Source organism: Odocoileus virginianus, chromosome 16 (assembly GCF_023699985.2).
Source record: "Odocoileus virginianus isolate 20LAN1187 ecotype Illinois chromosome 16, Ovbor_1.2, whole genome shotgun sequence".
Lineage (NCBI taxonomy): Eukaryota > Metazoa > Chordata > Mammalia > Artiodactyla > Cervidae > Odocoileus > Odocoileus virginianus.
In genome coordinates, this window is record NC_069689.1 from 8,988,934 (window position 1) to 9,125,341 (window position 136,408).

Below are 136,408 nucleotides of genomic sequence, written 5' to 3' on the forward strand. Positions count from 1 at the left end.
AAGGAATGAAGAGAAATCCCAGGACGGCAGCTAAGCAGCAGGCCTAGAGAAGACACAGCCTCAAGTGGAACAGGAAAATGAAAGGCTCTACAAGGGCGGAATCAAACTGCAGATGGTGCCTGCAGATGAAATTAAAAGACACTTGCTCCTTAGAAGAAAAGCTATGACAAACATAGAAAGCATTTTAAAAAGCAGAGACATTACTTTGCAGACAAAGGTCCATCTAGTCAAAGCCACGGTTTTTTCAGTAGTCATGTGTGCATGTGAGAGTTGGACCATAAAGAAGGCTGAGCGCCAAAGAATTGATGCTTTTGATCTGTGGTGTTGGAGAAGACTCTTGAGAGTCCCTTGGACTGCAAGGAGATCCAACCAGTCCATCCTAGAGGAGATCAGTCCTGGGTGTTCATTGGAAGGACTGATACTGAAGCTGATGCTCCAATACTATGGCTACCTGATGCGAAGAGCTGACTCATTGGAAAAGACCCTGATGCTGGGAAAGATTGAAGGCAGGAGGAGAAGGGGACCACAGAGGATGAGATGGTTGGATGCATCATGGACTCAATGGACATGAATTTGAGCAAACTCTGGGAGATGGTGAAGGACAGGGAACCCTGGCATGCTGCAGACCATGGGGTCACAAAGAGTCAGACACGACTTAGCGACTGAACAACAACAACAAAGATATGGGGAAAAGACGTGAGCTTCCATGCTCTCTCCCAGACCCCTGGCCAGTTTTGGGAGTGGTCTCAAAGGTCCAGTGCCTCGGAATTGCCTGGATCGCCGGTAACATGGAGCTGTAGCCCGTGGCTTTGTTCTCTTCAGTTACCTGGTCCACCCCAGAGTTGGAGAAATATTTTCTGTAACATAGTTTTAAACTTATTTCACTTTACTTGAGAGTGTAATAGTTTTTTAGTCATTTTATGAATTCCACATCTAAGTGGTTTCCAATAGTTTGCCTTTTTTTTTAGCAGTTTAAAATCACCGTTGTGTTTTTACCTGGAGTGCATGAGCATTCCAGTGACTAATTCCTCAAAGAAGATGTGATATATGTGATATATAGATAGATTCTTTGGAATCTAAAAAAAAAGGGATACAAATGAACTTATTTACAAAACATAAATAGACCCACACACATAGTAAACAAACTTTTGGTTACCAAAGGGGAAAGGTATACGGGAGGGATAAGTTAGGAGTTTAGGATTAGCAGACACACTACTATATATATAAAATAGATGAACAACAAGGTCCTACCATATAGCTCAGGGAACTATATTCAACATTTTGTAATAATCTATAATAGAAACAAATCTAAATATATATTATATATATACATATATCTAAATACCTATATATCTGAATCACTGCTATACACCTAAACTAACATAACTTTGTAAATGAACTACACTTCAATTAAAAAAAAACACTCACCGGATAGACCAAGGCTGACCGAAGGCTTATTTTCCAGTGATTTGATCAGTAACAGTTCTGAGTTGATTTTTAGGATCTGGACCAGATGTCCCCATGAAGCAGGGTGGGGGTGATGGGAGCTTTTAAAAGAGGAGACGCCCCAGCTGTTGGTGGTGGCTGGAGTTTTTTTCCCTGTTGTCAGCTCCAAGCACTGAGCAATTCCTGCTCCCGGGGTCTCCCATGCTGGCGGCTATCCCAGAGGAAACAGGGTCTTCAGCGGAACGACCTGTTCCTCAGTCCCTAACAGCATCCAAGGATGTGACAGTTTCTAAGGAGAACCAGACCCTACCGATGTTAAAGTAAGATTTTATTAGTAAGCTGAAGTATGATATATATGGAAGATATATCGAAATCCTAAATGTACAGCTGGAAATGTTTTCATAAAGTCAGCTCCTCCTGTAATCAGAAGCCCACGTCGGAACTGCTCACACCTCTGTTGGATCCTCAGCTTGAGTTTCCAAGACAAGGCACGTGGCTTTAGCTTGAATCGCAAGCTGACTTGAAGCTGGCCCTGGGTCCGAGTTACAGAGGAGACTTTCTAAGTATTCAAGGCTCGGGCCAGGACAAATGTCTTCCGTGCCACCCTTAGATGGAGTTCCCCGCCTCAGCCCACCCTCCCACTGAGAGTCCAGTCCTTGCTGGTCTTGGAGTCTCAGTGCTAACCTCGCCCAGGTCCTGGCCTGCTCGCCCATCTCTCGCGGCTGTTGAAATGGAAAGGGCTTAGTGTCCCGGACGAGCAAGCAGCCCAGGGCTTGTGGCAGCAGTGCTACCTAGCACGCTGGTTGTCATTCTTTTCCATTTTTGGCCAAAGGACTTTTCTCTTTACTAGGATCCCGATTAAGGATTAAAGGACTTTTGTTATAGTTCATCCAAAAGTTCTAAATGTTTCCCTCAGGAAACTTCCTAGGGACCCCAACCCCGCTGGATTCTGGGATGGCACGTGGCACGGGTCTTGCCGTGGTGCCTGCATGCTGTGTCTGGATGGAGGCCCTTTGGCAGAGGAGCCTGGGGGTGGGGGGAGTCCCCCTGTGCATGGTCACTGGGGCCCCCCAGCCCCAAACCTGCCCTTTCTGCAAATGCCAGCAGCTCCACTGTCCATGCTCCACTGCTTGTGAGTCTGCAGAATTTCACGGATGCACTTAAAGCCTTGTCCGCTGGTTGCTCTAGCACAGCCCCAGCTGAATGAGATGTGGAGACCCTTCCCCACAGTTCCCCAGCAAGCCAGGAGCCCAGGCTTCAGGCCTCGGGAACTCATGAGTCAACAAGGTCTTTGGACAAAGCTGTAGCTGGAGAAGCCCACAGCAGCCCGGGAGGCAGGTCCAAGGGAGCGGCCCGTGAGGTCTATTTCATCATCTGGCATCAAGGACTTATCCTTCTAGGCCACGTGAGTCATCAGAATCCCCGTGGGCAGGGCCAGGGTGCCAAGCTCCCCAGCCCCACCCGCGGGCTGTTCTGATTCAGCGGCTGCCTGGTCCCAGTTCTGGGCCCTGGAGAAGCCCCTGGGTTCCGGAGCGCAGCCCAGCACGGGCCCCAGCAGCAATGAGCAGCCCTGGGGTGTTTTCAGGGGCTGAGGGTGAGCGCAAAAGCGCTGAGTCATTTCTTCAGGTCTCCCATGCTCCTGGCACCCAGGGGGAAGGGAGAGAGCCTGACTTCAGGCAGACGTTGTCTTTGCAAATCTCCAGGCTGTGGCCACACACCTTGTGACATGTGCAAGTGGTGGAATTCAGTTGGTGGTGAAGAGTTCCACCTCTTAGTGTCTGGCTTTTGTTTTGTTTTGTTTTTAGCTCTGAAAACTTGAAAAACTGGTTAGAAAGAAAACTTTTCACCGTCTCATCTTCCTTTTGAAGCAGAAATCATCAGTAATTTCTGCCAGTTAAGAGTTGAACAGACTCAATTCAAATTTTAAAAGACAGGTTCCCAATACCTTTTAAAATTGCACCAAAGACAAAAAACTTAGGAATAAACCTGACCAAGGAGGTGAAAGGCTTATATGCTGAGAACTATAAAATATTAATAAAGGAAACTGAAGATGATTCAAAGAATGGAAAGATATCCCGTGCTCTTGGGTTGGAAGAATTAATATAGTTAAAATGACCATGCTACTCAAAACCTATTATTGTGATACCTATCAAATTACCCATGCCATTTTTTCAGAACTAGAACAAATAATCCTGGAATTTATATGGAATCATAAAAGACCCAGAATTCCAAAGCAATCCTGAGGAAAAAGAACAAAGTAGGAGGCATAACTCTCCCAGGCTTCAGACAATACTACAAAGCTACAGAAATCAAAATGGCAAGGTATTGGCCAAAAACAGACATATGGATAAATGGAAGAGAATAGAGAGCCCAGAAATAAATCCAGACACCTCTGATCAATTGATCTTCAACTAAGGAGGCAAAAATATACAATGGAGAAAAAGACTGTCTCTTTAGCAAGTGGTGCTGGGAAAGTTGAACAGTTGCATATAAATCAATGAAGTTAGAACACACCCTCATACTACACAAAAAAATAAACTCAAAGTGGCTTAAAGACTTAAACGTAAGACAAGACACCATAAAACTCCTAGAAAACAACACAGACAAAACATTCTCTGACATAAACTGTACAATGTTTTCTTAGGTCAGTCTTCAAGCCAATAGAAAGAAAAGCAAAAATAAGCAAATGGAACCTAAGAAATTTGCAAGCTTTTGCACAGCAAAGGAAACTGTAAACAAAACAAAAAGACAGTCTACAGACTGGGAGAAAATATTTGAAAATGACGCAGCCAACAAGGGCTTAATTTCCAAAATACATAAACAGCTCATACAACTCAACAATGACAAAAACCAAACAACCCGATTGAAAAATGGGCAGAACTAAATAAACATTTCCCCAAAGAAGACATACAGATGTTCAACATTGCTAGTTATTAGAGAAAAGCAAATCAAAACTACAATGAAGTAGCTTCTCATGCCAATTAGATTGGCCACTATTAAAGTCTACAAATAACAGATGGTAGAGAGGGTGTGGAGAAAAGGGAACCCTTGTACAAAAACTCAGCAGTGGTCACAGGACTGGAAAAGGTTAGTTTTAAGACGGTAGGCACTGAGAGAGGGCATCAGAGGGCAGACAGACTGAAACCAGGTGGCCAAAGTATTGGAGCTTCAGCTTCAGCATCAGTCCTTCCAGTGAATATTCAGGGCTGATTTCCTTTAGGACGGACTGGGTTGATCTCCTTACTGTCCAAGGGACTCTCAAGAGTCTTCTCCCACACACACACATTGTGTGCGTATCTGAATCACTTTGCTATGTAGCAGAAACTAACACAACGTTGTAAGTGAACTAGAATTAAAAAAAAGAAGAAGATAGACTCCCAGACTCTATTTAAAAACAGGCTGGCTTCTCTGGTGATGCAGTAGTTAAGAATTCACTTGCCAATGTGGGGCACACGGGTTCCATCCTTGTTCTGGGAAGATTCCCCCACGCCTCGGAGCAACTAAGCCTGTGTACCACAACTCTTGAGCCCACTCTGTGGAATCCACAAGCCTCACTGCTGATCCCACAGCCACTGAAGCCCAAGGGCCTAGAGCCCCTGCTCTGTAACAAGAGCAGACACTGCGAGGAGAAGCCGGAGCACCGGACCTGCAGAGGAGCCGGGCTCGCCGCAGCTAGAGAAAGCCGCCCAGCTGCAAAGATCCAGAGCCGCCAAAAAGCAAAAATCAATAAAACCAGCAAATAAACCTTTCAGAAAACAAAACAAAACAAAACAGGCAAGAGGACATCTGATCTTATTTAAGATGGAAGAGCAAGGACCAGGTTTGTGCTCTGACCTAAACCCCCGAAAACCTGAGCAAAGCGAGCAGACAACAGCGTTTGACACTGGGCATCACGCCGTCAAGGACCACAGAAAACGAGGGAGGCGCGCCCTCTGCTGTACAAGGGAGTACTGTATGGAGTATTTCCAGGACAAGATGCAAGGACGGGACCCAGCATCTCCTGAGCGGGGTCCAGGGAACCACACCGTCGGAGCCGGCAGGGCAGAGTTCTGCAGAGGTCTCCCTGCAGTGTCGGCTGAGCACCAGTGAGCACTTGCCGGATCAGGATACGGGGTGTACCGGCTGAGGGGCTGGTGATCTACCCCAGGCTGGGAAAGAGCCACCACGAGGACTGGAAACCAGCAGCAGCTGGTGCCCACACAAGGCGGGGAGCAGTTGTTTGTACCATTAGCCAGAGTAGGCATGCCTCAGCTCAGAAGCAGGGAAATTACCCTGGACCAAATGCTTCTTGGACCCCGCCTGTGAAAAGTGAAAACGTTAGTCACTCAGTCGGTCTGACTCTTTGTGGCCCCTGGCCTGTAGCCCACCAGGCTCCTCTGTCCAAGGGATTTCCCAGGCAAGAATACTGGAGTGGGTTGCCATTCCCTTCTCCAGGGGATCTTCCTGACCCAGGGATCAAACCGGTGTCTCCTGCATTGCAGGTGGATTCTTTACCATCTGAGCCACCAGGGAAGCCCTGGACCCCACCTAACAGAGCTTAAATACAAATCCCAAAAGGGTCAGACTGTTTCCAAGTAACCCAACTGCAACCAGAGCAAATACCAAGAATATTTGCAGGACACAGAAATATCCAACACCAAAAGGTAAACTTCACATGGTCTGATTTCCCATCGGAAAGTATCAGGCATGCAAGAAACAGAAAAATAGAACCATAAGGAGGAGAAAAAGCAACCATCAAAATGGGCCCATAAATAATACAGTTGAAAGAATTAGTAGATAAGGATGTTGTCACATAAAACTCAATTGTCAAAGATATATACCCCCCCAAGTGTTTACTGCAGCACTATTTACAATACTCAGGGCATGGGAGCAGGAGGAGAAGGGGACGACAGAGGATGAGATGGTTGGATGGCAGCACCGACTCAGCGGACATGAGTTTGAGCAAGCTCTGGGAGGCACCGAAGAACGGGGAAGTCTGGCGTGCTGCGGTCCACGGGGTCGCAAAGAGTTGAACTTGACTTAGTGACCGAACACCAACAAAATTAAATAACTAATGAAAACATTTAAAAAGTTAAAAAAAACCCAAAAGCTGGTAACAACGAGAGCCTACTGTAAAGCGCAGGGGAATCTACTCAGCGCTCAGCGGTGACCTAGAAGGGAAGGAAATCCAAAACAGAGGGAATGTTTGTGTATCTATGGCTGATTCACTTCGCCGTACAGGAGACATTGACACAGTAGTGTCAAGCAACTATATATTTAAAAGAAAAAAACCCAATGGTCTACACTCCTGTATAAAAGGTAGAAATTAGGGAATTGGTTTAAAAAACAAGACCCAGCAGTGTGCTACCTACAAGAAACCCACTTTAAATGTAAAGACACAGCAGCTTAAAAATAATAGGAGGGAGAAAGATAAGCCACATCCAATCAAAAGAAAACCAGTGTGACTCCTACAACATCGGACAAGATAGATTTCAGAGAAAAGAATATTATCAGAGACAGAGGACAAAGGAGTCTATCAGAGAACATGACAATTCTGGACATACATACACCTGTCAGAGAGCTGCAAAATATCGCATAAATGAAGCCACAACTGATGGAGCTGTTGAGAGAGATAGACGGATTCACACTTACAGCAGGACATCCCAACACCCCTCTTTCAATACAAGGACACAGACATTAAGGAAGGAAATGGAAGACATGACTAACACTATCCACAAATTTGACATTTATAGAACTTTATAACCAACAACAGCAGAATACACCTTATTGGTAAAGGCACACAGAACATTTGCCAAGAGAGATCATATTCTGGGCCATAAAACAAGTGTCAAAAAATTTTAAAGTCATACAAATATTTAAGTCACAAAGTATGTTTTCTAACCACAGTGGAATTAAATTAGTAAGCAATAATAGGAAGATCTCTTGAAAAAAACAATCCTCAAATATTTGGTAACAAGAGTCATACTTCTGGGACTTTCCTGGCAGTCCAGGGAATTCTGAATAACTAGTAAACACATGCTATGATGTTATGCTCAATGCCACAGTGATGAGAATTCTGCCTGTAAACAAGATACAGTTTTCCCAGCATAAATAAGGCAATAAGGACTGACCCACGATCTTGAGGCAGTGGCCAGCCTGGGTGAAGGATACACAGAGCTCCAGCCCTGGGTGCTGTTGGCACCTCAAACGAAGCTTTTAAAGTGACACCTATTCCCATTGACATCTGGGAAGATGCCAGTTTTCTGCCTTGAGCAGGGATACGGGCACTTTCACACCTCCCTCTTAACAGTTCCAGCCTATCAACTGCAAACTGGCATTTGCCAAGGTGGTTCAGTCGGCAGAGAATCCACCTGCAATGCGGCAGAGCTGGGTTCGATCCCTGGGTCAGGAAGATGCCCCAGGGAAGTGAAAAATCGACTCCAGCATTCTTGCCTGGAAAATCCCATGGACAGATGATCCTGGCAGGCTACAGTCCGTGGGGTCACAAAGAGCTGGACACAGCTTGGCAGCTAAAGCCCCACCGTCTGCCTCTCCCAGGACTAAGTCAGGCCCTGCTGCACCTGCTGACCTTCAACACCCCCTGAAAGAGTTCAGGGTGCAGAGCGGAACTGTGGCACTCTGCTGGGGTCGGGGGAACTGCCAGGACAGGTCTTCAAATAGTCAGGTATTTTCCGGAGCCAATTTTATGAGCCCAGTTCTTGTATGTCCCCATAACTGGAAAAGCACTAAAGTCCTCCATGGTGACCACTGTTCTGCGTGATGCGCAAGGCTTCATGAGACCAGTAGAGACTTTCTGGGAAAATACGCGTGCCATGGCACGTATCCCCTTCCCCAGAATCACACGTATCATGATCTTCCCCATCTCGGTGGAGCATCTCTCAGAGCTCTCTGAGGTCCTCTCTTCCAGGCTGCAGTCCTCATTTTGCCCCAAATAAAACTTCATTCGCAACTTTCAAGCTGTGTGTTTCTTTAGGTTGACAAGCCCTAAGGGCTGGTACTGCTCTGGCCCAGGGTGAGTGTATGTCTGGCACCAGGGAAATGGCCCGTCAGCCTCTCAGGAGGGGGTGCAGGCCCATGCTCCAGAGCCCCCTGGAGCTGGCCTTGTGGGGGCGTTTCCGCCAGGACTGAGCCACAGGACAAGCTGTGGATGCCCTGTCCTCAAAGTCTGGACCTGCCCCCTGCCCCTGCCCTTCGGAGGACACCTCACTGTATACAGAGGTCAGGGAGCCCCAGGGCCCCTGGTCATGGGCCCTAGATCTGTGTCCACCTGCCACCTTTGGACCTGTCAACTGTCCTACATCCAGAGCTTGTGAGGGACCGTGACTTTTCCATGGATGAGCCAGTTACCATCAGCCTTCTGCTTACAGGCTCTGGAAGCTGTTACTGTCCAAAATGCTACCTCATCCCGGGCACGGCACTCTCCTGGCCATCACCATGGGCCCCACCGCACCCTGACTGCGGGCGTGGCCTGCTCTTCATCTCAGTAATCGTGTCCATCCTGTCTCCGATGGTGAACCCAGGGCAGCCTCTCCTGCCAACCGCGGTCTGCAGACGACAGCCGTCCCCAGGCTCTAACAGGTGCCGAAGCCCGCCCAGCTCACTGCCTGAGGCAGAGCCTTCTCCAGGACACGGGGTCTGGTGGGAGCTCTCCAGCCTCACCTTGCAGCCCATCCCTCAGGGCGTTCAGCGCCCCTCCCTCAGTCCTCTGCCAAGGAGGCCCCGGTCTCCACCTCCTTACTGAAGGCCCTTGTCACAGGCTTCAGGCCGCCTTCCCAGCGGCGAATGTTGACTGTGTCCTTGCCAGGCACTGAACTGGAGGCCCGGGTGAGGGGCTCTGTGTGAGCCATTCCTTTCTATCCATCTGTAAACGTCCCCCGCCCCGCCCCTGGCAGTCTCACTACCCTCCAGCTCCGTTCCCAGAGTCCTCTTCCTGCAGTTCAGGTGCCTCGGGCCCTTTGCTCAGGAAGCGATTTGCTCCCAGAGACGATGTTTCCCTGCTGGGCTGCTTTCAAAGCTGACCCTGTTTATCTGGGCTTTCCTGGTGGCTCAGACGGTAGAGAACCTGCCTCCAGTGCCGGAGACACAGGTTCGATCCCTGGGTCGGGAAGACCCCTGGAGAAGGGCATGGCGACCCGCCCCAGTGTTCTTGCCTGGAGGACTCCACGGGCAGAGGAGCCTGGCGGGCTACAGTCCAGGGGTTTGCACCGAGTCAGACACGTCTGAGCATGCGCGCACGCACACGCTAGGTTGGTCCTGTTGGTCCGCTTGGAGGTAACGAGGCGCGACAGGGACAGGCCTGTGGAGAGACCCATGACCTCCTTTTCCTTAGAGTATTTGCTCTAGAAGTCTTGTCAGGTACACCCTTTCTCTGCCCCCTTGGAACATCTGAAGCTCAGTCACGTTGAGGAAGACGCTCAGGTTATCTCGGCCACCGGGTGCCAAGGCAGGGAGTGGGCGGCCACCCAGACTCGGCTCTCGGGGACCAGGGAGCCACCCGCTCGGGGATGGGCCGCCACCCGGGGAGCCCGCACACATCGCATTGTCCAAGATTCTGTTCCCCAGCAATCTCACCTACTGGTTTTAGCGCTCTTCACATCTTCGGTAGATCATTGCACTCAGGCCTGTCCCCAAGGGACAGACAGTGGTGAGGTGAAGTTCTCCCAGCAGGCAAGGCCGGAGTGGAAAGGGAGAGGTCTGCGGTAAGGATATACTGATTCCTGGGCGGTGGTGAATGGTTGGCTGCTGGTTTGGGATAAGAAAGGGGCAAGACTAGAAGACGAGTGATGAGGAGGTCTGGGCAAGGGGCATATGAGTGTGAGGGGGCTGGGCAGAAAGCAGGCGGATCTTTGTGCCACCTGAGCCCACCCCCTCTTTTAAGGAAGTACTTGGCCACATGGTAGACAAGATGGCTTGTCCAGTAGACGTCAGGGGCCTCTGTCCTCAGCCACACTAGGGTTTGCACAGGCGACCGTGAGCAGATGACAGTGGTGGCCAGGCTGGAGGCTGGGTGGGGGCTTCCTCTCGCTGAGACTTAGCTCACCGATGCCACCTCCAAAGGCCGACCTGTCATCATAAGAGCTGCTGGCCCTCAGTGTGACGTCATCCCTTGAGAAGACAAACCACTTCACCAGACCTCTTCCAACCAGGAGACGGAGAAATGCTTCGTCAACAGACGCAAAGCCTACTCTGGATAGAGATTTTTCTTCTGTGCCCACAGTTGCTCTGCCAGGTTACCTGACATCTGACTGATCTTTCATAACATCACCTCAGAGTCAGAAGAGGTGTGATGGCGGGCTGTGAGACTGCAGGCTCTTCTGTTCTGATACAGATCATATCGCCCTGAAGCAGCCGGTCAGAGAGAAGATCAGAATTACCTTCAGCTAAGACATGGGGCTGGGGACGTCACCCTGCAGGCTTGAGGCTCTGTCCACCAGCGTGTGGGGTGAGCCCAGAACCAATGGCCCTTGTATGATACTACATCCAAGTAGCTAGAAGACACTGTCGGGAGGTGGGAACAGCTGCTCTCATCACTCCCGGAAACCCAAGGGAAGCAGTCACTTCTGGTCCCCGAACATTTAGGTCCACTACATTGTTATCCAGGGGATGAAGTCTTCCCCCAGGGACAGTGTTCCTCTGAACTTAAACCTGTGAACACCATCTGGTCACTTTGAGCTCTGCATTCTGATGGATCAGCAAATAAAGGAGTTACTTTCTTGGTGGCGGTAGCTGACCCCGGTTATCCTGAGAAGTTACAGTGCTGCTATTCAATGAAGACAGAGAGGAACATAACATATCTGAACTCAGGGCATTCTCTGGGGTATCTCTGGGTGCTTATCTCCTGAGGGAAAATGGAGAATGACCAACTGTAGCAACCATATTTTGACAAGAGGAAGGCAACTATAGGCTCTGACTTCTCAAGTCTTAAAGTTGTGGTCAACCTACCAAGCAAGCGACCTGAACCAATATAAATGATTGCTGAAGGTAAGGAAAGTCACGTGTGAGTGGCGGAGGAGGAAGATGACGTTCAGTTGCATTTCTAGTCCATTTGCATCAGTGACTTGGCCTTCACTGCCTAATTTTTGTGCAGTTAGCCTTTTGTGGAGATTGAAAGAAACTGAAAAATTGGGCTTAAAATGTGGCATGAGAGGGCCTGAGCGGAGCAAGAGGCTGACCGTGCGTAGGTGACACGTCTGATGCCCCGTGTCCCTCACCATCAGCCCCCTCTGTTTTTAGCTGCACGTGTAACAGGCGGTTCCATGCAAGCTCCGGTTGAGAGCATTCCAAGCCAAGTAGGTACATGCAGCTTATCCAATTCTTACAGCAAGGCTGTGCATGCCAAGTCGCTTCAGTCGTATCCGACTCTCCGCAACCCTGTGGACTGTAACCCTCCAGGCTCCTATGTCCATGGGATTCTCCAGGTAAGACTATGGAGTGGGTTGCCATGCCCTTCTCCAGGGGATCTTCCTGACCCAGGGATAGAACTCGTGTCTCCTGTGGCTTATGCCTTGCAGGCAGATTCTTTACCGCTGAGCCCGCGGGGAAGCATTTTTAACAAGGGCTTTGCTTTATTTTGGGCCATGCCCTGCGGCATGTGTGGCCTTCGTCCCCCAACCAGGGAGCAAAGCTGTGCCCCCTGCACTGGAAGTAGAGTGCCAACCAGCTGGACCACCAGGGAGGCCTCTGGTGGTTGCTGTTGAGGTTTTTTATTTATTTATTTGTTTTAATGACCACAAAGTCTTTCATGCTCCTCTTTTCAAAAAGCAGAGTCTCTCTGCTCCTTGATTTCGGGCTTGGACATGTGACTTGCTTTGGCCAAGGTGATATTAGCCAACATATCACCAACTGAGGCTTGAAAACTGCTTGCTTGTTGTGATTTACCTTTTCAATAATTTTGTGACCTATGGTGCATAGATTGCTAAAGCTGAAACTCCAATACTTTGGCCACCTGATGCAAAGAGCTGACTCATTGGAAAAGACCCTGATGCTGGGAAAGATTGAAGGCAGAAGGAGAAGGAGACGACAGAGGATGAGATGGTTGGATGGCATCACTGACTCGATGGATTTGAGTTTGAGTAACCTCTGGGAGTTGGTGATGGACAGGGAGGCCTGGCATGCTGCAGTCCATTGGGTCACAAAGAGTCAGACACAAATGAGGGACTGAACTGATGGTTTATAGGCCTATATGGTGGGAAGAGTCAAGTAAAACACCACCACCAAAAACTTAAAAGATGCATGGATGGTGGTCTCTCCAAAACATTCGTTTGATTCACCTGTCTGGCATTTACATGACACATAACCCAGATGGATCACGGCAGATGATGGTGGACTAATGTGAACTTAGACAGGTGTAGTTCCAGTTATAGCTGATGTGCTGGGCATGATTATTTTTTAGCTGAAACAGACTGACCAACCCTCTGGAATATCATATACAGCTATTGATTTCAGTGAGTGGTTTAGTCTCAATACTTATGAAGACAGAAAAGCAAAAGCAATTCAACTCTATGTGCTAAGGAAAGCAATACCCGTCCTCATCTCGCCTCAGCTCCGTGTTATTAATAACTCTGCTGCCCTCTGTTCCATGGTCAGGAGAGATCTAATCCTCTTGATATTTTGCATGATGTCATGCTAGTTCCTGGAGAAGGAAATGGCAACCCATTACAGTATTCTTGCCTGGAAAATCCCATGGAGGAGCCTGGCAGGCTACAGTCCATGGGGTCACACAGAGTCAGACACAACTTAGCAACTAAGCATGCACGCATACGCTAATTCACTAGTATGTTGATGACACCATGATAATTGGATCTGTTAAACAGGAAGAGGCAGGTTCTTTGGATATTCTAGTGGGTCTTCTATGGGCCAGATAAGGGAAAGTAAAGACTACTCAGTGGACTGGCACACGAGCGAAGTTGGTCAGGTCCAGTGGTCTGAGCATGCCAAAACACCCTCTAAGGGAAGACAAGGGGAGGGAAGGCTGCTGTGTCTCCACCGCCGAGGAAGAGGGACGGGTAGGTCAGGGGCTCTCTGTATTTTGGAGACAACAGATACTGCAGCCACTCAGAGTGGTCCAGAGACTTCCAGCTTTGACTAGACAAGATCAGATATTCAGGCTGGTATGGCCGTAGACTTCCGGCTTTGACTAGGACCCAGAGCAAAAGCAGGCTTTGTGGTACATTCAGGATTCTTTTTGAGCCACAAGACCCAGCATATATAGTGGAAACAAAAGCATCAGGATTGGGTTTGAATGCTATTTGGATTCTCTGGTAAGATTTGTGGCAAAGCCCCCCAGAGCATGAGGCGGGTCCGCGCCTCCCTAGCACTTATATAACAGCTTCTGGAAGTTGTCAGCCCTGGTCGGCTGACAGCGGAGGGTCATGGCCACAAGGACTGTGCAGAAGAGCTCCCTGTCGTGAACTGTTATCTGACCCACTGAGTCATAAGAGAGTCATGGGAGGCAGGCCCAGGAGCCACCTGTCATGTAATAAAAGTGCTACTTTTGAATCAGGCTCAAGCCAGGGGCTTCCCAGGTTGGTGTTGGTGGTAAAGAACCTGCCTGCCAATCCAAGAGACATAAAAGACCCTGGTTCGATCCCTGGGTCGGGAAGATCCCCTTAGGCGGGCACATGGCAACTCACTCCAGTATTCTCGTCTGGAGAATCCCATGGACAGAGGAGCCTGGTGGGCTATAGTCCATAAGGTCACACAGAGTCAGACATGACTGAAGCGACTTAGCAAGCCCCTGCAGAAGACAGGAGTAAATTCCACCAACAGATCCACCACCTCTTCTCTTTCCACCCAAGGCCTCCAGGGAGTTCCTGATGACCAACTGGCAGAAAAATTATGGCCTTGGGGCTAGGGACCCCCTTGCAGAATGGTGGTACCTTGTCCCTAGAGCTGTGGCAAGTTAGAGTTCCCGGGGATCTCTCCCAGGAAAGAACACTGAAGCCTGGGACACAGGCAGGTTTCGCCAGTTACCTCTAGGCTACTAATTATCATTGATAGTTTCCACAAATTAGCATCGAGCTCCTCATGCCATTGGACCAAACTTGAAAAGGTACCAGAGCCTCTTTACCACGAGACGCTCCTACACAATGGGGACGGGGAAGGGATTGTCTGCAACTCGGGGATTCCCTGAGACAGCTCCTCTTAAGGCTTCCAAGAGATAGCTGTGGGCCATCATCTTGAGAAGGAGTCTGTGATTGATTGGAATGACACCGTCTTGTTGTCATTGAAAAGGGGGAGGGACTTCCCTGGTGGGCCAGGGGTTAAGAATCTGCCTGCCAATGCAGGGGATACGGGTTCGATCCCCGGTCTGGGAAGATCCCACGTGCCGTGAGACCACAAAGCCCATGGGCCACAACTACTGAACTCGTGTGCTGCAACTCCTGAATCAAGTCACATGCCTAGAGCCCTGCTCGGCAACAGAGGGAGCCCCCACGGTGAGAGCAGCCTCCCCTCACTGCAAATAGAGAAAGTCCACGTGCAGCAACAAAGACCCAGCACAACCAAAAATAAATGAATTAACTTTGAAAAAAAAAAAACAGAAAAAGAGGAAAAATGAGCCCCATATTATAACATGCAAGGAGACTAATAGATCCAGGAGAGCAAGGGGAAGACAGTCGTGGACACGAATGTCACACACTCTTTGGGTCTCCTCGGTGGGGCCCACCTCCCGACCGTCTCTGTGGCTCTACTCCCAGCTGTGTCAACTTGGATCTGAATTGTTCTGGCACCTGGGACAGAACAGTCACGTGCCCTGGAGAAGCTGGACTCCCCTCTCGGGCTGCCACTCCGTAGACCTGGTGACATACAACTGCAAGGCTGGTCTTCTGTCCACTCCTCTGGGGGAAGCCCCCCACCCCAAGTCCGCACCCTGACTGCCCACTGGAGGCCGAATGAAGAAGCTAAGAAGGGTGAGAAAGTGAACATCTCGTCGGGCAAACTTCAGCCAAATGGAAACTGAAGGTGTCTAGGCAGTGTCTCCCCTCTTCCCTCTCACGAAGGGCTGAGGATAATCCCTCCTTCCAGTCTATCCAAAGACATCCCACCAGCCAAGCAGACTCGCCTACCAAGTGTCGGCGTGTCCCTTTGGGCTTGCTGGGAAGTGGCCCCTGGGTGCGATCTGTCACTTCACGCTGTGCTCACCCCCTGGGCCTCCTCCGTCCCCACCTCCTTTCCACCCAGTCGGCATCTCCCATGAAGAAGCATCATGCCGCCTCCATCTTTGCATCCGGCTGTTTCCTAGAAAACCCAGCGTAAGCCATACTTCAGGTATTTATTTTCATTTTGAAAGTTTTATTGGATAGAATATTTAAAGCTGTGGTCTTTTCTTTCAGTAACTGTTTTCCGATTCAGGGAGTCAAAGCAAGAAATAACGAAGGCTCATAAGTACCATTTACCCAGGTTCCATATATATATATATATATATATATATATATACATTAATATACAATATGTGTTTTTCTCTTTCTGACTTACTTCACTCCATATGACAAACTCTTGGTTCGTCCAACTCAGTACAGCTAACTCAAATTTGTTCCTTTTTATGGCTGAGTAACATTCCATTGTTTACATGTAGCACAACTTCTTTTACCACTCATCTGTCAAAGGACATATAGGTAGCTTCCAGGTCCTGCAAGTTGTAAATAATGCTGCAATGAACAATGGGGTACATGTGTCTTTTTTAATTATGTTTTTTTCACGGTATATGCCCAGTAGTGGGATTTCTGAGTCATATGGTAATTTTATTCCTAGTTTCTTAAGGAATCTCCATACTGTTGTCCACAGTGACTGTATCCTTTTATATTCCCACCAACAGTGCAAGAGGGTTCCCTTTTCTCCACATCAGGAGAAGAGACACAGACGTAGCGAACAGACCTGTGGACGTAGCGGAGGAAGGAGAGGGTGGGATGAACTGAGAGTGGCGTATGTGCAATAGATCGCCAGTGGGAAGTTGCTGCATGACGCAGGGCGCTCAGCCCGGTGCTGTGACGACCTGGAGGAGATGGGGAGGGGTGGGAGGGAGGCCCCAGCGGGAGGGGACACGCGTACACTTACAGCTGATTCACATTGTTACAGGGCAGACACCAGCATAACCTGGCAAAGCAACTATCCTCCAATTAAAAATTTAAAGAGAGAGAGAGAAAAGAAGAAACCAAGGCGGCCGGCGGAGGGCCTGAGCGGGCATGCGCCCAGGAGCGGTCCATCCCTAGTTGCCACCACGAGGGGGCGCAGCCAGCTCTCTGGAAGAGGAGCTTCCGGCTCCCGGCTCCCGGCTGGAGTCCGAAGTCCCAGGGAGCCTCCTGCGGAGCCCCGGCGGGCTGCTGTCCTCTCCCTCAGGGGGCCCTGCTCACCGAGGCGCTTCTGCTCTAGGGGGTCCCCCCTCCACCCCCAGGGCCTTCTCTCCAGTCCTGGTCCCTGTTGACTGACACATGGCATCCGCGGACTCCCAGCCTGTGAAGCTGAGTCCCGCCTTCCCGGGAGTCCCAGGGGCCACTGCCTGCTGGGGCCCCTCCCTGCAGCTCTCTGGCCCCGAGACTGGCCCACCTTTCCCGGGGCGTCACCGGGAGCTGGGGACTTCAGAGTGCGCACACGGCACACAGCAGAGGCTGGGCAGCGGGACTTTGTGCCCTGGTGCCCAGGGCCAGGGATCTGAGGCGTGAGTCACGGGAGCAGAGCGGGCGTGGGGCGGACCGCTGTCACCAGATGTCGCCGCGGTGGCTTCTGGAAGGGCTCAGAGTGACGTCAGCTGGGGACTCACAGGGTGTTGCTGCCGCTGGGCGGTGGGGAAGGCACGTGGGGGGGGACAACCAAGGGGGCCCCAGCGGGCTCCCCCACCCCGTCCTTTCTCCACAGTGTCCCCAGGGGTGGCCCTGCCCGCTGATGCCCCCTCCTCACAACGCGAAGGGGAGGGGCTGGCCTGGGCCTCGCAGCCCCCTCCCTCTGCGGACACCCGCCTCCCCCCAGCCCCGAGCGCCCTGAGGCCTCCGGCGGTCCCTCTCGGCCCTTGCTAAACGTTCAGAAAGAGTCCTTGGGTCCCTTTGGGAGAAAATCAGAGTTCCCGTCCCTCCCGTCCTCCCTGATTCCATCTGTGGGTAGAGTGTTGTGGACCGGGGTGATCACTGCACCCGGGGAGAGGCTTGAGGGGCGTAGGCAGTGACGCCCTCCCCCGGGGGCGAGACAGCTGCCCGCAGGGTCCAGGAGCCCCTCTGCTGACCAAGTCCTCTCACCCTGTGACCCCAAGGACAGCTTCCTGGCAAACACTCCCCCTGCCCCACACCCCGGGGGGAGCGTGGCAGCCCCCCCAGCCTGGGCTCCTCCTTCAGGGGGTGGCTCTTAACCCCAATCCCCAGCCCAGGGCCCAGGCCGGGCGGAGAGGAGTGAGATTTTACTGTCTGTTCTTGGGGCCCAAACCGGGTCCCCTCCCACTGCTCCTGGCTGCACTTTGGGAAGCCGCGGCCCTGGGGTCTGGCCAAGCTCTAGGGGGGCCCTGGCCCCCCATCCCCCCACCTAGGCCTCCCAGCACCTCAATGCTCCACCTGGATTCACTCTGATGGAATAACTGGAAGAGGCATTGGCCCGTCGCTCTGGGGGGGAGTTCCGGCTCCAGCCTCTGCCCTCACACAACACGCCAGTGTGATGAGTCTCATTTTTGAGTAAAACCTTAGGCATCCTTTCCTCTATTAAGTAGACTTGAAAGTGAAAGTGTTAGTCTTTCAGTTTTGGCTGACTCTGCGACCCCATGGACTGTAGCCTGCCAGTCTCCTCTGTCCATGGGGTTTTCCAGGCAAGAATACTGGAATTGGGTTGCCATTTCCTACTCCAGAAGAACAAAAAAAAGTTTTCTAGTTTCAAAAGTATTTCACTGTAGAAAATGTTCAAGTTGAATAAAATAGCAAATAATAAATTTAAAATCATACAGAATTCCAACAGACTCAAGCACTACAGACCTGACACATATATATGAAAGTTACTCAGTCATATCCAACTCTTTGTGACCCTATGGACTGTAGCCCACCAGGCTCCTCCGTCCATGGAATTCAGCAGGTAAGAATACTGGAGTAGGCAGCTGATCCCTTCTCTAGGGTATCTTCCCAATCCAAGGTTGGAACCCAGGTCTCCCAAATTGCAGGCAGATTCTTTACCATCTGAGCCACCAGGGAAGCCATGGGCACTTGCTAAACAAACTCGTATCCCAGCTATGTTTGTCCAAAATACTATTTTTGTTTTAAAAAATTTGCCAGTGGGGGACATGGGTTGGACTCCTGGTCTGGGAGGATCCCACATGCTGTGGGGCAGCTAAGCCCATGCACCACGACTCCTGAAGCCCGCAAGCCTGGAGCCTGTGCTCAGCAAGGAGAGAAGTCAGGGCAATGAGGAGCCCACGCGCCGCGACCAGAGAGCAGCCCCGCTCGCTGCAGCTAGAGAGAAGCCTGCCTGTGGCAATGAAGACTTTATAATAATAAAAAAAAATAAAGGATCATGTGAAGGACAGACTGGACAGCGCCCACTCCCCCCTCAGCCCGTCTGTTCCTCTAACCCCTCCCCAGGCGTTCAATCACATCTATATTCACGCAGCAATCCTGCCATAGATACTGCACTGCAAACAAGCATCTGTCACTTAATGTCAGGTCACGGATGTTTTCTTCAACGAGTGGAAGTGGACCTGGCTCATTTTGCGGCTTGCGGAATCTTAGTTTCCTGATCAGCGATCGAATCCAGGCCCCAGCAGAGGAAGCAGGGAGCCCTACCCACTGGGCCAGGCTCATTTTCTACAAAATGCCCACACTGTCATGTAATTATTTTCCTCTTTCTCTCTTGCTGGATATTTTGGGATTTTCCAGTTTATCCTACAGCAAGAATCCTTGTGTATATTATTTCTGATACATACATTTTCCAGAAGTAGAATCGTTACCTCAAAGATCTTGTTGAGGGTAAGATAAGACTCTTAACCTCTTTTTTAAGATAAGAAGTCGAGCAGAGGCAAACAGTCTACTGTTTGTCTGAAAAATCTCTTAGGTACTTAGCACTGTTTCGGAATCCAGAAATGTGATTACACACGGTTACCAGGTAAGGTCAGCAAGCAGCCTTCAGTTTTCTACGGAAAATTGTTCTTGTGAGTCATGCCAACAAATTCTAAAGTCTTAGAAACATTCTAAGATCCTTCTGTTTAAATAACAGATTCATTGTAACTGAGAAATGAGAAGTCGGTGACAGTATAAATGTTCAGACGAGTCCCATTGTATACCAGAAATCAAGACTTATACATGTGTAAGAGGTCTGAATTCAACAGTTTATCAAATGGAAGTCTTCCATTAAGTTTTAAAATTCAGAATCATATCTTTCCCTCCATGATTTCAGGGGAAAGTTGACATCTTTAACTCTTTCTCAGCTTCCTTTTGTTAACTATATACTCTTTCGTTTTTAAGGCCGGGCTCTGGAAATTAACTAGTTGGCCTTAGAAGCAAAAATCAGATGTGTGGAGCTCCATTTTACTGAGCCAAAAAAGAGAAATAAATGAATAAGATCTTAATTAATAACAGCTGGATAAGGAGCACACATAATTTCTCTTCATCAAAGAATAGAAAAGCTTTTTAGTGGATACCGCAGTAATTAATTCCAAAAAGACTAAGGCCAATTCATTCTTCAGCCAATAGGGATCCAGTTTCCTCATAATTTTGCTGGAACTGGAGGAAATTATCTGGTTTGTTTTTGGACAATCTGAATGGACACAAACACTCCAAATGAGCCTGTTTTCTTGCTTTTTAAAAGGGGGCTTTATTGAGATGTAACTGACATGTAACAAACCGCACATATTTGAAGTTTACAGTTTAGTAATCTTTCATATGTATACATCCTCACGAAACTGTCATGGCAATAAAGATAACATCTCCCGCACCACTAAAAGCTTCTTCAGGTCTTTTGTAATCGCTCCCCTCGCCCACCCTGCTCACCACCCCTAGGCGAGGACAGACTCCTTCTTAGCAAGATCAGCTACCACTTCCCGTTGGTGAGGCTGACAACAACCAGGAACTTCCCCTCCTGCTTTGCCAGTGTAATTTCACACCCTCTGTGCAGGGCCCTGTGACAATATCAGTCAAGGTCACTAATGCACAACTGACCCAGCCAGCCGGCTTCTAGGAATGAATCTTATCAGCACTCTAACATCCATGGAAAAGGATACAGGTACCAGGATAGTCTCTTCGATTTTAGTAGCAAAACACTGGAAACTCCCTAAATGTCCACCAGGAGACACCAGGGAAGTAATCCAGTGACTCGAACAAAGGAGTAATATGCAGCCGTGAAAGAGAATGAGGAAGCTTTCTTAGTTCTGGTGCAGAAATTACCCTTGGATACAACATAAAGGGGAAAGTGTGTGCAGAGCAGTGGGTGGCCTGCATGCCTCTTCATTTTTTACGGACCATCATGAGAGCTCTGACCCTGACCATGCCTCTCTTGCCCTCACCTGTCCCCTGCCTGGGAGAAGGAGGAAGCACTTCCCTGGCTGGCAGTTGGGTGGTGGCATTAAGCCTCTTTCTCTCTCTTGTTTGTTAATTTTGTTCCACTGTCTCCTTCTGTCTCCAAGCGGGGAATCTGCCTGGAGCGAAGCACCACTGCTCACGTCCAAGGGGGTCTGTGTGTCCAGGAGTGGTGGTCAGTGTCGGACAGCCCACAGACTGAACTGAAAGCCACATCCTCCCCATCAGCTTTTTCAGTAGTCCTGAGGATGTTCTGATCTTCACCTGCCTGCCAGACTCAGGTTGTGCCCAGGCAGGTCATCCCCAACAATGAGGTTGTGTGCCAGCAGGGTATACACATGCCATGCACGCATCCTATAAGGTGTGTGTGTATTTTACGTGTGTGGCAAAATGCACATAACATAAAACTTACCATCTTAGCCATTTTAAGGTTGCTGTGGTATTAGATACATATGCTCACATTGCTGTGCAAGTATCATCACCATCCTTCCCTGTAACTCTTTTCATCTTGTAAAACTGGTACTTTATACTAAACAATAACTCCCCATTCTCTCCCTCGATCCCCAGCCCATGGCAACCACCATTACTCTTCCTGACTCTATGATTTTTGAATACTCTAAGTACTTCAACTAAGTGGAGTCATATAATATTTGTTTTTTTGTGACTGGCTTCTTTCCCTTAGCATGATGTCCTCAAGGTTCATCTGTGTTGTAGCATGTGTCAGAATTTCCTTCCTTTTTAAGACTGAATAATTAATTTTACTTTAATTCAATGGAACCCCCTTGAATTCAATTTTAATCCCACTGTATGGGTATGCTACGCTTTGCTTATCCATGTCCATCAGCGGATGCTTGGGTTGCTTCCACGCTTTAGCTACTGTGAATACTGCTGCTGTGAACACAAGTATGAGAATGTCTCTGTGAGTTCCTCCTCTCACTGGAGAGTATATACCCAGAAGTAGAATAATGGATCATAGGGTAGTCTTTTTAAAAAATTTTGAGGACCACCACATGTTTTCCCCAGTACATTTACATTGCCACCCACAGTGCCCACCTCACCAGCTGTTTTTTTATTTTTTTATAGTAGCCATCCTAGTGGGTATGAGGTTGATATCTCATTGTAGTTCTGACTTGCATTATCACTGTGGATTAGTCATATTGAGCATCTTTTCATGTGCTTATTGGCTATTTATATATCTTCTTTGGAGAGATGTCTAAGTCTTTTGCCCATTTTTGAACCAGGTAGTGTGTGTTTGGGGGGTTATTTCTATTATTGTTGAGTTTCACAAATTCTTTACATATCCTGGATATTAATCCCTTGCAATGCAGGACACCCGAGTTCAGTCCCTGGGTGGGGAAGATCCCCTGGAGAAGGGGATGGCTACCCACTTCAGTATTCTTGCCTGGAGAATTCCGTGGACAGAGGAGCCTGGCAGGCTATACAGTCCATGGGGTCGAAAAGAGCCGGACATGACTGAGTGACTAACACTTTCACCTTTTCACCAGATATATGGTTTCCAAATATTCTCTCCCATTCTATGGGTAGTACTTTTACTCTGTGGATAGTGTCCTTTGAAGAAAGACAAATTTTAAATTTTTCTTGAAGTCCAACTTGTCTCTTTCTAATTTCATTACCGATGCCTTTGGTAATACGCCAAGAAATCATTACCAAGTCCAGTACCATGAAGCTTTTGACCTGTGCATCCTTCTAACAAATTTATAGTTTCAGGTCCCTCATTTAGGTCTTGATCTATTTTTAGTCAGTCTTTGTAAACAGTGTTAGGTAAGGGTATAATTTCATTCTGCTGCATGTAGGTATCCAGTTTTCTGAGCACCATTTGTTGAAAAGACCCTTCTTTCCTTGCTGAATGGTCTTGGCGCTCTCATTAAAAATTATTTGACCTCATTGTGTATGAGGATGTATCGCTACTCCTGTTCATGATGCCAGTTGTTCTGCTGTTGACACTGTCTGCACTGTCCGCTGAACCCGGCGTGGGCGAGTCTCAGGCAAAGAGGCTGCGAGAAGGCTGGAGGAACCGTAGGAACGTCTCTCCTCTCCGGGCTGGCACGGCAGCCTAACGCAGCCGGTCTCCCGGCTGGTGCAGCAGCCTAGCTTAACCATAATGTAGCAACAACGTAGCCACAACAGGCTCACAGAGCGCAGCCACGGTGTCGCTCCGGTGCAGCCCCAACGCCGCAGCAGCCAGGGCTTTCACGGCGAGATTCACGCAGGCGTCCCGCACACATCAGCCTGCGAGCGAGCGAGGACCTCGCGACGCGCACGCGTGGTGCTGCGAGTGAGCGCGGCTGTCACGCAACCGCGCAAAGGCATTGTTTACGGAGGGCGGGAGAGCATGACCGGCCCTATCTTTCTAATCCCCACGGAGGGCTTCTATCTCCGCCCTCCGTTTTGTTCCACTGACCGACGTCTGTCTTTATGCCAGAGCCACAGCGGCATCACTGTAGCTTTCTAGGAAACTTTGAAATCAGGATGTGTGAGTTCCCAGTTTTGTTCTTTTTCAAGATTATTTTGGCTGTTCAGGGTACCTTGAGAGTTCTTGCGATTTTTAGAATGGGCTTTTCTATTTCTGCATATTCTACAAGTGTCATTAGTTTGCAGAATTTGGGATTTTGATAGGAATAGCATTGACTCTGTAGATCAATTTGGACAGTATTCCTATCTTAACAATATTAAGTTTTCCAATCCATGAACATGGGATGTGTTGCCACTTATTTGTTTCTTCTTTAACTTCTTTCAACAATGTTTGGTAGTTTTCATTGTACACCTCCTAGGTTAGGTAAATCCTTAAGAACTTTCTGTATGTCTCATAGCTTGTTTGTCCCTCATTTCCTGCACTACTGTCTTCTTTTATGATTGGTTGTTTTTTTTTTTTTTAATAATGAAATGTTTACAATCTTTTCTCATTCCCTTTCGTGTATATTATATAGCTGGTTTCTTTGCGGTCACCATGGGGATTACATTTAACATCCTGAAGTTGTAACACCCAAACTTAAATTTACGCCAGCTTAACTTTAATAGCATACGGAGCTCTGCTCCCTTACAACCCTTCTTTCATGGTCAGTATCACAAAATTACATCATTCAACGTTGTTGTTGTGTCTGTCCCACCCTGTGAATGGGGTGCTCTTGGCTAGGAGCATCTGAGGCACTGGCTGGGGACTGTGTCACAGTGAACACCATGGGCCTTCTGCCACCAGGACCAGTGTTGAGACTGCGCTGGCCTGTGTTTCTTGTTATGATTGCAGGACACACTTCAGCAAGAACGTCTCAGGGAACTTTGAGGAACAAGCTGTGTTACTCACAGGTCCTGGAGGGTGCGTAGCACACCGAGGGCCGCACAGGTTGTGGGAGAGAAAGAGCGAGCGAGACAGAGAACGTGGGGCCTTGCCGTCGTTGCGGTCCAAAGATGGTGTCTGGGGTTGTATGGGTCACTCGTCACTGAAACATGAGAGCAGGACTTAGGGTTTAGTTTTCTTCCAAGTTGTCAGATTTCTGGGTTTCCCACAGTGTTTCAAAAAGGGAACTTCTTGAGTGTGGGAGGCCTAGTTCCTTAACTTGTTGTTTTGATAGTAGCTGTTTCATACAGCTGGTAATATAGTTAAAATAGATGTCTTCTGAAATGGATGCCTCAGCACTTACATTGCAATCAAAAGCTTAATGTTATGTATTTACGCTACATTTGTCTTCTCCCAAATATAAACCGTTAATTCTTTTAAATGAATTATTCTCCTAAATTTCATGGAAAACAAGATTTGGAGTTCCAAACCAAAGTTACCGTAATACTAGCTTTACACTAGAAACAGTTTTTTTTGTTTGTTTGTTTGTTTTTAATGTATCCATCACTTAATTAGTTAGAAAACAAGCAAAGGTACAGATACAAACCATTCTTACAATAATATTAGCTTTTATAATTGCTCATGTATGTACCTTTATTGAGATCTTTATTTCTCCATGTGGCTTCAAGTTACCATCTAACGCCCTTTCATTTCATCTTGGATGACTCCTTTGAGCATTTCTTGCAGGTCAGGTCTAGTAATCATGGAGTCTTTCAATTTTGTTTATTGGGAATATGTTCATTCCTGGTCTTCCCAGGTGGTGCTAGTGGTAAAGAATCTGCCTGCCAACGCAGGAGACATAAAAGAAGCAGCTTTGATCCCTGGGTCAGGAAGATCCTTTGGAGGAGGCCATGACAACCCACTCCAGTATTCTCGCCTGAGTAATCCCATGGACAGAGAAGTCTGGTGGACTACAGTCCATGGAGTCACAAAGAGTCAGACACAGCTAAAGCAACTTAGCCCACATGCACATGTTCATTTCTCTCTCACTTTTGAAGGACAGTTTTGCTGGATATATGATTCTTGGCTGACAGGTTTTTTAATTTTAGCATTTGAATATATTGGCCCACATCTTCTGGCTCACAGAACTTTTCATGTATATTTGGCTGTGCCAGGTCTTAGTTGCAGCATGTGGGATCTTTAGTTGTGGGATCTAGTTCCCTGACTATGGATCAAACCTGAGCCCCTGCATTGGGAATGCAGTCTTAGTCACAGGACCACCAGGGAAGTCCCATTGGCCTCCAAAACTTCTGATGAGAAATCTGCTGATGATCTTATTGAAAATCCCTTGTGTGTGATGATGTGATGATTTACTTCTCTCTTGCTGTTTTCAGGAGAGTGAAAAGGCTGGCTTGATACTAAACATTAAAAAAAAAAAAAAAGGTTATGGCATTTGGTCCCATCACTTCATGGCTAACAGAAGGGGAAAAAGTGGAAGCAGCGACAGATTTTCTTTTCTTGGGCTCCAAAATCCCTGCAGATAGTGACTGTAGCCATGAAATTAAAAGACACTTGCTCCTTGGAAAGAGAGCTATGCAAACCTAGACAGTGTATTAAAAACCAGAGACATCACTGTGCCGACAAAGGTCTGTACAGTTAAAGCTATGGTTTTTCCAATAGTCATGTACAGATGTGAGAAGTGGACCGTGAAGGAGGCTGAGTGCCAAAGAATTGATGTTTTTAAATTGTGCTAGAGAAGACTCTTGAGAGTCCCTTGGACAGCAGGATCAAACCAGACAATCCTAAGGAAATCAACCCTGAATATTCATTGGAAGGACTGGTGCTGAAGCTGAAACTCCAATACTTCGACCACTTGATGTGAAGAGCCAGCTCACTGGCGAAGACCCTGCTTCTGGGAAAGATTGAAGGCAGGAGGAGAAGGGAATGACAGGATGAGATGGTTGGATGGCATCACTGACTCATTGGACATGAATTTGAGCAAACTCTGGGAGATGGTGAAGGACAGGGAAGCCTGGCGTGCTGTAGTCCATGGAGTTGCAAAGAGTCAGACATGAATTAGCAACTGAACAGCAACAAATTGTACTTTTCAGCTCCAGAATTTTGGGGAAGAGGGAGTTCTTTTTAGGTTTTCTCTTTACTGATATTTTCATTTTGTCCCCATATTGTTTTTTTTACTTTCTTCACATCTTCCTTTCTTTGAGCTTCTTTAAGATAATTGTTTTAAAGCCTTGATCTAGTTTATCTGCTATCAGGCCTTTTACAGGGGTAGTTTCTGTTGGTTTACTTTTCTCCTGTGAATAGGCCATATGTTCCTGTTTCTTTCTCTGTCTTGTGATTTTTTGGTTGTACAGTGGGCATTTCCATTTCATAATGTAGTAACCCTGGAAATCAGATTTTCCTGCTTCCCCAGGGTTTTCTGGGTTTTTTTTTTTATTGTTTTTATTTTTATTGTTGCAGGCTGTCTCTGTGCAGAGCATTAGCCTGAGGTGTGAATATAATATCTTTCTGAGTCTTTCCTGGGTAACATGCTGTCAGTTCTGAATTTCCCCCAACTATGCAGTTCAGGCTCTGAAAAGGGGAAAAAGCAAAAAAATGAGGGTGGGAAGGGCAGTGGCTCTTTAAGTCTGCAAGTCACTTCAGCTAGTGGGGGCGGGTCTTGCAACAGGGGAGAGGGAGGTATGCAACAGGAACGGCTGCCACCTCTTTGTCTGCACCTCTGTGATCAGACACAGCAGTCAGTGATGAGGGCACAGGGTCCCAAGATTTGGAGGGCAGAGTCCTTTTTGGCCACCTAAGCTCCCACATGCTATGTGCAGGCTGCTCCAAGAACATGTCAGTAGCTAGCTGCCGAATGGCTGGGAGAGGAGGATGGGTAGCTGCTACTGTGCTAAGAGCTGAAATTGGCCAAAACTAATCACCAACCAAAATTTATCAACCAAGTATTCCCCTAGAACTTGCAAACCTTCAACACACTCCAGATTTCCAAAATAATTATGTCAGAAAGACTCTGTCCCTGTGATTGTTGTCTAGGTGGGGAGACAAAGTTCTTGTTCTTTTTATTCTATCATCTTCCCAGAATCTTCTCCAAGGTATATTTTGTACAGAGATTAGACAATGCACATATACATGTATAATGTCCCTAAATGGCAGTATTGTTCACTCAGAAAATAAAAGAAACTAAAATCCCTTTAGAACAAATAATACAATCTGATAAGTTCATTGATTAGAAAACAAATGTCTGTACAAAACTCATTAGATTAACACTTTATGCCCAGGACCTTATAAGATAATTTTTATAGGAAAAGGTCTGATTCACAGTATTGGTAAAACCATGGAAAGCCTAGTAACAAATTTGAAAAGAATTGTTTAAGACCTATATGATAGCAACTCGGTGGAGAACACTTAAAACTAAAAATCAAGGAGGAGGACCAGAATTCATCGGTAGAGTGAAAGGGGCTGCCTGTGTAGGGGGCCGGGGGCGGGGGGTGATGGGTAGCAGGGGGCAGAGAACTGACTTTTTAATTACGAGCTTAGAACTGTTACTTGACTTTTTTGAACAATAGTTACATTGCTGACCTGGTAAAAATATAAATTGAAACTTAAAAATTTCACAGGACAGAACAAATTTGGTGAGGAATTATAAGATAATTTTGAAACCTTGGAATTACACTTTTAAAAATAAATATTCAAATGTCCTTGAGAAATTTTGTGCTAAGTTACAGTCACACCAATGGTGGGTGCATGTCTTAATTCCTAAGACTTTTCTCACGTAACCCTGGGAGTGAGTATCATTTTAGGAGTGAGGCACCTAGGGCACAAATTTTATCTTCGGGCTTGGTATTTGCATGATCCTGAGATGAGCACCTCTTTAAATTTTGTGTCCTGGTGCTTCACTGTTTTATCCTAGTTCTACCCCTGATTGTGTCTCTGGGCAATTGCAGAGATTAATACCACCATTGAAGACCGGAAAGAAGCAGGAATGGGAACGCATATTACATTCCCATACACCTAACTAGCCAGCTTAGCCTGTGCAGATGTTGAATGGATCTTGGAGAATGACTCTGAACTGTGATAAATGTAATCAGGCGGTGACTCCACTTGCATCTGCTGTCCCAGACGTAGTAGGTTTACTGGGGCAAATCAAATGGCCCTGGCACTAGGCATCTGTCCTCTTCTCTGTACTAATTATCAAGGACCATCAGAAACAGCTTGCTTTTACCTGGCAGGGCCAACAGTATACCTTAACAATGTTGCCTCTTAACTATGTAAATTCTCCTGCTCTCTGCCACAATATACTCCACAGAGATCTCTATTATCTTTCTTATTATTTGTAACTGGTGCTTTTTTAAAAGCTGGGGAAAACATTTAACTTGCATATGAGTCACCTAGGAATTCTTCCTTTATGAATTCTAATCCAGAAAGTCTAAGGCAGGCATTCTGCACTTCTAAAAATATTCAGGGGAATGCCATGCTGCTAATCTTTTGGCCACTCTACTAGTATCAAGGTCTTAACACACTGACTTTTTAAAATACAGTTGAACAAAAACACAAAAATATTCTATTTTAATCTATGCTTGGCTTACTTTTTGCAGAAGGAAATTATTTTTTAAATTGTGGTAATATATGCCTAACATAAAACTTCCCATTTTAACCAATTTTAAGTATACAGTCTAGTAGCACTAAGTACATTTATGCTGTTATGCAACCATCGCCACTAACTGTCTTGAGAATATTTTTCCTCTTGCAAAACTGAAACTCAGTACCCATTAAATAATAACTCCCCATTCCCTCCTCATCCCAGCCCCTCACAATCACCATTCTATTTTCCATCTCTGTGAATAGATCTTATTCAACTGAACATTACAACTAGTCGACCACATTGATGACATCATGCTGATTAGATCTGATAAACACGAAATAGGAAGTACTTCAGATACCTTCGGAGAAGGCAATGGCACCCCACTCCAGTACTCTTGCCTGGAAAATCCCATGGACGGAGGAGCCTGGTAGGGTGCAGTCCATGGGGTTGTGAAGACTCAGACATGACTGAGCGACTTCACTTTCACTTTTCACTTTTATGCATTGGAGAAGGAAATGGCAACCCACTCCAGTGTTCTTGCCTGGAGAATCCCAGGGACGGGGTTGCACAGAGTCAGACACGACTGAAGTGACTTAGCAGTCAGATACCTTAATAAGATACATGTGAATAATAGGATGGGTAATAACCCCTCCTCTCCAAAAAAAATTTAGGGGCCTGTGATTTTAAATTTCTGGGAATTATTTGGTCTGGAGAATTTTAAAACATTCCCTCTAAGATGAAAGGCAAATTGCTGTATGTTTTACCACCTACTGTGAAAAAAGGGCTTCCCTTGTGGCTCAGCTGGTAAAGAATCCACCTGCAATGCGGGAGACCTGGGTTCAATGCCTGGATTGGGAAGATCCCCTGGAGAAGGGAAAAGCTATCCACTCCAGTATTCTGGCCTAGAGAGTTCCATGGACTGTATAATCCATGGGGTTGCAAAGAGTCAGACATGACTAAATGACTTGCACTTTTCACTTCTGTGAAAAAAGAAGAGGCAAATTCCTGGTAGGTCTTTTTAGACTTTGGAAGCAACACATCTTGGTGTGCTGTGAGATGACCCATCTACAGAGTTCCCTGTATGGTAGCCAGTTTCAAGAGACCAGGGCAAGGGAAGGCGCTGCAGGTTGAGGCCACTCTTTCACACACAAGCTGCTCTACCTCTTGTATAGATTACCACCTATAATCTGGCAGATCCAGTGATGCTCAAAATATCCATGAGAACATCAGTAAGTAAAGCACAGCCAGATCTCTGGAGCAATCCTCCGCTCTCTTCTTCAGCTGACTATTTTCCTTCTAAGAAACTGCTCCTGGTTTGCATTTGGGATTCAGTGGAGATTAAATCCCCATCCATGGACACCCAGTGACCACTCAGCACGAGTTTCCCATTATGAGCTAAGTGTTGTTAGACCCACTTAGCCAGAAGGTTAGATGTGTCCAGTAGCTTTTCCATCATCACATGGTCTGAATGAAAGACTTCAAGCTCAGGCAGGCCCAGGAGGCACAAGCATTGGGTTGGCAAAAAGTTCGTTGGGTTTTCCTGGAAGATGTTACAAATGAACTTTTTGGCCAACCCAATAATAAGAGTAGAAAGTGACTCCAACACCAATTCCTGTTGCGTTGCCTCGCCTCCCTTCTCTCAGCCTATGCTTATGGCCTCTTGGGCTGTTGAGTAAGAAAAACTCAAGCCTGGTTGTCTGAGGGGTCTGTTGATACGCTGGTTCTACCTGGAAGTGGACAGCTGCACGGCAGCCCCGCTCAGTAGTGATCCTGAAGGGCGCTGGCGAAGGAGCGTCCGCCCAGGGTGCAGAGCCGGAGCAACACATCTGGCTGTCTGCTATGTGGAGAGTGAGAGGTGGCCAGAGAGAGGTTTATGCTGATTTAGACAGTTGCTAAGTTTGGCTGGAGGACACCAAACAGAACTGGGAGTCTGGTGACAAGAAAGCTGGGGAAGAAGTGTGTCGATGGACCACCTCTCCAAGTGGGTGCAGACAGAGATCTGTGCACTCTGTGAAAGCTTCTCAAAGGGCATCCACTTCGGAAGGGATTTGTTAATCAGGTGAGAGGACTAAGGTCTGTGTAGTTGTTTTCAGCCTCTGTTACAGTTTGCTTGCCTTTTCTTAACCAAGTACCACAAACTGGGTGAACAACAGACATATGTGTCTCACAGTTCTGGAAGCTAGAAGTCCAAGACTGAGTTGTCAGGGTGCTTCCGTCTGAGTGCCGACAAGAAACCTGTTCACGCTTCTCGCCTCACTTCTGGAGGCTCTCTGGGGATCTTTGGTGTTCCCTGGCTTGTAGGAGCATCGCCCCCATCTCTGCTTTCATCTTCACATGGTGTTCTCCTGTCTGTGTGTGTGTTTCCAAATCTCTCTTAAAACATATACACTAATTAATTTATTGTTGGCTGTGCTGGGTCTTAGTTGCAGCATGCAGGTTCTTTAGTTGCACTGTGTAGGGCTTAGTTGCTCCACAGCATGTGGGATCCTAGTTCCCGGTCCAGGAATCGAACCCACGTCCCCTGCATTGGAAGGCATATTCTCAACCTCTGGACCATCGGAAAAGTCCCTCACCTTTCTACTGATATAAGATCAGCAGTCACATTGGACTAGGACTCACCCTAACGACCTTATTTTAGCTGATTACCTCTGTAAAGATGGTGTCTCCAAATGAGGTCACTTTCTCGGTTACTGGGCATCGGGACTTCAGTATGAAGCTGAGAGGGGGACACAATTCAACCCCTAAGCACCTCTTTCTCTGGCCACCCCAGTGGTTTCTCTATGGCCCCATGAACGGCACAGCTACAGTGACAGGGATGCAGGCTCTGCTTGGGGTCAACAACACAGACTTCCTCGTCCCAGGCAGCTCTGGCAACTGCCCAGGGCCTTACCTCGACAGTGGCAGAGGTCAGCACTTGGCTCTTGGTGGCACCATTCCCCAGGGACAGCAGCCGGCTGCCTGGCAGCAGGAGGCTTACACTGGCCCTCTCCCATCACACAGGGGCCATGATTCACCCTCCTGGAATAGATGCATTCTGGACAGAGATGTGGCTTGGCTTCCTTGACCATAGCTTCCATCAGCTCCGCGATTCACAGACTCATAAAGTGCCTTATCTGCCATCGTGGTTCTCCATGCTGCACGGCTTCTCAGACAAGGAATTCGTGTCACAGCCAAGGGGGTGCAGCGGCCTGGGCTCCTGGCCATGGACTTCACTGGTCTCACCGCACACCTGGTCACCTGGAAGTGACTGGCCTGATGGAGGGGCTGAGTGACCTAGGGAAGAGTCGGTTGTGGTGCCAGATGGGAGACAACATCCAGGAAGGATGAGGCTCTCTCTGCTTCACAGGCTTCCATATGGGTTTGGGTCAGAGATAATTACATGGGTCTGTTTCTGCCCTGGCAAAATTTATGGGTCCAGGGACCCCCCTGGTGGTCCAGTGGCTAAGACTCTGAGCTCCCCATGCAGGAGGCAGGGTTCGGTCCCTGGTCGAGGCACTAGATCCTGCATGCCACCACTAAGAACTGGTGCAGCCAGATAAATAGATAAATACTCAAAATGCACACGTTCAGGACCAGGGAGTGTAGCTGCGGTGGACCCTCTCTTACACCCAACCTTGAGCTCTGCTGACTTGAGGGTCTCAGTCCTCCATGGGGAATACTGCAGTCACAGGGTGCTCAGCAGCTTTATCAAATTGAAAGACAGTACTACCACCTGGCCCTTTGGGGTTTATTATGCAAAAGGCCGACAAAGGATTGCTCTATGGCTGGTGTGACTGATTCTGTTCCTGGGGGGACATGGTGCAGCCACTTTGCAGTGAGGACGGGAGGGCTGGTCTGCAGAGCAGGGCATTCTCTGCAGCTCTTCGGACAATTTCCATGACCGGCAGGGAGGGCTAATGGAAAACCACATCAACCATAGCAGTGACAGTGGAGCCGGGACTCAGACCCCTCGGGGACCTTCCTTCAGGTCATTTCATCACGTACATGTTCTCCAGCCAGCCCGCCAGCTGAGGCTCTGGCTGCGGGTGGGGGAACTCCAGGCTGAGTAAGGAAAGAAGAATGAGTAACGGGAGGAGTCTGCAGACATGGCTTCCCAGCTGTTACAGAAACTACGGCTGTGGGAGCTTCGCCTGAGAGTCTTTGCTGCTGCTGCTAAGTCACTTCAGTCGTGTCCGATTCTGTGCGACCCTATAGATGGCAGCCCACCAGGCTCCTCTGTCCCTGGGATTCTCCAGGCAAGAACACTGGAGTGGGTTGCCACTTCCTTCTCCAAATCTTTGCTAGTTTAATGTGTTTGCTTTGCAAACTGTTTCCCTCTTGTCTCTCCTTGACCTTGTGATTGTACATGCAGTCTGTGGGAGGTTAACGCTACAGTTCAGACTGCAGGTTCCAGAGCATCCAGGGGGCCGTGACTGAGTGTGGGAAGCCGTTAGCACAGCCGGCGAAGAGATGAGGGGACTCAGGACAGCATGTCCTCATTCTGGGGAAGATTGAGTACCGCCACTTGCGGGAAGGCTGGGTGGATGGCGCTGAGTGAAAACGTTCACGCGCAGGAGGTGCATCTGGAAGCCGATCGCCTGTCATCGGTCTATGTCCCCCAGCTCCAAACTCCTCTGTCATTGCCCCACGTGGGGATTCTGGAATTTTCTCCCTCGCAGAGGGCTAAGCTTCATCAGTAGTGGGTGCCGGAGGGACCATGAAGCAGGAAGGGGGTTGTCTGGGTCACACCCGCCTGTTGGCTGCCACCTGGCACATCTTGCCCCGGACCCCTGCCCCCGCCACCTCCCAGGAGGCTTTGCAGCTGGTTCTGAGCGGAGCACCTACCAGTGCGTTGGCTCCCCTCGCATCCCAGGGCCTGCCTTTGCAGCAAGTTCTGCAGGTGGAGCGCCTCACTGAACTTCGCTGGGGCTGCAGCCTCCCCACTGAGGCCTGAATCCAGGCGCAGTGCCTGTGCGGGGGTTGGGGCGGGATGAGGGGGCTCTTCCAGACTCGCTCCTTCCTTGGGGCACTGCTCAACTCTCAGCGCCCTCGCTCCGCCTGTGCCGCGTCTTCTCCATCCTCAGTAGCTCCCCCTGCACTCTGATCCCTTGCTGCCGTCCCCGAGCGGCCCCCTCCCAATTACCGTGTGGTCTCCACCTCTTGACTGCACCCTGAATGATACCGAGCGCATAAAGGTGGTCAGCTACAGCCTGTGCCAATGTCACGGAAGGATGCTCAGAGGCAGACCTCGAGCAGAGGAGACGGTAGAGTCCAGAGCTGGCGAGGAGAATGGATGCTTGAGGGCGCCCCACCCCTGTGCCTGCAGCCCAGCCCCTCCCCCTCACCCCCCCAGCCCCACCCCTGTGCCTGCACCCCAGCCCCCTGGGGCCCCATCCTTTGACCCAGCCCCTCCCCTCTCACACCCCCCAGCCCTCCCGCCCTCTGAGACCCCAGTTTACTGTTCTAACCTCTCGTGGGGGTACCCTCACATCTCAGCTCTGCTCACCCTGTGTGATCGCAAGATCCGAACCACGAAAGAAAGTCGCTCAGTTGTGTCCGACTCTTTACGACTCCATGGCCTGTAGCCACCATGCTCCTCTGTCCAGGGAACTCTTCAGGCTAGAATGCTGGGGTGGGCTGCCATTCCCTTCTCCAGGAGAACTTCCCCACCCGGAACCAAGCCCAGGTCTCTTGCATTGCAGGCAGATTCTTCACCACCGAGCCACCAGGGGAGCATGATCGCCTTTGAAGCCCACTCTGTGACTGCAGGCTGGCCCCTGAGCTCTGAACTTGGCTGGAGAGAATCTCAGGCCGCTGACGAAATCACTTCCAGGGTCTCAGCATCGCTGGACCACCTCACACTCGAGACTGACAAGTCTCATCTCCTGGACCCTCCAGCAGGAGGGTGAATGTGTAACACATTCACATGGCTCAATAACTGGAAAAATTAAAGCTGGACACACAGTGAAATATCCCCTCCCCAACCTCTGCCTCCCTCCCCTTCCCTTCCCCACCCTCCTCTCTCCCCAACCCACGTGCACACACACTTGTGTGCACACACACTCACCAGCAACTTGCTTGGTCCCTTGAATGCTCTTCCAGGCTGCCTTAATGCACATACGTTGTTGTTCAGTCGCTAAGTTGTATCTGCCTGCAGCAGGCCAGGCTTCCCTGTCCTTCACTGTCTCCCAGAGTGTGGTCAAACTCATGTCCTTTGAGCCAGTGATGCCATCCAACCATCTCATCCTCTGTCCCCCACTTCTCCTCCTGCCCTCAATCTTTCCCAGCATCAGGGGCTTTTCCAGTGAGGTGGCTCTTTGCATCAGGTGGCCAAAGTACTGGAGCTTCAGGCAGACACAACTGTCTATGTTTTCCTACTTCTGTTTATGCCATGGCTGCACACCATCAACTCTCCTACATTGTGTTTCTTTGGTTATTTTTCTCAACATTTTATGCTGGGACAATTTTCAAATCAGAACCAAGACAACATCCTCATTCTCTTTCACGGCCACACAGTACTTCATTGTCTGGACCGCTGCAATAATCTCCCTCGTGTCTACTGATGGACACCCAGGGAGTTCCCAGTGCTCTGCTACTACAATGGAAGTGACTGTCCTGGTTCCTGCGTCCTTTCTCATGGATGGTAGAGAGTTGATGAGATTCATTCCTAGAAGCAGAATGGTTCTCAGGAATCTTAGTGGGTTTTACTGATCTTGCTGAGTGGCCTCTGTGGGGGCTATGAAATCACACTCGGCTCCTGGTGACCGTCGGCCTCACCAGACACTGTTGTCACCCACACACTTGGGGTTTGGGCAGTCTATTCTTTTTTTATTTTTAATTTTTTGACCATGCCATGTGGCGTGCAGGATCCTAGTTCCCCAACCAGGGACCAAACCCGTGACCCCGCAATGGAAGCTCTGAGTCTTAACCACTGGACCACCAGGGAAGTTCCATGAGCTTTGGGCAGCCTGATGAGCCACCCTCCCTTCCTGTGTGTCTTTCAAACTAGAAACCCCAGGCTTCCCCACCAGGACTCCCCTGGCTGCGAGGAGGCCCCGCGGTCCCCGTCGGGATGGGGATGACTCTTCCCCTGCCTCCCTGCCCTGAGCCAGCCTCTCCTCCCGTCTCAGCCCTCGCAGACCAGGCCTCTCCCCGGGCACCCTGGCACTCCTCGAGGGCTTCCTGCCTCCCTGTGGCCCCCTGCTCTCCCTACAGCAGCCAGGGCATTCTTTCCGAGTCACAGATCCCAGCAAACTGCCTCTTCAAAGTCCCTAGTGCTCCCCCCTTATAGCTGGAGTGAGTGAACCCCGACGCCCAGCCCCAACCAAGCCCCCCCTGGCACCACCCTGCCACGTTGGGGGCCTGCTTGACTCCCCACTCTCGGCCAACCCCGCCTTGAGCTCTTTCTTTCCCTACAACCTGAGCCCTTCCCAGGCCCTAGGCTGTTTCCCTTCCGGCACTGCCCCTCCCCGCCATGGTCCCCGCTCCCCAGTGAGCGCTGCCCATGGCCGCAGTGGGACTGCCCCACCCCCAGAACTGCTGCATCACCCCACGCCATCTGCCCTGCACTTGAACTTGGACTGTTTATTAACATGCTCCCTGTTCCTTCCGGGCCTCCCAGGGATGTGAGCCCTTCACGGGGAGCCGGGCCCGCCCTCCTCACCGCCCCCTGGCAGGGACAGGGCGGGGTTGCAGGGTCCATGCTTGTCCCACCGCCGCCGTGACCTCCCTCCCAGGTCACGGGAGCCTGGATGGGGGCCGGGGCCCGGGGGCCCACACCCAGGACCTGCCCTCTGTCCCCTCTGCCCAGCAACCCACTCCTCGCCTCTGGGGCGAATCCTTCCCTATAAAGGAATTTTCCTTCTGTGACCGGGAAGCTGATACAGAGCCCTTGGTGGAGGGGCCCGGCTGGTAACCCCGCGGGACCTTAGCGTCTCCCTCCTGCATGGACCGCCAAGGCGCCCCCCACAGCGCCAGCATGGAGTCCACCTGGCCTGCTCCCCGACCCCAGGGCCCTGCCTCTGCCCACCTCTGTTCTCCTTGGACCCTGGCCCACCCTGCTGCAGGGAGGCTGGGGCGGGGGGAGGAAGTAGTGCGTCTCAGCACCCTCTGCATTTTTGGGCCCCAATCCATTCTTTGGTCCCTGAATATCTGCCTGGATCAGAAACTTTCCATCTGGTCCTCAGCTTCCTTGAGCTCCCCCTTCCCTGCTGCCCCCTCCTCCCGTGCTCTGCAGGGGGAACTCGGTGGGAACTCGGTGGAAACCCACCGGCTAACCCCCTACCCCGAGGCTCCAACCTGCCCAGGGCCCCACTCGGGACCACACTCAGAGCCCAGCCTGGGGCATTCTGTCCCTCCCCCTCCCCTGGGTTCTCCTCACGATTAGTGGGTCCATCCCACCCACATCTCATTCGAAAGGGCCTTCCCTCCGGCTCCAGCCACTGAGGTCCAGGCCTTTCCAGCTGGACCCCAGACTCCGCCCACCCTCGGCTTAGTCATCCCTCCCCTGCCCCCCCACCCGCCTCCAGCTCTGTGGAATGAGTTCACCAAGGTTCCCCTTTGCCTCCCAGGGACTCTGCCCTTCTCCAAATCCAAGGCCAGGATGGTGGTGTGGAGGAGTGCTGGGGCCAGCTGTGATCACAGCTGGGCCCTTCAAGGTCAGTTCCAGGAATACGAGAGCCAGTTCCCACTGGGCCCGATGGACGGAGCCGAAATGTCGTCTGGAGGCCCTGCTGTCCCCCTCCTCTGTAAAGGACTGTGCGGGAGGTCAGACAGGTTCATGATCACCACCCAGGTGAGGAAACTGCCCACAGCAGACCCTCCCAAAGGTCACGCTCACAGGTGAGAGGTGGGCAGGAGGCGCCGGGGACAGACTCTGCCAGACCCCAAGAGGCTGAGAAAGCCTCTCCCAAGAGAAATCACTCCACAGCCACTTTTGAAATCAGCTTTATATTAAGCTATAAAAACCAAGAGTTTGTTCTTAAAAAAAATACAAAAGCATACTATCAAAAAATAATAATAACACCAAACATGCAAACTTCTACAAATGTACAAAGGCCTTCGTGCACCATTTACATGGGCCAATTTCTGGCCACAGTACCTGGGAAAGAGGGCTACAAGTCCAACAGAGCCAGCTGCAAACCGGGTCACAGAGGGGCGTTCCCACAGGCACAGGCGGGGCGGGGTCACACCTGAGTCTCAGCTGCCCCAGGCAGAGGAGGGTGACTGAACCTGTGCTTTCCTGGGTAGGATGAGGCACCCCGCAGGGCGGGGGATGGGTGAAGGCTGTGGCGGGCAAAATAATGTCCATCCCATAAAGATGCCCACATCCTAAGCCCTGGGCCTGTGACCACGTTCGTTTCCACAGCAGAGGAATTAAGGTTGTCAAGCGGAATTAATAATCAGCTGACCTGAGCATCAGAAGAGGATCCTGGACTGCCTGGGTAGGTCAAAGGTCATTGTCTGGTGGGTTAAAGGTCACCACCAGGGACCTTAAACCGGAAGAGGGAGGTAGGAGGGGAGTGCTGAGACACGAAAAGGATTTGACTGGCTGTTGCTGGTTTTGGAAATGGAAGCGGGCCACGAGCCAAGAAATATGGGAGGCTGGCCTCTAAAAACTGGAAAAGGCAAGGAACTTCCCCGCCAGAGATCCAGAGGAACCCGCCCAGCTCAGCCCACCAGACCTACGTCAGACTGCTGACCTCCAGAACTGAAAGGCAAGTTTGCATTTTAGGCTCCCAGGCTGTGGAAGTTTGTTAGAGCGGCAACAGGGAACTCACCCAGAGGCCAAGGGGTCAGAGGTCAAGATGGCCCTGCCCCGACCTCAGCCTGACTTCCAGGGGAGGACCCACAGAGGCGTCCCCGGGCCTGCCCCTTGTTGGGGGGGGGCAGAGCTTGGGAAAACCCAGCAGGTCCTGGCCCTCCCGGGCCCATCCTCAGGGGACACCCGAGGGGAATCAGAGAGGGGGTCAGGGGCTCGGACGCTGGCTTTGCCCCCGCATGCCTTGTCATCTCACAGGCCCTTTTCCTGTCCCCCCACCCCTTCCCAGACAAGAGTTCATCTTTCCCTTTTTCCTCCTCCAGTTCTTCCTTCTGTTTCACCCACAGGCTGAGCCTGGCTCGACGTATCCCTGAACCAGAGGAGGCAGGAGGGGTGAGGCTCGGGCCCCTGTCAGGAGCTGGGGAGGCCAGAGACCCAGCCTGAGGAGGGCGGTCCTCGGGCAGGCGTGGCAGGAGCCCGCAGACAGGCGGTGATCCCAGAGCTGGGTCCCTGAGCCACACACCCTCCTGACCCCTCCTTCAGGCCGTGCAAGCTCCACTGTGATCCACAGAGTTCCCCCCACGGCTCCTGTCCCGACAGGAGGGGTCAACACGCCACGGCTTGTCCAGTTCCAGCGGCCCAGGGGCCCACACCGCGGCCAGGCCTGGGCGGCAGCAGCAGCAGCAGCAGCAGAAGGCAGGACCCCCGGGAGGGGCCGCGTGGGGCTGTGACGCTGGTGCTGGTCTGACGGCCCCCAAATGGAGTGGTGTCCCATGCTCGCCAGGCGCTCCTGAGGAGGGCAGGCTGCAGGAAAAGCTAACCAACCTTTATAAGTGAAAATAGGGCCTTGGAGGGCTCGTGCGCCCCCGTGTTGATGTCCAGAATGCTCCGGATGCTCTTGGCGTCACTGCTGGACAGGTTCCCCTTGATGGCCAGGATGGCACTCAGGTGGCCCTTGCTGGCAAAGAGAGGGTCCCGTCATTCCGGCCCGCGCGCCAACACCCCTGCTCACACCCCTTCCCAGCTCCCCAGACTCCTGGCCGGAGCCACAGGGCCCAGCAGCCAACACCCCTGCCCACGAGGGTGCCCCGCTCTGCTTAAACCACTGTGCTCGGGCGGCACCGGCCGCAGTGTGACTCCAAAGGGTGCCAAGGTCTGGCCTTCGCACTGGCTGTTCTTCCTGGAACGCTCGTCCCCATGCCCTTGAGGTAACCAGCTCCTTCTCACCCTTTTAGCACTTAGCTAACATGTCACCTCCCCATCAAGAAGCCGCCTGCCAGTGCAGGAGACACAGGTGTGACCACTGATCTGGGAAGATCCCAAATACCACCAAGCAACTAAGCCCGTGGGCCACAGCTATTGAGCCTGTGCTCAAGGGCCCGGGAGCCACAATTACTGAAGCCCTCAAGCCCTGAAGGCCGCGCTCTGCAATAAGAGAAGTTACTACCATGAGAAGCCCGCACTCTGCAACTCGAGAGCAGCCTCCACTTGGTGCAACTAGAGGAAAGCCCACGCAGCCACAAAGACCCAGCAGAGAAAAAAGTAAAAAATAAAATTAAAAAAAAAGTCACCTCCCCAGAGAGGATTTTCCAGCTCTAAAGTCAGCACCTCCCGCCATTCACAACCTTGGTTAAACAATCTTTAAAACTTGCAGATAGTACTCCTTTGCCGGATGACCTCATCACTGCTAACCCTCATCTGACTGTCTGTCTGTCAGGAGGCCTGGTCTGTCTTGTACCTCCTTGCATCCTGGGGCCTAAAACAGAGCCCGGTACCTAGTAGGAGACCATCTGATAACTGTTGGTGGGATGGGTGGATACAAGGATCCATGAATGGATAGATGGATAGGTGGGCAGGTGGATGACTAGACGGGTAGATGGATGGATAGATCGAAGGACGGACAGATGGGTAGATAAGTGGGTGATCAGATGGATGGATAGCTAGGTGCGCATCCAGAAGGTTAAGTAGGTGCCTGTATGAGTGGGCAGATGGAAGGGTGAGTGTGTAAGTGGGTGGGTGGCTGAATACGTGGCGTAGACCAGCCAGCGGCTGGACCAGGCTATGCTGGGACAGGCCGACCACACCAGAGGACTCAACCCACTGAGAAAACTGCCCTGGCTCACCAGATCACCCTGGCAGTCAGGGGCTGAGCTTCCACTCTAGAACAGAGGCCACAGGAACCAGGGCACAGGTCAAGCCTCTGAGGACCCCTAGCCTGACCAGTGAGCCCCAGCTTCACTACGGACGTGCCATGGCCTCCAGCAGGTCCCTGGTGTCTCTGGTTTCAGATCCCCCTCTGAAGGAAAGGCTCAGAGCATGCAGTGTGGATCCGGACTGCCTGGCTTTGTCTCGACTCTACCACTGACCAGCCGCGTTAGCCTGGCCACATTCCTCACACTCCCCAGGTCTCATCTGGACAACAGGGATGAAGAGTGTCAGCCCCACCAGGTGGCAGCAAGGACTGAGTGAACAGCCGCTGTAAGGATCTGGGCACAGTGGCCAGTAATCTGCGCTCTGCCCACCCTGCAGGGACTCACCCTGCCCCCCCCAGGCTCCGACTGCAGCGGGGCCCATGGCCCTGCTGCCTTCCCTGGGTGCTCGGAGGCCCCGGTTCTCACCTGAAGTCGGGGTACCAGGTGGCATAGGTGGCCACCTCAATCTTGATGGCACTGGGGTCTTGCAGGCGAATGATCTCGGCGAGTGTGGGGAGCGCGTGGTGCAGCCAGGTGGCCGGGGAGCCCTGCAGGCACAGGCTTCGTTGAGAGAGGCTGGCCCTGCCCGGAAGCGCGCCCAGGAACCCAGAGAGTCTCAGGTCGGGCCTGATCAGGTTTGGAGAGGCCCAGAGGGGCTGTCCAAGCCCGTGAAGAGCTTGGAGCAGGAGGGCAGCCCACCGCCGTGGGAGGTGGGGGGGGGTTGCTTACGTTCTGGGTGCAGAACTGCTGGATGAGCTGGGCGTTGGCCTGGACATGCCCCGCCAGCTGCTGCTGCTGCTCTGCCGTCTTGAGGACCAGGCGCCGCTTGCAGAGGCGGGCGATGTACTCCTTCACCAGGTGCAGGTGGACGGCCTCCAGCAGCTCCTGGGTGGGCGAGCGGGCAGGGCCATGGGAACCCAGCACCTCCCTGGAGGCCAGGGTCCAGGGAGGGGAGGATGCCAGAACAGAAGGGCGCATTGGGGTGTGCGCACACACACATCTGCCCGCGCGTCCCCCACCGGCAGCCCAGCACCCCCTCACCTCCCGGAAGCAGTCCTGCAGCTCCGAGAACTCGGGCATCCTCTCGGCCACGACGGAGATGATTTCCTCCAGGGTCTGCTGGGGGGTGGCCCAGCGGGTCTGCGTGAACCTCTTGAAGAGAGGCTGGGAAAGCAGAGAGGCAGGCTGTGTGGCCACGCCCGGCAGAGGAAGGGCCAGCCCAGTAGACACGCACGCACAGACACACATGGGGCCGGGACAGGGGTCGGGACAGCGGTCGGGTTATGTTAAGGACTCCTCTGGCGCTCCAGCAGGAAGTGGAGGCCAGGTCTGCGTCCCCTTCTCCAAGGCCTTCTCCACCGCCTCCCTCCTTAAATAAATAAATTCCTGCATAAACAAAGCCGTGTGCTTGGCTGGGCGTATGATGATGATGACCCTGCCGAGTCATCCAGGGTCACCGCCTGGCCACCCGCAGCCGCGGGGCACTGGGGACAAGGCAGGCTCCCACGGTGGGGGGCAGGCAGGGAGTGCCCCCCTTCCTCCCCTAGGACCCCCGTCTCCTCCTGCGGTACAGGCACTAAGGGCTTCTGGGGATGCCCTGGCCCCCGCAGATGTGGCGGGAGACGCCAGAGGCTCTGAGCGTCCCGGCTGGGAAGCAGGGTGTGGGCAGGAGGGTCTGGGGGCGTCAGGGGAAACATACAGGCAAACTTGAGGACTAGGTGGAGTCCAAACCGGGGATGGGCGCTGAAGCTTCTCTTCCGTACCCCAGTGCCCTAAGCGGCCCTCTGAGGCCAAGCCCCATGCTGAAGCGAGGGTGACATCAAGGGCGGGCCATGGCCCCATCACGGGGGCCACCAGCCTCCCTGCAGCTGCCCCGTGCCACGCCTTCCTCGTGCCAGCTCTTCGTTTCTGCCGCCACCCCCCAGGCCCTTCCCCAGCCCCTCCAGCACTAGTGTAGCAGGAGGCTCCACTACCTTCAGGCCCCCAAACAGGCTCTGCAGCAGGGTATCAAAGCCGCGGCTCTTGAGCTCGTTCAGGGGGCTCAGCAGGGAGCTCCGGAGGTCTGGTGGCGTCTGCCACTTCTGCTCCACGGACGTCCTGGAAAGCACAGGAGTTAGGGAGGTCACGCCAGCCCCGCCCAGCCTGCAGCCCTGAAGCCAGAGAGCCAGAGAGCCCCAGGCGAAGCTCCCTAAACCATCGCTCTAGAACCTTCCCTGGCTCCCCAGTCCCGGTGGGAGCAAGACCAAGGCACTCCATCCAGGCTCCCTAGGCAGGACCCAGCCTTCCCACCTAACACACACCTAACACCACACCCGGTTCTAACCAGGGACAAATGGCTCAGCCTCTCCATAGCTCAGGGTGCCCACGGGCCCAACGGACACAGTCACTGTATCTACTTAACAGGGTTGCTAACAGGATAAATGAAATCTTTTGCGTGAGCGCCTGACCCACCAGCACTAGATACATGTTTGCTGTTGCCGCTGTAAGCCCTGGGCATTTCCTTTCTACCCTGCTCATTTTAATTCAACATCTCTGCTTAAGCTGCTCCTCCTCCCTCCTCCATCCCAGGCACCTCCCCCCGCCCCTCTGCACCCCCTTTCCCCCCCACCCCCCACTGGCTTCCCAGCCCCCCACAACAACACAGGCAGGCAGCTGCAGTGATTCCCCCCGCTGCCCAGCGCCCTTACCGGAAAGACAGGCAGTTGTTGATGTTAGCGATGACATTGGCCCTGTAATTTCGCAGCTGTCTGCATCTCTCCAGAAATTCATCAAAGGCGCGCTGATAGCTGGTGAAAGAGAAAGGGCACCCGTAGCTGCAGCATAAACACTGGGACAATAGCAGCCTCCGGCAGCCTGCCCGACCGACCAGCCGGCGTCACACATGGGCTCCGCACGGCACAGGGCGGATGCAGGAGGCATCCCGTAACTGGCTTCACACGCTCAGCCCACCAGGGCCAGGGCCCCTGCAGAGGTCCTGGAGAGAACACCTGCCTGGCTCTGCAGTGCCCACACCTTCCCCCAAGCCCCTCCAGAGCTGCAGGCAGAGGTGGGGAGGCGGGCAGCCAAGAGAACTCTGGGGCGCAGACCAGGGGCATCACCTGAAGGGGAGGCCAGGGCCTCAGTCCCTCCGGGGGCATCTTTGCAGTTGGAGGCTGCTCTTCCGGGGGCTTTGCTGAGCAGTGGGGGGTGGGGGCGGGGAAGGGTGGTCAGATGACCTGAGGCTCTCAGCGCCCAAGTGGATGGTGCAGGGGGACAAGGACTCCTGCTCATAACAACAGACATCCTAGGGGCCGGGAGGGGGCGCTGGTCTAGCTAAGATCCCCCCACTGGGGTCCAAGAGAGGGGCTGGGGCTCTGAGAGAGGGGGCGGCAGGGACCCCCCCAGCCGCCAGCCCCACTCCGGGCATGCATGCCCATCACTCACCTCCTGAGGAACGTGGCCAGCTCAACCAACAGCAAGGGCTTTATCTGTGTGCCCAGGTCCAGGGTGATGCTCTCGGCCTTGGCATGGCCCTGGGAGATGATCTGCAGGGGTGGGGGGTGAAAATGAGCAGAAGCCCCCCTGGTCTAGGGCTAGGTCAGGGGCAGGGGTGGGTAAGACATGGAGCAAGGGGGTCTGGGCTCAGCGGTGGGTGTATCTGACCACAGGGACGAGGCTGGTGTGGGTGGGTCAGCGGGCGCTACCTGGATGATGTCGATGGCCAGCTCACTGTGGCAGCGGGCGTCCAGCCTCTGCGGGGCCACATCCTGGGTCCAGCGGTTCGACTCCAGCTCCAGAGCTCGGGCCGTCAGCTCCCTCACGCTGGCCTTGGGGGGTGGTGGGCCCGCTCAGGGTAGTGCGAAGCCCACGTGGGCGTCCCTGCCAGGCTCCCTGCCTGCATCCTGTCTGCCCAAGACTCCCTGCTCCCACCTGCTTCCTTCCTGCCCCCACCTCGGCCCCGCCCGGCACTGGCCCTGGACTCACCACCTCGTTGGAGAGGAACGCGGCCTCCAGCAGCCGGATCTGCGTCGGGGGCAGGAGGGTCCCGAGTCTGACTCCCTGCAGCTCGGGAGCCAGCTTGGGGCTGTTGAGGATGTCGCTGCAGGCAGAGGGGCTGGCGTGAGGAAAACCAGCGCCGTCCCCCCGCCCCGGCCAGAGCCCTGCACACAGCTTGGTCACCTTCCCTCCAGCGCCTCCCACCCCTGTCTCTCCATCTCAGTTCGATCCAGGCAATCCAGGTGATCCAGGGATCACCCTGCCTCTGCTCACTCTCTCACCCATGTCCACTCTTACTCCAAGTTATGCTCCCAAAACCCATCAGCCTCAAGCCACCCCGCCAGAGGCACCCCACGGCCCAGCCCCCATCTCCCGCCTGGCACACCGCAGGACTCTTCTCCCTGGCTCCCTGTCTTGCCTCCACAGTCCCTCTCCTCCCCCGGCGGCGGCGGGCAGAACCACATTTCCGGTCTGATCTCCCTGCTCCAAGGGCTCCCCCTCCATTCTCACCCTCTGTCTCCTTCCCACCATCCCCCACTGCACTCCCACCCTGGATCCGACCAGCCCTGCCCCACCTTCCCCCAGACTGGCTGCTGCCCCCAGAGGAGGGCCAGTCCCAGCAGGAAGGGCTATCTGCCCCTCCCTGACCTCACCCTGGACAGAGGCATATCCACCCATCCTTGTGGCACTTCTGTTGGGTCCCAGAGCCCCTTGGGGAATGTCCAGCCCTGGCACTTCCTCAGGGCCTTCGTCTGCCCGGAGGCTCAAGAATAGCCCTTTCTGCCGCCTGCCACCCCCCCCCCCCCCAGCCTGGATGCGCTGTGTCCCTCTGCTCCCCAGACTTCTGGCCACATGGGCCTCCACGGAGCCACCCTGGTCTCCCCGTCTCAGGGCTCAGCCTCCCACTGCACTGACGCAGGGGCGCCCCCAGGTTAAAGCCCCCGAGGTCACAGACAGGAAGGTGGAGGGGCAGAGGGGACAGGCCTGGCACTTCCCGGTGAGTCAGGAGCAACAAAAAGGAACCGGCTCGGCTGGCGGGACTCGCCGGCATCCCCTGCCCTGTGCCAGCCTCCCTGCCCCCCCTGACTCCTCACCCACCACTCCCGCTGGTCCTTCCTCGGGCCCCTGCTGGAGGCTGACCCACCAGCACCAACTGAGACCCCTGACGTCCCTGAGAGCCTCAGACATCGCTCACATGGTCTACACCTCCAGGCTTCCTGCAGGCTTTGTGCTACAGGCCGGGGCCAGCCCCTACCAGAACCCCTGAGCAGATCCACACTGCAGTTTAAGCCTCTCCCCACCCAGCTTGTACGAATGACTGACATGCTTGTTGAAGTAAAATAAGGGAAAAAAGAAAAAAGGTGTAGCTGTTTTTTTTTCCCTTGAGTTCTTTACCTGTTCCTGATCTGCAGTCTGTAACTAAGTTTCTTTATCAAAAGATGAAACCTGATTTGAGAATTACATGCTGCACTTACAGCCCCCTCAAAACATTCTGTATCTGGGGCTCAACTTCACAGCACCCTCTCTGCAAACCACCCCTTAGAGTTTTTCTCTCCTTTTGCATTACAGAAAGAAAGCCTCAGTACAGTCCACAAAAGACAACGGACCCAACAACCAGGCCACCAGACTGCCAGACCCAAATTACCAGGCTCCCAACGTCAGCCTGATGACTGCTTTTGAAACAGTGCGAGGAGAAGCGCCCAAGATCCTAACGCCTCTGTTCATTTCCAACCCGACTGTGAGCCCCCAGCTATATAATCCCCTAGGTTCCTCATGGAAGCAGGGACACAGTTCTGGAGACAGGAGCCTGCTATGTTCTTGCCTCTGTCTCCGGATTTTCTTAGCCAGCTTCTCTGGGCAGAGAAAGCCAAGATACTGGCAGCAACATGCTCAGGGATGCATGAGATCTGGGTGTATCAGGGGATGCCCGGATCTGAATCCAGTTGGTACCGGGGATTCTCCACGGCAGCACCAGGTGCCTCCCAAACTGAGAGCTCCAGGCCTTGGTGGCCAGAACTCAGCTCTGCCATGGGCTCACTGGGCAAGACCCTGCACAACGGGGTTGTGTCCCCAACAGGCCCAGTGCCCCTGTCCTGCCTAGGATTGCTCCCTCGGGCTGCTGGGCACTGAACACTGAGCGCTCCACACGACCCCCAGAAGGCCTCCCGGCCCAGCCTTGGGCACTGCAGGGCGGCTCCCTCTGTCGGGAACACCACCCCACCTGTACTCGCTCCCCCCTTGCCTGACTCCCTTACTTCTGTTAGACTGTCAGCGGCCCCAGAGCAGGGACACTGCCTCCTGCGACAGGTAGAATCCTGCACCTCCTCCTCCAAGCTGGCTTCCTGGGCTGATCCAGGCGGGGTCAGGGGGCCTGCTCAAGGCCACAGCCCTTCCTGACTCTGGATCATGGGAGGCTTCACACCCTAACCCAGACTGGAAACTCAGGAATCAAAGATGAGGCCCTTGCCCCCGTTCTCTGTGCCTCAGTTTCCCCAGCTGTGGGATGCGACTGAGGCCGGAGAGACTAAGGATTCCCAGGGCAAAGCAGGCCCAGTGGACGCCCTGCCCCCTTGATTCCAGGCCTGCCTGGGCCATTCTCCCAGCGGACTCCCTGCACTTGCTGACACCCAGGCCCTGCCCTCCTGGGGGCCGCTCCCGGCACCCCGCGCCCGTGCTCACTTGGGGTAGAGGTTTTGCACCCAGACCAGCAGCATGTAGGTGTCGCGCGGGCACAGCTCGAACTGCGTCAGGGCCGCCAGCTGGGCCGCGAAGTGCGCATGGTAGCTCTCGGCGTAGGCGGCCACCACGTGGAAGTCGGCGGGGAAGAGCGGCTTGAGGCGCTCCACCACGGCCTCCAGGTCCTCCTTCATGGTGCGGCCCATGTGCAGGAAAGCGCGCTCGGCCTCCGTGCGGCCCTCGGCGTCTGCGGCCGGCCGGCCGCCCAAGCGCTCCGCGGCCGCCTGCGCCACGCCGTCCCGCCACAGCTGCAGCCAGCCCCGGGGCCGCGTGGCCGCCAGCCCCGGGCACCCCGGGGGCCCCGCCGCCGCCGCCTCGCGGTCCTGGCGCTCCTGCTCGGCTAGCACGGCCAGCGCCTGGCGCAGCCGCTCGGGCGCCGCCTCCAGCGGCCGGCGCAGCGGCCCGAGCACCTGGTCGCGCAGGAGCGCGTACAGCGCCTCCACCTTGCTCTGGCGCCGCACCAGCTCCTCCTCGCTCGCGCGGCCCGCCGCCGCGGCCTCCTGCAGCTCCAGCTCCAGCGCCAGCAGCGGCCCCGCTGCCTCCAGCCGCCCGCGCTCCAGGTCGACCTTGAGCTCCTCCACTGAGGCCAGAACGCGGCGTTAGCGCGGCCCGGGGCTCTGAGACCCACCCGGCCACCGCCCCGGTCACCTCCCGTGGGCCGAGACCCCCCAAAAGATGCGGGGTGTCCCAGCCCGGGTGGGGGACACCAGGCTCAGATCCTGAGATCAGGGGGCAGCAGGCAAAAGCAGGGAGGGGAGGCCCCTCGACGCCCACGTACCTGCCCCCTCTGTCCTGGCTGAGCGGGGCATGCACTCCAATGAGCCCTGGTCCTGCCCAGACCCTGCCCACCTAGGGAGGGGGCTCCCGCATACCTGTGGGCAGCTGGCCAGGCGGCCGCGGACTGCACTCAGACTCGCCCTCAGTCTCTGCTGAGCTGGACTGACCCTTCTTCTTCCTCCCTTTGGTGAAGACGCTGAACATGGTGGCCAGGCCTTTCGACTTCTTCTTCTTCTTGCCGGCCTCTTCTTCGTCCCTGTCCAGGGCCACCTCGGCCTCCAGAGGTGGCACCAGGTCCTCGGAGGAGGCCTCCGACATGGAGGCCTCGGACTCTGCCTCTGAGGTAGAGGGCAACTTCTGGGGGCTTCTGGGGAAGTCAGGGGCCCCGGACACAGGCTGCTGGCCTGGGAGTCCTTGGAAGAAGGTCAGCATCTTCAGCATCACCCCAACTCAGGCCTGTGGGTTGACAAGTGGAGGGAATGAGAGGGTCAGTGGTCGCGGGGGGACTGGCCCCTGGCTCCCCAGCCCAAGCACACAGCCAGGTTGATCTGTTTTCACCGGTATGACTGCCAGGGCTCTGGCTGTCTCCTGGTCCAGATGGGACCAACAACTCAACTTTCCTCCTGGACGCCAGTTCCGCAGCACCCGCAGGCCCTCCCAGAATCTCCAGACAGAAGGGGACTTCGTTTTGGCAAATCCTTCCTTGTCAGCCCATCCTCTGGGCAGGGAGGGGGACCACAGGCTTGCTGGGGACCCTGGGGGAGGGAGCAGGGCTCGGGCTGCTCACCCATGGCACAGAGCGAGAACCGAGGCCCAGAACAGTCACGGGCACTAGGAGACCGGGCAGAGGCAGCAATCCGGCCCCAGCCCCATCCTCCGTCCTGCTCTGTTCTGCTCTTGACTCGTGTGGCTTGGGGTCCCAGAGGAACGCGATGAGCAGAAACAGGGCTGCTCCTGCTGGGACCGCGAGGCAGGCAGGGCCAGACCCCAGTTATGACCGTGGGGCTCAGGTCTACAGAAACCACAGCGCCCCCTCACGCCCGTTCCCAGGTCGGGAGGACAAGGGGGCCCCACGAAGCGCAGGCCTGCCTGAGGTCACACAGCAGCTCAGACGGGAAACTCAAGCTTCCCAGCTCCACCGCACCCTGCCCGCTCCCCAAGTGGGGTGACGTCACCACCACAGAAGTTTCCATTTCCTGGGCCCTTCCTGAGTGCCCATCCCATCACTTCCGCACTGCCTTCCAGGAGGGGTATTATTTTCTTCATCTCACATAACTAGCTCAGAGAGGCTTAAAATGCCCCCATGGTCAACAGCTTGGAACTCAGCTCACCAGGCTCTGGGCACCCCCACCATCCAGAGAGGTAGCACCCTCCCCAGCGCCTTGACCATGGGGGAAGCCAGGCCAGGACCGGTGGAGGGGAACGCGGCTGACCCGAAAGGAGGGAGCAGGGCAGGGCTGGGAAAGGGGAGCAGAGGGGGACGGGCCTCCTTGGTAACTGGGGTGACCCATAACCACAGTGCCTGCCCCACTACCCAAGAGTAAATACACCAAGTCGTGACTCATACACCACGACTTCAACTCGCCCCTGCAGCAGCCCTGCAAGGCAGACAGGGTGATCCACCTCTCCAAAAAGGGAAACTGAGGCGGCAGGAGGTGGGGGGGGTGAGGTGGGATGAGGCCTGTCAAACTTTCCACATCCCCTGCTACCTTCCCACCAGCCCAGCCACCTTCGCCCATCCTCCCAGGAACTCCTCCCAAAGCCCCGAGCTTGACCAGAGCCACTCAGTGGCCATGAAGCCAGGCTTTCTCCCCTCCCACAGCCTCACCAGATGCTGGGGGCAGAGTCCTACACCGCTGGGTCTCAGCTGCCTCCTGGTGCCATCTGGACTGCGAGTTCCCCTCCAGAACCAAGCTGAGGGTCCTCCGGGGAGCCCCAAAGCGAGGGTCCCCAGGTGCGAGGTCACTGGGCACTTCTGCCCTGCCCATCCCTTCCCCCAGCATCCCTCCCAATCCATCTCGCTTTCATGCCAAGCACCCACAGGAGCTGGTCTGGCTGGTTGGCAAGAGCTGCTCAACCTCACCCTGGGCCCAGGCCCCACCTTTCCGCCCCCACCCCCCTACCCCCCACCCCCGCTGCCGGGGGAGGGGGAGGGCCCTCCTGAGCAGCTGCGGACCCACCAGCCCCACTTCTGCCCTCACTGCCCCCGCCTCCTCCATCCCCACGCATACTAGGCTCCCCCCAGCCTTCAGACCTGGTTCCTGCAGGTCCCCGCACGGCATTGCCACCTCCTTGCCTCTGGGGCGTAAAATCTCCCACTCCAAGGTCCACAGCAGCCCCTTTGGCCCCTGCCCAGGCCTTCACTCTGAGGCAGCTGGTGCAGCAGAAAGACAGACCATTGTGGGCTTGGCTGTACCATCCGCTAGGGTGTAGACCGGACACCACCCTGCCTTCATAGACCTCAGTCTTCCATCTGTGCAGTGGGGAGGAGAGCCCACCTCACAGTGCTTCTGAAAGAAGGATGTGAGGGAAGCACACAGCCACATGCCGGCACCTGGCCAGGCCTCAGGAAGGGTCTGAGTCTTGGGTCTCAGTGTCTGTCAGGCTAACCCTGGTGCCTGCACACAGCATAAGACGGCAGGAGAGACATTCCTTTAAGCCAAAGCTGGTGGCTGGGCACACTCGGACAGGAAGGGGCATGCTCCGAGTCAGACTGTGTGGCCACAGCCTGGGGCACCTCCCTGGTCCTCCCAGCTCCCCCAGTTTCTATGCAGGCACACACACCCTCACTCTCCTCCCCCGGGTCAGGGCTGAGGTCCACGCCAGCCTCCCTGGTCCCTGCGCATGAGGGCATTCAGGCTCAGGCAGGTGAAGGGACTCGGCCTCAGTCACACAGCCAGCCACCCCCCACCCCTCCCTGGGCCGCCCCGGCCCCTCCTACTGCAAAGGAAGGGACACTAGGGCCCCTTCCCACAGCCCCCTCCTCCCGGCTTTCCCAGGGCAGAGCCCTCCGCGGGGAGCATCTAACCGGACCCTCTGCACCCTGACGCAGCAGCTCAGCCGTAGGGCTTCAGTTTCCCTAGAAGGGGGGCTGCGGAAGACCTGGGGTTCTCCGCGCGGGGTTCCCTCCATCGCGCCAGCCGCTCCCTAGCGGGATCCGGCCGGAGACTCGGGTCGCGTCGGGGCGGATGCGCAGCCGCGCGGAGAGTTTGGGGACGGACGCACCGGACGCACCGCGAGCGCAGGTCACTTACTGTGTCCGGGCCGAGCTGTCGCCGCAGAGCCGGGCGCCGCCTGAAATAGACGCAGGCTCCGCCCCCGTCGGGCCGGCCCGCCCCGGCCCGCCCCGCGCCGCCCCCGCCCCCGCGGAAAACCCGCGGGCTGAGGCCAAAGCCAGAGAGTGTGGCGGGGGTGGGGGGCTGCCCGGGTCCCCGCGTCCGGTGCCGCGCGCGCGCACCCCCTGAGCGAGGCGAGGCCTGCCAAGCTGGGGGGTCCAGGAAGGGCTCACTCCCTCCCACCAGCCTTGGCGGGGTGTAGGGGCAGGCTGTCATCAGGCCTGAGTGGGGCTCCAGACCCGCACCCCCCAGCGGACAGGATGGGTTCGGTGCTGACCCATTGTCCGACGACAGCTTCTGATTGGCTGACTGGAAGGGGCCGTGCACTCAGGACCACTTCCGCGCGTCACAGAGCCAGCACCTCGGGCAGCTCAGAGGACCCCCTAGGCAACCCAGCTCACCCCAACTGTGGGGAGTCCCCTTCCTCCCGCGGGGTGCTGGGGACTGTCCCACCTAACTGCGGCTTGACCGCTCGGAGGATCACCCCTTCCGGAGAGAGTGTTCACATCCTGGGGGTCACTGTGACCACACACACCCCTGGGGAGGCGGCCCCCAGGGAGGAGGCTCCCTAAGGGACCGGGTGCTGGTCAGCCTTTGACAGAGCACCGGCACTGGTGCCTGGCATACATTCTCATCGCCCAGCCTTCCTGAAAAAGGGGAAATGGCTCACAAAAGTGAGTGACTTGCCCGAGGTCACACAGGCAGTAAATGGGGGTCTGAATCCACACCCAGGCATGCAAGACTCCCACTGAAGCGCTTTCCCTTTGTGAGACCCAGGCTGGTTCCGGCCAGGCTCCTAAAGGCACCAGGTGGGGACCCCAACAGCTCAGGCTTGAGTCTCAGCCCAGCTTTGTCCTCACTCCGCGTGGCCTTGAGTAGGTTACATTGCTTTCTGGGCCTCAGTTTCCCATCTGAGGCCTACTTATCTGGGTCAGTCAAGGGGCCAGAGGAGAGCTGGGGAAGAGGACCTCTTCCCTGTTTTACATCCTAGAAATTCCTGCCCTCTGAAAAGGACCGCGCAGCTCAGGAATTTCCCGTCTGGGCACTGGCTTCCTTTTTGCTCTTTAACAGAGCTTCTGCTCCTCCCTCCCTTTTGTGTGCCCCCCCCCCCCCCCCTGTTCCCTGCTCCCCCTGGAAACTGGGCACAGTCTGGGAGGCACGGCCAAGTGGGCAAGGCAGGGGGGAGATGGGGGTGCCCCTTGGCACTGAGAACTTCCTCTTCCTCCTTGGGAAAGGCGGCCAGGGGCCAGTTTGGGGCTTGGACATTGATCCTGTCTCTGGGCGGGGTAGGAGGGGGGTGGGGCGGTTGTTGTGGGAAGAGGGGGCTTCAGGAGGCTGCAGTAAGACAGACTCCACCCCCTTCTCTCCTCGTGGCCTCAGGGGTGACATTTTTCAGATCTGAACCAACGGTCACAGTGCTCCCTCACTAGGAGGGTCATTCCAGCTACTCCCAGTGCATAGATGGGGAGACTAAAGGACCCCCCAAAGTTTACCCAGCCAGAGAGGATGATGAGGACATGATCCAAGGCGTCCTGGCCCAGTGCCTCCGTGGCTGTCTGCCGTGGCCTTGTTGTGCAATCCCCAGTCCTCCCTGCCAGCCTCCTCTTCTAACCCCAGATTGGGAAATCGCTGGAGAATCCGAAGTGCTCTGGGTCATGGAGGAGGGGACAGCGTCAGGCTCACAGACCCACCACCCCCTCAGAGCCCCAGACCCTGATGGGCAGGGGCAGGAAGAACACACCCGGGCAGGCTCGGCACCCCCTTACCCAGCTGCCATGATGCCCTCGCTCCCTCTCTGGGGCCTCACCCGAACTACAGGCTGCAACCGGGGCTTGGGAGAAGCTGCCTCACCCTCCTGTGGCTGCCCCAGTCACTTCCCCTTTCCCTGAGTTCAGGCATGAGGGTCAAGGGTCACATCTGTGAAGCCCCCAGCTCAAGGGCAACCCTCTAACAATAGGGCTGCACGGAGAGCCAAGGGGTGTGACTGTCAGTGGGGCTCAGTGGGGCAGGAGCTATTCTTACCCCCTCTTGACAGATGAGGAAACAGTCCTCAGGAGACCAGACACTTCCAGAAGGAGCCAAAGGCCAGCCAAGAATTCCACCCTCTGCAGGAAATGAGCATCAGATGCAAGTTGGGAGTGTCCCTGGTCAGCTGCTGTCCCACCACCCACCTCCCTGGGGGGGGGGGTGTTGGGTCTCGGGCTGCAGGCCTGTTACACCTGGCAGGAGGGCAGCAGGCAGGGGTGGACTGGCAGCAGACCCCCCAAGTCCAGCCCAGAGATCAAGTGCCCCCACACCTGGCCCAGAGCTGTGGTCAGCTCCTGGCATGCAACCCAGGACTTGGGAGGCCCCGGGCACATGCCTTCCCTCTGCTTGGAAATGACAGGTGACTTTTTTTTTAGTTGTTGTAAAATTCACGTAACCAAATGCTCCATTTGGACCATTTTAAGTCCACAGTGCGGGACACTAAGTTATATGTTGCTGTGTAACCATCACCACCATCCATCTCCAGGATTTTTTTCACCTTGCAAAACTGAAACTCCATGCTCATTAAACACGACCTCCCCTTTCTCAGCCTCCCAGCAGCCTGGCATCTGTCATTCTACTTCCCATCTCTATAAACTTGGCCACTCAAAGTAACTCATACAAGTGGAATTGAAGGGACAGTATCTGTCCTTTTGTGACTGGCTTACATAACTTCGCATAATATCCTCAAGGGTCATCCATGTTGCGGCATGTGTCAGGATGTCCTTCCTTTTAACGCTTGAATAGCGTTTCATTGTTTATCTTTTCATCTGCCCGAAGATGCCTGGATTGCTGCCACCTCTTAGCTGTTGTGAATAATGCTGCTGTGAGCCTGGGAACTCAACCAGCCCTCCCAGTCCCTGCTTTCGGTTCTTTTGAGTAGACAGCTGACTTTTGTCGACCTCCACAGGCGTCAGGCTCTCTCCTAAGTGCTTTGCACGCGTTAACTGGTTGCATTAGACAATCTGATGAAATGGGTGCTCCTTAATTATCGCCTTTCCACAGATGAAGAAATCAAGGCACAGATAGGTCCAGTCACGTGGCGGTCAGTGGTGGAGCTGGGAGCCCACACTAAGCATATTGTTGTGGTTCAGTCATTCAGTCGTGTCCGACGCTTTGTGACCCCACGGACTGCAGTACACCAGGCTTCCCTGTCCTTCACTATCTCCTGGAATTTGCTCCAACTCATGCCCATTGAGTCAATAATGCCATACAACCATCTGATCCTGTCACCCCCTTCTCCTGCCCTCCATCTTTCCCAGCATGTTGATCAGGGCTTCCCAGGTGGCTCAGTGGTAAAGAATGCAGGAGACACAGGAGACATGGGTTCGCTCCCTGAGTCAGGATAATCCTCTGGAGGAGGAAATGACAAGACACTCCAGGATTCTTGCCTGGAGAATCCCATGGACAGAGGAGCCTGGTGGGCTCCAGTCCATTGGGTTGCAAAGAGTCAGATAGGACTGAGTATGCAGACACACAATGTGGATCAACTGAAATACAGCTTGATGCGTTTAAGTCAGATGCAAGGAAGGACAGTCTGCAGGGCTAGGAAGCTTAGATGCAGAAATGGAAGGCTTTTTTTTTTTACTGCCCTCTACTGCATTTTCATCTTTGAAAAAAAGAAGTATTTCCCAATCTGCGCAGCCAGCAGGAGGGGCTGACGCGGGCCAGGGAATATAACGCGGGTGGTGTGTGATGAACCGCACTCCCTCGATTCCCCCTCACGGAGCTCCCAGGGCGAGGGGAAGTGGACGGCAGAAGGGGGCGCATCCTGCCACAGGGCTCAGCAGGCGCAAAAAAAACCCGGTGCGTGCGGGATGGGACTGGAACACCGGGGCTGTGGGTCGCTGGGTCTGGCCGCCCCCGGAGGACCTGGCGGGAGGGCAGGGCCGGGGGCGGGGCTCCTCCACGGCCCCGCCCACTTCCCTCCGCGCGATGACTTGCACTTCCCACGGCCCAGGCCCCGCTCGCACGCTGCTTCTCCTCTCACTTCGCAGGGTCAGGTGACCCGGGACCCTGGCTGGGGCCTCTAGTTTCTCGGGGATGTCCCGCTCGCTCCCGAAGTGCGCTGGGCAGAGCCATCGGATCTTCTGTTGACAGGTGAGGAAACCAAGCCTTGGAGGAAACAAATCGACGCAAAAAGCTGAGGCCTTGAGGCTGGGATTTCTGCTGCCACCCGGCCTCCCTCAAAGGGGAAGTCACTTGCTCAGGGTCATTGGCAGCTGCACCTGACCTCGACCCGAGTCTCCTGACCACCCCAACGACCACGGGATGGTCAGGTCAGCTGACCAGGAGCCACCCTCCCAGGCCAGCCCCTCCCAGGAGCGCCCCCATCAGGGCAGGTGCACGCCGCCGACAGGCAGTGTCCCCTCAGGCCTCCGCCAAGCTGTCTGCTTGTTAATAGCCCTCCCTTCCTCCGGGGAGGAAGCCAGGGCCCGCGCGCCTTTCTGTGAAAATGAGGCCTGAGGAGAAAGGGCTGGAGGTGCTAGAGGTGGGGCCACACGGGAGAAAGCAGGGCCCGCTGGGCACCAGGGCCCCAATCCCAGTGGCCTGCTAAGGACTGCACTGCCTCCAGGGCACCAGGGAATCTCCATGCCAGCCCGTGGCCTGGGCTTGTTCCTAAAACGGCCTGGCTTTCCACAGCAGTTTTTGGCGGTGATGCAAGATGACCTGCTTCAGACCCGGGGCTGCCCCAACCCGGCAACCCAGGCTCTTTTCCTCCACGGCACAGTTTCCGGGAAAACAGCCTTTCTCCACGTAAAGTCCCACCAGGGACAGAGCGGGTCACGTGGCAAGAGTCGTGGCCGGCCAAGGCCGAGGGTGGAGGGAAGCTGCACCAAACCACCCCCAGGCCTTCCCCTTCCTCCAGTCCGGGTGCTGGAACACCTCATCCGGGGAGCTCTGCCCTCTGCACTTTGGAGAAGGAAGGCACGATGGTGGGGCTCAGGCATGGAGACCACTTGGGCCCTGGGGTCCTACCACCTCCATCTGTGGTTTCTGTTTTTGGCTGAACAGAGCAGCTCTTGGGGGCTCACTTCCCCCGAGGAGGGATGGAACCTGAGCCCTTGGCAGTGAAAGCGCAGAGTCCTAACCACTGGACCGCTGGGAAGTCCCCCATCTGGGGCTTTCGACACATTGTTTCACCCCTTTGGCCTCAGTCCTTTCTGGAAACAGCAGACACTCACTTAGGGAGCTGCCAGAGAGGGCTTCGGGGAGAGGGTGCATATAAATGATTGCCATCCTGAGGGAGTGCAAACAGGCCGGCCAGTCCTCCTCCTGCACATTTGCACTTTGTCCCATAATACTTCCAATGTTACACCAGGAGGTGGGGCCCAGTGAGGTGGAGTAACCTGCCCAACGTCTCACAGCTAGCAATGTGCAGAGCTGGGCTCCCAGCCCGCAGATGTCTGAATCCACAGCCTAATCCTTTTTTTTTTTTTTTAATTTAAGTATAGTTGATTTGCAGTTTACAATTGATCTGCAACCAACTAATCTGTATTAGTTTTGATCGCCCTGCCTGGCACAGGCCGGCCACCCAACACTCCACACTGGGAGACGGCTGGGGAAGCACCATCTAGCCCAGGGCGGCCCAGTCCCAGCTCCTCCCCCCGGGCCAATGGACGGTGGGCAGACATTGACCTTGGTGGGAGGGGGATCCTCTGACCTGCTGGAGGTCCCGAAGTGACTCTGAGGTAGAAAAGGAGGAGGTGGGAGAGGGGGCAGAGAGGGCCCTAGGGACCCTGCAGCCCCCTCTCCCCCGGGGCAGCGATGGGGGCCCTGTGAGGACTGCATCCCAGCCGCCGAGGGGCCCCGTGAAGTCCAGGAAGGCAGGGGCTGGGTTCAGCAGACCAGGAAGGAGGCAGGAGAGGCCGCGCGGGCATGGAGGTGGCAGGCGGCTGCCCCTCCCGGCACCCCTGCTGCAGGTCTCTGGCCGATCCCACCTACCCCAAGCTCCACACCTGCCGGGCATGGCCTCCCAGCATCTCCTGTGTCACAGAGGAGGGGACCCAGCCTCAGAGAGGACTGGGCCGGGTCACCTGCTGCGGGAGACAGCAGGCTGAGACCCAAACACCCTTGAGCGGGGTTGGCCCCAGGCTGGGCGAAGGGCCACAGAGGGAACATGTCCAGGTGGAGCAAGGGGGGACACCCAGGTCCCTCCTGTCGCCTAGGCTGTCTTGGGTCAGCAAGTTGGGTTTCCTGTCCTTGAAACTGAGCATCCTGCCTTGGGCAGGCTGGCCCATGCCCCCTCTCACCCCCAGCCTCATTAAGGAGCCACAGGCTCAGGGCCAGAGATGACCCTCCGTCCACAAAGGAGCCCCAGGAAATGTGGGCAATGGCAAAGCCAAGCTGAGCCCAATGGGGATGAGCAGGGAGCCACACAGGGGGAAGGGGGTGGCCAGGCAGAGGTGGGGCCTGGGACCCGAGCTCTGGGGGCACGCAGGATGTCCTGCTGCACAGGGGAACAGGCACTGGGCGAGCCCCCCAACCCCACCCCTGGGCGCTGACAGGGGCTGGCACATTCCAGGAACACACACACACGTGAACACACACACACACATGCACACAGGCTTCCTTATCAGCCAGACAACCTGGTCCTCAAGTCCGGAAGCAGCTCAGAGAGCCAGCCCTCTCCCCCCACGCTTGGCCCGGACAATAGGATGGCCAGGGAAACACTCTGGCTCTTCGCGAGGCCTCCGGGGACCTGGTGGTGGGCAGGGTCCTGAGCACAGCCCCCCAAGCCCGGGACAAGGATGGCCAATGGCAAGGGCCCTGGAGCCGAGCCAGCCTCGGTGCCCTGGCTTCAGCCCTCCCGGCAGTCCCCGGCCCCTCTGGCTGCACCCTCACAGGAGCTGTGTCTGGCCTCCTAGTCACCCCAACTCGGCCTCGGGAAGCCGACCCCAGCCCCTCATGCTCTGCTGGGCTCACAGGAACACAGCCGGGGCATACAAAGCCGCCGGGGCACGGAGGGTCCTGCTGGGAAAACCCTGCCTTTCTGGCTCTCAGCCTACATCCTTCCCGCTGCCACTCGGAAAGGCTGCTTAGCCCCTGCGCCTCCCCACCTCCCCGCCTCCCCCTGGGGCTGTTCCCCACTCGCAGGCCCCACCCACCTCAGGAGTCACTGACGGAGCCCCCCCCCCCCCGCCCCCGCACCCAGGGTCTTTTCTGCTTTTTCATGCCAGGCCCATGGGAACAGGGGGTCACGGGGGCCCCAAACCTGGCTTTATGGCAGGCCTTTGCTTCACTCCTCTTGGCCTGGGAGGCACAGACAGCACCCCCATTTCGCAGCTGGAAAAAAACTGAGGTGCAGAGAGGTGAAGAAACTTGCCTACAGTCTCCTGACTGGAAAGCAAGAGGTAGAACAGGACTAGCCTGGCTCAGAAACCCCGCCCGGGGCCCTCCGCCTGCAGCCGGGGGCTCAGGCAGGGCCAGGCCCGTCGGCCAGGGCCGGGGCCGGGGCGCAGAGGTGTCGGGGGTCGCAGGGGCTCTCTGTGGAGAAGCTGGCCAGGACCAAACCAGGGCCCCTACCCCGACCTCTGCTAGCCACCGGGCTGACTCGTGGGGTCCGGCTGGCCTGTCGGTCCCCTGCCGCTCCCGAGGGAAAGAGGCACCCCTTGGATACCTGCCCGCCTCCACCCCTCCCCGCCGGCTGTAGGACCTCAGGTCACCCATGCTGGGGCCTGGTGTGAAGCAACGCTGACCTGCATCCTGTGCTGGCCTCAGTTTCCCCACTGACACTAGGGCTGCCTGCTAGCGTCAGCACCTACATGCCCTGCCCCCACCCCACCCCTGTTCCCAGGGCCGGGAAACCCCAACCTCTCCTCTTCCTCCTTCCTGCCCCGCCCCTAGCCAGGCTGTGCCTGGCATTGCTCCTGACCCCCCCCAGGATCCCAGCAGGGGGGAGGGTGGGGGGGCACCCAGTGTGGCCACCCTCAGCGCCTCTCTGTCAGTCTCCCATCGCAGCGCTCCACTTTCCTGGCAAGCCCCAGGTTGCCAATGCAAATGGGGTTTCCTAGCAGCCTCGCCTGCAGGCTGGAGCCAAATTTCAGGGCCACATGTTCGTGAGAGAAGGATGAACAGGAAGGTTTGCAGGGGTCACACCGGAGTAAGCTCCTTGCAGGCTCACGTCCAGAGCTGGCACCTGCAGGGTCCACCCCTCCACACACTCACTCCAGGTTGACACTTGCCCTGTGGCAGCACACAGCTTTCACTGCTGGGAAGTCCCTCTCGCGTCTAACCCAAATACCTCAAGCTGTAGAACACGCTTTGGCCTCTCCTTATCTGCCAGGGCGCAGGCTTCGTTAGAACCGGACAGAGCAGTGCCCACCCCTGCGGGGCGAGGCTCACTTGGCACGTGAGGCCAGGGGCCCTGGGGAACCAGGGTCAAAGTTTGTTTTACTCTGTAACCACAGCGGTGGGCCTTCCCAGTTCAGACCTGCCTCACGCTCCCCTTTGGTATGGTGGGCTGGAAAAGGGAGTCAGCACGGAACTTCTGGTGGGCCCATGGGTGCATGGGGACACAGACCTTCTGTCTGAAGTCAACTTGGCCCTGCCCCTCCTTAGAGAGATACCGTCTTAATTCATGTTTATTTTAAAAATAAATACTCTGTTCTTCACTTTCATATTGGGGTGGTGTGGGACAGTTAGGCAGGGAGGCCTTCCTGGGTGGGCAGTACCGAAGGGAACTTCTGCACCAAACCCTCCTCCAAATGCCTGGAATGCCTCTCAGGGCTCCTCCTCCTGGCCATCATAAGGAGGAGGATGGACAGGACAGTCCACGACCCGGGGCTTCGGGCCTGGGGGCAGAGCTGAGGCTACCTCCCGGGCCCCCAGCTTGGGGCCCGGTGCCCAGGGGAAGGTGGCCACCCCTCCATCCACTGGGGTCAGCTCCGTCTCAGGCCGGCAGCACTAGATGCAGGTGATCACCATGCCCACGGAGGTGGACAACTCGATCTCCTCGAAGAGCACGCGGCCCCCTGTGGCCCCGGAGCCGCTGGCCTTGGCTGCAGCCCTCAGCAGGGCCTGGGTGTGGCGCAGGAAGTGCTGGTTCCGACGGTGGCCCAGACGGCGCAGCGCTAGGATGGCCAGCACGTGGTCCCGCCTGCAGAGACATGTGGGCCGCCGCTGCAGACTCAACAGCTCCAGGGACACCCTGCACCCCAGGGCGAGGGGGACCCCGGGGCTCGGACTGGAAGTGTTAGGGCACCCAGCATTCCTGGGGCGTGCCTGGGTCTTGAAGGGTGCAAAGCCCGGTGGAGACGGGAAGAGGCAAGCCTGATGGGAACGGCCTCTGAGGCCCAGGCAGAGGTTTGGGAAACCTAGTGGACCAAGGGAGGCTGCACGGGGCCGTGATGCCGCAATGCTGGGAGCGGGGACAGGCAGGGGAGTCAAAGCCTCTTCCCCTGAGAACCGTGCTGGGGAGCCCCGGCCCAGCAGCAAGCAGAGAGGCACGTGGGGGTGGGAGGCTTGGCCCAGTGTGCCGCGTCTCCCGTCCCGAGCACCCCAAGGAGCTGGAAGCACTGGCAGCACCTGGAGGGAGGGAGGGCCAGCCTGACTGTGCAGGAAAACCCCGAGGGGCCAAAAGGGGAACCTTCCGCCTTGGCGCAGTTACTCTGAGCCGAAGCCAAACAGACACTACGGGCAGGGATCAGAGGATTCTCCGGTGGGGCGGGGCCGGGGGCCGGGAAGGGGCTAGGCCTGGGGTTTTCTGTAGCCTCCCCATCTTGGAATCTCCAAGGCCATGGAGAGATTCAGCTGGGATTTCCACGTGTGTGATGACTCAGCAACCCCCAAACACACACCCTAGGATCAAAGCCTTCTTCCTCCTGGCAGGTCTCAGGCTTCCAGAGAGGGCTTGCTCCCGGAGCTGGGGGCCTGTGCCTTCCCCTAGGACTCACTGGAGGAAGGGCTCTGGCTCCCTTCAGACTCCAGGGACCACAAGACTGAATGAGGACGGTGAGAATAGATCACCGGGGAAGGGCATGCAATTCCATCAGGGCCCCCGCAGGTCCAAGCCCCGCCCGGAGGCCCCCTCCCCGTCCCCCATACCCCATCCCCAGAACCAGCTCCCCCCACCCGTGGGCTGCTCGCTGGCCCACCTGCAGCCACAAGAACTCTTCTGAAGGCACGCAGCCCGGTCCCCGGCCCCAGAACCAGCTCCAGGATACGAACCTGATGTCAGGGTAGCTTCTGATGAGCGTCTCCAGGTGCCGCCTGATGTCGTCCTTGTGAGTCTCGCCCATTATGTCAGCCACGCACAAGATAGCTTGGCCCAGCCACGTGGCTTCGGAGCCCTGCAGAGACGGGGAGACGTGGACGCGGTGGGCCACCCCCGCCCCCAGCCCCCTTCCGGCTCCTGCCTGCAGCCCCTCGGTTAGTGGCCCGATTAGCCCTCCTGCAGCCACTACCTTGGCCCCACCGGGACCGCCTCCCGCCCCGCGGCATGGGAGCGGCCCCGGCTCAGGGTTCCTCTTCCCTCCCCACGACATGGCGCAGGGCAGGCTTTCTGTGTCTGCTCAGGGGGGTGAGCCCAGGCCCCGCGAGGAAGGCCTGCCTGAAACCAGACGGGGAGTCGGGGACCAGCGGCCCAGATGAGGGGTGTCTGTGTGGGGAGGACATGCCTGAGCTCGCACTGCTGGGGGTGCGGTGGAGGAGAGGTCGGACACGGTCCCCGCACATCAGACGGGGCTGTGACCCTCATCTCTCCCCTACACCCTCCACAAAGTGTATGCAAATCAACGCAAATATATGCAACGTGTCCTCCCCACCTGGCCCTGCCCCGGAACGTGGAGAGTGCGGAGAATCGCTCGCCAAAGCCCGCCCACCAGGGGGTATCTTACAGGGGGTGAGCTGAAATCAGAATGAGGGGGGCGCTATTGGAGGTTCCGCGGGCTGGAGAACCCTCAAGAAGGCCAGCGCCCGGGGGGCAGTCAGGCGATGCTCCTACCAAGCCCTGGAAGGTGTTGGCGATGGCCTGCGCCTCGAGCCTCATCTTCTTGGAGCCACTCAGGCGGTCCTCACCCCGGAACCGCTGGTGGGGTCTCAGCACCTGCGCCAGGTACTCGCGGACAACATAGCGGTGCACCTCTTGCAGAGTCTCCTGGGGGGGGGGGGGGGCGGTGGGCCAGGGTCACCAGTAGGAGCCCTAGGCACGCCCCCACCATCGCCCGCCCCGCCCCCCGATACCTGGGCCAGGGGTGGGGCCATGTGCTCAAGGAGGCGGGAGAAGGCCACCACCTTGTCCATGAGAGGCTTCAGCAGGTCCTGGGTCAGCCAGGCCTTGGTGCACAGGACCCTGAAGAGCGGCTGGGGGCAGAGCGGTGGGCAGTTTTCCGAGGGCTGACCCCCAGCACCCATTAGACCCTCCCCTGGGCTCCCAGGGCATAGCTCCTGACAGGGGCGATTCAGGCCAAAGGACGAGCTGGCATCAGGAAGAAAGCCTGGGGAGCTGACCCCCTTCTCTACGGTATCTTGGGGACAGCCCCATCTGGCTCTAGACCTTGCCCTGAGACTGCCTCCTCCAGGCTGGGAGGCCCTGTGGGCACGGTTGGAGTTTGAGCCTCTAGCCAGGCCTTGCGTCGGGAGTCCTGGGGGCGCCTTGAGGGGCTGCATGAGGTGCCATCCTCAGAGAGTCTGAGTTCGTCTCTGAGATGAGGAGCCTGAAAGCGTTAGTCGCTCAGTCGTGTCTGACTCTTTGTGACCACATGGACTGTACCTTCGTCCATGGGGTTCTCCAGGCAAGTACACTAGAGTGGGTTGCCATTCCCTTCTCCAGGGGATCTTCCTCACCCAGGGGTTGAACCTGGGCGTCCTGCAATTACAGGCGGATTCCTTACCACCTAGCCACCAGAGGAGCCCAGGGAGAATGAAGGAAGAAGGTAATTCTTTCCCAGTTGTTCTTGCTCAGCTGGGAACGTGTCTGGGTCCCCTGCCTGCCCCCCGAAACACCACCCTGACACGCTCCTAGGTAAATGAGTGCCGTGACTTGGGTCCTCAGGCCCCAGGACACAGGGCGCACCTGCTGGGCAAGGAAAGTGGGGAGAGAAGGGCCCACCCCCTCACCTGCACATCGCCCTGCAAGCCCTGGAGGAGCTGCTTCTGAAAGGCGCAGGTGGCAGCCACCAGGGGCTTCTCCAGCTCTCCAAAGCTTTCTGGGAACTTGGCCAGAAGGTGAGTCCTGGGGAGGCGGAGGGGCCAGGGCGGGGCAAAGTGGGCAAGGGGGTCACGGCCTGGCATTCAGCCGTGAAGGCTGGGTGCCACCCCATCTCCGTTCACTCAGACTGTAGTGTGAAGGGCAGCCCCCTGGGGCGGCACAGTGGAGAAGCCCTGGGAGCAGTCACGTGAGGGGGCGGCACTCGGCCCAGGAGCCGAGCACAGAGGGGTGGGCCAGGGGAGGGTTCGTGGTCCTGCCGCATGGCAGAGCACCCCTGCGGCAGTGCTGAGCCAGACCTCCATCCCTCCTGGTGATGGAACAGCGCAGCACAGACGCTCCTGGCACAGGGACCCTCCTTAGAGGCTCGTGATAGTCGCTCAGTCGTGTCCGACTCTTCGTGACCCCATGGACTGGAGCTCGCCAGGCTCCTCCCTCCGTGGGATTTTCCAGGCAAGAGTACTGGAGTGGGTTGCCATTTCCTTCTCCAGAAAGGCAGGGACACAGAAAGGCAGGCTAAATTTCTACCAGGGGCTTGACCAGAGATGGCCTACCCCAGAGTCCCCTGTGCCCAGGCCCAGCCTGGCACAGCCTAGGGACAAAGGAGTGTTAGAGAGCCAGTGACTCATCACGGTCATGCTTTGGGTTCCCAGAGCCCTGGGTCAAGCCCCAGATCCACCATGTGCGGCCCGTGTGCCCGTGGACCAGTGGCGATGCCTTTCTGAGCCTCCACACTGCATTCCCGTCCCTACGTGGGGGCATCACACCATCAGCAGTTGAGGGACACTATGGCTTGGCTTGGGGCTGAAGGCACTGGCAGCCCACAGGGGAGAGGAACCCGGGCCCCAGCGCCAGCAAGGCCTTGGGGGTGGGGGGGAGGGAGTGTCAGGGAGGGCTTCCAAGAAGAGAGAGGGTCCCTAAAAAGGAAGAAGGCTGAGCGGGAGGAAGGGAGGAGAGAGCGCGGAGCCCTGGGTGGCAGGGATGAGCTGGGCAAGGGTGGTTGGAACCTTGGCCTCTGCTCAGCCCTGAAGCTCCCCGCGTCCCTGCCAGGGCCTCAGCTCTGCCGGGGCCACGGGAGGACCCCACGGCGGGGCGGGGACGAGCACGGAGGGCGGGTCCCCTCCGGGAGGCCTCCAGGGACAGGCGCCTTGGGGCCGCAGGGGCGGTGTCTGCGTCGCGGTTCCCAGGGCTCGCGCGCCCCCTGCCGGTCACGTCGGGCACCGCGGGGCAAACCCACCTGAGCTCCTCGAAGGCATTGATGCTTGCGCACAGATTAGGCTCGCTCACCGCCCCCGACTCCAGAAAAGCCTTTTTGAACCTGGGGGCAGGGTACGCAGGGGCCTTGGAGACCCTCCCTGGCTGCTAAGGCCCCGAGTCCGCCCTCCAGGCTTCTCTCTCCCAGTTGTCCGGAATCTCGGATTCCGAGGAAACGGGATGGGTGGGTCCTCCCCAGGGACGACCAGCGTCCACACTCTGGCCACCCCGCCCACCACATCCCGGCCCAGCATTCATCCGCACCTGGGCAGGAAGAGCCCCAGCGCCCGCGCGCAGATCCCCAACGTGGTGGCCTCCAGCTTCGTGGAGATGGCGCCGGCCGCCTTCGCGTGCTCCGCCACGAGCTGCGAGCGAGCGCGTCTGAGTCCTTGGTCCCGATGCCCCAGCGCCCACCTTGTGGCGCGGGGACGTCTCCACCCTGCCCCGCTCTGCCTCCCAGTCTCGGCTCCGACTTCCAGGAGCCCCGATTTCCTGGGTGGTCAGTCCTCCCAGCTCCGCACACCAAGCCCCCCACCCCACCCCCCGCTAAGCTGGGAGCTGTGGCCTCGCGCTCCCAGCCTGGCCATGAGACCCGAGGACCTCCGACCGCGCCCCACGTGGGGCCTCAGGCTCCCGTCCGACGGGGAGGCGGTTGTGACTGTGTCTTGTAAGTATCTCCACCGCCAGAGGCCCAAAGACACGTCCTTCCCTCCGGGCGCACCATGCAGACGTCCGAGGACAGCGTCGTGCGGTAGATGCCCTGCAGCACGTCGGGGGCCTCCGCAGCCGCCCAGCGGTCCTGCTCCAGCTGCAGGATCCTACTGAAGCAGCTCGCGATCTCGGTCTGTGCGGGCCAGGGAAGGGGCCGCGGTGAGACCCTCTCAGGAGGGAGACCCCCCCTACCTCCAAGCCCTAGGGCGCGCCCTTGGAGACAAGCGCACCCCTGCCGAGACATAGGAGAGGCTCGGACCCTGGGCACTGCGCCTCCCAACCCCGCGGCATCGACCGCCCTCCACCTGAACCCCGCCCCCTCCGGCCCGGCCCCGCCCTACTCTCACCTCCAGAAGGCTGGTGCAGGCGTCCTCCAGTTGGGCCCAGGCGTCCGGTGCCAGGAGCGGGGGCAGCGGCTCCGAGGGCACAGTCTGGTCCTGGGAGCCCAGGAAATCGGGACTGGAAGGCAGGGCGGGGCCTGGAAGGTCTGGGCGGGACTCTGATGCGGCCGCAGCTGCCCCCACTGCCCTCTGCATAGGCTCAAAGCCTAATGCCATCGCTGAGGCCCGGAATCTGGGCTTCTGTTCACACGCCCAACCCCCCACCCCGCCCTCCAAGATTCCGTGCCAAACGCCTCTCCGCCCGGCTTCCCACCTCAGGATTTCCTGGCTAAGCAGTCGGCGGAGCGTGCCCCGAAAGCATAAAGATGGCAGTCCGGATGGACCTCGACCAGTTTGCTTCGGGAATGACCTCCACCCTCTCGCTCGGGGTTCACCCAAGATTGAGCTCTAAACGCCCCCAGGACCTTGCAGTTCAGGGTCCAGATAGGATCCAGCCCACACCGGGGCGTGTTCCTGTCTGCAGCCACACAGAATATTAAGGAGCCCAGCACGTTGGCGCCCCTTCCAACTGCCCGTCTGCCTCGTGAGGTGGGGAGCGCTCAGGTGGACGGGGGACCCACCCCATCACTTTCTGAAGAGCCCTGAACCGAGGTGTCCATCCAAAGCAAGAGTGGGGGTGAAAGCCAGCCCTCAAGGAGCGCGGTGAGCCCGTGGTTGTGTCCAGCGTGGAGGGGGCGCCCTTGGCCAGTTCACTCAAAGGCCCCGCGTGGACTAGGCGGGACTCACTGGGCTCACCGCCTCGGAAGCAACCCCGCCCGTAGCGCTTTCCAGCTTCGGGACCCGAGTTGGAGAGCACCAGGGTCTGGGATGGGGAGGGGAGAATGTCAGAGGGCTCCCGGATCTCGGATCTTGGGTGCCTAACAGCCAGTACTCTCCCGGGGAGGACAAGGAGGAGAAAGGTGCCTTGTGCCCTTCAGAGCAGGTTCCCGAAGACCTCGCGGGCGGGCAGTGCCAGCCCCTCCTTGCCCTCGCCCCACCCCGCGGCCTCCGGCCTGGGCCTCACCTGCCGTAGACGTTGGTGGCCCAGTCCAGCAGCACGTAGAGCTGCTTATAGCTGCGGGCGACGTGCGTGAGCTCCTGGAAGCGCTGGGCCACCGCGCCGTGGAAGGCACTCAAGTAGGTCTGCCAGGCCTGGAAGCCGGCGGCCGCGTAAGCGGGGTGCACCTCCCGCTGCACCTTCTGCAGGTCGCTGCGAACCAAACCGCTGAGCTCGGCCAGGAGCCGCGCCACGTCGGGGGTAGCGTCGGCCGCCCCCGGGGCCTCCCCCGCGCCCGCCTGCCGCACGCGTTCCTCCGCGCTCCGCCGCACCGCGTTCTCCCAGTGCAGGCGCCAGCCGCGCGGCGTGCGCAGAAAGTCGCCGTCTGCAGGGGGCTCCGGATGGGCCTCCTCTTCCGCAAGCACAACGCGGGCCACCTCCGCGAGCGCGGCAGCGTCCACTTCGTCCGGGCCCAGCGTCTCGCAAACGATGGCGCCGATCTCCGCGGTCAGCCCGTCGTAGTGCAGGCACACGTCCATGGCGCGCCGCGCAAAGTCCGTAGGGTCCTGCTGGAAGGTGCACGAGGCTTTCTCGGCCACTAGCCCCGTCTCCAGGTGCCGCAGGTGCTCGAAGGCGGCCAGGAGTTGCCGCTTGGAGATGAGGTCGGCCACAGATGTGCCTTTTGCAAGATCGGGCGAGAAGAGGGCCAGTGAAGGGGACGCTCCAGGTAGGCCTGTCGGCCTGGACCCTACACACCCCGGGCTGGGCTGCCTGGCCCCAGAGCGCTACGGAAGGCCTGCTCCAGGAGCAAGGGCCCCGACTGCCCTATGTCCTTTGGAATTGCCTTTGAAGAGGCAGATCCCAGGTCCCGAGCCTGGTTCAGATCACGCCTGGGATGGTCCTCCCCTTGCCTTCAGCCCCTACATCGGCCGCTGCTCCCTGCGTGGAGCTGGACCTGGTGGGCTCCAGTGCAGTCCTGACTCAGGTCCGGTGGGGCCAGAGCTCAGGCTGGTCGTGTCCTTGGATGCCCAGGCTCCTGCCCACGGTGTCCAGCTTCAGCATTTCTTGTTCCCAGCTGTTCCCTGCTCTGGACCAGCCTCCACCCCGGGGGAGCCCTCCACCTTCTCCTGCACACCCCTTCAGGGCCCATCTCCTGGGTGGCCCCCTGATCTTGCCTCCAAGAGGTCTTGGCTCCCAGGCACCCTACATGATCATGTGATCTGAGTGGGCCAGTGCCTTGACTACCAGTCTGGTTTGGCCAGGAGCCAGGCTGTGAAAGCCCGTGGAGTTCTGGGGCCCTGCAGATCTGGGTTCAAATCTCATTTTTCCACTTCCCAGCTGTGATATGTGAGGCAAGTCACTTAACCTCTCTGAGCCTCACTTCTCTTGGCTGCCCTTGTTGAAATGCTGGAAGGATTTTACCATGCAGTTGTGCACGGGCAGGGGTTTGGGGTGGCTGGGGAGGGTAACCCATCAGGAAGCCTGGGCCCTGCTGCCCCCTCTCTCTCTGGCCTTGGTTTCCTCCCCTGCTGAGTGTGTGTGTGTGGGGGGGGGGGGGGATGGAGGGAGGGTTCACCTTCGGCTTCCTCGGGCCCCGTCCCCGTGGACGACCGCTGGCCAACACCTTCCTTGGCCTTGGAGGACCCCTTCCTGCCGCAGGCCAGCCCTGGCTCAGAGGTCTGGTCCCCGGCGGGACCGTTGTCTGAAGTGCGTCGCAAAGACCGGAACAGGAAGCGGCCGCTGAGCCTGAGCAGCCCTGTGTCCCCTCGGGGGTCTTGGCCCGAGGCCCGCTGGCTCACCCTCGAGAAGGCCCTCCGCAAAGTGCCCGGGCCAGGCCTGGAGCCCTCCGGCCGGGCGCGGGGTGCGTCCTCGCTGCTCGCCCGCCGGGCTCCCTGGGCTGGGGTGTGCGGCTCCACGGGCTCTTGAGGGCGGTGCGGCTCCGGCCCAGAGGCCTCTGTCTGCGGCAACGGCATCTCGGAGTCAGCGCAGCTGGGGGTGAAAGGGAAGCTCAGGCAGCTGGGGCGGTGGTGGTGGGGGAGTGACCAGTCGTGGGGAGCAGACACCGAAACCCCATGAGATCCCATGGGGCATGTGGGGGCCCAGGTGCTGGTCAGGGAAGCTTCCCCCTCCACCGGAGGTGACCCCAAAACTGGAAAAGGAAAAACTGGAAAAAGAAACGTCAAGAGGAAATGTCAAAACGTCAAGAGGAAATGTCACGAGGCAGCTCCCTTGGCCTGAGCCATCTTTGTGCCAGGATGCAGCTATTTCTGCAGACAACGAACAGCTACTTCTATCAGGAAACCTCCCCGACACCATTTTCCATGACAGTCTCCCCTGGGTACCCACGTGCGCTGGGTGTGCCAGGCCAGACCCTCCCACCAGAGCTGGAGAGGAAATGAACATGCAGATTCCTGGGCTCAGCCCAGCCAGCAGCCCACAGTCCCCAGAGTGGGCCTAGAAACCATGTCCAGGGCTTCCTGAACCTCGGGTCCTGAGGCCTAGCGTGTCCACCCCCTCACAGCCCCTTCACTGCCCCCCTTACCCCTCAGCTCACCCCCTTTCAGCCATCAGGCTCATTGCTTCTGCTCAAAGTGGAGCTCAAGGGCCCCCGTGGAGGACATCCACCCCTTTCCCTGGATGTCCCAGCACTGGATGGGGTGAGGTCAGGCTGGAGGGGGCTGGCCCAGGCCACTGGGGGCTTATCGAGGCCTTGCAGCCCGCAGGGTAGGCTGTGGGAGGGGCCTTGGTTCTATATTTAACCAGGGGCTGGAGACTCCCAGCACCCATTCTCACCCATGATCTCCTCCCGGCTGCCCCCTGGAGAGGACGGGGAGGGGGTCTCCAGGGCGTGGGGGCCTGGGCCAGGGCCCTCACCACCCCCAGGCGACCCCAGGCTCCACTCACTCCCCACCCCCTTTCAGCCCAGCCTGGCTGTTGGAGAAAAGAAGAGAAACTTCTTGGCCTTCTGGGACCTCCCACCCACCCCACTGTGTAAAGAGGAGTTGAAAGTGGTGGGGGGCTAGCAAGTTCTCACTTCAGCCCGAGGAGCTAGGGCCCAAAGGAGGGCAGGACCTGCTGAAGTCACTGACCAACCAGAGGCTGAGCCACCCCCCATCCCCAGGTCACCCCTCACCACGGGGACAAAGGCCAGGCTGGAGCCAGCACCCAACCCTTGGGTGGTATTGGGCCGGAGTGGCCTCTCCCCAGGCCTCCGTGTGCCTGGGGTGATTGACACCAGGACAGGCAGGGCCCAGACCCTTACCCACCCCCGCTCCACCTGCCAGCGAGATGTCTGTCCAGGGGACAGACATGCAGGGGTTCGCCGAGGCCTACCTTCCTCTCCCAGAGGCAGCTGAGCAGCTGGAAGGAGGCTGCCCCAAGGGAGGGGCTGGCCCAGGTGCTCGATGTAGGCCTTATCAGCCCCGCCCTGGCCACAGGTCGTGGTTCTCCCGGATGCCAGGACTCGGGGACCATGCCCTCAGATCAGGCCCGACACAGCAGGGAGCATCGTGCCAGCGGTCGTCTGTGCCCCCCACCCCCACCCCCCGCAGTGCCCCCAGCACCCAGCAGGGGCAGGAGTGGTGATGAAGAGAGCCATTCCAGGGGGTCCAGCCTGCTACGCTCTGGGCTCTGTCTCTAGGGAGTGTGGGGGCAGGACAAGCCAGCCTACCTTGGTTGGCAAGCGCTCACACTTAGTAAGCACCTACTGTATGCTCGGTCCAATGCCTGGCACGTGTCAGATCCCCATGACAGCAAAGCGACAGGGTGTCATTCACCCCACTTCATAGATATGGAAACAGGCTCAGAGAGGGGCAGGGTCTTGCCTTAAGCCACACAGCTCAGGGGCGGGGAGTCAGTTCCAGCCCGGGTCTGGCTAGGAACCTGGGAGCAGAGGCTGAACCCTGTCTCCCAGTACCAGCTGCCCAGCGTTGCTGCCCAGGGAACCCTTCTCCTGGCAGAGGGTCTGAAGGTAGGCAGGCTGCCAGATGCCAGGCGTGGGATCAGAGTTGAAGTTCTCCCAGGAAGCCTAGGGGAACATTCTGGGGGAAGAGGGGCAGCTGGCAGCTGGGTCTCACGGGAGGTAACAGAGGCAGAGACTTGAAACGCAGCCACCCTGCCTGACCACCTCGTCCCAAAGCCCATCGAGGCCCCCCTGGTGGTCCCCCTGCTCCCTGAATCTTGCTTCTGCAGCTTCCCGAGACATTCTTGACCTTCATGAGGCACAGGTCAATCAGGTCACTCTCCTGCTTTAAACGCTTCCATGGCTCCCCACAGCCTGGCATTTGAAGCCCCTCTTGCCTCCATCACGGTCTGAACTTCCTCCAGCCTCACTTCCGGGCCTCCTGGGCCTGCACCCAGCCAGCCTCCCAGCTTCTGCTCAGGCAGCTCCTTCTCCCAGCCCCTCCCTCTGCTCCCCAAAGCTGACCTGGATTTCAGAAGCTGGGGCGCAGTTGCCTCCGCCTCCGAGCAGTCCTTGGGCTGTACCACCTGCCTGCTCATCAAGCCCCCGGACTGGCCCCCTGTGGCGATGGGGTCTCCTCACTGGCCTGGGAACCTCTGTCCATCCACCCCTCCCTGTCTCCCCGGAGCCAGCCTGCGGGGGTGTCAGGGAATGTTTAACAGTAGGATTCCTGTGTGCTGTTTCCTATCTCTCTTGAGCCCTCTGTTCCTTACCAGTCCCTATCAGGGGCCAGAGGAGCTGGCAAGCTGCTCCCAGAACTGAGATCATAGAGATGGGATGCTTGCATTAGCTTTTCCATTTGGTGAAAGGGATTACTTATCAATCCTCTTGATACGGATTGCTTTTGGCCTTATAGCCTCTGTTGCTCCTTGTTTCCTTGGTAACTTGTAAAGTCAGGTCTTTTTTGATCTTTATCTGAAGAAGCTACCTTGTAATACGGTATATATACTCTTACAGAATCCAATAAGCATCCTTGCTCCACCAGAGACTTGGGTCCCCGTGTCCTTCTTTCTCTCTCTCTCTCTATTTCTGGATGATTCCCTGGAGCATGAAGGCCGGCTGCATAACCCAGGGCATATTAGCCTCTTTCCTACTTTCACTTTCATATCGTCGACTCCAGACCACCAGGTTCTGGTCCATTAAAGGACCTCAACAAGTGGCGCCCAGAACAGGGGCCTGGTATTCACAGTACTTCGGACGGAGTGACTCAGAGCCTATTGAAGCCGGTAAGTACAAGGACATAGGTCAAATGACTGGAAAGGCCCCTCACTTTTCTACTTTACTTCATCATTTATTTAAAGTTCAGGGACTTTAGGTTTCACACCAACGAGTAGAGGCTTGCCTTCAAACAATAGTTGAACATAATCCCTGGTTCCCTGATGAAGGCAGTTTTGATTTAGAAATTTGGTATCCGGTCAAAGAGAATGTTGAACAAGCCGCCAGATGGGGAAAATATATTCCAGTTGATTTCTGGACCCTGTGGGCTCTCATTAAAGCTGTAATTCTGCCATTTCAAGGCAATTCTAGCCCTCCTGATATTCGACAACAAACAATGCTTATTACATGAATATGAATTAGATGATGAAACTTTATAAAAGGCCCAATTAGAACAACACAAAATATTTCAGAATTTTCCTACAAGCCCTGCCCTGCTGCTCCAAATGCTCCTCCTCTGCCAACAGGCGTGAATCCAAAAGTCTCTCTTTTTCTAGAACCTAATGATTCTGACGACTCTCCTGAGATACTTTGTGACACCAAAGCTGGCAAAACTTTTCTGGATAATAATGATAAGTCCTTAGCACAAACTCATATTTGCAAAAAATTGCTACCTACTCACTCTCCTTCGAGACAGAGGTTCTCTCTGAATTGCTGGCTTTGCAATCACAAGTCTCTGAAGCCGGTGGTTTTTCCGCCTTCCCAGTTTTTAGAAATACTAATGCTCAAGGGCAAATAATACCTCAATATGAAGGTATTAACCTTTTTCACATGCAACAAATGAAAAAGGCTGTAACTATGTATGGCCCACATTCGCCTTTTACTAGAGAGATTCTAAATGCTATGGCATCTTCTATTGGAACCTTTATTCCCTATGATTGGTGAATTTTAACAAAAGCTCTCCTTAAACCAGGAAAATATCTTCAATAGACAATGTGGTTTCAAGATATAGCCAGAGATCATGCTAACAAGAACACTCGAGCTGGCGCTCCCCAAAACCAAACTACTTTTGAAAAGTTAATGGGCACCAGACAATTTGATGCTATAGAAGCTCAAATACAATGCCCTCTTTGTTGCATAAACAATTAAAAACAGTGGTCCTTGAAGCCTGGGATTGATTACTCCTCAAGGGGAACCTACAGGCAGCTACACTAAAATATTACAAGGCCCTAATGAAGCTTATGCTGATTGTTAAGCTAGATTAGAAACTACTATTTCCCGTACTGTAATCTGAGAAGAAGCTAAAAGGCAACTAGAGAAATTATTTGCTTATGAAAATGCAAATCAGGAATGTCAAAAGGCTATAGCCCCAATTCGTGAGACAGGGACTATTATTGATTATTTGAAGGCTTGTCGAAATCTGGGATTAGAAACTCAAAAAATGCAAATACTAGCTGAAACAACAGCTGCTTGTTTTAAAAAGGGAAATGAGTGATGTTTTATATGTGGGGATAAGAACCATTTAAAAAGGGATTGCCCTAAGAAAGCTAATCAAAAAACCTCCAAAAGTGTGCCCCCGCTGCCATAGGGGAATGCATTGGGCCAAAGAGTGTAAATCTAAATTTGATATTGAAGGAAAACCTATTTTGGGAAACTCCAAGCAAGGGACCCCCCCAGGACCCCTTCATCAAAAACCAGGGGCAAAATCCATCTTTTCCCTCAAACCCTCTACCTCCAGCAATGCTGCCGTCTATATACCAGCCCTAAATGATTTTCTCCTTTACCCTCAAGCAGTCCCTTCTAGAATACCTACCTGACTTTTTGGGCCCCTGCCCCCACAAACCTTTGGTCTTTTACTTGACTGATCTAGTTTAACTTCTAAAGGGATTACTGTTCACCCTGGAGTAATTGATTCAGATTATAAAGGAGAAATTCAAATTATGATGTCATCTCAGATTTTATGGCAATTCAAAAAGGGGGACAAAATTGCTCAATTACTCCTTTTACCTTACATTTCTATTAACTCCTCTAATGATGTACGGACATGTGGATTCGGCAGTACAGATCAAAAACAGTCCTTATGGATATCATTGCTATCTGAATTTGCCTGACTGAATATAAATATCAAAATTAATGGTAAAAGATTTTCTGATCTCCTCGATACTGGATCTGATATTACTATTATATCCAAACATTTATGGCCCAAATCCTGGCCTATACAAAAAATATCTTGCGAAATTGCAGGAATTTCTCAAACCAAATTACAAGAAGTTTATCAAAGTGTTCAAATCTACCTATGTGATGGACCAAAAGGCCAACCTACAACATTAAAACCTTATGTGATAGATGCACCCCGTTAATTTAATAGGAAGGGATTTACTTATGCAATGGCAAACTCAGATTTACATTCCACATTTTTCCTAGGGGCCACTGCTCACTTAACAAATAATACAATTATTAAAATAACTTGGAAGTATGACAAGCTCATTTGGACGGAGCAGTGGCCCCTTACGAAAGAGAAACTACAGGCTGCTGAAGAACTTATAGATGCACAATTAGAATTGAAACATATGGAGGAATCTTGCTCTCCATGGAACTCTCCTATTTTTGTTATAAAAAAGAAATCTAACAAATGGCATCCCTTAACAGACTTTAGAAAAGTTAATGCATCTATGAGACCTATGGGTGCATTACAACCAGGAACCCCATCGCCTACCACTATTCCTCAAAATTGGCACATTATTATTATTGATTTGCAAGATTGCTTTTTTAATATACCTTCACACCCTTTAGATCAAGAGGGATTCTGCTTTCTCTCTCCCTTATCCGAATCATATTGGGCCTCATAAACGACACCGATGGACTATGCTGCCTCAAGGAATGATGAATTCTCCCACCATGTGTCAGTACTATATAGCTAAAAGCCCTTGAGCCTGTGAGAAAACAATTTCCTGACTCTCTTGTTATCCATTATATGGATGATATATTGCTTTCGGATCCGTTTTAGAAACTCAACACATGTTTGATTTAGCTCAACAATGCTTATAAAACTCTGGACTATTGCCCCTGAAAAAATTCAAACCTCTACACCCTATCATTACTTAGAATTTGTTGTTAACAGACAATATATTACTCCCCAACTAACTCAGATTCATACTGATAAATTATCAACCTCAAATGATTTTCAGAAACTCTTAGGTTATATAAATTGGATTAGACTCTCTTTAGGCATTGCTGATTTTCAACTGCCATTCCCTTCTCCAGTGGACCACATTCTGTCAGACCTCTCCACCATGACCCGACCGTCTTGGGTGGCCCCACACGGCATGGCTTAGTTTCATTGAGCAGAAGATATTAAGAAGAGGTGGCAAGAATGCACAGAAGAACTGTGCAAAAAAGATCTTCACGACCCAGATAATCACAATGGTGTGATCACTCACCTAGAGCCAGACATCCTGGAATGTGAAGTCAAGTGGGCCTTAGAAAGCATCACTACGAACAAAGCTAGTGGATGTGATGGAATTCCAGTTGAGCTATTTCAAATCCTGAAAGATGATGCTGTGAAAGTGCTGCACTCAATATGCCAGCAAATTTGGAAAACTCAGCAGTGGCCACAGGACTGGAAAAGGTCAGTTTTCATTCCAATCCCTAAGAAAGGCAATCCCAAAGAATGCTCAAACTACCACACAACTGCACTCATCTCACATGCTAGTAAGGTAATGCTCAAAATTCTCCAAGCCAGGCTTCAGCAATATGTGAACCGAGAACTTCCAGATGTTCAAGCTGGTTTTAGAAAAGGCAGAGGAACCAGAGATCAAACTGCCAATATCCACTGGGTCATCAAAAAAGCAAGAGAGTTCCAGAAAAACATCTATTTCTGCTTTACTGACTATGCCAAAGCCTTCGACTGTGTGGACCACAATAAACTGTGGAAAATTCTGAAGGAGATGGGAATACCAGACCACCTGACCTGCCTCTTGAGAAACCTGTATGCAGGTCAGGAAGCAACAGTTAGAACTGGACATGAAACAACAGGCTGGTTCCAAATAGGAAAAGGAGTATGTCAAGGCTGTATATTGTCACCCTGCTTGTTTAACTCATATGCAGAGTACATCATGAGAATTGCTGGGCTGGAAGAAGCACAAGCTGGAATCAAGATTGTCGGGAGAAATATCAATAACCTCAGATATGCAGATGACACCACCCTTATGGCAGAAAGTGAAGAGGAACTAAAAAGCCTTTTGATGAAAGTGAAAGAGGAGAGTGAAAAAGTTGGCTTAAAGCTCAACATTCAGAAAACTAAGATCATGGCATCTGGTCCCATCACCTCATGGGAAATAGATGGGGAGACAGTGGAAACAGTGTCAGACTTAATTTTGGGGGGCTCCAAAATCACTGCAGATGGTGACTGCAGCCATGAAATTAAAAGATGCTTACTCCTTGGAAGGAAGGTTATGACCAACCTAGATAGCATATTAAAAACAGAGACATTACTTTGCCAAAAAAAGCCTATCTGGTCAAGGCTATGGTTTTTCCAGTGGTCATGTATAAATGTGAGAGTTGGACTATGAAGAAAGCTGAGTGCCGAAAAATTGATGTTTTTGAACTGTGGTGTTGGAGAAGACTCTTGAGAGTCCCTTGGACTGCAAGGAGATCCAACCAGTCCATCCTGAAGGAGATCAGTCCTGGGTGTTCATTGGAAGGACTGATGCTGAAGCTGAAACTCCAACACTTTGGCCACCTCATGCGAAGAATTGGCTCATTCTGATGCTGGGAGGAATTGGGGGTAGGAGAAGGGGACGACAGAGGATGAGATGGCTGGATGGCATCACTGACTCGATGGGCGTGAGTTTGAGTAAACTCCAGGAGTTTGTGATGGACAGGGAGGCCTGGCATGCTGTGATTCATGGGGTTGCAAAGAGTCAGACACGACTAAGCGACTGAACTGAACTGAACTGAATTATCAACTGACTAATCTATTTAATACTTTGAAAGGAGATCATGATTTAAATAGCCCTTGATCACTTTCTCAAGAGGCACCACAGGAACTCTATTTGGTACAAAATAAATTACAGAAGCAATTTCTTACTCGCATTAGACTAGACTTACCTTTAGAACTATTTGCACTCCCCTCTCTTCATTCTCCCACGGGACTCCTTGCCCAACAAGAACACCCAATAGAATGGATCTATACCCATTTTAGAGGAATAAAAGTCACTTATACCCTACCTTGATTTAATTGCTCTAATCATTATCAATGGAAGAAATAGGACTAAAACTCTAATTGGCTCGAATGCCCATAAAATTGTGATACCTGTCAGTAAATCTCAATTTGAGAATGCCTTACAAATGTCTACTGATTTCCAAATAGCTTTTCTGGAATATTTTGGAGAAATTTCATTTCATTATCCTTCTAACAAGCTATGGAATCTCTTCAAAAATACTGAATTTATTATTTCCCGCATCGTCAGCTCACAGCCAATCCCTCAAGCTGAAGTTTTCTATATAGATGGGACTAAGAACTCTAAAGCCTCATTCTGGTCTCTCAAAGAATATAAAGTTTTTTACACTAAATTCCATTCTGCTCAGCAAAACAAATTATATGCTCTTACTCACATCACACACTAAAATTGCAAATAAAAAAAATTAAAAGGGGGAATACCCTGGAACATTGCTATCTTCCCTTTCTAAAGTAGACTCTACTAGACGCCAACATAAGATATTCTCTAAACCTATAACTATTGTTAATACAGCTTTGTTTGTTTTAAATTTTTTTAACTTACCACAAGGAGATATCTTGACAAGAGCAGAAAACCATTTTGAGGAATTAAAGGTGCCTGGGTGGGCTACAGTCCATGGGCTCGCAAAGAGTTGGACACGACTGAGCAACTTCACTTCACTTCTCTTCCTCTGCCGCTGGGGTCCAGCCCCAGCAGGATCCAGGGGAACCCTCAGGATGAACGGCGTCAGCGAGATAAGACACAGTGAGACAAACCTCGGGGGCTAAGTCTGAAGTTTATTTTTGCACTCCTCCTTTATACCCTCTACAACATCTTTTAGGGGGAAGTGCATATCGCTTACACAAGAGTTAGCTCAAAACATTACAGCAACTTGACCTTCAACAGAAACAGGATGTCATCCACATACTTCTCACTTACAAGAGTCTTTTTATCATTTGACCTTTGGGCCTGTTAACATTTTATGGATGGTACCTGGGGTGACTTAAGCAACTTCAGTAGCTGACCCTGTTTTTCTTGTGGTTAATCAATTTCCATTTTGATAGGCATCATCTCTATGGGAACCAGATAGGATCACATTTTTATGGAACAGAAATGCGAAGGATTGCAAAAACAGCAGATATAGCACAAAACAGGCTCTTAGTCTAAAAGTTAACTACCTGCAAGAAGTCACCAGCTAATCTCTATCTAAAGTATTTTCTATTAAACACATTTGTGGCTATTTTATTTGTGGAGCCTTTCTCACCCCACGGAGGGACCTATGCTTAATAGTTTCTTTTGTTAGCGTACTGTGCTTAGGATGTTCAGAACAATCATGAGCATTTTTTGCAATGGGAGCACGCATTTATCAAACAAGCCAGAATGCCAGCAAAAGGGTTTGAATTGAAGCATTTCTTCCATCCCTGGCCCCTTCAGAGGGTACCAGCGTCCCGGAGATTTATTAGTTAGGGTTTTAAGTTGGTCCTCATTCAGTGAAAGAGGAGCAGGAGAGCTCTCGGCAGGCGACACAAGAGTCTGCAGCAGGGCGAACAGAACAACGGCTGGAAAGGGGGGAGGCTGCAGGGCGCAAGCTTCTGAGGTCTCTGCCGAAGAGCTCTGCCGATACAAGGGAGGACGACAACAACCTAAGAATCAGCGCTATTACAGCGACGTAACTGAAAAGAGTGGACAGAATACTTTTGGTGGAGATAAAGTTGGCGGCTCCAGCGGCAGGAACGAGTAATCGGGAATGCTCCATTGTTCTAATCTGTCCATGCAGTCTGTCTAAATCTTAACTTATGCTAGAGCTATTCCATACCCCTGGAATATGATTTTTAATTTTTCCCAATTGTAATCAGTCTCATTAACCTTTAAGGGTGTTACACAAATCCACCAGTGTGCGCGTGGCAGGACAGTGCTAACTTTACTTTTAGGGCTTGCAGTTCTGTTCCAATATGCATCACCGCTTCCTCTAGAGCACCTACTTTCATTTCTAGTTTTCTGTCTATGACCTCTTGAGTAGCTAAAGCTAAGGAGACATTTTTTGACGTAGGATTAACATACTGTGCAGTAGGTACTTGCTGGGTTAATGCAATTGCCGCTACGGAGACAGACGTAATGGCAGTAATTAATGCTGAAATCCCTAAAACAAGAATCCTATAAGTCACTTAGAGCGCGTCAGATCTGGCAATTGTTGAAGCACAGCTAGACCATAATTATCATACCAATGAGTAGTTACTGTAACCGGTACCACAAGATAAGGCGGACGCTGTAATACAACAAAGGAACACACATTGTATTGAGGATTTAAACAGGAGGATAGCGTACATTGTTTACAGGAAACCTTGTTCGGTCTGCCCGTATAGTTCATGTGTATTTGAAGATTTTTTGAATTATTGGTAAAGAGAAAAACACAGGGTGAGGACAAACAGGCCAGGGCAGAATACGTAGAATCGTTTTTGGGTCGAGACAGTGTGATAGGAGACGTGGCTGCAAGGGCCCTTCATATTCCAGGCTGCCAGAATATTTTATTTTTGACTGTGTAGGATAGCATGGGAGGGACAAATTGGTTATGATGCCATCTATTGGCTGCCAAGGGCCAGTGAATAAGCTGGTTATTCCAATTGTAGAACTTGGCAGCATAGCCATGGACTAACTTTGGCTTTTGTCTGGGATTTGGGTTGCTCCAGTCTTATACTGAGAAATTTTTTCCTCCTGGGATTATATAATCAATTTTGGAGTTATATGTACAGGATTTCCAGCTCGGACAACCCAAACGGTTATCTCTAGTTTTCCATATCACATCTGAAAAGGCTATCTCATTGCAATTCAGATAACCAGGCAGAGCAAGTTGAAATTTTAACTCATAAGGATCAAGAACTCCTGGCATACGAGCCAGCAGTTTCCAAACCAGCCGGCTTCTCTTTTTATCTTCAGGAGCCGTCAGAGGGGAATCTGTCAGCAAAAGTGTTTTAGAGGCCCCAACGCATCCTTCTTTAGAAGGGGTTATAAGGTCTCGGGAGCAACCGGTAGGGAAATTAAAACACACCGGGAGTCCATTGGTCAGTCCTTTAAAGGTGTGGTTGTAATTAATAGGATAATGATCATTAGTATAAGAAGTATAGGATCCCCCCAAAAGATGGGGTTGATCGGTATTAAGCCATATAGGACCGTTATTCCAAGTCACCACCTGAAAGGTGGGAGGATCTGGAAAATAAGCCCAATATGTTTCGGGGGAGGCAGCGCTTATCTGACAAGAAAGTAAAGCAAGAATGGCAATAAGGACTTTCGGGGGAGGATGGAGACCCTGTGGGGACCCTATCTCCTGTGCTTGCTGACAGAGCACCTTGATTTGTCCCCAGGTAGGGAGAGAAGCTTGTCGTGTTGAATGTGCTGGTCATCTTGGTGGTCTCCTGCGGCGCCAAGAAGCGGGAGGATCATGAGCAGTTAAACAAAGCCATGACATCTGCTTGATGGGAGGGTCTTGCTGACCTTCTTCCACGATTTCCGACATCACCTGCGGCTGATTTATCTGCCTTCTCCCCGCAGGTGGGGGGTGGAGGTAGAGGAGCTCCCTTCCTCTTCTGTGGTCGGGTCATCGGGGGGTCGGATGCTTGAAGATCTGCGACATGCCGAATCATTCTGTCTGGGACCCAAATTGGTGATTCTGCATCCTGGAGAAATATACGAGCATATTCTCGACCGCTGGTTAATAACGGGCCAGGCCTCCTCCACTGTCCCCATAGGAGGTCTTTTCATTTGACCAGAGACCTCGTGCCTGAATGCTCGGGACTTCAGTGCCATTACATTGCAGGCATGCCCGATGAATCAATGTTAAGGTTGTTTATTACAAACAGAGCATGGTGCAGGATCTGACGAGGGGAACTATACTTAAATTCACCCTCCTGTAATTTAAATATTTGGGATTTTAAGGTCTGGTGGGCTCTTTTTACTATAGCTTGGCCCTGTGGATTGTAAGATATTACTGTGTTATGCTTTACGTGAAATCTCATACAAAACTCTTGGAATGACTTGGATGTATAGGCAGGGGTGTTATCAGTTTTTAAAGCTTTTAGCAGCCCGAGATAAGAGAAGCTAACAAATAGGTGTTGAACCACATCTTTATATGCTTCTCCCATCCGGGCAGTGGCTATGATAACAAGGGAAAAAGTATCAACAGTTACATGAATGAAAGACAATTTTCCAAAGGAGGGGACATGCGTCACGTCCATTTGCCAGAGCATGTTGGATCTAAGGCCGTGGGGATTTACTTCCATCAGTAAATTTGGGATCATGGTGGGGCAGCGAGAACAAGCATGGACTATTTCTGTCACAGATTCTCAAGGGATCTGAAACTGGTATCTTAAAGCTGTGGCATTTTGGTGATGCTCTCAGCATCAATGAGAGGGCCTCAATGAGAGGCCCTCGCTTTTTCTATAACTGAAGCCACAGTTATTCTAGTTAGTGAATCTGCCAAGTCATTTAAAGCATTTAACGGGCTCTGCAGACCAGAATGGGCTCTAATATGGCCAATATAAAAGGCTTGGTTTCTGTTCCAGACCTGTTGCTGTAGCTTGGTTAGAAGTAAAAAATTGTAGTCTTAGTTTCAGGCAGAACCGCAGTTTCAATGTGTGTAAACAGCCTAACCATATACTGAGAATTGGAATAAGGGTTAAATTCCTTTTCTGCAAACATTATAAAAGCCTCTATGACCGCAGTGTGTTCCGCCCTTTGAGCAGAAGTTTCTCGGGTGTGTATTACTGTTTGATCTTCTGTAATGGTAGAAGCACGCCCACTAGCTGACCTATCTGTAAATATCACCTGAACATTGGGAATAGGAGAGGGTTTGCGTCTTACAGGGAATATCACGGGATGTCTAGAAAGGAAGTTTAGTAGCGCATGTGAAGGCAAATGATGAAATATCTGTCCTGTGAATCCTCCCATGGTGATTTGCCAGCTCTCCTCAAACATCAACAAGGCATCTAGTTGATCTTTGTTGTAAGGAATCGCATTTTTTAATGGTTCTTTGCCAAAGAGCTCTATACTGCGCCTCCTTCCCTTCAATATTAAGGCGGCTACTAGACTTGGGGACGCTGCAGCTAACTTTTTGGCTTGTGCGGGCAAGTGTGCCCATTCTAGAGGCCCTTCCTGCCAGAGAGCCCCTGTAGGTGCAGCCGGAGTGGCCAAAGAAACTGCCAAGTAGTTGACATATGAACTCTCTTTACGTAACTATTAGATAAAGCCTTTTCAACCTTTTTTAATGCCTCTTGAGCTTCAGTGGTTAACTCTCTTTTTGAAGTTGGGTCTCAGTTTCCTTGTAAAATATTAAACAGGGGTTTAAGTTCAGCTGTTGTTAATTTTAAGTAGGGTTGTATCCAATTAATACCTCCCGAGAGTTTTTGAAAATCATTTAATGTATGAAGACGATCTTTTCTTAGCTGCATAGGAGCATGAGTCACTGTGTCAGAATGAATGACGCGCCCTAAATAAGTTATAGGGGGATTAATTTGAATTTTTTCTGAAGCTATTCTTAGACCATGTGTAGATAAAGCCTGAGTCAATTCGTGTAAAACAGTTTGTAAATGAGGTCTATCGGGATGAGCTATTAAAATGTCATCCATATAATGAATCACATACACTTGCTCATATTTAACTCTTACATCTTCTATGGCAGCATTTACAAATTTTGGACATAGTGTTGGACTATTTTCCATTCCTTGTGGTAGCACTTTCTGCCGGGAGCCATTATGGGAGAGCCCACCCGTGACGAGGTCAGGAGAAGACCTGACACGCAAGGCCGTTCAGGACACAAGGGACCCTCGGGTTGGCCCCGGCCTCTCCCCCGCCCTGCAGCCTCCCCCCTTTTCAGCCGTTGTTCTGTTCGCCCTGCTGCAGACTCTTGTGTCGCCTGCCGAGAGCTCTCCTGCTCCTCTTTCACTGAGTGATGACCAACTTAAAACCCTAATTAATAAATCTCCGGGACGCTGGTACCCTCTGAAGGGGCCGGGGATGAAAGAAATGCTTCAGTTCAAACCCTTTTGCTGGCATTCTGGCTTGTTTGATAAATGTGTGCTCCCATTGCAAAAAATGCTCATGATTGTTCTAAACATCCTAAGCACAGCATGCTAACAAAAGAAACTATTAAGCATAGGCCCCTCCGCGGGGTGAGAAAGGCTCCACAAATGAAATAGCCACAAATGTGCCTAATAGAAAATACTTTAGATAGAGATTAGCTGGTGACTTCTTGCAGGTAGTTAACTTTTAGACTAAGAGCCTGTTTTCTGCTATATCTGCTGTTTTTGCAATCCTTCACATTTCTGTTCCGTAAAAATGTGATCCTATCTGGTTCCCATAGAGATGGTGCCAATCGAAAAGAAAATAGATTAACCACAAGAGAAACAGGGTCAGCTACTGAGGCTGCTTAAGTCACACCTGGAGCAAGCCATAAAATGTTAACAGGCCTGAAGGCCAAATGATAAAAAGACTCTTGTATACGAGAAGTATGTGGATGACATCTTGTTTCTGTTGAAGATCAAATTGCTGTAATGTTTTGAGGTGATCCTTGTGTAAGCGATATGCACTTCCCCCTAAAAGGTGTTGTAGAGGGTATAAAGGCGGAGTGCAAAAATAAACTTCAGACTCAGCCCCGAGCTTTGTCTCACTGTGTCTTTTCTCGCCAACGCCATTCATCCTGAGGGTTCCCCTGGATCCTGCTGGGGCTGGCTCCCAGCAAGAGGAGCCAAGAACAGGAACCCAAAGGTAAGTCTCTCATTTTCCAGTTTTCGGGATGGCTAGGACCCCACTAGGGCGCTGCAGGCCCCCCCTACATAAGAAAGGTAGGGTAAAAAAGGTGGGTAGGTTTCAGGTTCCTTCTTTTCTACGATTAAGATCCTCTCCTTTTTCTTCTTCTAATTAGTAACAAAAATGGGTAACAGTGAGTCAAAATAAGGCAGCTTTTTATTGGAGTCATAATGCAACTCCTTAACCGCAGAGGAATTAAAGTTAAAAAGACCAGTGTTCAGTCCTTTTTTACGTTTGCCCAAGAGCACTGTCCTTGGTTTCCAGAAGACAGCAGTTCTCCTGGGTTCCCCTACCCTCCTGCTCTCCACCCGGGTGCCCTTCCCAATAAAGTCTCTTGCTTTATCAGCACGTGTGTCTCCTCGGACAATTCATTTCCGAGTGTTAAGACAAGAGCCCGGTTTCGGGCCCTGGAGGGGGCCCCCTTTCCTGCAACTGGTGGGGACTCTTCTTCGCTGAGACCGACATCCTGACCACTCGGGGAACTCAGGGGCCAGCTTGCCTGCCAACGGGCCAGACCCAGAGGCCGCAACGGGGACCCTCTTGTCCCTGGTCTCCTCCTGACGCGGACGACTGGCCAGAGTGCCCGACCGGTGGGGAACAGAGGTTTTATTGAGCTCTTTCCCCTTCCCTCTCTCTTTCGTCTCCTTAGCCCTTCCTATCATTCTGTTTTTCTAGTCCCCTGGTCCTGGACACAAGAATCTGAAAAGCCTTTAAAAATTTTACTTATTTCAACTTTTTTTATAAACTATTAAATTTTATATTGTAATATCTAATTCATGACCAAACTTAGAAAATGAAGCTAGATCTTGCACTGTGTCTGTCTAAATATGTCTTGGTATGTCTTTGTCTCTGGGGAATATTTTTTAGGTTAATTTGTAAATGAACTCTATTTAATTGGCTTAAAGAAAGGTAAGCGCTTACAAATCAAATAATTCTAAATTAAACAATAAATTCCAGGTTCAGGTGAACTGGGAAATATTCAGTATTAAATACCTGATATTAATGTTTGTTTGTTGACCTATCTAGTATAGACATGTCTTGGAGTAATTAACATCAAATAAAATATTTTCATTGTACCTAAGTTTAATATAAGTTAAATATTATATCTAAGTTTGTCAACAAGGAAATAACCTCGAGTGAAGAAACTTCTAAAAAATGTAAATGAGATATGAGTTTATATACAAATTCTATTAAAAATAATTATTCTTTAGGAATATCTGTCTACAATAGTCTCTCCAGATTGGCGTAACTTAAATTTCTAAGGGCTGTGCTAAACTAAGGATTGGAAGTCTATTAAATAATTAGGTCACTTCCAAATAAAACAAGATTTTGAAATATTTACTACTAAACACTGATTTCCTTTTACAGAAAAACTAAAGAGATTTGAGACTACAAATGAATAATATTTGATGCCATCCTGAGATGTTCGCTAAAATTTTTTTTTAGAAATTATCACTGGTATTTATGTTCACCAATCTATAGAATGCTAATATAAAAGTCAATTCTTGGTTGCTTAAGGAAAGTAAGATGTGTGTGTTCAGTAAAGAAGGTATGAAGAATGAAGATACATTTTATGAAGGAAAAAAGAAGTAAGTCTGACTTACAGTTGGCTGTTCCAGGATGGGAGAACAAACGGGTACAAAAAGTGATAAAAAGGTTTTATAAAAACTGGACCCCAAGGGAAGAGTTTTGTGTATAAATAAAAGTTTTCTTGAGATGTGGAACTGCCTTTGATAATTGATTTTAAGTTTCTTTACCTCTGAAGTGATCTGTTCTATGTTTATCTTTAAAATCTTCTTTTTCACTTTGGCTAAGTAAATATATTATTTCACAGTGATCTATATGATTCTACCTGACAGAGTACTATAAACCCTTTTGATATTTATTGACAAAACTGCCTAAATAGCTTGACTTCTAGCTGACTTTGGGATGCTTCAGAGGGCCCCTGAGACATCCCAAAGAGCTATTAAACTACCTGAGTTCATTTGACATGTTAAATTGCATGGGAAATATTGTTGGAAGAATGATAAATCTTCTCAGGTTATATTATATGGTTGATGTTACTTATATAGATATTCTAGAAATTGTATAAAATTCATAAAAATCTGATATGTCCTGGTAAAATGTTGTCAGTTATAATTTTAGTTATCATGTTAAAGTGTTACAAGTCACAGCAATGACCAGGCTACTTTGTCAATTACAATTTAATTAGATTTTAAACATGCCTTGTGTGGTTTCACTTTCATGCCTTTAAAAAAATACTGCTAGTTCTTCAAGATTTATAAAAAAGACTTTTCTAAGATTAACTGATAAATTTTGTTTGTTTGCTATCTGGTAAATTGGCAACAGACTGGAATTTAGTATACTGTCTATGTTAAGAAAACAAAGTTTTCTTAATATAAATCTTGCAATAAGAGATTATAAATTTCTTTGCCTTTAAGTGATTTATATTTGTTTTTTAAATCTTTTGTTACTTTAGTAAATAAGTGTTATTTAAGATTATGGTACATGTAGAGGCTAATTCTGCTTCTACTAAAAATAACCCCTCACTGTTAGACTTGTGCTATCCTAATGTCTTAAAACATGACAACAGTCTACTCCTAAATTGGGGAATTAAAAATGGGTAAACAATAGCTGAAAATCAAAGAGTCAGGGCTATGGGAAATCCAAGGTGGCCACTTGGCTTTTCCCAGCTCCCTGACAAACCTCATTTTTATTTGATGGGTTAAAGCCTTCCCTGGCTACGGGGTTAATGTATCCATAATAAAAAAATCACTAAATATTAAGATTGTAAATTGTTAAACTAAGTTTCTAGTTTTGTTAATTAAGGTTTAGTGTTTACTTAAGACTCACTTCTGAGATAGTTCCTTGTTATGTTATATTGCTAACAGATTTAATTAAATTATTAAAAAAGACACCCTAAGTTTGTTTCTAAAGCTTATCTCAGTAATCTATCTTTGGATGAAGATCAGATGCCTCATGACTTGCAACCAAGACATCCTGCATGGGCAACTAAACAAGCCTCCATACCCACATGGGGGCCAATGAAGTCGCTTTGTCATCAAGCACAGGAAATAGCTTCTCTACAGGGATCTTCAGCCTCTCCTGAAAGGGTTTTTATCGCTGTGCTTGCTTTACTTTCTTGCCAGATGCTGGCCCAGGTCACCGGGAAAGCATGACCGTGCTGATGGAGCTGCATGAGGAGGTCCTCCAGGACATGGTCCCCCTAAGAAGCACCTGCTGCGACACCAGCCCGCCAATGCCCAGACGGGCCTGATAAAAGAAAACACGTTCCGCACCATGCCGCAGCCCCGGCTCTTCACGATGGACCTCAACGTGGTGGAGCACAAGATCGCAGCCTTAAGTGTGCTTGCGGCCTGCAATTATCTTCCTCAGTCCAGAAAAAAGATCATTGCTGTGCTCTTCAAAGCCCTAAATTCAACCAACAGCGAGCTCCAGGAGGCCGGAAAAGCCTGCATGAAAAAGTTTCTAAAAGGCGCTACCATAAAAGTAGACCAGATCCACACTCCCATGCGCCCGCTGTTGATGATGCTGGGAGACTATCGGAGCCTGATGCTCAACATCGTCAGTCGCCTGACCTCTCAATATAATATTTGTTCCTTTGTGGTGCTGCGACACCCAACTTAGCTTATGGTGCCCGTCTCAGTGAGTACCTATTGGTATGACATTTATGGTATAGCCGTTCTGCAACAACTGCAAGATTTAATGCGATCCCGACGGTTTTTAGGACTGCTTATCTTAGGGATTTCAACTAATAACAGCACATACCTCTGTCACTGTGGCAGCAATATCATTGACTCAACAGGTACATACTGCTCAGTATGTCAGTGATATGTCAAAAGATGTTTCTTTAGCTCTAGCTATGCAAGAGATTATAGATAAAAACTTAAAATTAAAAGTAGACACCCTAAAAAAAGCAGTCATGCATATTGGAACTAAATTACAGGCCTTAAAAGTAAAGTTAACAATATACTGTCAGGCCGACTACCGGTGGATTTGTGTAACACCCTTAAAGGTTAATGAGACTGATTAAAATTGGGAAAAAATTAAAAATCATATTTCAGGGGTATGGAATAGCTCTAGCATAAATTTAGATTTAGACAGACTGCATGGACAGATTAGAACAATGGAGCATTCTCGATTGCATGTTCCTGCTGCTGGAGCTGCCAGTGATTTCTCCAGCTGTATCTCCGCCAAAAGTATTTTGTCCACTGTTCTCAGTTACATCGCTGTAATAGCGCTGATTCTTCTTATTATTGTCGTCCTCCCTTGTATCATCAGAGCTCTTTGGCAGAGCACTCAGAAGCTTGCAACTGAAATTCATCTGGCTGTTTTAAAAAATAAAAACGGGGGAGATGCCAGGAGCCATTATGGGAGAGCCCACCCGTGACGAGGTCAGGAGGAGAAGACCTGACACGCACGGCCGTTCAGGACACAAGGGACCCTCCGGGTTGGCCCCGGCCTCTCCCCCGCCCTGCAGCCTCCCCCCTTTTCAGCCGTTGTTCTGTTCGCCCTGCTGCAGACTCTTGTGTCGCCTGCCGAGAGCTCTCCTGCTCCTCTTTCACTGAATGAGGACCAACTTAAAACCCTAACTAATAAATCTCCGGGACGCTGGTACCCTCTGAAGGGGCCGGGGATGAAAGAAATGCTTCAGTTCAAACCCTTTTGCTGGCATTCTGGCTTGTTTGATAAATGTGTGCTCCCATTGCAAAAAATGCTCATGATTGTTCTAAACATCCTAAGCACAGCATGCTAACAAAAGAAACTATTAAGCATAGGCCCCTCCGCGGGGTGAGAAAGGCTCCACAAATGAAATAGCCACAAATGTGCCTAATAGAAAATACTTTAGATAGAGATTAGCTGGTGACTTCTTGCAGGTAGTTAACTTTTAGACTAAGAGCCTGTTTTCTGCTATATCTGCTGTTTTTGCAATCCTTCACATTTCTGTTCCGTAAAAATGTGATCCTATCTGGTTCCCATAGAGATGGTGCCAATCGAAAAGAAAATAGATTAACCACAAGAGAAACAGGGTCAGCTACTGAGGCTGCTTAAGCCACACCTGGAGCAAGCCATAAAATGTTAACAGGCCTGAAGGCCAAATGATAAAAAGACTCTTGTAAGTGAGAAGTATATGGATGACATCTTGTTTCTGTTGAAGATCAAATTGCTGTAATGTTTTGAGGTGATCCTTGTGTAAGCGATATGCACTTCCCCCTAAAAAGTGTTGTAGAGGGTATAAAGGCCGAGTGCAAAAATAAACTTCAGACTCAGCCCCGAGCTTTGTCTCACTGTGTCTTTTCTCGCCAACGCCATTCATCCTGAGGGTTCCCCTGGATCCTGCTGGGGCTGGACCCCGGCAAGTGGCGCCAAGAACAGGAACCCAAAGGTAAGTCTCTCATTTTCCAGTTTTCGGGATGGCTAGGACCCCAGTAAGGCGCTGCAGGCCCCCCTACATAAGAAAGGTAGGGTAAAAAAGGTGGGTAGGTTTCAGGTTCCTTCTTTTCTAAGATTAAGATCCTCTCCTTTTTCTTCTTCTAATTAGTAACAAAAATGGGTAACAGTGAGTCAAAAAAAGGCAGCTTTTTATTGGAGTCATAATGCAACTCCTTAACCGCAGAGGAATTAAAGTTAAAAAGACTAGTCTTCAGTCCTTTTTTACGTTTGCCCAAGAGCACTGTCCTTGGTTTCCAGAAGAGAGTTCTCCTGGGTTCCCTTACCCTCCTGCTCTCCACCCGGGTGCCCTTCCCAATAAAGTCTCTTGCTTTATCAGCACGTGTGTCTCCTCGGACAATTCATTTCCGAGTGTTAGACAAGAGCCCGGTTTCGGGCCCTGGAGGGGGCCCCCTTTCCTGCAACTGGTGGGGACTCTTCTTCGCTGAGACCGACATCCTGACCACTCGGGGAACTCAGGGGCCAGCTTGCCTGCCAATGGGCCAGACCCAGCGGCCGCAACTGGGACCTGCTTGTCCCTGGTCTCCTCCTGACGTGGACGACTGGCCAGAGTGCCCGACCGGTGGGGAACAAGAGGTTTTATTGAGCTCTTTCCCCTTCCCTCTCTCTTTCGTCTCCTTAGCCCTTCCTATCATTCTGTTTTTCTAGTCCCCTGGTCCTGGACACAAGAATCTGAAAAGCCTTTAAAAATTTTACTTATTTCAACTTTCTTTATAAACTAGTAAATTTTATATTGTAATATCTAATTCATGACCAAACTTAGAAAATGAAGCTAGATCTTGCACTGTGTCTGTCTAAATATGTCTTGGTATGTCTTTGTCTCTGGGGAATATTTTTTAGGTTAATTTGTAAATGAACTCTATTTAATTGGCTTAAAGAAAGGTAAGCGCTTACAAATCAAATAATTCTAAATTAAACAATAAATTCCAGGTTCAGGTGAACTGGGAAATATTCAGTATTAAATACCTGATATTAATGTTTGTTTGTTGACCTATCTAGTATAGACATGTCTTGGAGTAATTAACATCAAATAAAATATTTTCATTGTACCTAAGTTTAATATAAGTTAAATATTATATCTAAGTTTGTCAACAAGGAAATAACCTCGAGTGAAGAAACTTCTAAAAAATGTAAATGAGATATGAGTTTATATACAAATTCTATTAAAAATAATTATTCTTTAGGAATATCTGTCTACAATAGTCTCTCCAGATTGGCGTAACTTAAATTTCTAAGGGCTGTGCTAAACTAAGGATTGGAAGTCTATTAAATAATTAGGTCACTTCCAAATAAAACAAGATTTTGAAATATTTACTACTAAACACTGATTTCCTTTTACAGAAAAACTAAAGAGATTTGAGACTACAAATGAATAATATTTGATGCCATCCTGAGATGTTCGCTAAAATTTTTTTTTAGAAATTATCACTGGTATTTATGTTCACCAATCTATAGAATGCTAATATAAAAGTCAATTCTTGGTTGCTTAAGGAAAGTAAGATGTGTGTGTTCAGTAAAGAAGGTATGAAGAATGAAGATACATTTTATGAAGGAAAAAAGAAGTAAGTCTGACTTACAGTTGGCTGTTCCAGGATGGGAGAACAAACGGGTACAAAAAGTGATAAAAAGGTTTTATAAAAACTGGACCCCAAGGGAAGAGTTTTGTGTATAAATAAAAGTTTTCTTGAGATGTGGAACTGCCTTTGATAATTGATTTTAAGTTTCTTTACCTCTGAAGTGATCTGTTCTATGTTTATCTTTAAAATCTTCTTTTTCACTTTGGCTAAGTAAATATATTATTTCACAGTGATCTATATGATTCTACCTGACAGAGTACTATAAACCCTTTTGATATTTATTGACAAAACTGCCTAAATAGCTTGACTTCTAGCTGACTTTGGGATGCTTCAGAGGGCCCCTGAGACATCCCAAAGAGCTATTAAACTACCTGAGTTCATTTGACATGTTAAATTGCATGGGAAATATTGTTGGAAGAATGATAAATCTTCTCAGGTTATATTATATGGTTGATGTTACTTATATAGATATTCTAGAAATTGTATAAAATTCATAAAAATCTGATATGTCCTGGTAAAATGTTGTCAGTTATAATTTTAGTTATCATGTTAAAGTGTTACAAGTCACAGCAATGACCAGGTTACTTTGTCAATTACAATTTAATTAGATTTTAAACATGCCTTGTGTGGTTTCACTTTCATGCCTTTAAAAAAATACTGCTAGTTCTTCAAGATTTATAAAAAAGACTTTTCTAAGATTAACTGATAAATTTTGTTTGTTTGCTATCTGGTAAATTGGCAACAGACTGGAATTTAGTATACTGTCTATGTTAAGAAAACAAAGTTTTCTTAATATAAATCTTGCAATAAGAGATTATAAATTTCTTTGCCTTTAAGTGATTTATATTTGTTTTTTAAATCTTTTGTTACTTTAGTAAATAAGTGTTATTTAAGATTATGGTACATGTAGAGGCTAATTCTGCTTCTACTAAAAATAACCCCTCACTGTTAGACTTGTGCTATCCTAATGTCTTAAAACATGACAACAGTCTACTCCTAAATTGGGGAATTAAAAATGGGTAAACAATAGCTGAAAATCAAAGAGTCAGGGCTATGGGAAATCCAAGGTGGCCACTTGGCTTTTCCCAGCTCCCTGACAAACCTCATTTTTATTTGATGGGTTAAAGCCTTCCCTGGCTACGGGGTTAATGTATCCATAATAAAAAAATCACTAAATATTAAGATTGTAAATTGTTAAACTAAGTTTCTAGTTTTGTTAATTAAGGTTTAGTGTTTACTTAAGACTCACTTCTGAGATAGTTCCTTGTTATGTTATATTGCTAACAGATTTAATTAAATTATTAAAAAAGACACCCTAAGTTTGTTTCTAAAGCTTATCTCAGTAATCTATCTTTGGATGAAGATCAGATGCCTCATGACTTGCAACCAAGACATCCTGCATGGGCAACTAAACAAGCCTCCATACCCACATGGGGGCCAATGAAGTCGCTTTGTCATCAAGCACAGGAAATAGCTTCTCTACAGGGATCTTCAGCCTCTCCTGAAAGGGTTTTTATCGCTGTGCTTGCTTTACTTTCTTGCCAGATGCTGGCCCAGGTCACCGGGAAAGCATGACCGTGCTGATGGAGCTGCATGAGGAGGTCCTCCAGGACATGGTCCCCCTAAGAAGCACCTGCTGCGACACCAGCCCGCCAATGCCCAGACGGGCCTGATAAAAGAAAACACGTTCCGCACCATGCCGCAGCCCCGGCTCTTCACGATGGACCTCAACGTGGTGGAGCACAAGATCGCAGCCTTAAGTGTGCTTGCGGCCTGCAATTATCTTCCTCAGTCCAGAAAAAAGATCATTGCTGTGCTCTTCAAAGCCCTAAATTCAACCAACAGCGAGCTCCAGGAGGCCGGAAAAGCCTGCATGAAAAAGTTTCTAAAAGGCGCTACCATAAAAGTAGACCAGATCCACACTCCCATGCGCCCGCTGTTGATGATGCTGGGAGACTATCGGAGCCTGATGCTCAACATCGTCAGTCGCCTGACCTCTCAATATAATATTTGTTCCTTTGTGGTGCTGCGACACCCAACTTAGCTTATGGTGCCCGTCTCAGTGAGTACCTATTGGTATGACATTTATGGTATAGCCGTTCTGCAACAACTGCAAGATTTAATGCGATCCCGACGGTTTTTAGGACTGCTTATCTTAGGGATTTCAACTAATAACAGCACATACCTCTGTCACTGTGGCAGCAATATCATTGACTCAACAGGTACATACTGCTCAGTATGTCAGTGATATGTCAAAAGATGTTTCTTTAGCTCTAGCTATGCAAGAGATTATAGATAAAAACTTAAAATTAAAAGTAGACACCCTAAAAAAAGCAGTCATGCATATTGGAACTAAATTACAGGCCTTAAAAGTAAAGTTAACAATATACTGTCAGGCCGACTACCGGTGGATTTGTGTAACACCCTTAAAGGTTAATGAGACTGATTAAAATTGGGAAAAAATTAAAAATCATATTTCAGGGGTATGGAATAGCTCTAGCATAAATTTAGATTTAGACAGACTGCATGGACAGATTAGAACAATGGAGCATTCTCGATTGCATGTTCCTGCTGCTGGAGCTGCCAGTGATTTCTCCAGCTGTATCTCCGCCAAAAGTATTTTGTCCACTGTTCTCAGTTACATCGCTGTAATAGCGCTGATTCTTCTTATTATTGTCGTCCTCCCTTGTATCATCAGAGCTCTTTGGCAGAGCACTCAGAAGCTTGCAACTGAAATTCATCTGGCTGTTTTAAAAAATAAAAACGGGGGAGATGCCAGGAGCCATTATGGGAGAGCCCACCCGTGACGAGGTCAGGAGGAGAAGACCTGACACGCACGGCCGTTCAGGACACAAGGGACCCTCCGGGTTGGCCCCGGCCTCTCCCCCGCCCTGCAGCCTCCCCCCTTTTCAGCCGTTGTTCTGTTCGCCCTGCTGCAGACTCTTGTGTCGCCTGCCGAGAGCTCTCCTGCTCCTCTTTCACTGAATGAGGACCAACTTAAAACCCTAACTAATAAATCTCCGGGACGCTGGTACCCTCTGAAGGGGCCGGGGATGAAAGAAATGCTTCAGTTCAAACCCTTTTGCTGGCATTCTGGCTTGTTTGATAAATGTGTGCTCCCATTGCAAAAAATGCTCATGATTGTTCTGAACATCCTAAGCACAGTACGCTAACAAGAGAAACATTAAGCATAGGTCCCTCCGCAGGGTGAGAAAGGCTCCACAAATAAAATAGCCACAAATGTGCCTAATAGAAAATACTTTAGATAGAGATTAGCTGGTGACTTCTTGCAGGTAGTTAACTTTTAGACGACAAGCCTGTTTTGTGCTATATCTGCTGTTTTTGCAATCCTTCACATTTCTGTTCCAAAAAAATATGATCCTATCTGGTTCCCATAGAGATGACACCTATCGAAAAGAAAATAGACTAACCACAAGAGAAACAGGGTCAGCTACTGAGGCTGCTTAAGTCACACCTGGAGCAAGCCACAAAACGTTAACTTGCCTGAAGGCCAAATGATAAAAAGACTCTTGTAAGTGAGAAGTATGTGGATGACATCCTGTTTCTGTTGAAGGTCAAATTGCTGTAATGTTTGAGCTGATCCTTGTGTAAGCGATATGCACTTCCCCCTAAAAAGTGTTGTAGAGGGTATAAAGGCGGAGTGCAAAAATAAACTTCAGACTTAGCCCCGAGCTTTGTCTCACTGTGTCTTTTCTCGCCGACACCGTTCATCTTGAGGCTTCCCCTGGATCCTGCTGGGGCTGGACCCCGGCAACTTTCCACTGGTATCTTAAATAAGGCTGTTTAAAACTTTCTGAAGGGAGACTGAAGGCAAATCACCTTTTATCCGTGAGGCTTAGAGGAATAGTAAAAAAGCAGTCTTGTGAATCAATTACAATTATATTGTACCCCTCAGGGACAGCCACTGGAGAAGCGAGTTTGGGTTGTAATGTTCCCCTATCTTCCATAGTAGCATTCATGGCCCTCAAATCTTGTAGTAGCCTCCACTTTCCCAATTTTTTCTTTATCACGAAAATGGGAGTGTTCCAAGGGCTATTGGAGGGCTCTATATGTCCTAATTGCAACTGCTCAAAAACCAAAGTCCTAGCTGCCTTGAGTTTTTCAGTAGTAAGGGGCCATTGTTCTATCTACACTGGATGTTGGGACTGCCATGTGATAGGGTCGGCAGCGTGAACAATGGCCCCCATTATAAATTTGGATACCTGAGACCAAGACGTTGCTGCCGAGGCACAGGGTTAAGGAAGCATTCCCATCTGAGACAAAACATCTCTTCCCCATAGAGTAAATGGAAGCAACGGGACCACATATGGCCGGAAATTTCCATGGGTGTTGTCCAATTGCCATTTTAGCGCTGTTGCACTCCTCACTATAGAGGGAACTTTTCCCAAGCCTATTACATCATTTTCAGTTGTACGTGTAGGCCATGAACTGGGCCAGTCTTTTCCAGCAATACAAGGAATGTCTGCCCCTGTATCTAATAACCCCAAGATGGGTTTGCCACTGACAAAAATATTTTCCATGGGTCTTTTTTGAGTAATTTCTGTCACCCAAAAGGCCACATCACTAGAGCAAAAACCCTTGACTTGTCTCTCACTCTGAGTAGCGACATTACCCACAGTGGTAGCGTATGGTAAAAGTAAAAGCTGAGCAAGTCTCTGCCCCTGGTAGATCAGCGTTGTCTTACTTGGAGGAGAAATCATTATGTGAATTTCCCCAGTATAATCAGAATCTATGACCCCAGGGACAACGGTAGGGCCTTGCATTGCTATGGAACTTCTGCCAAGTATAATTCCCAGTAACCCTGCTGGCAACGGGCCTTTAATTCCAGTAGGAATCTTTACAGTGGGACTATCAGGAGTTAATATTGTTGAGGTGGTGGAACTGAGGTCCAATCCTGCACTGCCTGGGGATGCTCTGATGAGCTCTGTGATGGGATGAAGGGTATGAATGGGTTTAAGGTACTCACCCCAATCGTTGCTGGGGCCTGGGGCTGGCCCCTCAACACTTTTCCCGGCTGTTGACCAGAAATCAAAAGTGTCCCATTTTTGTGAAATTTAGACTTACATTCTTTAGCCCAATGAAGCCTCTTCTGACAACAAGGGCAAGGGGTTTTCGGAAAGTTAGAAGGGCCAGGAGGGTTAGTATTTATAGGAGAGGATTGAGAGTTTGCGGAAGGGGGATTAACTGGTTTGTGGGGACAGCTCCGGCTAAAATGCCCACCTGTCCACATGAAAAGCATCCTCTGACTGCAGCACCATTTCGCCGTAAACCACTTGGGCCTCCCTTTTGAGGGGTATCTTCACTAGCGAAGAGGGGTTGTACTGCTTGTTGGAAAGAGTTACCCTTTATTGCTGCCGCTATAGCAACACCCCACATCATTGCCAGGCCAACATCTGCGCAGTGTTTGATATAGTCTCCTATGTTTCCGGGTTTTTTTATAGGACGAAGAACAGCTTGGCAGGTCAAGTTAGCATTTTCAAAAGCCAATTGTTTTGTTAATATTTCAGTGGCTTCTACACTAGGTAGTACTCTATGGATCCCCTCAATTAGTCTGGAAACAAAGTCTTCATAGGGCTCCTCTGGTTTTTGTTTAATATTGGACAGAGATGACATTGTTTCCTTTCCCTGTGGGAGGGAGCGCCAGGCCCCAAGAGCACAAGCAGTTACCTGTTCCAGAGTCCTTTTATCTAAATTCATTTGGTCTCTAGCAGACTCATAATCATCAGTACCTGATAACATTTCCTGCATTATATGCTTAGGACCATGTCTGCGGTTAGCATTAGCCTGTTTCTTGGCCAAATCTTCATATTTCATCCTCCATAACAGGCATTGACCTCCAGACAGACAGGCCTTAGCTACTGTCCTCCAGTCGTAAGGAGTCATCCATTTGGCCACCAAAGCATCAAGTAGTGTAAAAGTATAGAGGGCAGTGGCTCCATATGTAGCACAGGCCTGTTTGAGTTCTTTTATTAACTTCATTGGGAAGGGCTCCCAGGATGAGTTGTCTTCCCCCCATTCATCAAATAATACAGGGAAGCAGGCTTCAAGGTGGGGGTCAAATCCGTCTTCAGGGCTGGATAGCACCCTTCTCCTTAAGGGGCCCATGAGGGGCCCCTTTCCCCCATAAGGGGGAGGAGGGAGAGGCAACTGGGAGCGCCTAAGCACCCTTTTATGTGACTCAGGAGATTTATCTATCAAGGGTTTTGGATTGAAACTTACAGAGGACTTAGCTGAAAGGGGCTCTTTTAAGTCTTTTGGAGCATCTCTGGCTAAGAAGGACTGTTCGTCCTCAGAGTGGTATCGGGCTGCTGCTTTTTCTAATGCATCCTCGTCCTGGGGAGACAATGAATTTTCCTGTTCATCTTCAGTTTCAGGATTATCATCAGTACTCATTGTGGCTAACATGCCCCTCAACTGCCTATAACTAGGGTTAGTTTCTTCGTCTTCTTTAACTTCCTTGATTTTTTTAGACTCGTGTGGGATCTAAAGCATCTCTAATCATATTCCACAATGAAAAGGTGTCAGTCCCCACTTTCTAAGGGCCATTCAGGGTATAATAAGCTTTTAGTTGTTTTCCTACCTTTTTCCATGTTTCTAGGTTTATAGTGCCCTCTTCTGGGAACCATGGAGAAACGTGAAAAAGGACTGAACACTGGTCTTTTTAATTTTAATTCCTCTGCGGTTAAGGAGTTGCATTATGACTGCAATAAAAAGCTGCCTTTCTTTTGACTCACTGTTACCCATTTTTGTTAGCAATTAGAAGAAGAAAAAGGAGAGGCTCTTAATCTTAGAAAAGAAGGAATCTGAAACCTACCCACCTCTTTACCCTACTTTTTTAGCAGGGGGGCCTGTAGCGTCCTCGTGGGGTAACCTACCCACCCTCCTTACCCTACCTGTCTTATGCAGGGGGGCCTGCAGCGCCCTAGTGGGGTCCTAGCCATCCCGAAAACTGGACAATGAAAGACTTACCTTCGGGTCCCTGTTCAGGCGCCACTTGCCAGGGTCCAGCCCCAGCAGGATCCAGGGAACCCTCAGGATGAACAGTGTCGGCGAGAAAAGACACAGTGAGACAAAGCTCGGGGGCTAAGTCTGAAGTTTATTTTTGCACTGCCCCTTTGTACACTCTACAGCATCTGTTTTGGGGGAAGTGCATATTGCTTACACAAAGTTCAGCTCAAATATTACAGCAACTTGACCTTCAACAGAAACAGGATGTCATCCACATACTTCTCACTTACAAGAGTCTTTTTATCATTTGGCCTTCAGGCCTGTTAACATTTTATGGCTTGTACCTGGGGTGACTTAAGCAACTTCAGTAGCTGACCCTGTTTTTCTTGTGGTTAATCTATTTTCTTTTCGATAGGCATCATCTCTATGGGAACCAGATAGGATCACATTTTTATGGAACAGAAATGTGAAGGATTGCAAAAACAGCAGATACAGCACAAAACAGGCTCTTAGTCTAATAGGTAACAACCTGCAAGAAGTCACCAGCTAATCTCTGTCTAAAGTATTTTCTATTAAACACATTTGTGGCTATTTTATTTGTGGAGCCTTTCTCACCCTGCGGAGGGACCTATGCTTAATGGTTTCTTTTGTTAGCGTACTGTGCTTAGGATGTTTAGAACAATCATGAGCGTTTTTTGCAATGGGAGCACACATTTATCAAACAAGCCAGAATGCCAGCAAAAGGGTTTGAATTGCATTTCTTTCATCCCCGGCCCCTTCAGAGGGTACCAGCATCCAGGAGATTTATTAGTTAGGGTTTTAAGTTGGTCATCACTCAGTGAAAGAGGAGCAGGAGAGCTCTCGGCAGGCGACACAAGAGTCTGCAGCAGGGCGAACAGAACAACGGCTGAAAAGGGGGGAGGCTGCAGGGCGAGGGAGAGGCCGGGGCCAACCCAAGGGTCCCTTGTGTCCTGAACGGCCTTGCGTGTCAGGTCTTCTCCTCCTGACCTCGTCACGGGTGGGCTCTCCCATAATGGCTCCCGGCACTCTGCCCATTTGGTATCAAAACGGGTTCAATAAACAATGGAAATCTGGGAAATTAATCTTACAGGGAAAGGGATATGCTTGTATTTCCCCAGATGGATCCAACGAACTCACATGGCTTCCTCTTCGGGAAACTTGACCCAAAAGGGCCCACAGCATTCAAAATGGAAACGAAACAAGAAAAACCCCAGGAGGAGGAAATTCCAATACGGGTCATGTTGGCTCTAAAGATCTCCAGGAAGCACCACCCTTGGCGACATCAACCTTGAGTCCTGAAAACCTTATCGCTATGCTCACTCCGTTTGCCTGCGCTACCACCCTCCCCCCCACCCTGCTCGAGCCAGATTAACTAATCAGACTTACTGGGTTTACTTACCCAACCCCCCTTTATTGCAGGTCGTAGAATGGACGGAGAAAGGACCGATTGTATCAACCAGTGACTTCTCCCACATGCCCCCTCCCTGGAACTTGAAGGAGCCCTAACACCCTGGGGAGGAGGGAAATCCAATTAGCATTTCTTTAGGCTGCGAAGTCCTTCCATTGTGCCTGGGCCCAGGGGAATTATGCATAAACATCAGCCGACAAACTTGGGCTTTCGTCCTGCCTCCAAAAGAAGACCTTTGGACACTGCTTGGGTTATTTACTGCCCTCTCTTTTCGAGGGCTTCCCTGGTGGCTCAGAGGTTAAGGCATCTGCCTGGAATGCAGGAGACCCGCAAAGAGTCGGACACGACTGAACGACTTCACTTTCACTTTCTTTGTGAACCATGTTTACACTACTGAAACTTTAGGGAAAGAGTTAGGGATAGAACAAAGAACAATATGTAAAGGTTTACTTATGAAAACTTTAAATATACTCCTGTTCGTTGGGACAAATGTCAAGCCAATTCAGGAAAACATACTTGTGGTTAGCCACACCATTGTCGATTGGGGACCCCATGGTAGGTGATTGTCTAACTGCTCGGATGGTATTAACAGCACCGTGCGTGATTCTGCTACTCACGCGGCTGGAAGGTCACTAACACTAGGATGGAACATTACCATGACAAAGGACTTCTTAGCTGGCTTGATGGTGGAATGGCATCCCCTTGTCCTCGGATCATCCTCCATAAACAAACTGGGCCTGAACAATGGGACATATGGAAACTTGCTGCGAGCAGTGAAGAACTTGGAACTTGGACTGGACATTTCACAGGAACCAGTCATAGTAGTCATAGTAATTATTTCTTTCACTATATCAATCATATTTCATACAAGCTTGTATTCCCCTTCCTTTTGTTTTAGCTATAGGAAACTTACAATTCAATAAGATGTTCTGTAACTTGCATAAATTGCAAATTGTATACCTGTCTTAAGAAATGAATCCCTTTTGATTATTTGATCTCAACGTAATTTGTGGTTACCAGTAAATCTCCAACGGCCCTGGGAAGAAGGTCCCATGGCCGGGCTTGCTTCCCGGTTACTTACTAAATTACTCTGACGATCTAAATGATTCATTGGATGGCTGATTTTTGGCATTTTGGGATTAATAGCTATTTGCACCACTGCTGCCGCTGCTGGCGTTGCTTTACAAACCTCAATTCAAACACATGATTTTATCCAAAATTGGGCTAAAGATGCTCATACTATGTGGGCCACTCAGGCTCAGATAGATGAGGATATTCAAGATGAAATACAGGAACTAAAAACAGCCATCAAATGGGTTGGAGATCAATTAACAGATGTACAAAACCAAGTGATATTAAAATGTGATTGGAATTCTACTCAATTCTGTGTTACTTCTGTTCAATCATAGTGCCTAAAGTTGGGAGCAAATCAAATTTCATTTACAAAATATTCATGATAATGCCTCTCTGAATGTACAATTATTGCAAAAAGAACTCTTTGAAACCTTCTCTAAAAGTCTGCCCTCATCCACCAATCTGGAAATTTTAGCTGAACAACTAGCTGATGAATTATCTGGGCTAGACCCACGAGGATGGTTTCAAAGCATCACCCACAGCTTCGGGTCTGGAACTGTAACTCTGGCGATTGTCTTGGCAATTATATTTGTTGTTTACTGTTGCCTTTCTGCAAAAATTGTTAAAACTAAACAAACTCAAAAAGTCAGGAACTTTTTTGCAAATATAATAAAATAGGGGAAATTGTCAGGGAATGTTTAACAGTAGGATTCCTGTGTGCTGTTTCCTATCTCTCTTGAGCCCTCTGTTCCTTGTCAGTCCCTATCAGGGGCCAGAGGAGCTGGCAAGCTGCTCCCAGCACTGAGGTCATCGAGATGGGATGCTTGCATAGGATTTCCTTCATTAGCTTTTCCATTTGGTGAAAGGGATTGCTTTTGGCCTTAGAGCCTCTGTTGCTCCTTGTTTCCTTGGTAACTTGTAAAGTCAGGTCTTTTGATCTTTATCTGAAGAAGCTACCTTGTAATACGGTATATATACTCTTACAGAATTCAATAAAGCACCCTTGCTCCATCAGAGACTTGGGTCCCTGTGTCCTTCTTTCTCTCTATTTCTGGCTGATTCCCTGGAGCCCTAAGGCCGGCTGTGTAACCCAGGGCATATTAGCCTCTTTCCTTCTTTCACTTTCTTATCGTCGACTCTGAACCACCAGGTTCCTGTCCATTAAAGGACCTCAACAGTGGGGGAGTGAGCCTTCAGTGTGAGGGTCACCCCTGCCTGTGCTGGCCCTCTCAGGCATCATGCTGGTGTCTTCTGGACTGCAGACTCCCTGCTGACTCAGCAGTGGCCCCTGCCCCGGGCCTGCCTCCCCACCCATGGGGCCTCTCCCTGGCTCTCTTTCTCTCTGTTCTGTTGCCCTGAGTGTTCAGAGGCCCTGGCCCCTTCACCTTGGCCTCAGCTGAGCTTCAGGAGCTAGGAGACTCAGGTCTAGTCTCCGCCCTGAGGCCCATGTTCTCCAGGTCAGGCCAATGAGCGAGCCCACTGCAGGGCCAGTAGCAGCGATGGGAACACCACCCAGAAGCCATGCTTATCGGAAGCTCCCATCTGAGGCCACCCTATCTGTGACCAAGTCTGGGCTCCCCTCACCACTAGGTATCTCCACCTTAACTTCTACCCGCTTTTCCTAGGCCTGCTCTCCTGTAGCGGCCCCTGCCACGTATCCCATCACAGTCCCAATCTTTCCACCTCCCCAGTGCCTGGGCCATCATTCCATCCTTCAAAGTGCCAAAGTAGCCACCTGTGGCAGAGGATGCGTCTTCCTCATGCCTCCCACCTGTGATCCCCCATCACCTGGGCACAGGTCCCAACTGTACTTCTTCCTAGACCCCCTGCTTCCATCTCCTTAGAGGGGTCGGGGGTCTTGCCAAAATATAAACCTCCCTTAAAATCCTTCTCTGCCAGGTAAGATTCTTCTGAAATAAGGAAGAAGACAAGCATGTGTGCTCTCAGAATATTTAATATTTGCCTAGAAGAACTAGTTAAGTCAATAAGGCAAGGAAAATGAATAAGAGGTATAAATATTGGGAAGGATCTGATAAAAATGTCATTATTTGGAGGTGATATGATTACCTTCTTAGAAATAGCTTTCTTAAACTCCAGAAAAGCCTATTTTTAAAAAGTTCTTAACTGGACATGGAACAATGGACTGGTTCAAAATTGGGAAAGGAGTACGTTAAGGCTGTATATTGTCACCCTGCTTATTTAATCTCTAAGCAGAGTCCATCGTATGAAATGCTGGGCTGGATGAAGCACAACTGGAATCAAGATTGTTGGGAGAAATATCAATAAACTCAGCTACGCAGATGACACCACCCTTATGGCAGAAAGTGAAGAGGAACTAAAGAGTCTTAATGAAGGTGAAAGAGAGTGAAAAAACTGTCTTAAAATTCAGCATTCAAAAAACTAAGATCATGCCACCCAGTCCCATCACTTCATGGCAAATAGATGGGGAAACAATGGAAACAGCGACAGACTATTCTCCTGGGCTTCAAAATCACTGAAGATGGTGACTGTAGCCATGTAATTAAAAAATGCTTGGTCCTTGGAAGAAAAGCTATGACAAACCTAGACAGCATATTAGAAAGCAGAGACATTACTTTGCTGACAAATGTCTGTATACTCAAAGCTATGAGTTTTCCAGTAGTCACGTATGGATGTGAGAGTTGGACCACAAAAAAGGGTGAGTGCTGAAGAATCGATGGTTTTGAACTGTGGTGTTGGAGAAGACTCTTGAGTCCCTTGGACTGTAAGGAGATCAAAACCAGTCAACCCCAAAGGAAATCAATCCTGAATAATTATTGGAAGGATTGATGCTGAAGTTGAAGCTCCAGTACTTTGGCCATCTGATGCAAAGAGCCGACTCATTCGAAAAGACCCTGGTGCTGGGAAAGATTGAGGGCAGGAGGAGAAGGGGATGACAGAAGATGAGATAGTTGGATGGCATCACCGACTCAATGGACATGAGTTTGAGCAAACTCTGGGAGATGGTGAAGGACAGGGAGGCCTGGAGTGCTGCAGTCCATGGGGTCGCAAAGAGTCGGACACGACTTAGCAACGGAACAACAAAAAGGCATTTAAAAGGCTTCCCTTCTTGAGGCTTTCCTGGTAGCTCAGTGGGAAAGAATTCACTTGCCAATGCAAGAGATATGGGTTCAATCCCTGATCCGGCAAGATCCCACATGCGGTGGGGCAACTAAGCCCTGTACCCCAACTATCGAGCCTGTGTTCCAGAGTCCCAAACTGCAAGTACTGAAGCCCACATGCCTAGAACCTGTGCTCCACAACAAAAGAAACCACTGAAATGAGAGAGGCCTGCCCTCCACAACTAGAGTGTAGCCCCCACTGGCCAGAACTAGAGAAAAGCCTGTGCAACAGTGACGACCCAGCATAGCCAAAAATAAATAAATACAAATTTTAAAAAGGCTTCCCTTAACACAGCAACAAAATATAACCCTTGTCCCCACCCCAGGCTGCCATCACCCTCAGAAGCACAGACTCCTCCTTAGCTCGGCATTCAAGGCCATACCTGGCCCCTCCCGTTTCTTCTCCCACTCTCTCTCTCACTCACTCGCTCACCCACTCTGATCACGCGGATACACTCACGTGTCCTCCACACCTTTGTACAGACTGTTCTCTCTGCCACCAGTGACCTCAGCCTCACCTTCTCCAGAGGCCAACTCCTTCACGGCTCAGCACAAGATGGCTCCTCCTGCAAGAAGCCTTCCCTGACCACCTGCGCCCCAGACCACAGTCAAGACCTCCTGCTCCGCGCCTGGTTCCTGACCTATGCATACCTTCTCCCATGACTGAGGGGCAGTTCCAGGCTCTGGGGCATCTTCCCCTTGACCAGGAGCCCCCCAGGGCAGGGAGTGGGTCAGACCCAGCGTCCATCCACCGCAGTTGCCCAAGGAAAACAGATAAGCGATTTCATGTAGGAGCATCAGCCCATGGGTGTGCAGCCACTTCTGTGACTGTGCTGTCCCCTGGGGCGTGTGTGCCTCAGAGGGCCTGTGAGTGGCTCTGTCCGTGAGTCTGCACCTGTCTGCTTTCTCCCTGTGTGCGTGTGTGTGTGTTCACTGTGACTTGAGCTGGCATTCTGGTCTGGGCTCTAAGCTGAAGCCATTGGCCCGGAAAGCCACTGGCAGAACCGGAATTGTCCTCAAGCCCTCGGATCCCCGTCTACCGCCCACAACACCCCAGAGGCCCTCCTCCTCTACCTGCGTGGACATACCTGCTGGGTGAGTAGACGCTGGACCCCAGGCAGAGCAGACAGAGCAGGGCCACCAGGAGAAGCCGGCGGGGCCGGGTCCTCAGAGTGGGACCTGGGCGATGGGGCCTCTGGAGCAGCCAGAGGGATTGACCCACGGCTGGGGCTTTCCAGCGGCGGTCACGCAGGCCGGCCTCCGCCCCACCCCCAGCCCCACCCTCCACCATGAGCCCCACTTTCACTTTCAGCCGTCCTCCCCCCGCCCCCTGCCCTGCTCAGAGGCAATCATGCCAACCTTTGACTCCTGCAGCCGTGCGGAGCCCAGCCCAGGCTCAGGTCAGAGTCAGGGGCCCTGGTGGCTGTCTGCTTAAAAAATATTCACAGCCTGAAAGTTGAGAGGTGCATTCCATTCGGTGGGAAGCTTTAGGACTTCAAGCTTGGGAGGCAGCACCTCAAGTACCCTGAGAGAACTGCTCCAAGGAGGAGAGCGGGGGACTGGTTACATTGAAGTTTTGCAACGAAAGGTAGTAGTCTGAACACCAAAAGACTATTGTTAATTAAAGAAAACCAGATAGCCCAAGTCACGGACTTCGGCACTTTTCTGTGGTGGGAAGACGCAAGGGTTTGTCACTGAAATCTTTCCTTTCGTTGCACCTCAGCGGTCAGGTCCTCTGCACCTTCACATCCCAAGCTTTCTTTCCTCAGGACCACCTGTTGGGGGTGGCTGTCATCTGATGGTTGCTGGGCAGCAGGTATTTTTCTCCTTCCTGCTTCCCCTTAGCGCTCACAGGTTCACACTGGAGGACTGCAACTGCTGACGACTGTGACACCCTTGTTTACCGATACGGCAGGAGATGTTCCATTTCTCCTTCCCAGGTGGCTCAGTGGTAAAGTCGCCAATGCAGGCAACACGGGTTCGACTCCTGGGTCAGAAAGATCCCCTGGAGAAGGAAATGGCAACCTGCTCCAGTGTTCTTGCCTGGGAAATCCCATGGACAGAGGAGCCTGGCAGGCTATGGTCCCTGGAGTTGCAAAAGGGTTGGACACAACTTAGCGACTTTCTCAGGGTGAAGGAGAGGATGGGGGTCGCACTCTGGGGCCTGTAGGGAGCTCACACTGCTGGGGACGGCTGGGACAGCCTGGAGGAGTCTTTTGGGCTAGAAAAGAAAACAACAGTCTCAAAGGCCCTTACTGAGTCATCTAACTTCGGAGGAAACAAAACAGAACTTTAGGTCCCACCCTGATGCTCCAGGCTGGTTGCATCTGTCTGGGACTTATCACCCCCTGTCCGAAAACCTTCCACCCCTTCCACCCGCCCAGAAGACTCATCACCCCCTGCCCAACTACAAATGCCATCTCAGCTAAAGAATACCCAAAACACCCCGCCTCATTAACGTTTCCCTTATGGCTTCCACAAACCCCCCTATAGATTTGGAGCCTCCCTGACCCCTCTCAGTGCTCAGCCTGGTTGTTAGGCCAACTGTTGCCCCTCCTTGCCTGAATAAAGGTAACCTACTTCTGTTGAGGTCATCTTTCCTTTTCTGCCTCGGCCCGAACTATACCTTACACAGCCTGTCCCTCCTGTGGTCAGGTTGAGGCCCGAAGGAGCAGGCGCCAACCAGCTGGAAGTGGGCACCCAGCCCACGGCGCCCAAGCCCAGAAGGACCCTTTCCTCCAGGGTGGAATCGTCAGCACCAGTCCTGTGCCCTGCCAAGCTCATCTTGAGAGCCCTGGTGCCCTGCCTGCGCTAAGAGCCCTGAAGGCAGACGTGGGGGAGCAGAGAGTGGGGAGGGATGCAGCGACACCACAAGGAACATTGTAAGCCACTCATCAGGACCTGGGAGAAGGAGGGGGCCCCAGAGGATAGACAGGATCGCACTCAGGGGCGAGGAGGGATGGCAGGGGTCAGCCCGCGAGGGAAGGCACGGAGGTGGGCCTGAGCCTGATCGGCCACGAGCAGATGGCCCACTTCCCCACGGTGGCTCCAGTTAAAGACATTTAGTGGGAAGGGTCACTGAGACTTCCCAGAAGAGGCAGGCCCCACACCTTCCTGGGGGGATTCCGCTGCTGGCGTCCTAAGGAAAAAAAACTTAGGGAAAATCCAGGGAGGACAGATCCAGGCCTGTTCACTCTGGCTGGAGCCACAGGGCCGCGGGGCAGAGCAGCGGAGCTGCTCCAGACAGCATCCTGGAGAGAGCAGACACAAGCCTGTGGGCCATCCCAAGGCTGCCAACGCAGACATTCATTTTCTCCAAGTTCTGAGGGCTGCAAGGTCCCAGAACAAGGTGCTGGCAGGGCTGGTTTCTCCCAAGGCCTCTCTCCTGGGCTGTGGACAGCCGTCCTCTCCCTGTGTCTTCACACAGTCACCCCTCTGCGGGTCTGTGTCCTGACCGCCCCTTCTCATAAGGCCATGTTGGACTAGGACCCACTAAAATGGGCTTGTTTTAACTCGTGGTTGTTCCATCGCTAGGTCATGTCCAACTCTCTGTGACCCCATGGCTCTTTAAAGACTTATCTCCAAATACAACCACACTCTGAGGTCCTGGGAGTTCAGACTTCAACAGAAGGAAGTTTTGAGGACAAAATCCAGCCCACAGCAGACTGGAAGGCGCCCGAGATGCTGCAGCACCTTGCTGTCATCTGCAGACAGATCACGCTGTGCCTGAGATGCCAGCACCTCCACCAGGAAGCCCTCTAGTTTCCTCTTGAGTCATTAGATCCTAGAGCCCTGGGTTCCCCTCTGTGAGGTGAGGCCATCAGAGTTCCAGCTCAAGCCTGTGAGGCACCGGCTACTTGGGTGAGCGGTCCCCCAGCTCAGGCTGGCCTGCCTGCTGGCTTCCTGTCCCATGTGTCTCTCCAATGGTCAGAGGAGAACAGATCAGAGGGCCAAGCACAACTCTTGACAGAAGGAGGGGTCCTCAAAGAGACCACCCAGGACTCTTTGGTGGGAGCCCTGGGACTCTGTGGGGTAGCCGGTCCCCACCCATGCTGCACGGGGTCACCAACTCAGAAAGGCACAGGAACCCGCTACATGGCAGGCGAGTCCAGGTCTCTGCCTCTGAGCTGCCCCTCCTGTTCTACAGCTCAGCGAGGCTCATCTGGGTGCTGGGACCTCCCGTTGTGGGTTACTTCCACTTTAGGGCCCAGGATGGGGGGGGGGTTCTCCCAGAGCTCTTTCCGGCTCCCAGCTGCACCCCACCCCTGCCCAAACCTGTGTCCACTTTTCAGCATGAGGCTGGGATGTTTCTTTTGTCCTATTTCTAGGTTGTTTTCCCCAACTTTCTCAGTAAAATCCCTTCAGAAAAGGCCCAGCCTTGTCTCAGAGGAGCCTTGGGCACAGGGCTGGTCTGGCCTGGGTCAGGAGAAGGCTGGGCCGAGGGGGCAGGTGGAAAGGGGCACACGGCTGGGGACCCGACAATGGGAACAAGTCCTGCTGCCTCATGCTGGACCGCGCTGCCTTCAGAGAGGCAATCCTGAGTCAGCCTCAGGTTCTTCTTGTTGTTGTCCTGTTGCTAAGTCCTGTCTGACTCTTTTGAGACCGACCCCATGGACTGTAGCCCGCCAGACTCCTCTGTCCAAGGGGATTCTCCAGGCAAGAATACTGGAGTCAGTTGCCATGCCTTATTCCAGGGGATCTTCCCAACCCAGGGACGAACCCAGGTCTCCCGCATGGCAGGTGGATTCTTTACCAACTGGGCCACCAGGGAAGCCCAAGAATACTGGAGCAGCTGGCCTATCCGTTCTCCAGGGGATCTTCCCGGCCCAGGACTCGAACTGGGGTCTCCTGCTTTGCAGGCAGATTCCCCAGCTGAGCTACCAGGGGAGCACCCAGCCTCAGGTTATTTCTCCATAAAATGGGGTTGCTGTTGGGATTCAGGAGGTTCACCTCGGCAGAGCACCTGGCGCTCAGAGCAGGAAGGAGAGGGACAAGGACCACACCACCAGAGGCCTGCCCGCGTCTTCGAGGCTCCTGGGTAGCCAGACTATCGCACGCTGAATATAGGGGCCCAAAGTGCCCTAATTCCACCTTCACTGCTGTGGGGCCCAGGACAGAGCTCGGCCTGGGAACAGGACACCGAGGCTCTGGTCTCTACCCCTCACCGGCTGTGGGCCTGCCCGAGGGACAGAGTCTGTCTCTGAGCCTGGATCTCTCGAACCGGATGCTGCGGTGCCTAGGTATCCCTGGCCCGGCCTGCTGGTGGGCGGGGCCGTGGCGGCGGGGCGGGGCCGCCGTTGGGCGGGGGCTGTGGCCGAGGGGCGGGCTTCCGGTGGGCGGTGCATACGTCTGGCACCGCCCCCTGCACCTACCACGCCGTCTCGCGGGTCAGTCACTGTGCGCGTGGACTCAGCCCGTTCTACTCGTTACGCGGCAGCCCCAGAGGGTGAGGCTGCTCTGCCCGGTACCCACCGGGCTTCCTCCCTGGGCCCGAGTCCCCCGTTCCCATACTCCCGGGGCACGACAGGGTCCCGGGACCCCCCCAGTTGAGGCGGCGCCTCTTCCCCAGATCTCCCCTGGTCGATGGTGAGCTCGAGGGTGGCGTTGCGGGCACGCGGGCGCTTAGGTCCCAGGCGCACCGGGAGTTCCGCCTCAGCCCGGCTCTTTGTCAGCCGCGGGACCTCGAGAAAGTCGCAGTGACACCCTGCCCGGGTGGGGCGAGGATGAACTCTCAGCACCATCCCCCGCCACACACACATTCCACACCCGGAACCCCCCCGCCTGGGAATGACTCCCGGCTTGCTCGAGCCCTGGACCCAAATCCGCCGTGTCCACAAATCCTGGCAAGGCTTTCTGTGAAATGTCTGCCCCCTGCCCCCTTGTGGAGGCGACAGGAAGGGCCAGAGGAGGACGGGAGAGACCTTGAAGGACAGCCCAGCCCCCCCAACCCCCCACCCCAAGAGGAGCCAGCCTAGGCCTGTACACTGGCCACAGGTTTAAAATCAAAGCGGGCTGCCTGGCAAACTTCTGCACCTCTGCCTCCCAGCTCTCCTGCGTTTGGGGGGTGGGCTATTTTTAGAAGGCAGGCGGGTTGGAGAAAGTGCCTTATTCATCCTGGAGGTTAGCAAGGCCTCCGGGAGAGAACAGAGGGGCCTGTGTCTCCCTCGCCTCCTCCATGCTGACCCCGACCTGGCACCACCCACTGGGCCTGTGGATTTACTGAGCTAACATTTACTCAGGACTCCCCCTGCCAGACCCTGAGCTTCCTCAGGCCTGGGTCAGGCTGGCCAAGGGCAGAGGGCCAGGTTGGGGTGATGGGAGGGAGGGTGGCACACCTGGACAGTGAACCCAGGCACTGATCAGGTTTCTGTGCCCCAGGTCCACCCTGACCAGTCAGCAGAGCCAAGAAGCCATGTCCCTGGACCCCTCAGAGGGACAGGACCCTCACGAGGCTCAGGAAGGGGGGCTACCCAGTCTCCCACATGGACTGTCTGGCTGACTGGGTGGCTTCCCAACTTCAGGGGTCCTGTGCTAGCTGAGGCCAGCACTAGCCTCGGACACCTCACTTCACACCTCAGTTTCCTCATCTGTACAATGGGACTATGCAAGGATTTAAAGTTTCAAGCTGGGACAGTGCATCCCACCCATGTACCATTCCTGTGTCCTACTGCACCCAGAGTGGGTAAGGGGTGGCAGGAGGAGTCCTGCCCTCAGGGGCCAGCCAGGACTGGAGGACGCTGGTCTCAGCCTCAGCTGAAGTGGAGCAGAGGGTCTCGGCAGGGCACCGTAGGAGCAGACATGACAGCCGCACCAAGCACTCCCACATCCAGCGTGGAACACCCGGCCATCACTCTCGTCTGCTCAGCCTGGGCTCTGAGCAGAGACCCTCGCCTGGAAGGCCACTGGCAGGACCCAAACTGTCCTCAGCCCCTGGAATCCCCACCCAGTGTGCCCACTGACCACCAGGAAGAGCCTTTATTTGTGCTTCCCACCAGAGAGGCAGGAGGGTGTGATCCAAACCCTGGGCCACGGCCTGGAGGGAGGTGCGGTGCTGGTGGACCTGTGAGGCAGGAGGAGTGGTGATCGGCTGTGCCCACTGGGTGCCCGGGCAGGCCAGGCCTCTCGAAGCATCAGCCCAGCCACTCCGGGGCAGAGGCCCCCTCTCGGCTGTCAGAGCCGGGGGACGGCAGGATCCGGCCGGTCCTTGTCCTACCGCCGGGCGCAGGGGGCCTGGGCACGCTCGTCATCGGCGTCAGCTGGAGCCTCCCCCGCTGCTCCCAGCGGACGCGGTGAGGGGGCTGAGGAAACATGCAGGCCTCCATGTCGGTGAGGCATGCATTTCTGACAGGTTTGCCGGGAGAGGTGTGAGGGTCGGCAGGCCACGAGCTCCCCACCGGTGAGGGGGGCAGGAGGGTCACTGGGTGCATGGTTCCTGGTGTGGGGGGAGGGTAAGGCCAGGCTCCGGGAGCAGGAGAACCTTGGCCCTCGGCACGGCCACTCGTTCGGGGGTGGCCGACTGGGCGGAGACCCGGGGTCCTCCCCAGAGCCCAGGTCTCAGTGGGTACCCAAGGGGCGGGCCCCAGGCAGACCTGCCGGAGGTTGAGGGGACTTTGGGAGAGGAGCTGGTTAAGGTGCAGACAAGCTCCTCTGGGCCCAAGCTCGGGGAGCGGCGGAACACAAGGGCTGCAGGGCTGGGCTGGGGGCCGACGTCGGAGGAGAGGAGGGCAGGCAGGGAGGAGCAACCCCATCTGAGGCTGAATCCCCCGGGACTGACCCCTCGGGGGCTCAGGGGACAAAGCTGCCCAGGGCACGGCTCACCCCTCAGGCACCCTCCCCGGGGGCCCGGCCAGCTGCTTCTGCTACGCGGCAGACTGGCTCCTGGCTGACCCCTCTCCTGCCCACACGTCCTCCTCCCAGAAACTTCCCTGGCCCTGGCAGCCCCTCGGCCTTTAACCAGGGCACCCACACCAGGACAGAAGCCTGCCACCAGCTTCTGCAACACCCCCCTGCCTTGTACCCACACCCTTACCCCTTCCAGGCCCTAGTGGGCAATGCACACTTGTCCCAAAGGTGATGAATTGTAAGAGCGAGGGGAGAGGGGCCGGGACCGGGTGTTGAGAGGTGAGAGCAAGGGTGCACCTGTGTGCCAGGCCTGGGGCCACACCTGGATGAGGGAAACGCGTGTGCAGATGGTGGGGAGGGTGGCAGGGAAGGCCAGGCCAGGCGGTGCCCAGGCGGCAGAAGCTAATGGGGCTGGCGGATTGGTGGGGTGCGGGCTGGCTGGAGGGGTGGAGGACCGGGAGTCTGACTTCTCTCGGGACCCCTACGGGCTGCCCCTCACTCACCAGCAGCAGCCTGGCTCCGGGCAGACCCCCTCTGGGTGCCCTCGGGGGGCCAACGCAGCTCCCCGCTCTCCACTGCACCCAGCTCGCTGGGCTCCACCACGATCGAGGGGAGCCGCTGGCCCAGCCGAGGGCCCTTCTCCCGGGCACCCACCATGGCCTGCAAGGGGGGTGGGCAGGGGGTCAAAGCAACGGCAGGCCTGAGCTCCCCACAGCCTGCCTCACCTGTCCTGCATTGTCCACGGGGAGAATGGGGGTCCCTAACCTGTCCAGTCTCCAGGGCCAGGTGAGCTCCTGCACATGCATGCACATCCCCCAGAGCGTCGTGGCTCTCCCCCTCCCACCCCTGGAGCTGGGGCACTCAGCGCCCGGGCCACACAGAACCCACCTGGGCTCAGCCCTCAGCCCTCAGGCCCATTTCACAGAAGGGCCTGTGGCGGGAACGGCCAAGGTCACACAGTGAGCAAGCTCAGGGCTTTGTGCCTCCCCGGCAGGCAGCCTCCCGCATCAGGCCCGGCTCCTTCCTGGGGTCTCTCTTAGGGCCCTTGGCCTCCTCCCAGCTCGGGGAAGCTGGGAAGCTGTTCCCATGGCAACCTGGGCAACTTCTCTGGGCTCATTGTTCAGTGCCCACAAGGGCATGCGGGGGCTGCCTCCCCAAGCCCTCCTGGAGCCCTCGGCATCTCCGCCTCCCATTCAAGGCCTTCCAAGGTAGAGGCCCCGAGGCGCCCCGAGCCGTGCACAGACCTGCAGCCCTGACTCTCCTGTGCCAACCCATCTCCTCCAGTTGGTTGGGCTGGTCCCCGTCCGGGAGCTCCCACCCCAACCTCTTACCCAGGAGGCTGGCTGCTTGCGCACTCTGCCTTCCCCAAAGGCGTGTCAAGGTGGGGAAGAGCAGGCACACGGCTGGCAGGACTTTGCTAAATGGCCCTCACACCTCCCCGCCCCCCTCAGCGGAACCATCTGAACACGTGTTTCAGTGCACTGTCTGATCAGCCTTTGAACCAAGTACCGCAGAGATCCTGAAGTGTGTCACTAGGCTGGGACTTCTGTGGGGTCAGAGGGACAAGACCGGCGATCCCACCATGGCCCAGGGACTGTATCTCCTGGACCCCCCTGCTGGCCTTGCCCATCCAGGGGCTGTTTCCCGCCCCCACCCCAGAACCCCTCTCCACCCTGACCCCGCCAGTCTCCTTCGTGCCCTCCTCCCGGAAGCCCTGTGGGCCCCACCCGGGGCCACTCCTCTGCCCAGATGCTGCGGGAAGATCTGGGCCAGTGGAGTTTGGTGTCCACCCTCTCCACCAGACTCCCCAGCAGGAGGGCAACCCCAGGCCCCAGACCAGGCCTCGTGCAGTTCTGGGCTGGGCCCCCTCAGTGGCCCACTGGCCCCAAGGAGAAGAGCCCAACTCCAGACTCAGAGCAGCAGGCCTGGGCCTCGTGGGCAACAATCCCTTGTCAGCTCCATCAACGCTTCCTGGAGAAGCTGAGCTGAGAGCAGGGGACCCTGGCCTGGCCTCACCCAGCAGAGCACAGACCAAGCTGGGCGCAGGCCCTGGGCTCCCCAGGCCTGGTTGGGGTCTCCCCGAGTCTGGAGAGCTGGGCCTTCAACGACTGTGCGCGTCAGACTCCTGCAGAGGGGCAAGCGCCTCCCCCACCCAGATGGGTAAACTGAGGCACGTGCTGTCACAGGCCAGGGCTTGAGAGCAGCAGACCGCAGAGCCCCCAGCGCATACATACCTCTGCTGCGGGGCCTCCAGCCTCCTTGTCTGGGCCCAGCTCGGGCGCAGCGGCGGGCTGTGGGCCACTCATGCTGCGGCCGCCGTCCAGCTGCACAAAGACAAGGAGCAGAAGCAGGGTGCGTGTTAGGGCCCGGATGTGGCGCTCCGTCCACTCCCGGAAGCCCCAGACACCCTCCCCCAGTCCGCACCCACCCTACTCCAGGCCCACAGAAACCGCCCAGGCTGGGTCTCCACCTCTCGGCTCCCCGGCCAAGCCACCATCAGGGGGGCGCTGGACAGGCCCCACGTCGGGAGCCCTAGGCTGCAACAGGAGGGTCCACTCCTCCCAGAGAACAGATGCCCCCCGCACACACCCGAGGCCCCGCCCTCAACCCCCACAGCTGAAGGGAGGCTGACCTCCTGCCTGTGGCCACTTCCCCTCAGGCCAGGCCCTGGCACCAGGGAGCCCGGCCAGAGACCACACAGCGAGGGCGCCGGGAAGAGGGGCCCTGCCAGGACTGCTGGGCACCAGACTCCGACGCTCCACCTGCGCCAGGCTGGGCTGGGTCTGGTGGGCAGGCAGCCAACTTTGGTGGCACCGGTTGGGAGGCAGCCTCCGGGGCACTGGGCAGATTGGAGGGCACTGACCAGCCACTGCAAGGGTCCCGATGCCCTGCTGGTCGTGGGGGAGGGGTGCTGTGCATCCAGCAAGAGGTGGAGGGTAGCTATTCCAAGAAATGAGCTCCTTTGACCAAAACCCAGCTTGGGTCAGCTCGGGTCCCACTGGGACCCAGGGAGGCTGGGCAGTGGGAGGTGGGCCACGGGCAGCACGGGGCCTCCCGGGCAGTGGGCAGCCAACATACCCACCCGAGCCTCCACCCAGTCCCAGAGCACTTGAGAGCCCTCCCCCAGGCCCAAGACTCCGGGTCACCCCTTCCTGGGATTCTACCCCAGGATCCCAGAAGCTCAACTGGAGCCCGAGGCAGCCAGGGCCGAGCCCAGGAAAGTGGACTTAGAGATCCAGACAGATGCGAGAAAGACCAGAGGGAGACGCAGAAAGAAACGCAGGGGCCACAGACAGGACGCAGGGATGACAGAACTGGAGGGCGAGATTCAGAGAGACTACAGAAAGAGGTGAGAGATGATGGAGACGCAGGAGGAGAGGGGGCGGCTGATGGAGGAAGACGGTGGAGCCAAGGGGGCTGCGGGCAGCGGGCAGACACCGGGGGCTGCCTCCCTGCAGCCTGGCACCAGGGGCCCCTGCCAGTGGGGCATCCCCGCAGCGAAGGCTCAGCCACCCACACCTGCAGCGGCGGCCAGGTGTGGCGGGCCAGCCCGCAGAGACGCTTCTCGAGCCCAAAGCCCGGCGTCCGGCAGCCCAGGGCTGGCTGTGGTCCCCACACCGTCCCCTTCTCCAGGAAGCGCCGACTCAAACCCACCCCTCGCCCCTTCCTGCTCGCCCAGACGCCGCGCGGGCTCACCGCGGGGCGCGGGCAGGACGAGGGTGGGGAGGGGGCGCGCCCCGAGTCTCTCTCACACTCACCGCCAGCGGATGCTCGAGAGGGGCCAGCACTGTCTGCTCCGCCGCTCGCAGTCTGCCCGCCCTGGCTCGCTCCCCGCCTTCCTCCCACGTGCTCTCCGCCCACAGGCGCTCCCTCGTCCGGCCCCTCGTCCACACTCACGCTCCTAGGTAACATCCCGGCCTCATCTCCCCGCTTGCCAAAACCGCAGCCCCCCAGAACCTGATCCTAGCCACTCGAGGCACACAGCTTCAAGTTTGAGGTTCAGGAATACAGGGGGCAGAATTCAGGGTAACTAGATACATCAGAGCGAGGACACCCTCCAGTTGGAAGGGGGAGTGAAGAGGACAAGGATCACTCCTGTGAAGGCCAGTGTGTGCGTGGAGGGAGAGTGTCACCACACCAGTCCCCTCTTCATCCCTGATTCCATTCCCGCAAAGGGACAATCAGTCTTATTCAGCCTGGCGTGTAGACCTGATACCTGAGGCCAGGATGCACACCTGCTGGTCCACCCAGCCTTCCACCATCCACACCTAACATCCACCATCATCTACCCAACATCCAACACCCAGCCCACACCCACGATTCAGCAGCATCCACTTACCCAGGCACTGTCATCTACTATATCAATCTATTCATGTCTCTTCTACCATCCAATCATCATTCAACCACTAGCCAACCTCAGCCATCTGCCATGCATCCCCCACCACCAATAAACCAACAACTGTCCCATACAACCCACCACCTAACTGCCACCATCCAGGTTCCATCCACCATGCATCCATCCACAGTTTGTTGTGATCCACACAGTCAAAGGCTTTAGCATAGTCAGTGAAGCAGAAGTGGATGCTTTTCTGGAATTCTCTTGCTTTTTCTATGATCCAACAGACGCTGGCAATTTGATCTCTAGTTCCTCTGCCTTTTCTAAATCCAGCTTGAACATCTGGAAGTTCTCAGTTCATGTACTGTTTAAGTCTAGGTTGGAGAATTTTTACCATTACTTTGCTAGCATGTGAGATGAGTGCATTTGTGCTGTAGTTTGAACATTCTTTGGCATTGATTTTCTTTGGGATTGGAATGAAAACTGATCTTTTCCAGTCCTGCGGCCACTGCTGAGTTTTCCACATTTGCTGACATATTGAGTGCAGCACTTTCACAGCATCATCTTTTAGGATTTGAAATAGCTCAACTGGAATTCCATCACTTCCACTAGCTTTGTTTGTAGTGATGCTTCCTAAGGCCCACTTAACTTCACACTCCTGGATGTCTGGCTCTAGGTGAGTGATCACACCATCATGGTTATCTGGGTCATGAAGACCTTTTTTTGTATAGTTCTTCTGTGTATTCTTGCCACCTCTTCTTAATATCTTCTGCTTCTGTTAGGGCCCTACCATTTCTGTCCTTTACTGAGCCCATCTTTGCATGAAATGTTCCCTTGGTATCTAATTTTCTTGAAGAGATCTCTAGTCTTTCCCATTCTGTTGTTTTCCTCTATTTCTTTGCATTCTTCACTTAGGAAGGCTTTCTTATCTCTCCTTTTACTCTTTGGAACTCTGCATTCAAATAGGAATATCTTTCCTTTTCTCCTTTGCCTTTCACATCTCTTCTTTTCTCAGCTATTTGCAAGGCCTTCTCAGACAACCATTTTGCCTTTTTGCATTTCTTTTTCTTGGGAATAGTTTTGATCACTGCCTCCTGTATAATGTTATGAACCTCCGTCCATAGTTCTTCAGGCACTCTGTCGATCAGATCTAATTCCTTGAATCTATTTGTCACTTTCACTGTAAGGGATTTGATTTAGGTCATACCTGAATGACCTAGTGGTTTTCCCTACTTTCTTCAATTTGAGTCTGAATTTTGCAATAGGGATTTCATGATCTTAGCCACAGTCAGTTCCTGGTCTTGTTTTTGCTGACTGTCTAGAGCTTCTCCAGAGAAGGCAGTGGCACCCCACTCCAGTACTCTTGCTTAGAAAATCCCATGGACGGAGGAGCCTGGTAGGCTGTGGTCCACGGGGTCACTAAGAGTCGGACACGACTGAGCGACTTCACTTTCACTTTTCACTTTCATGCATTGGAGAAGGAAATGGCAACCCACTCTAGTGTTCTTACCTGGAGAATCCCAGGGACGGGGGAGCCTGGTGGGCTGCCATCTACGGGGTCACACAGAGTCGGACTCGACTGAAGTGACTTAGCAGCAGCAGCAGCAGTGTAGAGCTTCTCCACGTTTGGCTGCAAAGAATATAATCAATCTGATTTCAGCACTGACCATCTGGTGATGTCCATGTGTAGAGTCTTCTCTTGTGTCGTGGGAAGAGGGTGTTTGTTATGGCCAGTGCGTTCTCTTGGCAAAACTCTGTTAGCCTTTGCCTTGCTTCATTTCGTACTCCAAGGCCAAACTTGTCTGTTACTCCAATTATTTCTTGACTTCCTACTTTTGCATTCCAGTCCCCTATGATGAAAAGGACATTTTTGTGTGTGTGTGTGTGTGTTAGTTCTAGAAGGTCTTATAGGTTTTCATAGAACCATTCAACTTCAGCTTCTTCGGCATTAGTGGTTGGTGCATAGACTTGTATTGAATGGTTTGCCTTGGAAATGAAATGAGATCATTCTGTCATTTTTGAGACTTCACCCAAGTACCGCATTTCAGACTCTTTCATTGACTATGAGGGTTACTCCATTTCTTCTAAGCAATTCTTGCCCACAGTAGTAGATATAATGGTCATCTGAGTTAAATTTGTCCATTCCAGTCCATTTTAGTTCAGACTGCTTCAAAATTGGGGAAGGAGTACATCAAGGCTGCATATTGGCACCTTGCTTATTTAACTTGTATGCAGAGTACATCATGTGAAATGCCGCGCTGGATGAAGCACAAGCTGGAATCAAGATTGCCGGGAGCAATATCAATCACCTCATATATGCAGATGACACCATCATTATGGCAGAAAGTGAAGAGGATCTAAAGAGTCTCTTGATGAAGGTGAAAGGGAGTGAAAAAACTGGTTTAAAACTCTACATTCAAAAAAAAATTAAAAAAATAAAAATAAAAAATAAAACTCTACATTCAAAAAACCAAGATCATGGATCTGGTCCCATCACTTCATGGCAAATAGATGTGGAAACAATGGAAAAAGTGACAGACTTTACTTTCTTGGGCTCCAAAATCACTGCAGATGGTAACTGCAGCCATGAAATTAAAAGACGCTTGCTCCTTGGAAGAAAAACTATGACCAACCTAGACAGCATATTAAAAAGCAGAGACATTACTTTGCTGACAAAAGTCTGTATAGTCAAAGCTATGATTTTTTCCAGTAGTCATGTATGGATGTGAGAGTTGGACCATAAAAAAGGCTGAGCACCGAAGAATTGATGCTTTTGAACTGTGGTGTTGGAGAAGACTCTTGGGAGTCCCTTGGACTGCAAGGAGATCCAACCAGTCCATCCTAAAGGAGATCAGTCCTGAATTTTACTGGAAGGACTGATGCTAAAGCTGAAACTCCAATACTTTGGCCACCTGATGTGAAGTACTGATTCATTGGGAAAGACCCTGATGCTGGGAAAGATTGAAGGCAGGAGGAGAAGGGGGTGACACAGGATGAGATGGTTGGATGGCATCACCGACTCAATGGACATGAGTTTGAGCAAGCTCCAGGGATATGGCGAAGGACAGGGAAGCCTGGCGTGCTGCAGTCCATGGGATCGCAGAGTCGGACGTGACTGAATAACTGAACAACAACAAAATGCATCCATCCATTCAACACCACACCCACCATTTACCAAGAAACAGTACACCGTGGAAATACCCTTCAGTCCTATATTAAGTCACCATCCATCTATCCACCATCATTGACTATCTAACACCGTTCCATCAGTATTTAACAACTGTCTCTCCATCTATGGATGATTTATTCGTTCACCACACATCTGGTTCTCAGTCACTAATCTGCCACTGCTGCTGCTGAGTCGCTTCAGTCGTGTCCGACCCCGTGCGAGCCCAGAGACGGCAGCCCACCAGGCTCCTCTGTCCACGGGATTTTCCAGGCAAGAGTACTGGAGTGGGCTGCCATTTCCTTCTCCAAATCTACCACTACTGTCCATTTATCTGAATTTATCCACCACTCACCTGTTGGCCTCCAGCCAGTCAGTCACAGTTAGTTGTTGTTTAGTCACTAATCCTGTCTGACTTTTTGGGACCCAATGAACTGTAGCCTGCTAGGCTCCTCTGTCCCTGGGATTTCCAAGACAAGAATACTGGAGTGGGTTGCCATTTCCTTCTTGAGGGGATCGTCCCAACTCGGGGATCAAACTCTGGCATTGGCAGGCGGATTCTTTACCACAGAGTCACAATTCATCTATCCAGTCATGGATTCATCTATTTGGTCACCAGTCACGCCCCATCCCTAACCCATTCATACTTCTATGAGCCACCATCTACCATTCACCCACTTCTTATCTCTGTTCACCACCCATCTATCCATTCATTGCCCATCTCACACTATCCTCTATTCATCCATACATCATCCAGCCATAAGTCATTACTCATTCAAAACGCATTCAAGTATCATCCACCATCCATCCGTATTCATCCATTCTAGAAGAATTCATTGAGTGCCCTCTCTACACCAAGCATTATTTTAGATGCGGGGGATAGAGCAGAGACAGCAATGAGATCCATCCACCATTACAAACCACCCAGTAATTATCTGTACATCATTCCCCATTCATTATTCACTACTCACTCAATATCATCTTCATTTATCATCCATTCACATCCATTTGCCATCTACCAATCTTCCTCCATCAATACATTAAGTCATCGATTTATAATATAGTACTGACCACCTACCATCCACCTACGATCTCTCGCCCACCTTCCCTTCCACCGTTCACCTTTCATGCATCTATATTCCAAGATGTATCTGTCATTTAGCCATCATCCATTCATCACCTAATTGACATCTATCCATCCACTATCCACCTTCCATCTACATGTCCACAGCACACAACCCACTATCTGCTGACCCAGCAACCATCCATTATTTGCCATCCATGCATCATTCAGCCACCATTTATTTCTCCACCATTCACGATCCATCCATCAATCATATATCCATTCACATTTATCTATTAATACCATCTAGCCATCCATTCTCTGTAGCTAGATCCTTCATAAGCATCCACTATTTATCCTCCATCCGTCCATAATTCCATGATTCAGCTATTGAATAAGCATCCACCACTCTCCACTTATTACCTATAATGCACTATCTATAGATTATTTCAGTATCAATAAGACCCAATTTAGTGTCCAAGTTCACCCGCCCTCCATCTATCAGTCTATCCACTCATCGTACTTAACTACCATTATAGATTCATCCACCACCCACCATCGTCTGACCATCAGCACCACTGTCTATGCTTCCAGCATCCAGCCAACCATTTTGTGTACACCAGCCACCCACCCATGCACACATTCTGCATCCGTCATCCATCCTTTAGTTCACCTCCCCATCCAGTCACTCATCCCCCACCAGCCATCTATCCACTGAGTGACTTACCCATCCACCATTCTGCCATGCATTCATCTATCACCCTTATATTATATTTGTGCTATCCACACACATAAATACGAGTAAATCTTTCTCACTTCTCTTTTTCCACCACCCATCTCCACCCTTCACACATCCACTCATCTTCTCACCAGTCTCCTGTCCATGCATTCATAAACTAAGCATTTATTTATTAATAACTGTTAATAGTAAACATAAATATTAAATACTACTCAGTGCTAGTGCTGGATTCTAGAATCAAGATGAATAAGATCCCATCTATATTCAGTCTGATAAATTCAGTCTGATCATTCAAAAAAGGGAAACATTATAATAGCCAAGACATACAACCTAAATGTCCATGAACAGATGAATGGATAAAGAAGACACACACACACGAACACACACACACATGTGCGCATGCTAAGTCGCTTCAGTTGTGTCCAACTCTGTGGACTGTAGCCCGCCAGGCTCCTCTGTCATGGGATTCTCCAGGCAAGAGTACTGGAGTGGGTTGCCAAGCCCTCCTCCAGGGGATCTTCCCATCTCAGGGATCAAACGCGTGTCTCTTATATCTCCTTCATTGACAGGTAGTTTCTTTACCACGAGCACCACCTTGGAAGAATATATATACTGTGGAATACTACTCAGCCATCAAAAAGAATGAAATAATGTAACCTGCAGCAACATGGATGGACCTAGAGATTATATAAGTGGGGTAAATCAGGGAAGGGAGCATCATATGATGTCACCTATTTGTGGAATCTAAAATACGATGCAAATCAACAGATGCAGGAAACAAAAACACGCTCACAGACGCAGAGAGCAGACTTGTGGTTGTGGGGGTGGGGAGGGAGCGAGTGGGAACCTGGAGTGGCAGAGGCAAACTATTACATCTGGGATGGAGAAACAACACGGTCATACCATGTACGCAGGGACCTGTAGTCAGTGTTCTGTGACAGACCGTGGTGAAAAAATATATATATGCCAGTTCCTTCCCCAGGCGATCTTCCCGACCCAGGGATCGAACCTGGGTCTCCCGCATTGCAGGCAGACACTTTACCATCTGAGACACCCTACCTCGAGATATATATATATATATATATATATATATATATATTCATCTGGATATCTGGGTCACTTTGCTCCACAGAAGAAATTAACACAACATTTTAAGTCAACTATACATCAATAAAATAATTTTTTTTAAAAACAGTGGACCAGGTCAGACAGAGAATGATTGGTGTAAAAATGTGTATTGTGTCTGAATCTTGGTGTGTCCACCCTCCGGCCACGGCCTGGCTGTAGCTCTCTGCACAGGTTTCCAAGGAGGAGGACCTGGGAGACGGCGTCGGGGCAGGATCAGCAGAGGCCTGATCTGGGCAAGGCGGCCACAGTGTGGGCGACCCGATGATGGTGAGGGTGAGAAAAGAGGTTGGCAGATACGCTGCGATGCTGGGAGGAGCGGCCAAGGGACTGGTCCCTGGTGATAGCGGGGAGCTCTGGGAGGGTTTTAGGCCGGCGGGCACCCCGGTCAGCTACGTGCGGAGACGGGACCCCATACGCACATCCACCACCTCATGGACAGAACTTGAACCGCAGGGATGGTGGGGGTGCTGTTTTAGGGCCAGGCAGCAACGCTGGGGCAGGCTCTGTGTCTGCAACTACAGCATCGCAACACCCTGGCGCCCTGTGTCAGAGCGTGCGTGCTGGCATGCCTCCCCCACCCCATCCCCCAAAAGGCCATGCCACTTCCTTCCCACCTGGGCGGGATTTCCTCTCCCTCCGCGTTAACGAGGGTGCCAGCTGTCACCCAAGGCGCTGCTTTTCACCCAAGGCGTTAGCCGACACGGACTCCTAAGAGGGCTCTCGGGAGGTGCTCAGGGTCCCTGGGGTTCAGAGCCCTGGTGGAGGGGCCGCAGAGTGGGGTCGGGGAGCCTCTTTAAGGACAGACCTGGAGGCCCAGAGCTGCGCACACAGCGTGCATCTTTGGGGCCCATCTTTGCCCCCAGCCTCCGATTCTGCCTCTCCCCCTCCCTGCTGCCCTCCGCCGTGGGCCCTTCTCCACGGCGGACAGGCAGATCTGGAGGGGGGAGCTGTGTGTCCCGGTGGCGCCCAGCCTTTGCTGCGTGCCCTCGGGAGGCCCTGCCTGCTCTGGGCGGTGGTGTTCCTGCCAATGCAGTAAGAGAATGTTGTTCCAAATGAAAAGTAAAGACCAACCATCCCTGAGGCTCCCTGGCCTCGGCGAGGCTGCAGTTCTCCTCCTTCCTGGCCCCTCCCCTACACGCACCCTCCAAAGCTTGAATGGAGGTGATGGCACGGCGCTGCTGCGGGCACTCAGGTCGGGTGGACGCCTGGCTCTGGGCCAGGGAGGCTTGCTCTTGGCGCCCTCTTGTGGCGATTCTGGAGTAAAACATCCCAGACTTCTGCGAGGGCCACACCACAAGAGCAAAGGGAAATTTCGGTGTTAATTTAATGTGAGCACCATGGTCCAGGGCTTCCCTGGTGGTTCAGACAGTGAAGAATCTGCCTGCAGTGCAGGAGACCCAAGTTCGATACCCGGGTTGGGAAGATCCCCTGGGGGTAGGGCAGTGGCTACCCACTCCAGTATTCTTGCCTGGAAAAGCCTGGTGGGCTACAGTCCCTGGGATCAAAGAGTCAGAAACCACGGAGAGAACACTTCTCACTTTCACCTCGGCCCTCGGCTTTGTCCTCACGTGCTGATCCTTTGGGAGAGGCAGGGCCAGGACGGAGTCCCTCTGCCCTTGGTGGGCTGCTGGGCGGGGGGGCCTAAGTAAATGACCCCAAGGGAGGTCACCAGGGCCACCCTCCGACGGGGCCCTGGAGATGGGTTGACAACGGGGCAAGAGAGAAGCCCTGGCCGGAGCTGGAGGGAAAGGCCCCGAGGAGGGACTTCCAACCGTCTAGCTCCAACACTGAACCTCCAGCCCCTAAATTAGACGGGCCGACCGCACGATGTTTCTGGACATTTCTCTTTAACGTAAACAATCCGATTTCAACCTTTTAAATGCAGTAATAAGGTAATCACACCAATAGAGGCAGCCCCGGGAGGCACCGGCGCCCTTCCCAGCGTCTCCAAGACCCCAGGAGCCGCCGACGTGGCCATCAGTCCCATCACAGCAGCCCTCGAGGCCTGCGACGTGTCCACCCAGGCTGAGCGCGCGCCGGGACAAGTGGGGGTCAGATCCCCCCAGGGACAAGGCGGGGACAGACCCTCCCCGCACCAGGACAAGTAGGGGCTGGGGGAACCTGTCCTCCCAGAAAGGCTGCAGTGGGGATGGGTCGGGGGGACCCGGATCTGACCCCAGACCCGAGCTGCCTTGACCTGCACGGCGGCTGCGCGGAGCTGACGCGAGACCAGGCAGGTTGGGGTCCTGAGACAGGCGTCCGCCAGGCAGGACCGGCCGACGGCCGCGAGGCTCTGGGATGCGGCCGGGGCGGTCCCTGGGGCCCCGGGCCTTCTCTCGAGCGCCCGCACCATCCCGAGACCCTGCGCAGCCCCGGCTGCTCGCGCCCGCGAGCCCGGACTCGGGACAGGCAGGTTGCGGGCGGCAGGCCCCGCTCCGACGGTGGGGGCGGGCGGCGGAGGAAGCGTCCGGCACAGCCGGACACGCGCTCTCGACTTGGACGTGGGCGGCCCGGAGTCTGTCTCTCCGTCTGTCTCTCCGGGTCCCCGGCCCCCGTTTCCCCGCACGGGGCAGGGCGGGGATTCCGGTTGCGGGAGCCAGAGCGGGGCTCGGGCTGACCTTTCTTCCTCGCTCAACGCCGCCGCCCTGGCCTGTCCTGAAAGACGGAGGCTCGGGGGGCGCGGGTCGCCTGGGAACCCGAGGCGGAGCCGCACGGGCGCCCTGACACCCCGCCCTCTGGCCGAGGAAGGGCTGGCTCCCCATTTCAGAGCCCCGAGGTGCTCGCTCGCCACCCCCCACCGCGACACGCGCAGGGAGCTCCGCTCGGGAGGAGAGGGGCGATGCGGGTCCGGCTCCACCCGCCGCGCCTGGACAGGTGACCTGCGACGGGGGCGGGGGATGGAAGCGAGAGAGGCTGCGCAGGTCCGGGAGGGCGCCGCGGGCAAAGGGGCGAAGGGCCACTGCGGGGGTCCAGAGTGCCGGCCACCGCGGAGCTGACCGAGGCCACGGCCGCAGGGCCCACCCGGTCATCCCGGCCACAGTGCTCCGCCTGCAGAAGGGACGGTGTTAGCGCCTGCCCCGCCTTCTGCCTCCCCGCAGCCCTTCGCGCTGTCCGCAGGGCGGGGGCGGGGGTGGGCAGGGCGCCTGGTCCTGGGCTTTAGTCTCTGAGCCTCCCGAGGACTTGCCCACGGCCAGGCACAGAGGGCAGCACCCAGCAGGCCGGCATCCCGGGGGCTCCAGGTGTTGCCCCATGCGGCCACCCGCCCGGCACCCCGGCTCAGCGGCAGTTTCCGCCCCACAGATGCGGGGCGGACTGCTCTTCAGGCGCTGTGCTCCACCTGCCTCAGCTGTGTCCGACTGTGCGGCCCGGAGGTCTGTAGCCCGCCAGGCTCCTCCGTCCATGGGGATTTTCAGGCAAGAATACTGGAGTGGGTTGCCATGCCCTCCTCCAGGGGATCTTCCCGACCCAGGGATCCAACCTGCGTCTCTTACGTCTCCTGCATCGGCAGACGGGTTCCTCTAGTGCCGCCTGGGAAGCCCACCCGCTCTGGGACATTAGCAATGACCGTCCTGAGCCCCGTGTGTGCTCAGCTCCTAAGCTGAGTCTGACTTTGCGACCCCACGGATTGCAGCCCGCCTGGCTCCTCCGTCCATGGGATTCTCCAGGCAAGAGTGGGTTGCCATTTCCTCCTCGAGGCGATCTTCCTGACTCAGGGATCGAACATGCCTCTTCTGCTGTCCTGAGCCCCTTTGCGTAATAAGCAGAAAGTTTAAAATATGTGCCCTTTTATGCATGTATACGTTGGCACAGCATTGAAATGTTCTGGAAGCCCAGCGATGTTCTAGCTGAGCCTGAATGTCTCTTCCCGCGTACAAGGCATGGTTTGGTGCTTTGCCAAGCTCATGTAATCTCGGAAACCCTGTAAGATGGTATATTATTATCTCATTCTACACATGAAAAAACCAGGCACAGAGAGGCTGAGGAACCTGCCCGGGGTCACAGAGCTGCGAGGCGGGGCTCTGCTTTGAGTGGGCACGTGAGACCTGCTGCAAACCCCTGGGCTAGGCTGCTGTCCTGGGGTGTGGGACTGGGGCAGGCAAGGCGGCACACCTCGCCCCACACATCCATTTAACACTGTTGGGCCCCAGCCCGGTCAGGGCCGCCCAGCCCGCTGGGTCCTCCAGACATCACAGCAGCCTGGAATTGAGGGGCTTGGACACCGAGACCAGAGACCAGAGCAGAAAGCGGCTTGCCCCAGGGCTCCCAGCACAGACCCCAAGCTGAGACTTGAGTCTTCTCAGCCCCTCCTGCCTTCCAAGGGAAGCCCTGGAGTCTTCCCTCTTCCCCCCACTAGCCCCACCCCAGGGGCGGACAGGATGGATGGACGTTAAGTCCTTGACCTCGTGGAAACTGCCCAGTCCCCGCTGCCTCTCGGTTTACTGGTTCTCCAGAGCTGAACTCTAAAAGCGGCTACAGTGGGATGTCCCTGGCAGTCCAGTGGTTAAGACTCTCTGCTTCCGCTGCAGGGGATGTGAGTTCGATCACTAATGGGGGTCTAAGCGCTCATAAAGTGTGCAGACAAAAAATTTTAAATTAAAAAAAAAAAACAGCCTCCAAGTGACCCCACCCCCGCTCCACGCCTGGGGGCAATGCCCTGACTGCGGCAGGAGCTAGCCCTGAGCAGAACCGAGGTGGGGCTGGTGGGGAGCAGGCGAGGACCGTCTCTTTTCCGGGACCCAGCCCTGCCTGGGGTTCAAGGCCTGGAGGCCCGGCGGAGCTGCAAGCCCAGGCCTGGACACTGGTCTCCCCATTCCCAACGCCACCCCCACCTCCAGCTGGACCTTCAGCCGTGGGGCCACCATTTCCTCCTGTGTCCACTCACCGCGTGCCAGGGTGACATCAGCTGCTCCGGGCGCACCTCGCCAGTGGGAGCAGAGACCCCCTAACCCTGTTCCCCAGGGCCCCGCGCTCCGGGCCCTTCCCTAGTTGGGCAGGAGGGTGGGGGAAGGCTGGAAAAACTGCTGGGAGGGGTGACCAGGCAGCAGGCCCCATGAGCCAAGACCCCCACTCAGGGGAGTCAGCAGGGGGCCCGCCCCTGGGTCGTGAAGGCTGTTGTAGGGAGATTATCCCTGAGCTCAGCTAAGCAGCCGCGGAAGGTGGGGGGTGGGGTGTTAGCTCCACCGTAAAAATAGGAATTTTAATGGTAATATAGATGACACCACCCTAATGGCAGAAAGCAACGAGGAACTAAGGAGCCCTTTGATGAAGGTGAAAGAGGAGAGCGAAAAAGTTGGCTTAAAACTCAACATTCAGAAAACTAAGATTATGGCACCCGGTCCCATCACTTCATGGCAAATAGATGGGGAAACAATGGAAACAGCGACGGACTTTATTTTTTTGAGCTCCAAAATCACTGCAGATGGTGACTGCAGCCATGAAATTAAAAGACACTTGCTTCTTGGAAGAAAAGCTATGACAAACATAGACAGTGTATTAAAAAACAGAGACATTACCGACAAAGGTCTGTCCAAAGCTATGGTTTTTGGAGTAGTTATGTATGGATGTGAAAGTGTGAAAGTGAAAGTCCTTCAGAAGTGTCCGACTTTTTACGATCTCATGGATTATACAGTCCACGGAATTCTCCAGGCCATAATACTGAACTGGTAGCCTTTCCCTTCTCCAGGGGATCTTCCCAACCCAAGGACTGAACCCAGGTCTCCCACATTGCAGGCAGATTCTTTACCAGCTGAGACACCAGGGAAGCCCAAGAATACTGGAGTGGGTAGCCTATCCCTTCTCCAGCGGATCTTCCTGACTCAGAAATCGAACTGGGGTCTCCTGCATTGCAGGTGGATTCTTTACCAACTGAGGAAGCTGTATGGATGTGAGAGATGGACCATAAAGAAGGCTGAATGCCAAAGAATTGATGTTTTTGAACTGTGGTGTTGGAGAAGACTCTTGAGAGTCCCTTGGACTGCAAGGAGATCAAACCAGTCAATTCTAAAGGAAATCAGTTCTGAATATTCATTGGAAGGACTGATGCTGAAGCTGAAGCTCCAATACATTGGCCACCTGATTCAAAGAGCTGACTCATTAGAAAAGACCCTGATGCTGGGGAAGATTGAAGGCAGGAGAAGGGGCCGACAGAGGATGAGCTGATTGGATGGCATCTTCGACCCAATGGACATGAGCTTGAGCAAGCTCCAGGAGATGACAAAGGACAGGGAAGCCTGCCGTGCTGCAGTCCATGGGGTCATAAAGAGTCAGACATGACTGAGCAATTGAGCAACACCAACAGAGGTGACAGAGGTGGTTTAGGAGCAGCCCTTTGTGCTCACTCCGCCTGTTACCTCCCTTAATCCTCACAAAGTTGGGAGGTGGGAACGTGCAGCAGGGGAGGGAGATTGGCTGTCAGATGTGATCATCCCTCGGACTCCATCAAGCGAAGCGGGGACTGGCCGGGGCATGGATGTGCCCCGGAACTAGATGTCCCCCCAGAGGTCCAGGCTCCCCCTCCCCTTCTCACTCAGCTCTGGGGGACTGAGGGGAGAAGGTGGGAGGCGAGTGCCCACCAGGGCCCAGGGCAGAGGCCCTGGAGGGAAAACAGCCCCTGGCGGTTCCCAGGCTCAATCGTGGGACAGAATGGCATGGAGGACCCTGGCCTGGCGGTTCTGGGTCCTCGGGTCTGGGGTGCATTTGTAGCAAGTTCCCAGGGGTTAGACGGAGCCCTGGCCCCTCCATCCACTCCCTGTGTGCCCCCAGACAGGTCTCTCACCCACTCTGAGCCGTGATCTCCTTGTCTGCACGGTGGGGAGGAGGACAAGCTGTGTGCAGATAAGTGTGAGGCCCTGTGGAAAGTGCTGGCACACAGACGGCGCTGGGGCTAGCGTTCCTCGTGGAGTTTTTCTTTCTTCCGAGGAAGAAGCCCCCAGCCTGGGCTAGAAGGAAGCAGGGAAGGCAGCACAGCAGTGGGCCAGGGTGTCTGGGCTCGGAAGCAGGCCCTGCCATGTGCCAGCAGTTACTTCGCCTCACCCAGCCTCAGTTTGCGCCTCTGGGAAATGGGCTGACTCCTGCCCCTGCCTCATTGGGTTCTTAGCAGGCTAGTCTGTAAAGAGCTGTGCATCGGGCGTGTAGAGTGCTTGCAGCCTTTGCTGTGACACCTTGAAGTCTCCACCGAAGCCCCCCACCCCGACCCCACCCCACCCTCCTCCCTGACTTCCTGGTCAGGCCTCCACACCAGCAGAGAGTAATCCCCTCTGGCAGGGCAGCGCTGTAGGCCCTGGGAGGCATGGTTGAATCACTCAGCCATGTCTGACTCTGTGCAACCCCATGGACTCTAGCCCACCAGGCTCCTCCGCCCATGGGATTTCCCAGGCAACAATATTGAGTGGGTCGGCATTTCCTTTTCCAGGGGGATCTTCCTGACCCAGGGATGGAGCCCAGGTCTCTTGCATTGCAGGTGGAGTCTACCAACTGAGCTACCAGGGAAGCTCCTAGATTAAAGGCACCCTTATCCTTGACGGAGTGGGGAGCCACGGATGCAAGAGAGAGCTGCGGGCAGAGCCCGCCTTCGGGAAGGTGTGCGTGGCAGCCAGTGGCGGGTGGGGGACTCCTGGCTCCAGGGGTGGGGGCGGGGGGAGAGGGGGCCGCCTCCGTCTCTCATCTTCCACCGGTGTCACTGTCGTTAGCTCCGGCCTGGTGGTGCGACCAGGCGAGCTGCATTCAGGTGCCCGGCGTGGCAGCAGGCTGCACCCGTGACCACGCTGCAGTCTCCCTGTGACTCTGCCAGTCAGGGTCTCCAGCCCCCTTTCAGACGGGACTCTGGGCTCCCAGAGTCGGCTGGGGTCTCGTGCCCCCACCCAGCACTCGGAGCACCCCGCGTGGGCAGCTGCGGAGGATGGCTGGAGCGGGGGCCAGTGCCTTTGGATGCAGAGAACATTCCAGGCGGCAGTGGGGCGTTTCCTGCAAGGATGTGCCTGGGGGGACCAGCGGGGCGGGGGCTCGCAAACCAGGTCTGGGTCGCTGCCCCGCCCCACTCTTTCCTGCACACACATCCAGGGGGCACTTTCTTCGGCCCACCCTTGGCAGAGGACTGGCTCATGCCCCTGACCTTCAAAGTCCTCCACGTCGTCAGCTGGGAGGCCGACAAAGAGGAAGAGAAACACCCTCGAGGAAGGGCTGTGGCCTAGCGAGCCGGGCAGTAGGAAACCTCAGGAACCACTGGCCGGGTCACCGTGGCCGAGGGACCCAGGCAGCGACTGGCAGGGAAGGGGGAGTCGCTGGGCCTAGCCTCCAAGACCTGGCCACGCACATGCAGGGCTGCCTGCCTGTCTACTGGTCCGCCTGGGCCGCCTTCGGTTCTCGCTCTGAGCCGGGGAAGCCTCACAGGGCTGCTTCTGCTTCCTTTTCATTCACTTCTCAGCAACAGTGTCCTGGGACAGGAGTCACTCTCATCTGCAAGGCAACCCCCGCCTCATCACTGTCAGCACCGCCTCCCAGGCCCTCACCCTCTGAGATGCTCTCTTTCGACTCCTCTCTGCTCGGCTCTAATCTGTCCCTGGACCAGAGAGGACGCACGGGTGACAGTCGTGGCTGCTGCTATTTCTTCGGCACGTGGCATCCCAACAGGGATCGAACCCTCGCCCCTGGCATTGGGAGCATGGAGTCTCAACCACCGGACTGCCGGGGAAGTCCCTGTTTCGTTTCTTTAATGGCTCCATGGAATTCGAAACTTTGGAGATACCATTATGTATCTGTTTGTCTACTGAAGGACACTTTCGTTTTCATTATTTTAATTGTAAGTAACCGGGTCATGAGTGTTACTGTGCGTGGGGCTGCATTGGTCAGAGTCCCAGCAGAGGCACACAGAAGCGAGTGAACCCAGGAAAGCATAAAAGCGGGTTTATTTCCTGGGGTCTGAGCAGGATCCCGGACACTCCGGGGGGATGGCGGCTCCCGAAGTTGGTGACGGGTGGGTAGGGGAGGGGCCGTGGGAGGGAGGGGTGGCTGGACCCTGGGGGCAGGTGTGTCAAAGAGAGGGGCCCGGGGCAGGCTGTGGGTGCAACCATGGGTTAGGGGCGGTGGGGCCGGGATCCCAGTCTTCCCCTCCCAAGCTACTCCCGCCAGAGGTACGGCCCGTCGAGGGCACAGAGCAGGCAGAGAAGGGTGGAGAGTGGCCCTGGAGGGGCACCCACCCCACGGCCTGCAGCATCCACCCCTGTCCCCTGGGGGACGTGTGTCCTCAACGCTTGGGACACACAGGCTGCACCAGCCTCTGATCGCCCTGGGTGATAACAACCGAGGAGGGGGCCGGCCTGAAGCTGGAGGCGCCCCTCCCCAAATAAGGTCTCAGGGGGTGGAGCCAGACAGCTGAGAAGAACACAGCCACCCCTCCCCGGGGCGGGGGGATGGCGGTGCTTGCTGGGACAGAGCCTGCTTCCGACATGCTCCGCAACCACTGAGCCCTGGGTCAGCCCTTCAGCAGCAGGTTTTTTTTTTTTTAGTTGCAGCTTCATTTATTTACTGGCTGTATTGGGTTTCGTTGCTTCGAGGGCTTTTCTCTAGTTGCGGCAAGCGGGGGCTGCTCTCCAGTCGCGGTGAGTGGGCTTCTCATCGCGGTGGCGCCTCTTGTTGTGGAGCGCGGGCTCTAGGTGCACGGGCCTCAGTAGCAGCAGCTCACGGGCTCACTAGCTTTGATTCATGGGCTTGGTTGCTCCTTGGCATGTGGAATCTTCCCGGACCAGGGATCAAACCCTTGTCCCATGCATTGGCAGGTGGATTCTTATCCACTGTGCCACCAGGGAAGGCCAGCAGTGCTTAGTTTTTAGCCTTTGGGTGGGATGACCCAAACTTTTGTTCCCTCGGGACCTGAGTGCTTTCCAAGCCCATCTTTAAGGAGCGCCCTTCCTTTTGCCCAGTAAGAACCATTAAGCACCATGGTGAAATCCCAGGGCGCCACACGTAGTCCACCTGGCCCCAACATGTAGCGCCAGTTCGGATCCCCTCTGATGACTGGTATCAGTATGCCCTTCTCTGCCTGCTGGTTCAGTGGCATGAGGATCCAGAAGTACCCAGTTGGGGGAGGAGACAGCCTCAGCTTTAATTCATCCAACGCATGAATGCGTTTCCTGATGGAGACATTCCTTTCTTGGACACTAGTCCAAGGTCACAGGAAGGAAAGCAAAAATTCCTCCAGTGTGTTCTTTGGTGTAATTGTGGGAGGGACGACTCCCACCTCCCACTGCTGGATTCCTGGACCCAGGCGCTTTGGCTGTGGGGGAAGGGCACCCTGTAATGCCTGGTTGGTCAAGGCACACCCTACACCCTGGAGAGCGGCACTTAAACCTTGCAGGGTGTTGTATCTCACCCAGCGCAGTAACTAGTCTTCTGCAGACCAGCCCACCATTCTCCCAGGCCAGTTGCTTCTGGAGGATGGGGCATGGGGTAAGTCTAGGGAATTTGTTGGGCAGGAGCTCTCTGCCTAACTATCTTCATCAGAAAATGAGTCCTTCAGCCCAAGGCGATGTTGCCTGGGTTGCCATGGTGATGGATAAATAAAGCATTCTCTGAGTCCACAAATGGTGCTGCCGGTAGAAGGAATGTGACTGGAAAAGCCTCACCTGAAATACGCAAGGGCAAATTGCTGCCCTTTCCATGATGAAAGAGGTCCTATGTTATCAAGCTGACCACCAGCCACCAGACTGGTCCCTCTGGGAAATGGCACCATATTAGCAACTCAGTGTGGGTCCCTGCTGGTGACAAGGTGGACACTCAACCATGATGGAAGCCAAGTCAGCCAGGGTGAGGGTAGTTTCTGTGGCTGAGTCCCTGCATAGACTCCATTTCTGCCCTCTTGGTCACTTGTACATGGACCTGTTGCGCACTGGGGCAGGGGAGGGGAGAGGCTGACGTCCTCAGAAACAGATTGTCTTGTCCACTCGACACTTGAGAACTTCCTCCATGGTAGATGTCCTTTGGTGAGTATTCATTCTCGCTTCATGCCCTTTCTGACAGTTCCATCTGTGTGCCTTTCCCCCAGATGGCCAAGAAAAAGTTCATTCTTTCCAAGTCTCTGATCAGCTGGCCAACCTGTTAACCACTTCCCATGAGTCCACACAGAATCAATATATTTGCTTCCTGGAAGAACTGCTCTTCACCATAGTCTTTCAGGGCTTGTCCTGAGTGTGTCTGTAAAGCCACAGCCATCCTTCTCTGGTGGGAATCACCACACAAGCCAGACCAATCTTTAAACCAGACACACACATTTTTGTCCTCCATTGATTATCACAACACTTCCCATGGGAGCATAGCTGTGGGTTTTTAAAGAGTTGGTAAAGCATCGGGAGCAGATACCAAGGAGTCTTAAGTCATCTACTCATGAAGTTTACTTGTTCCTTCCAAGTCTGAATGGGATTGCTTCATTTTACAATGGAACGTTATGTACGTATCTACATTTAAGATTTAGTAGGTAAGACAATATCTATTTTAGGATGGACATCTTGAGTCATCATTTCTTGGTTATCCATGGTTAGGCATTAAGTCTCCATCTAGATCCAACAGCAAGCCAGGAACAGTCCTTGAAATGGAGAAGAGTTGTTGGCAGAAGACGACATGGTCTGCAACTTCCCTGGTGGTCCAGCGGTTAAGAATCCACCTGCCAATGCAGGGGACCCAGGTTCAGTCCCTAGTCCAGGAAGAGTCCACATGCTAGGGGGCAACTAAGTCTGTGCAGCACGTGCTGAGCCCACGTGCCACAGTGATGGAAGCCCCCACGCCTCAGAGCCCGTGCTCCACAGCAAGAAAAACCCTGCGTGCAGCAACAAGCACCCAGCACCGCACTCTCCCCACAGACACACAAGCCAACCCAGGGTCTGCTGGATCTTGGGGCTTAACTGCTTATGTGGCAGGGGAGTTTGCACCAAAGCCTGGACCTGCATTGTTCTGAACCCACTTTTTCCCTGGGTCTCACTCAAAGTTGACAGTCTTCATGGGTACTCAGTAGATGAATCAGAGGACTTTACCCAAGTAGTAAACATGTCTAGAAAAGCCAAAGAAGGCAGTCAGGCACTGTCCCTCTGCCTTCTTGGTGGGCCTTCATATATCTGAAAACATCTTCATTTCCACCTTCATTTTTGGAAGGTATTTTTGCTGGGTATAGAATTCTAGGGTGGCAGTTATTCTGCTTTTCTTTTGGTACTTTGAAGACGCCATTCCAATGAGATGCCTTCTCATTTACACAATTTCCAATGAGAAATTTGATATCATCTTTGTTCCTCTGCACATAATGTGTCTTTTTCCCAGCTCCGGCTAATTTTTTTCTCTTTATCAACAGGCTCTAAGCAATCTGATCATGATGTGCTTTAGTGTTATTGTTTGTTTGGGGTGTTTCCTGTTTTTTCTTATGTTTCTTGTGCTTGTGATTCATTGAACCTCTTGGATTTGTGATTTATGGGTTTCATCGAGTTTGGAAATTTTTCAGCCATGATTTCTTCAGATTTTGTTTTCTGTCCCTTCTCTTTCTTGTTCTTCTCCTTTGGGACACCAATCCGTATATTGGATCACTTGATACTCTCCCACAGTTCACTCATGTTCATTTAATTAATTTTTTTTTTGGCTGTTCTGAGTCTTCACTGTGGCATGCAGGCTCACTAGCTGTGGTCTGAGCTCTGGAGTTGCTATGCACAAGCTTAGCTGCCCCATGGCTTGGGGTTTCTTAGTTTTCCCACCAGAGATCGAACCCGCATCTCCTGTACTAGAAGGCAGACCCCCAACCACTGGACCACCAGGGAAGCCCCTGAAATTCTTTTTTTATTCCCCCTTGCTTTTTACTTTTTTGGATAAGCTTTACTGCTCTACCATCACATTCAATATTATTTTCTTACATAATGTCTAAGCTGGCATTAATCCCATACAGTATGTTTTTCATCTCAGAAAGTGTCATTTTAATCTCTGAAAATTCTATTAGGTTTTTTTAAAGTCTTTTATGATTCCACTAACGTTTTGAACATGTGGAATACAGCTATAACAACTGCTTTCGTGTCTTTCTCTGCTAATTCTAACATCTGTGGAAGTTCTGGGTTAGTTTTGATTATTTGGTAATTCTCTCCATTGTGGGTTGAGTTTCCCTGACTGTTTAAATGCCTAGAAGTCTTTGAGTAGATATCAGACATTGTGATTTTATCTTTTTGGGTGCTGGATATTTTTGTGTTCCTATAAATTTCCTGGAACTTGTTTCTGGGATGCAGTTAAAGTTACCCAGAAACAGTTTGATACTTTGGGGTCTTGTTTTTATGATTTGTTAGTAGGCAGACCTGGAGCAATTCTCAGCCCCAGGCTAGTTCCCACACCCAAAGCACAAGCTTCTAGGGAATTCTGCCCAGTAGTGAATGATCGAGCTTTTCTAGTTTGGCTGGTGAAAAACAACACTGGTTCCAATGTATGTGAGTACCAGGCACTATTTCCTGTAGCCCTTTTGAGTGATTCTTTCCCCAGCCTTTGATAGTTTCCTTCTGCACAAGTACTGGTCAGTATGCTGCTGGAAACCTGGGGGACCCCCTGCAGATCTCCAGGGGTCTCTCTCAGTGCAGTTCACTCCTCTTGGGTACTCTGTCCCAAGTCTTTTACTTGCCAGACTCTTAGCACTGCTTCCTCATCTCAAAACATGTTTCCTTGAAGTTTCAGAGCTGTGTAAAGATGCTCTTAAGACACACTGTTCGATTTCATTAGAAAAGAGGTCAGGCGAGAGTGTTCCCTGAGTGTTGACAGTCATACCTGTTGTTACACTGATCAGGTGAAACTGTGTTGTGGCTTGACTGCTGCGTGTTATGCATGTTTCAGGGCCTGGGGATAAGGCTAGGCTCAGTGTGATGTTTTTTAGGAGGTGGGGCTTTGGTAAATGTTTAGGTCATGAGGCTGGAGACCTCGTGAATGGATCAGTGCCTGTTTTATAAGAGGCCAGAGCTACCCTTTTCCATCATGTGAGAGCACAGAATTACAGCCCTCTGTAACCAGGGACAGCGCAGTCACCCAGAACCAGACCACACTGGCATCCTGATCTTGGACTTTCAGCCTCCAGAACTGTGAGAAGTAAACTTCCGTTGTTTATAAGGCACCCAGCCAATGGTGCTTTGTTATAGCAGCCCAAAGTGATTAAGAGACACAGAGGAACCTCAAGGATGGATGTCTGAGGACTCTGGGATTCCCTGCTCTGGGGAACCCAAGACACTCCACCCATCAGCTGGTCATAGAGCCCCTGCC

General features: G+C 52.8%; 3 protein-coding genes and 2 long non-coding RNA genes across 21 annotated transcripts; 2 read left to right on the plus strand and 3 right to left on the minus strand.

Annotated features, from left to right (window-relative positions):
- Positions 1-37,725: 37,725 nt before the first annotated feature.
- On the minus strand, positions 37,726-55,409 carry TNFAIP2 (TNF alpha induced protein 2). 8 transcript variants are annotated; one of them, XM_070477777.1, is made up of 14 exons: positions 54,264-55,409; positions 53,593-53,675; positions 53,064-53,218; positions 48,331-48,691; positions 47,402-48,038; positions 44,711-44,825; positions 44,431-44,553; positions 44,171-44,271; positions 43,435-43,533; positions 42,721-42,844; positions 41,789-41,911; positions 41,477-41,632; positions 41,174-41,295; positions 37,726-39,513 (listed from the first exon to the last, which is right to left on the minus strand). In XM_070477777.1, exons 4-14 carry the CDS (start codon positions 48,674-48,676, stop codon positions 39,372-39,374), a joined length of 2,088 nt encoding a protein of 695 aa, XP_070333878.1. In that variant the 5' UTR covers positions 48,677-48,691; positions 53,064-53,218; positions 53,593-53,675; positions 54,264-55,409; the 3' UTR covers positions 37,726-39,371. The 8 variants fall into 8 exon arrangements, with proteins under 8 accessions (XP_070333878.1, XP_070333872.1, XP_070333874.1 ...); XM_070477771.1 differs by lacking the exons at positions 53,064-53,218; positions 53,593-53,675; positions 54,264-55,409 and adding exons at positions 50,064-50,149; positions 50,490-50,708; positions 51,490-51,562; XM_070477773.1 differs by lacking the exons at positions 53,064-53,218; positions 53,593-53,675; positions 54,264-55,409 and adding exons at positions 50,064-50,149; positions 50,490-50,609; positions 51,490-51,531.
- LOC139038677 (uncharacterized) lies at positions 51,835-54,819 on the plus strand. Of its 2 annotated transcripts, none has more exons than XR_011491728.1 (2): positions 51,835-52,445; positions 53,606-54,819. It is a non-coding gene; the product is annotated as an uncharacterized lncRNA (long non-coding RNA). The 2 variants fall into 2 exon arrangements; XR_011491729.1 differs by having other exon boundaries at positions 51,835-52,379.
- Positions 55,410-55,517: 108 nt separating the features above from the next.
- LOC110150480 (uncharacterized) lies at positions 55,518-77,428 on the plus strand. Of its 5 annotated transcripts, XR_011491724.1 has the most exons (6): positions 55,518-55,695; positions 61,426-61,548; positions 62,435-62,650; positions 63,368-63,470; positions 63,590-63,762; positions 66,367-77,428. It is a non-coding gene; the product is annotated as an uncharacterized lncRNA (long non-coding RNA). The 5 variants fall into 5 exon arrangements; XR_011491725.1 differs by lacking the exon at positions 61,426-61,548 and having other exon boundaries at positions 63,560-63,762; XR_011491723.1 differs by lacking the exon at positions 61,426-61,548.
- EXOC3L4 (exocyst complex component 3 like 4) lies at positions 60,162-105,120 on the minus strand. Of its 4 annotated transcripts, none has more exons than XM_070477768.1 (13): positions 104,967-105,120; positions 77,984-81,090; positions 68,661-69,073; positions 67,112-67,763; positions 66,055-66,166; positions 65,718-65,840; positions 65,261-65,361; positions 64,980-65,060; positions 63,655-63,769; positions 62,779-62,898; positions 62,540-62,692; positions 61,765-61,886; positions 60,162-60,694 (listed from the first exon to the last, which is right to left on the minus strand). In XM_070477768.1, the coding sequence occupies exons 2-13, from the start codon at positions 78,016-78,018 to the stop codon at positions 60,502-60,504; spliced, it is 2,220 nt and encodes a 739-aa protein (XP_070333869.1). In that variant the 5' UTR covers positions 78,019-81,090; positions 104,967-105,120; the 3' UTR covers positions 60,162-60,501. The 4 variants fall into 4 exon arrangements, with proteins under 4 accessions (XP_070333869.1, XP_070333871.1, XP_070333870.1 ...); XM_070477770.1 differs by lacking the exon at positions 77,984-81,090 and adding an exon at positions 104,397-104,444; XM_070477769.1 differs by lacking the exon at positions 77,984-81,090 and adding an exon at positions 104,352-104,444.
- Positions 105,121-110,834: 5,714 nt separating this feature from the next.
- On the minus strand, positions 110,835-115,554 carry LBHD2 (LBH domain containing 2). 2 transcript variants are annotated; one of them, XM_070477516.1, is made up of 4 exons: positions 115,479-115,554; positions 113,955-114,044; positions 112,224-112,380; positions 110,835-111,176 (listed from the first exon to the last, which is right to left on the minus strand). In XM_070477516.1, exons 2-4 carry the CDS (start codon positions 114,024-114,026, stop codon positions 111,088-111,090), a joined length of 318 nt encoding a protein of 105 aa, XP_070333617.1. In that variant the 5' UTR covers positions 114,027-114,044; positions 115,479-115,554; the 3' UTR covers positions 110,835-111,087. The 2 variants fall into 2 exon arrangements, with proteins under 2 accessions (XP_070333617.1, XP_070333616.1); XM_070477515.1 differs by lacking the exon at positions 115,479-115,554 and adding an exon at positions 114,149-114,304.
- Positions 115,555-136,408: the final 20,854 nt, after the last annotated feature.

Coding starts and splice junctions, on each gene's coding strand:
- EXOC3L4 (XM_070477768.1), bottom strand. CDS start 78,018: ATGGTTTTCTGCTCTTGTCAAGATATCTCCTTGTG. Junction 65,841..66,054: donor CCTGCACCAGCCTTCTGGAG/GTGAGAGTAGGG, acceptor TGGCCCGCACAG/ACCGAGATCGCGAGCTGCTT. Junction 63,770..64,979: donor AATGCCTTCGAGGAGCTCAG/GTGGGTTTGCCC, acceptor CCGCCTCCCCAG/GACTCACCTTCTGGCCAAGT.
- LBHD2 (XM_070477515.1), bottom strand. CDS start 114,217: ATGGTGGCTTGGCCGGGGAGCCGAGAGGTGGAGACCCAGCCTGGGCGG. Junction 112,381..113,954: donor CTGGAGGCCCCGCAGCAGAG/GTATGTATGCGC, acceptor CCCCCCTTGCAG/GCCATGGTGGGTGCCCGGGA. Junction 111,177..112,223: donor CCGGAGCCAGGCTGCTGCTG/GTGAGTGAGGGG, acceptor ATGTTTCCTCAG/CCCCCTCACCGCGTCCGCTG.
- TNFAIP2 (XM_070477777.1), bottom strand. CDS start 48,676: ATGCTGAAGATGCTGACCTTCTTCCAAGGACTCCCAGGCCAGCAGCCT. Junction 42,845..43,434: donor AACAACTGCCTGTCTTTCCG/GTAAGGGCGCTG, acceptor TGTGCTTTCCAG/GACGTCCGTGGAGCAGAAGT. Junction 41,296..41,476: donor AGCAGTTCTGCACCCAGAAC/GTAAGCAACCCC, acceptor CTGTGCCTGCAG/GGCTCCCCGGCCACCTGGCT.